Below are 143385 nucleotides of genomic sequence, written 5' to 3' on the forward strand. Positions count from 1 at the left end.
ACATGTCTGTATGAGTTGATAACGCAAGCACCATGTTTGCTCTAGCATCAGTGTTTTTACCATTATATTTGATTGTGTTAAACTTTGCATAATGTGTCTGTTTATACTGTGTGTGTGTGTGTGTGTGTGTGTGTGTGTGTGTGTGTGTGTGTGTGTGTGTGTGTGTGTGTGTGTGTGTGTGTGTGTGTGTGTGTGTGTGTGTGTGTGTGTGTGTGTGTGTGTGTGCGCACACGTGTGTCGTCCCCCCGTCTCGCTCAACCGGCCCTCAGAATCGTTCATTACCCACACTCCAGTGGGGCGCTGTGTTTGGACAGTGGTATCTCCCTGATGGCCAGGGACGTCTGCTGGGCTCATCAAAACCCCAACACCACATATCTCCCTCCAACTGCCTTCAACAGGTCCAGAGCCAAAGACAAGAGGTAGGAGTAACAGATTTTACTAGGTGTCTGGCTCAAATGGTGCTCTATTCCCTATGTAGTGCACTACTTTTTATATATAGTGCACTACATAGGGAATATGGTGCTATTTGGGACTTAGCCTAAGAATGTCAGACTCTAAATGGTATAGGTGCTATTGCTGCTGATGCTCAGTGTTGTTGGTCAATTCCAATTCAATTCAGGTGGAAGTGTATCAAAAATCGCTTTACGTGCCCACGAGAATTTGAATTCATCCCCTGAATTGAAATGGAATTTACCCCTACCCTGCTCCCAGGGGAGGCTGCTGAGGGGAGGATGGCTCATAATAATGGCTGGTACGGAGCAAATGGAATGGCATCAAACATATGAAAACCATGTGTTTGATGTATTTGATACCATTTAACTAATTCTGCTCCAGCCGTTACCACTAGCCCGTCCTCCCAAGTTAAGGTGCCACCAACCTCCTATGCCTGCTGCAACTTTCTTTCTCCAAATGAGATGAAAATGTTGCTTTTGTCTGAAGTTTACTAGATCTGCGGGGACTTGTCATCTTAGCAGAGATCTTTATGTACAGTTATGGATTGCCTTTGTCTTATTTATGACTCCTTCCATCTGGTCAGGTCTCTCCAGACTACTTGGAGGAAGGAGAGTTATGATTCTCTTATGTCTTTCTTCATCCTCTCCTCCATCAATATTTTGATGGCAAACTCTAATTCTTGGCTTAGTTGCACCAGAGGCAGAGTGCCCTGTTAAACTGTCATCGATGAGGAAAACAGTTGTTCTTCCCGTAACATACACATTGCACCTTTCAAATGCACATACTGCACACACACACACACACTACATACACACAAAATGAACACGCACACAAAATCAACACACACACGGACATATACACGCACAGTGGTTGATTGGCTAGTGGAGTGTGCTTGGCTGCATTACATAGCAAAAGTAGGAGAAGAGGAATTTATTGGGGCTTTTAAATGTACAGTATTACGGCCATTGGTATTCCGAGGACCTATACTTATGGAACAACGTGCCTGAAGGCTGCTTTGTGAAGAGGGTATTACTGGAATTATGAGGATCTAGAATTCCATGATTTTACACTGTATATTTAGATGACATATTCGGAGAGAGAGAGACAGACAAATGGACAGACAGACAGAGACAGACAGACAGACAGGTGGACAGAGTAACAGTGAGGGAGAGAGATCACAAATGGCGATACATTTGCATATGATACAGTGTTACGGCATGGTAGCAAATGTCTGAAACAAAAATAACATATCTGAATCAACATCAGGCTGTTTTCATTGTGTCAGAGAGAGAAAGGGAGAGAAAGGGAGAGAGAAAAAAGCCTTTGGTACTGCATGCATAACCTTTACAGTATATATGTGTGTGTGTGTGTGTGTGTGTGTGTGTGTGTGTGTGTGTGTGTGTGTGTGTGTGTGTGTGTGTGTGTGTGTGTGTGTGTGTGTGTGTGTGTGTGTGTGTGTGTGTGTGTGTGTGTGTGTGTGTGTGTGTGTGTGTGTGTCACTGACTGATGTGACTATGTAGCCAGTCTACAGTGGAGCGTTTGTATAATGGTCTGGTGCCATGTTAGTCTGTCTGCATCACTAATGAAGGCTTATGGCCAGAAACACCTGGCTGGCTGCCTTGGGCTGGCAGTGAGCACTGAGTGACTAAACAACACTTACAGTAAGAGGAGGGGGGGAGGAAGAGGGATATAGTGTGTGATCCACCATGATTACACCTGGCAGACAGTCATAGCAGACAGACAGCAGACGATCTTTAATCCTTACAGACAAAAACATCCCATCCCACCATCGCATCATATCGCCTGAGGGCTAAGTTATAGGACTCAACAAAACACCCCCGGTATCCACCTCAGTACCCAACACCAGGACTACTGTAGTGTACCAACCATGAAGGCCACCTTTTCCAGCAACATGAATCAAAAGTAATGAGTCATTTATGTTTTCACCAGCCTTACATTATGGTATAGTCACATGCATGTAACGCTACATGTAGTAAAGTAAACACTGAGGTAAATGAAGAATGTCTGGGAAAGAAACCACCTGCTGCCTCTGGGGTTAAGAGGTCATACTGTGTGTGTGTGTGTGTGTGTGTGTGTGTGTGTGTGTGTGTGTGTGCGTGCGTGCGTGCGTGCGTGCGTGCGTGCGTGCGTGCGTGCGTGCGTGCGTGCGTGCGTGCGTGCGTGCGTCACGTCACGTCACGTCTACCTCACCCTGCATACAGAAATCAAATCAAATTTTATTAGTCACATGCGCCAAATACAACAGGTGTAGTAGACCTTACAGTGAAATGCTTACTTACGAGCCCCTAACCAACAATGCAGTTTCAAAAAATACGGATAAGAATAAGAGATAAAAGTAACAAGTAATTAAAGAGCAGCAGTAAAAAATAACAATATATATAGGGGGGTGCCGGTACAGAGTCAACGTGCGGGGGCACCGGTTAGTTTAGGTAGTATGTACATGTAGATAGAGTTAATTAAAGGGACTATGCATAGATGACAACAGAGAGTGGCAGTGGTGTGGGGGGGGGGGGGGGCAATGCAAATAGTCTGGGTAGCCATTTGACTAGATGTTCGGGAGTCTTATGGCTTGGGGTAGAAGCTGTTTAGAAGCCTCTTGGACCTAGACTTGGCACTCCAGTACCGCTTGCAGTGCGGTAGTAAAGAGAACAGTCTATGACCTAGGGTGGCTGGAGTCTTTGACAATTTTTAGGGCCTTCCTCTGACACCGCCTGGTATAGAGGTCCTGGATGGCAGGAAGCTTGGCCCCAGTGATGTACTGCATCGTCAACTTCCATGTCCCACTTCACTAATACTTCTCAAAATGTCTCAAGCTTCTGGATCCATCTTCTGGATTTTTTTATGTCATTTTCTTTTCCTTTCTGAGGGGGGAAGTATGTCATTCTTATTTAACTCAATGTATCTGTAACATAAGCCTTCCCTTTGGTATTCAGGAGTGGAAATCTGAAGTTGTTGCCAAGGATGCTGCTAGTATTATACCTTCAGGGTTTCTTGGAATCTTTAAAAAAAACTGGTCTAAACAGGTCCAAGAGGAGATTTCAGTCTCAGTTTATTTTCTGAGTCTCTGCCAGGATGGTCATCCTCCTTGCTATTATTTTCTTCACTCTTTACTCCATCTGATGTACAGTATCTGTCCATTTATTCTCCTAGAAAATCTGACATGCACAACTCTTACAAAGATATACTTCCTTCAGAAAGTGTTCACACACCTTTTCCTCATGTTGTTGTGTTACAGCCTGAATTGAAAATGAATTAGAGATTTTGTGTCACTAGCATACACACAATACCCCATAATGTCAAAGTGGAATTATGTTTTTGCACATTTTTACAAATTAATAAAAAATGAAAAGCTGAAATGTCTTGAGTCAATTAGTATTAAATCCCTTTGTTATGGCAAGCCTAAATAAGTTCAGGAGTAAAAATGTGCTTAGCAAGTCACATAATAAGTTGCAAGTAATCCCTCTGTGTGTAACGCTCTGAGTGTTGGGGGGGTGCGAAGTCAGACGCAGGAACAGCAGAGCTTCAATATGTTGAGTCTTTAATACTCAACTTGCAAACACAATGTCCAACACGGACGTACTGGGTGTCATACACAATGGTCCAACGACACGAGAAACAAACCCAGTCCACAATAATAACATCCACTCCCGAAATCCAAAAGCCACAATGAAACAATCCCGCACAAAGAAGCGTACGGGCTGGCTGACTAATAAAGCCACACTAATTAACAATTAACTGAACACAGGTGATACAAATAAACACATAAGGAGGGGGAGGAAAAAGAGTCAGTGGCAGCTAGTAGGCCGGTGACGACGACCGCCGAGCGCCACCCGAACGGGAAGGAGAGCCTGCCTCGGTTGAAGTCGTGACAGTACCCCCCCTCTGACGCGCGGCTCCCGCAGCGCGCCGACACCGGCCTCGAGGTCGACCCGGAGGACGAAGCGCGGGGCGATCCGGATGGAGGCGATGGAAATCCCTTAACATAGATGGATCCAAAATGTCCTCCACCGGCACCCAGCACCTCTCCTCCGGACCGTACCCCTCCCAGTCCACGAGGTACTGCAGGCCCCTCACCCGGCGTCTCGAGTCCAGAATGGCCCGTATCGTGTACGCCGGGGACCCCTCGATGTCCAGAGGGGGGGGAGGGACCTCCGGCACCTCACCGTCCTGCAGGGGACCAGCTACCACCGGCCTGAGGAGAGACACATGAAACGAGGGGTTAATACGATAATAGGAAGGGAGTTTTAATCGATAACACACCTCGTTTATTCTCCTCAGGACTTTGAAGGGCCCTACACACTGCGGCCTCAGCTTCCGGCAGGGCAAGCGGAGGGGTAGGTTTCGGGTCGAGAGCCAGACCCTTTCCCCCGGTACAAACACGGGAGCCTCACTGCGGTGGCGGTCAGCGCTCCTCTTCTGCCTCCTAGTAGCTTGTTGAAGGGACTCCTGGACGGCCCTCCAGGTCTCTTTGGAGCGCTGTACCCACTCCTCCACCGCAGGAGCCTCGGTCTGGCTCGGATGCCATGGTGCCAGGACCGGCTGGTACCCCAACACACACTGAAAGGGGGACACATTAGTAGAGGAGTGGCGTAGTGAGTTCTGGGCCATCTCGGCCCAGGGAATGTATCTCGCCCACTCCCCTGGCCGGTCCTGGCAATAGGACCGCAGAAACCTACCCACCTCCTGGTTCACTCTCTCCACCTGCCCATTACTCTCGGGGTGAAAACCGGAAGTCAAGCTGACCGTGACCCCCAGACGCTCCATGAACGCCCTCCATACTCGGGACGTGAACTGGGGGCCCCGATCAGAAACGATGTCCTCCGGCACCCCGTAGTGCCGGAAGACGTGAGTGAATAAGGCCTCCGCAGTCTGTAGGGCAGTAGGGATACCGGGCAACGGGAGGAGACGGCAGGACTTAGAAAACCGATCCACAATTACCAGAACCGTAGTGTTTCCCTGAGAAGGGGGAAGATCGGTCAGGAAGTCCACGGACAGATGAGACCATGGCCGTTGTGGAACGGGGAGGGGTTGCAACTTCCCTCTAGGAAGGTGCCTAGGAGCCTTACTCTGAGCGCATACCGAACAGGAGGAGACATAAACCCTAACGTCCCGAGCTAAGGTAGGCCACCAATACCTTCCCCGAAGGCTCCCCACTGTCCTCGTCACCCCAGGGTGACCCGAGGAGGGTAGGACATGAGCCCACCGAATCAGTCGGTCCCGAACACCAAGCGGTACGTACTTACGGCCCGCCGGGCACTGAGGAGGCGCGGGTTCCGCCCGTAACGCCCGCTCGATGTCCGAGTCCACCTCCCATACCACTGGCGCTATCAGCCTCGAGGCGGGGATGATGGGAGTGGGCTCGGTGGTCCTATCCTCCGTGTCGTAAAGGCGAGACAGTGCGTCAGCCTTTACGTTTTGGGAACCGGGTCTGTAGGACAACGTGAACCTAAACCGGGTGAAAAACATGGCCCACCTTGCCTGACGCGGGTTCAGTCTCCGAGCTGCCCGAATATACTCCAGATTCTGGTGGTCGGTCCAGATGAGAAAAGGGTGCTTAGCCCCCTCAAGCCAGTGTCTCCACACCTTCAGAGCCCTGACCACCGCTAACAACTCCCGATCCCCCACATCATAGTTACGCTCCGCTGCACTGAGCTTACTAGAGAAGAAAGCGCAGGGGCGGAGTTTTGGTGGCGTACCCGAGCGCTGTGATAGCACGGCACCCACCCCAGCCTCGGACGCGTCCACCTCCACTATGAATGCTAAAGAGGGATCCGGATGCGCCAACACGGGAGCATCCGTGAACAGAGCCTTCAACCTGTTGAAAGCTCCGTCCGCCGCCGCTGACCACCGCAACCGCACCGGGCCCCCCTTTAGCAGTGAGGTAATGGGAGCCGCTACCTGACCAAAACCCCGGATAAATCTCCGGTAGTAGTTGGCAAAACCCAAAAACCGCTGCACCTCTTTCACCGTGGTTGGAGTCGGCCAATTACGCACGGCCTTTATGCGGTCACTCTCCACCACCACCCCCGAGGTGGAAATGCGATAACCCAGGAAGCAGACGGCTTGTTTGGAGAACACACACTTCTCAGCCTTGACGTATAGGTCATGCTCCAGCAGTCTGCCAAGCACTTTGCGCACCAGAGATACATGCGCGGCTTGAGTAGTTGAGTAGATCAGAATGTCATCGATATACACAACTACCCCCTGCACGTGCAGGTCCCTGAGAATGTCGTCTACAAAGGATTGGAAAACAGCTGGAGCATTCTTTAACCCATACGGCATGACGCAGTACTCATAGTGGCCCGATGTGGTACTAAATGCGGTTTTCCACTCGTCTCCTTTCCGAATACGCACCAGACTGTACGCGCTCCTGAGGTCCAGTTTTGTAAAGAACTGCGCTCCGTGAAATGATTCCACCGCCGAAGCGATGAGAGGTAGTGGGTAACTAAACCCCACTGTGATGGCATTTAGACCTCTATAATCAATACACGGACTCAAACCTCCCTCCTTCTTCTTCACAAAAAAGAAACTCGAGGAGACAGGTGAGATGGAGGGCCGAATGTACCCCTGTCCCAGAGACTCCGTGACATATGTCTCCATAGCCAACGTCTCCTCTTGGGACAAAGGGTACACGTGACTCTTGGGAAGCGCAGCGTTAACCTGGAGATCTATCGCACAATCCCTACCCGGTCAATGTGGTGGTAATTTCGTCGCTTTCTTTTTTCAGAAAGCGATTGCCAAATCGGCATACTCGGGGGGAATGCGCACCGTGGAACCCTGGTCTGGACTCTCCACCGACGTGGCACCAATGGAAACTCCCAGACACCCTCCAGAACACTCCTCTGACCACCCCTGGAGAACCCCCTGTCTCCACGAAATACTGGGATTGTGCCGGGCCAACCAGGGAATACCCAGCACCACTGGAAACGCAGGCGAATCAATAATAAAGAGACTGATACGTTCCCTATGATTCCCCTGCGTCACCATGTCCAGGGGAACTGTGGCCTCCCTGACCACCCCTGACCCTAATGGCCGGCTATCTAGGGAGTGCACGGGAAAGGGAGAATCTATCGGCACAAGCGGAACGCCCAACTCTCGGGCGAGTCCGCGATCCATAAAGTTCCCAGCTGCACCTGAATCGACTAGTGCCCTATGCTGGGAAGAGGGGAAAAAATCAAGGAAAAAAATTGAGACAAACATGTGACCGACAGGGGGTTCTGAGTGAGTTTGGTGCTGACTCACCTGGGGTGATCGAGAAGCGTTCCGCCTGACATCTCGACTCCCAGACAGACCCCCCCAGCACCGATCGGCCGTGTGTCCTCTCCGACCACAGCTGGTGCAGGGGAGGCCTCCTCCTCCGATACCCCTAGGCGCGGCCCCTCCCAACTCCATCGGGATGGGAGCCGGGGCGCTGGGTGGTGGAACGCACAGGACCCTCTCCGAACGCCCGCGGGCAGCCAGCAGATTGTCCAGTCGGATGGACATGTCGATAAGCTCATCCAAAGACAGAGCGATGTCCCGACACGCTAGCTCCCTGCGGACGTCCTCCCGGAGACTACACCGGTAGTGGTCAATAAGGGCCCTGTCGTTCCACCCTGATCCCGCAGCCAAGGTCCGGAACTCCAGCGCGAAATCCTGTGCGCTCCTCTTCTCCTGCCTGAGATGAAATAGTCTCTCACCCGCCGCTCGGCCCTCTGGGGGGTGGTCAAACACGGCACGAAAACGACGGGTAAACTCCGGGTAGTGCTCCTTCGCTGAGTCCGGGCCATTCCAGACTGCGTTGGCCCACTCCAGAGCACGACCCGTTAGGCAGGAGACGAGGACACTCACCCTCTCCGCTCCCGAGGGAGTGGGGCGAACAGTGGCCAGGTATAGCTCCAGCTGGAGTAAGAACCCCTGGCACCCTGCCGCCGCTCCATCATAATCCCTCGGGAGCGTAAGACGGAGCGCGCTGGAGCCGGGGGATGGAGAGTCCTGAGGAAGGGGAGCCGAAGGTGTTGCGGGAGCCGAAGGTGGAGAGAGGAGCCCACTCCTCTCCCATCGCTCCATTCTCTCCATCATCTGGTCCATGGCTGATCCGATCCGATGGAGGACGGTGGTGTGGTGGAGAACCCGTTCCTCCATCGATGGGAGAGGGTTGGCTGCTGCTCCTGCTGACTCCATTTTCTAGGTGCGGGATTCTGTAACGCTCTGAGTGTCGGGGGGGTGCGAAGTCAGACGCAGGAACAGCAGAGCTTCAATATGTTGAGTCTTTAATACTCAACTTGCAAACACAATGTCCAACACGGACGTACTGGGTGTCATACACAATGGTCCAACGACACGAGAAACAAACCCAGTCCACAATAATAACATCCACTCCCGAAATCCAAAAGCCACAATGAAACAATCCCGCACAAAGAAGCGTACGGGCTGGCTGACTAATAAAGCCACACTAATTAACAATTAACTGAACACAGGTGATACAAATAAACACATAAGGAGGGGGAGGAAAAAGAGTCAGTGGCAGCTAGTAGGCCGGGACGACGACCGCCGAGCGCCACCCGAACGGGAAGGAGAGCCTGCCTCGGTTGAAGTCGTGACACTGTGTGCAATAATAGTGTTGAACATGATTTTTTTAATGACTATATGAGGGCTCAGGGCCAGACCCAGATGCAGACACGGGAGGCAGATGATGGTTTGAATATTTGATATTTATTAGTTCCAAAAGGGTGGCAAGAGAATGGTCGTGGGCAGGCAAAAGATCAAAACCAGATCAGAGTCCAGAAGGTACAGAATGGCAGGCAGGCTCGAGGTCAGGGCAGGCAGACTGGTCAGGCAGGCGGGTACGGAGTCCAGAAAACAGGCAAGGGTCAAAACCGGGAGGACTAGCAAAAGAGAGAATAGCAAAGGCAGGAGCACGGGAAAAACACGCTGGTTGACTTGAAACAGACTAGACGAACTGGCACAGAGAGACATGAAACAGGGATAAATACACTGGGGAAAATAAGCGACACCTAGAGGGGGTGGAGACAATCACAAGGACAGGTGAAACAGATCAGGGCGTGACCGACTACCTAATTTCTGTACCCCACACATATAATTATCTGTAAAGTCCCTCAGTCAAGCAGTGAATATCAAAAACAGATTCAACCACAAAGACCAAGGAGGTTTTCCAATGCCTCGCAAAGAAGGGCACCTATTGGTAGATGGGTAACAAAAAAATGCAGACATTGAATATCCCTTTGAGCATGGTGATGTTATTAATTACATTTTCGATGGTGTATCGATACACCCAGTCACTACAAAGATACAGGGGTCCTTCCTAACTCAGTTGCCGGAGAGGAAGGGAACCGCTCAGGGATTTCATCATGAGGACAAAGGTGACTTTAAAACAGTTGCAGCTGTTATAGGAGAAAACTGAGGATGGATCAACAACATTGTAGTTATTCCACAATACTAACTTAAATGACAGAGTGAAAACATGCATCCTGTTTGCAGTAAGGCACTAAAGTAAAACTACAAAAAATGTGGCAAAGAAATTAGCTTTATGTTTTGAATACAAAGCGTTATGTTTGGGGCAAATCCAACTGAGTACCACTCTTCATATTTTAAAGCATGTTGGTGTCTACATCATGTTATGGGTATGTATGCTTGTTATCAGCAAGGACTAGGGAGTTTTCTTTAGGATAAAAAGAAACAGAATAGAGCTAAGCACAGGCAAAATCCTGGAGGAAAACCTGATTCAGTGTGCTTTCCAACAGACACTGGGAAACTAATTTACCTTTCAGCAGGACAATAACCTAAAACACAAGGCCAAATATACACTGGAGTTGCTTACCAATACGACACTGAATGTTCCTGAGTGGCCTAGTTACAGTTTTGACAAATCGGCTTGAAAATCTATGGCACGACTTGAAAATGGCTGTCTAGCAATGATCAACAATCAACTTGACATACTTTGAAGAATGTTTTAAAGAATAATGTGCAAATATTGTACCATCCAGGTGTGTAAAGCTCTTAGAAATGTACCCAGAAACACTCAGAGCTGTAATCGCTGCCAAAGGTGATTCTAACATGTATTGACTCAGGGTTGTGAATATAAGATATTTCTGTACTTAATTTTCAATACATTTGCAAAAATGTCTAAAAACATGTTTTCTTTTTGTCATTATGGGTTATTGTGTGTAGGTGGTTGAGAAATCAAATATTTTATACATTTTGAATTCAGGCTGTAACACAACAAAATGTGGAATAAGTCAAGAGGTATGAATAGTTTCTAAAGTACACTCTGGGTGCTGTAGCCCAGCAGTAGTCAAACCACTTGGGCTGCTGATAAATCTAAAGAAATAACATTATCTGCTTTTGTGGTCTGTCTTTTTAATTGAACAAATACTAAATAAGCCATCCTAATTAAGTGCATGGCAGAGGCATCAGGATTCCATTTTAAGCAGCAGTCTGGTGTCTCATTGGACTAAGGGATCACAAACACCACACAGACTGTTGATCTACCATTCATCTGCCATTCATTCGGCAGGGTGTGTTTTAGGGACCCACCGACTGGTGGACCAATATTTTTGCACGATTCTACATGTAGAATTGGTTTGCACTCAGTTACAAATTACAGGCGGCACTCTGTTCAGAGGTGCTAAGTACTCTTGGCCGGCAAATGCTACCGGTGTGTCCGTGCCCAAACAGTCCTGGCCCAAACAGTCCTGGCCCCTCACTGAGAGACTGCAGCTGACCGCCTGTAGACTGCCTGTATTTTCTCTGTGGCGACTATGAGGCAGGGGGCCAGGGGCCATGGACAGGGCTGGAGAAAAATAGGATGCCTGAAGCACCGTAACTTTACGTCAGAAAAAAACATTGGAGAGGTGAACGAACGTACGGTGGAAACACTGCTGGAGATTCCACAGTGAAACATGAAGTATATCCTGTTGAGCCAACCAGGGGAGTTTGAGTTTGATATTGTGGAACAAACACTTTTTAGTGAGTATGTGGTGAATTTGAGTTGGAAGCATAGGGGTGGATGACTGGGAAGGGGGGAGGGAATAGAAAATAAATCATCACTCAAGCAATGTTTTGAATTTGAGTCGACCGTAGCTGTGCCAAGAGTAAATATGCAAAAACCATTACTCCGTTCCCCCGAGGGGAGGGGGAGAGGAGATGGAGGATCTGTTATTATTTTAGTGATTCTCCCTGCTACCTCTTCTCTTCTGCAGATCCTCCATTCTCCCTATCATTTGTTTTTTTCTTTAAGCGACTATCGTGTCTGTGTAACGTTCGTCGTCGGGAGAAGGAGAGGAGGACCAAGGTGCAGCGTGGTAAGTGTTCATTATTTTAATAAAACAACTGAACACTGAACAAAACAACAAAAACGACAAACGAACAGTCCTGTAAGGTGACGAAAAACACTAAACAGAAAATAACCACCCACAAACACAGGTGGGAACAGGCTACCTAAGTATGATTCTCAATCAGAGACAACGATAGACAGCTGCCTCTGATTGGGAACCATACCAGGCCAAACACATAGAAATAAAAAACAAGGACAACATAGAACACCAGACATAGAATGCCCACCCAAACTCACGCCCTGACCAACCAAAATAGAGACATAAAAAGGATCTCTACGGTCAGGGCGTGACAGTCTGAGCCATGTGGTTCCAACCTGCTCCCCTGTCCCCTCCCTCAGTCATAAACATGTGTGTTTGTGTGTGTGTGTGTTGGCACTTCACAAAACTGGCCCCCAAAACCAACTGACAGACAGACCAACTGCCAGATCTCAAGCTGGTAGCAGGCCAGGGAGAGGGAAGAGTAGAGAGGGTGGTTAGCCAGAGGGAGAGAGGTGGGAGGAGAGGGGGAGAGGGAGAAAAGAGATGTTGGCTAGCCAGAAGGAAAGGGAAAGGGGGATACCTAGTCAGTTTTACAACTGAATGCCATCAACTGAAATGTGTCTTCCGCATTTAACCCAACCCCTCTGAATCAGAGAGGTGCGTGGGGCTGCCATAATCAACATCTCACGTTTTCGGCGCCCGGGGAACAGGAGGCGGGAGAAGAAGGTGGCTTGTCAGGGGGGCGGGGGAGAGAGGTGGGAGGACAGGGGGAAAGGGAGAAAGGAGAGGGTGGCTAGCCAGAAGGAGGGGGGAGAAGAAGGTGGCTTGTCAGGGGGGCGGGGGAGAGAGGTGGGAGGACAGGGGGAAAGGGAGAAAGGAGAGGGTGGTTGGCCAGAAGGAGGGGGGAGAAGAAGGTGGCTAGCCAGGGGGAGAGCGGTGGGAGGAGAGGGAGGCAGAGAGAGAAGAGAAGTGGGAGGTGGGGACTCCTGCATGTGAGGGGAAAGAAAGAGCAGGTGACTAAAACCCTGTACCAACGTTCCTTAATGAATCACGTTGTAATGAAAGCTTTCTGTTACACAAGAGTGGGATGATGTCCAGTCAAATATTCCCTAATCATCCCCATCCTTTAGCTAGATTTATGATGCCAGAGTGAAGCAGCCAGATAAAGAAAACTATGGGTTAGGGAGGAAGGATGGACCGTCTGTGCTCACCACATTCCTAATCCTAACCACCCTCCAGACATCCTGCCCTGGCAGAGCAGAGTGCCCGACTGCCCTCAGGTGTACAGGTGAACTGGTTTTCCCTTAGATTTGGGACCAGGCTAAACTGGGTTGGCCTGTTGTGGGGGGCAAGGGGTGGACGGCAGCTGGACATCCCAGACCTGTTTAGACTAAGACAAGCAGACAGGATGCAATAGTGCATTCGCTGAACCTTAGCCCAGAGCTTACCTGTACTTCACACCTAAAATGCAGGTGCATAGGACGCTACCTAACTGGTGATAAATCCAAGAGATATTGGACATTGTGCCTGGGGAGAGTTTAATCATATGGTGATTTCATTATATAACTATCGGCTATAAAGGAAGTAAACACTGAGTAGCCATCGTTACTATGATAAAGTGGATCAGACAGACAGACACAAAGATGTTCAGTATAGACAAATACAACCTATGTTTTGATAAATAACCCCCCCCCCCCCCCCATGCCCCATCTCAGATGTGCAGCCATGATCCTTGTCCCCTCCCACACTATGCTAGTTGACTGTATAAATATCCCACTTGCAGCATGTTCTAACTCAGAGAACAACAGACAGTGACAAAAGACCAGGGAGAGGGAGAAGAGACAGAACAATAACACAACCAAAAGACCAGGGAGAGGGAGAAGAGACAGAACAATAATACAACCAAAAGACCAGGGAGAGGGAGAAGAGACAGAACAATAACACAACCAAAAGACCAGGGAGAGGGAGAAGAGACAGAACAATAACACAACCAAAAGACCAGGGAGAGGGAGAAGAGACAGAACAATAACACAACCAAAAGACCAGGGAGAGGGAGAAGAGACAGAACAATAACACAACCAAAAGAAGGAAAGGAAGAAAAAAATATCATTACTACGCAAAGTCAGAAATAAAGAGACCACGCAAAGAATTCAACAGGATATAAACCTGATCTCGGCTGAAAGGTTCCATCACAGGTCCTCTGATCCATCAGAAAGAAAGAAAGAGAACAACTCCTGAAGGACCAAGAAAGTGATCCAGTCTGAGACCCAGGTGATCCATCCACCTGTCCTCCAGAATGTGGCTCCAGGTTGCCTTGTGTCTGTCCTGCCTGGTTCTGAGCTCCCAGAGCCAGGACAGAGCCTCCCTGAGACGCTCCAATGACCACATCGGGTGCTGTCAGTACACCTTCACCGTGGACAACCCTGCCGAGGCGAGCTGCCCCGGGGCCAGCGGAGGACCAGATATGGAGGGGGTGAAATCTCGTCTCACCCTGCTGGAGGCCCTGGTCAGCAGGCTGCTGGGGGGCAAGGGAGCAGGGGGAGAGGGTCCGGGGGCTGGGGGAGACAAGACCATCCAGGAAGCATACTCCCAGGCCATGAGAGATAAGAGCCAGCTGCAGGGGGACAAGGAGCAGCTGAACAGGCAGGTGCAGGGGCTCCAGAGGAGGGTGGACGAACTGAGTGCGGAGGCTGAGACACTGCGACAGAGACCCTGCCACAAGCACCAAGCCACTGGAGCAGGACTCCCACTTCACAAGCTCAACCAGAGACCAGCCAGCGGTGAGTCTCTACTGTCTCACATCATCACTTATAACCCACCCCTGAACTGTGTGAAAATGCATTATTATATATACTTTTAGAGAAAAGAGTTCCTAAAGGGTTCCTCAGCTGTCCCCATAGGAGCCCTTTTTGGTTCCTGATAGAACCATCTGTAGAAAGCATTCTACATGGAACCAAAAAGTGTTCTTCAAAAGGTTATCATATGGGGACAGCTGAAGAACCCTTTAAGTTTCTAGATAGCACCTTTTTTTCTAGGAGTGTATGTGAGTTAGGAACTGTGGATGGTGAGTGTTTGTTTATCTGATCTGGTCAAAATCAAAGTGTTATAATGTAAACTGAGTGGAGTACAGGTCAGGTTTCAGAATGCACTGCTTGGTTGCGTTAGCGGAATGGTATTTACCACACGGATGCTCCTTTTACAACTCTGTCACTTGTGCGTGTTGCATGTTGGTTTAAGTGTCTGTGATCCTTTGGGGAATGTAATAACTTAAATAGGGGGCTGCGCTGCATGTCAAATGACTGGAGCACATATCAAGATGCCTTCATGTTGTCAGTGTGTCATCTTTGAATGTGTTCAGGATTATTGATGCTGTATGTTTTGAGTTATTTATAACTTCAGCCACCAAATAAACCATTGAATAAAATGTTATTTCTCTCTCTCTCTTCCTCTCAGACTCTCTCTATCAGGAGATGAAGGCAGAGGTGACTGAGGTCCCAGCATCACGTCTCATTCAAGACGCTGGGCAGAACCACACAGGTCGTTTTTTGGGATTGTTTTTGTTTTTGGGAACAAAACATTTAGAGTACAGATTATTGTATGGGACAATATACAAAAAAAATTGAGAAAGACATTTTTTATTGAGTAAATATATTTATTGGTTTCTTTTCATTGTGAAAAGAGATATGGAAAATGTAATGAATTGAATGTTATTTGTTCATGTAAAAATCAAAATGTACAGATTTTAAGGTTGGATTTGGGGTGGGGTCGACAGAAATTCTGGCAAAACAATGGGGTCCTGTAGAAAAAGTTTGAAAACTACTGCTCTAACTTGTATCTACCTCCCCCTGGTAGCTTCTTAAAGTCACTACACACCAACTACACTGAACAAAAATATAAATGCAACATGCAACAATATCAAAGATTTTACTGTTACAGTTCATATGAGGAAATCAGTCTATTTAAATAAATGTATTAGGCCCTAATCTATGGATTTCACATGACTGGGAATACAGATATGCATCTGTTGGTCACAGATACAGTATCTTCAACAAATTGGGCCTCACAATGGGCCTCAGGATCTCATCACGGTATTTCTGTGCATTCAAATAGCCATCGATAAAATGCAATTGTGTTCATTGTCCATAGCCTACCCATACCATAACCCCACCGCCACCATGGAACACTCTGTTCACAATGTTGACATCAACAAACCACTCGCCCGCCCACACAACACCATACACGTTTTCTACGGTTGTGAGGCCGGTCGGACATACTGCTAAATTCTCTAAAACTGCACGCTCCCTCAAAACTTGAGACATCTGTGGCATTGTATTGTGTGACAAAACTGCACATTTTGGAGTGGCCTTTTATTGTCCCCAGCAAAAGGTGCACCTGTTTAATGATCATGCTGTTTAACCAGCTTCTTGATATGCCACACCTGTCAGGTGGATGGATTATTTTAGCAAATGATAAATGCTCACTAACAGGGATGTAAACAAATATGTGCACAAAATTTGAGAGAAATAAGCTTTTGTGAGTATGGAAAATTTCTGGGATTGTTTATTTCAGCTCATTAAACATGGGACTAACAGTTTACATGTTGTGCTTATATTTTTGTTCAGTGTATAATGTATATGCACGTCACCTCTAAAAACTAAAATAAATGAGAGATGACCATAAAGGTAGTGATCGTGATAATGAAATTTGAGAAAAATGTACTGTATATTTCACAAAGCACATATTCCAATTTACTTGACATAATTCCCTTGTGGAGACAAAGATTGAATTTAATGTAACTACCCTCTATCTGTGTCCAGGCTGTGGTGAGCTGGTGTCTGTGGGAGAGCCCGTCCTGCACCGAAAGGCTGACAGCATCACAGGGAAGTACGGGGTGTGGCTGCAGGACCCTGAGCCCATGGCCTCTCCATACGGAAACAAGACGGTGTGGCGCATCGACACAGTGGGCACGGACGTCCGCCAGCTTTTCGCCTATGAGGACATGGAGCAGTTTGCCAAGGGCTTCCCCATGAAGGTTATGGTGCTGCCAGAGCCCGTGGAGAGCACAGGGGCCACCCTGTACCGCGGCTCCCTCTACTACCAGCGCCGACGCAGCCGCACCCTGCTCCGCTACGACCTTGCCTACGAGAGCCTGGCGGCACGCCTGGACCTCCCCCACGCTGGCTTCCACGGCCAGCACCCCTACTCCTGGGGCGGCTACACAGACATTGACCTGGCGGTGGACGAGCAGGGCCTGTGGGCCATCTACAGCACCAGCAAGGCCAAGGGAGCCATCGTGGTGTCCCAGCTGGACTCTGAGAGCCTGGAGGTGAAGAGGAGCTGGGAGACCAACATCAGGAAGAACACAGTGGCTAACTCCTTCATGATCTGCGGTCGGCTCTACACGGTGGCCAGCTACACCGCCCCAGACACCACCGTCAACCACGTGTTCGACACGGCCACCGGCCAGGGCCGAGGCATGGCGGTGCCCTTTAAGAACCACTACCGCTACAACAGCATGGTGGACTACAACCACGCCCAGAGGAAGCTCTACGCCTGGGACAACTTCCACATGATCACCTACAATGTCAGCTTGGGGAGACCCAGCAGAAGCAGCCAATAAGAGGAGGCTGGGGATGATGGACTGGTGTGGCGTGAACTCATACGCTGTTACTAGAATATTATCAACCAACAACATTACTAACAGCTTTATAATCAGATCACAGCGAGGCCTGTTGCTACTCTGTCTACTACAATGCATTTTTTTCTACTAATGTAAATAAGTGAATGAATGAATGAATCTTACAATAAAATGAATGGCAGGAGATTCACTAAGGTGGAACTCCATGTAAACAGTCTGAGATATTGCTCTTCCTGTATTATATACGATGTATTTTACTTATTTTAATATAAAAATGTACTGTACTGTCCATGTTGAGTCTAAATTCAAGTTGTATCTTCACTATTGTGTATTATATGTGCTCCAATTACCATTTGTATGTCATTTTATCAATAAATATTAAAATGACAGATGTCCCTAAAGAGCTGATCAGTCTGCATTTGTTCAGTCCAGTGGCACGCCCCCCTCAGAGAGAGACACAGCTGCATGTGAGCTCTCACATTTTTCAACATGTTTTTTATAAAAGGATAGATTTGGAATTAGATAAACTTGGATTTTTCGGCAGGTACATATGCAGGATGCTACCCTCCACAGCATTGCCTTCGCTCCAGATCAAAACTCCAAACCGACAACCTAATTTTGACCAAAATTAACCATAGAGATTACTGCTTCCAAGGTTTTTCTTTTTCCAAGCTATACGGAGGGTGCTCTAGCAAACAAACAGCAGAGACCTGAGGACACCATCCAACCTGGAAATGAGTGAGTAGTGTTTGATCTGATGCTATTTTGAAAGCCAAGAATAAAAAGAAAAAATTGAAAAAATTAAACATAAAGTACATTACAATGATATATTTGACTTTATGGGGACTGAATGCTGAGTTAAGGCTGTCAGGCTTGCAAGGACAGACCAGATACAAATTCAATTAGCACCAAGGTGTGAAGTAAAAGGTGCAGAGACCTTTGGGTCCATCATGTGTCAGGAGTCTTTGAAGCGTCCTCTGAAGCCCCCTCCTGCTGTTCAGAGATCAGTCACTGGCATTTTCTACAAGAAATCTGCCTCCATAAATAAAAGTTTCTCCCAAGTGGGTGTGACACCTACTCCCATTGCCTGCTGCACTGCTGCTTGGATTCCACCTGCCGATCTGTTCATCGTCTGCCCTGGCCTGTCTCCCCCTCTCTCCCAAGATTTTGCTCGCCTCCAGCACTCACGCACTGTTGGGGCGAGTGACTCTGAACTTACAATGGCTAGCCCCAAGTCGTTATATATATGATTTTTTTCTTGTGCATTTTGCTACTTGCCTCATGACTCCTGCATACTTTGTGTCAGGTTTTGGCCAGGACTGTTCAGGTTTTGGTCACTAGATGTCCCCATTGCACCTTTTTTGTACCTTTTGTTTTTCCTTGCTCTAATTATTGTTTGCACCTGTGTGTCGTTCCCTTGTTAGTATTTAAACCCTGTGTGTTCCTCAGTTCCTTGCTCAGTGTTTGTATGTTAGCACCCAGCCCCAGCCCAAGCCTTGTTCTGAACATATGATTCTCTTATTGGATTTTCCAGAGGTTCTCTGGTTTAGTTCTTGTGTATTTTTGAGTAGTCTTTTGAGGTTTGTTTTTCCCTGCTGTTTTTACCACTTTGTGGAGTTTCTTTGTATTTTGGAGGATATCCATTTTGTGCTTCTTGGCTTTATGTTTGGACATTGTGGATTTAGATTCTTTGCCTGAAGATTTTGTTCTTTAATTAAACCACCATCTCTAGTACTGCTGTGTCTGCCTTATCTTCTGGGTTCTGACGATTATTAGTGACTGTTTCTCGCACCGGGTCCTGACAGAAACACTGAGCCCTTATAATGAACCCAGAGGCAGCCAGTACCCAGGATTTTTGTTCCATCCTGTCCCACCACGAGGGGACTGTCCAACACCACGAAGCTGCTCTGGTTCAGCAAGAGGCCTTAATGGCTAGACATTCTCAACTTCTGTCAGAGATGCTGACTTCCATAAAGCAGATTTCTGATCGACTTTCCCCGGCAACCGCTTCTGCTCCAGTTCATCAGATTCAAGTGCCCCTGGCAGTTAACTCCCTGGCTGAACCTCGTCTGCCGCCTCCCCAACGGTTCTCAGGTGATCCGAGTGTTTGTAAGGGGTTTTTCACCCAATGTTCTCTCTCCTTTGAGCTACAACCATCGTCGTTTCCCACCGACCGGTCCAAGATAGCATATATCATCACCCTGCTGTCGGAAAAAGCCCTAGCCTGGGCTACTGCTGTGTGGGATGCCCAAAGTCCCTGCTGTGCCAGCTACTCTACCTTTGCTGAAGAATTCAAGGGAGTGTTTCAAGGTCCTACCAACGGCCCTGACTCAGCCAAACAGCTCCTGACTCTCCGCCAAGGTCGGCGCAGCGTGACGGACTATGCCATCCAGTTCCGCACTGTGGCAGCAGCAAGTGGCTGGAACGACGAGGCGCTCACAGTGTGTTTTTTGAAGGGTCTTTCTGACACCATCCAAGATGAACTGGCCACTCGGGAACCACCGGACAACCTCGAGTCCCTTATCAAGTTGGCTTCGCGCATAGACCAGCGTCTGAGAGAGAGAGAGAACTCAACCGTAGACCTCTCACCCTAGCTCCTATCGGTTCCAGCTCCGAGTCTCCACCTTTATCCTCGCTGGCTCCACCAGAACCCATGCAGGTTGGACGCATCTCCCAGGCTGAGAGAGACCGCCGGATGAGGGAGCGATGCTGTCTATATTGCGGCAAACCGGGCCATTTCCGCTCCACGTGTCCCGGGCTCCAGGGAAACGCACTCTCCCGTGCAGGCCTGGGAGGACTGTAACGGGAAACATAACCTCCTCCCATCCATCCAACTCCCGCCTGCTCATTCCAGTTACCCTTTCCTGGGACGACCACGAGTTTCCTCTTCAAGCCTTGGTAGACTCTGGAGCCGCAGGTAACTTCATGGATGGGGTCTGGGCGAAGGAGAATGGCGTTCCTTCTGAACCTCTAAGTGACCCCATAAGGGTTACTACGTTGGATAGAAGCCCTTTGGGATCTGGACTTGTCACTCGTGCCACTACCCCCTTGCGACTTTCAGTTTCCCAACACCAGGAAGTGATGAACTTTCATCTGATCTCCTGTTCCGAGTTCCCTCTCGTCTTTGGTTACCCCTGGCTTCACAGACATAACCCTCACATCGACTGGTCTGTGGGCACTATCAAGCAGTGGGGTCCTACGTGCCAAGCCACTTGTATCTTCCCGAGTTCCCCGAGTTCCCCTCCCGAGTCTCTAGAATCCATCGACCTGTCCCGAGTTCCCGAGTGTTACCATGACCTCAAACCGGTATTTAGCAAACAGAGGGCCACCAAACTACCACCCCATAGACCTTACGATTGCACCATTGACCTGTTTCCGGGGACCTGCCCTCCCAGGGGTCGGATCTTTTCCCTTTCTCCTCCCGAACGAGCTGCTATGGATACCTACATCAAGGACGCTCTGGCAGCAGGCCTCATGCGTCCATCTACCTCGCCGGCGGGAGCAGGGTTTTTCTTTGTGGCCAAGAAAGACGGTGGATTACGACCTTGCATCGACTATTGGGGACTCAATGCCATAACCGTCCGTAACCGCTACCCGCTACCCCTTATGGCCACAGCCTTTGAGCTGCTCCAGGAAGCAGTTGTCTTCACTAAGCTTGACCTGCGGAACGCATACCATCTTGTGCGGATCAAACCCGGGGACGAGTGGAAGACCGCTTTCAACACGCCTACTGGTCACTACGAATACTCGGTGATGCCCTTCGGCCTGACCAACGCCCCGGCTGTGTTCCAAGCGCTCATAAACGATGTGCTTAGGGATATGCTTAACATCTTCGTGTTTGTTTACTTGGATGACATCCTCATCTTTTCGAGCTCCCTTCAAGAACACACTAAGCATGTCAGACAAGTGCTCAAACGCCTCCTAGACAGCCATTTGTACGTTAAGCCGGAAAAGTGTGAATTCCATTCCTCTCGAGTACAATTCCTGGGATTTATAGTGGAACCCGGTCGAGTCCAGATGGACCCCAAGAAGGTAGGGGCGGTAGCGGATTGGCCCACCCCCAAGTCCGTTAAGGAAGTTCAGCGTTTCCTGGGCTTCACCAACTTTTACCGCAAGTTCATCAAGAACTTCAGCTCGGTGGCAGCCCCTCTCTCAGCTGTAACCAAGGGTGGCAACACAAGGTTTCTGTGGGGAAGAGAAGCTGAGACGGCCTTCCAAGGACTCAAGCAGCGCATCCTCTCTGCTCCCATCCTGACACTACCAACGGCGGATGAACCTTTTGTGGTGGAGGTAGACGCATCAGAGGTTGGTGTTGGAGCTGTCCTGTCTCAGAGGGGTGAAGACAAGAAGCTTCATCCTTGCGCCTTCTTCTCTCACCGGCTTACCCCGGCCGAGAGGAATTACGATGTGGGGGATCGTGAACTCCTAGCGGTTAAGATGGCATTGAAGGAATGGAGACACTGGCTCGAGGGGGCTTCTCAACCGTTTCAAGTGCTTACGGACCACAAAAATCTGGAGTATATCCAGCAGGCGAAGCGGTTGAACTCCAGACAAGCTCGATGGTCTCTTTTCTTCAGCCGATTTCAGTTTATCCTCACCTATAGACCCGGGTCGAAGAATCTCAAACCGGACGCCTTGTCACGAATCTACTCTCCTGCCATTCGAGAAGATACTGACATGACTGTCCTTCCTGCCGCTAAGATCGTGGCTCCGATCTCGTGGCAAGTGGAGGATACCGTGAAACAAGCTCAAGCCATCGAACCGGGCCCTGGAGGAGGTCCTGCCAATCGGTTGTTTGTTCCCAAGGCAGCAAGGTCCCAAGTCCTTCTGTGGGGGCACTCCTCTCGCCTCACCTGTCACCCGGGCGTAGGTCGCACCTTGGAGTTCATCCAGCGTAAGTTCTGGTGGCCCACCATAAAAGAAGACGTTGCCACTTTCGTCAAGGCCTGTTCCGTGTGCTGCCAGGGCAAATCTTCTCACCTCCGCCCTCAAGGACTCCTTCACCCTTTATCTATTCCCCACCGACCCTGGTCCCATATCTCGTTGGACTTTATTACTGGCCTTCCTCCGTCCCATGGTAATACTACGATCCTAGTCATCATCGACAGGTTTTCTAAGGCGGCCAGGTTTGTTCCCTTGACCAAATTACCTTCTGCCAAGGAAACAGCTGAGTTGGTGATTAACCATGTGTTCCGAGTCTTTGGCATTCCGCAAGATATGGTTTCCGACAGAGGTCCCCAGTTCGCCTCAAGGTTTTGGAAGGCCTTCTGCCAACTCATAGGGGCCACGGCCAGTTTATCTTCAGGGTACCATCCGGAGTCCAACGGCCAAACTGAGAGGATGAATCAGGAGCTGGAAACCACCCTCAGATGTATGGTTTCCAACAACCCGTCCACATGGTCATCCTTCATTGTTTGGGCCGAGTACGCGCACAACACCTTGTGCTCCTCCTCCACTGGTATATCCCCGCATGAGTGTCAGTTTGGCTATGCTCCTCTATTGTTCCCGGACCAGGAGGCAGAAGTCAGAGTGCCTTCAGCCTCGAGGTTCATCAGACGCTGTCGGCTTACGTGGAAGAAGGCACGTCTTAATCTTCTGCGTTCCTCACAGCAGTACCAACGACAAGCCAACAGACGTCGCCGTCCCGGTCCTACCCTGTACCCCGGCCAGAGAGTATGGCTCTCAACAAAGAACTTACCGCTACGGGTGGAGTCTCGCAAGCTGTCCCAGAGATTCATCGGTCCCTTTAAGATTGCCAGGAGAGTCAATCCCGTTACTTTTCGCCTGCACTTACCCAGATCCCTTTAGATCAATCCAACATTTCACATTTCTTTATTAAAACCTGTTGTTTTTTCTCCCCTTATCCCGGCAGGCAGACCTCCCCCTCCGCCCCGTGTCATCGGTGGCCAGTCGGCTTATACCGTCCACCGGATACTGGATTCCCGCCGGGTGCAGCGGTCCTGGCAGTATCTGGTGGACTGGGAAGGCTACGGTCCCGAGGAGCGCTCCTGGGTTCCTGCCAAGGACATACTGGACCCTGACCTCATTTGTCAGTTCAGGACCCTCCACCCTGAGAAGGCTGGTAGGAACGTCAGGAGCCGTTCCTAGGAGGGGGATTCTGTCAGGTTTTGGCCAGGACTGTTCAGGTTTTGGTCACTAGATGTCCCCATTGCACCTTCTTTGTACCTTTTGTTTTTCCTTGCTCTAATTATTGTTTGCACCTGTGTGTCGTTCCCTTGTTAGTATTTAAACCCTGTGTGTTCCTCAGTTCCTTGCTCAGTGTTTGTATGTTAGCACCCAGCCCCAGCCCAAGCCTTGTTCTGAACATATGATTCTCTTATTGGATTTTCCAGAGGTTCTCTGGTTTAGTTCTTGTGTATTTTTGAGTAGTCTTTTGAGGTTTGTTTTTCCCTGCTGTTTTTACCACTTTGTGGAGTTTCTTTGTATTTTGGAGGATATCCATTTTGTGCTTCTTGGCTTTATGTTTGGACATTGTGGATTTAGATTATTTGCCTGAAGATTTTGTTCTTTAATTAAACCACCATCTCTAGTACTGCTGTGTCTGCCTTATCTTCTGGGTTCTGACGATTATTAGTGACTGTTTCTCGCACCGGGTCCTGACACTTTGTTGACTACAAACTTTCTTTACCCAACCGTGGGAAGACTATGTTTGTCTGACTCACTATTGGTTACACAGACTTTTGGCCTCCCGTCCTATTCTAACCACCTCTCGCCGGCTTTGTATTCATGTTACCTGATGAAATTGCTGTACAATATGATCTTGTTGTCATCTGATGCACATTCAGATGTCATAATTCAGCACTGCAGAGTTCTCCCTCTACTATGCCGTGCCTTGATTGTATTACTGTTGATGATATCTGGAAATGTGCATGTACATTCTGGCCCATCTACTGTTGCTAGCCCCAATTCTGACTTGTGCTCTGATACCTGCTTCACTGATTTCTGCTCTCGTAAAAGCCTGGGTTTTCTGCACATTAACACTAGAAGCTTATTACCTAAAATGGATCAATTGAAAGTGTGGGTTCACAGCTCCAATCCAGATGTGTTGGTCATTACTGAGACGTGGTTAAGGAAGAGTGTTTTGAATACTGATGGTAACCTTTCTGGTTAAAACCTTTTTTGGCAAGACAGATCTTACAAAGGTGGGGGTGGCAATCTTTACCAAGGATCACCTTCAGTGCTCGGTTGTCTCCACCAAGTCTGTCCCCAAACAATTTGATTTGCTGGTTTTAAGCATTAAACTTTCAAATAGCTCTTTGTTAACTGTTGCTGGGTGGTATCGTCCTCCATCAGCACCGGCCTGTACCCTACCTGCCCTTAGCGCTCTCCTGGCCCCTTACACTAAATCAGAATTTGTGCTGCTTGGTGACCTAAACTGGGACATGCTTAAACCACCTGACCAAGTCCTAAAGCAATGGGACTCCCTAAATCTTTCTCAGATTATTATGACTCTAAACACCCAGAAAAGGCTACTCTCCTCGATGTTATCCTCACAAATAATCCTGATAGGTATCAGTCTGATGTTTTCTGTAATGACCTTAGTGATCACTGTTTTACAGCCTGTGTTCGTAATGGCTGCTCAGTGAAACGACCTGTCCTGATTTGTCATAGACTCTTGCTAAAAACTTCAATGAGCAAGCCTTCCTTCATGAACTGGCCTCCGTAAAATGGTATAGAATCAGCTTGATCCCCTCTGTCAAAGATGATTGGACCTTATTTTTTTAAATTTTCAGTGGTATTGTTAACAAACAGGCCCCCATAAAGAAAATTAGAATTAAAAACAGGTTCAGCCCCTGGTTCGACCGTGATTGTCACATTCTGACCATAGTTCTTTTGATTTTCTTTGTTAGTTGGTCAAGGCGTGAGTTGGGTGGGTAATCTATGTTTTCTATTTCTGTGTTGGTTTTCTGTGTTTGGCCTGATATGGTTCTCAATCAGTGGCAGCTGTCAATCGTTGTCCCTGATTGGGAACCATATTTAGGTAGCCTGTTTTCTGTTGGGTTTTGTGGGTGGTTGTCTTCAGTCTTTGTGTGTCTGCACCAGATAGGACTGTTTCGGTTTTCACTTTGTTTTTTTGTATTTTGAGTTGTTCACGTCATTAAATAAGATGAACAATTACCACGCTGCGCATTGGTCCTCTGATCCTTCAAACTTCTCCTCCTCAGACGAGGAGGAAGACGACAGCCGTTACAGTGATCTTGCAGAGTTACTCCACCTCAAGAATTCCATTTGGCGAAAGGCTCAGCACACGCATACTGTCACGCCCTGGCCTTAGTCTTTGTTTTCTTTATTTTAGTTAGGTCAGGGTGTGACATGGGATGTTTGTGTGTTTTCGTCTAGTCGAGGGTGTTTGTAGTGTCTAGGGGGTTTTGGTAGAGTTTATGGGGTTGTGTTCAGTGTAGGTGTCTAGGTATGTCTATGGTTGCCTGAGTGGTTCTCAATCAGAGACAGCTGTCTATCGTTGTCTCTGATTGGGAGCCATATTTAAGGCAGCCATAGGCAGTAGACAGGTTGTGTGTGTGTGTGTGCACTTTTGTTTTGTAGCTTCACTTTTGTTAGTTTGTAAAAGTGTTTCGTTTCGTGTTCATCTTCTCTCAATAAAAAGGAAGATGTATTCGTATCCCGCTGCGCCTTGGTCCACTCTTTCACCTCAAGACGATCGTGACACATACTCATGCTGACTGGCTATTGTTTAGGCAAATGAGAAATAAGTGCACTCAGGCAATCCGGAAGGCCAAAGTTAGTTACTTTAAAGAGCAGTTCTCTCTCTCTGGGTCTAACCCCAAGAAGTTCTGGAAAACGGTTAAAGACCTGGAGAAAAAACCCTCCTCACAGCTGCCCATGTCCCTTAAAGTTGATGATGTGGTTGTTACTGACAAGGAGCACATGGCTGAGCTCTTTAATCACCACTTCATTTAGTCAGGATTCCTATTTGACTCAGCCATGCCTCCTCGCCCATCCAATATTTCCTCATCTCCCACCCCTTCTAATGTGACTATCCCCGATGCTTCTCCCTCTCTTTCCCCTGCCCCGCTACAAAGTTTCTCCCTGCAGGCAGTCACTAAGTCTGAGGTGACTTGACCCCAAAAACCCATCTGGGTCAGATGGTTTAGACTCTGTCTTCTTTAAGGTTGCTGCCCCTATCATCGCCAAGCCCATCTCCAACCTTTTAACCTGTCTCTCCTCTCTGGGGAGGTTCCCATTGCTTGGAAGGCAGCCACGGTTCGTCCTTTATTTAAAGGGGGAGATCATCAAGCTGATCCTAACTGTTATAGACCTATTTCTATTTTGCCCTGTTTATCAAAAGTGGCTTTCTTGATGTCTATAGTATTCTTTTGGGTATGCAATCTGGTTTCCGCTCAGGTTATGGATGTGTCACTGCAACCTTAAAGGTCCTCAATGATGTCACCATTGCCCTTGGTTCTAAGCAATATTGTGCTGCTATTTTTATTGACTTGGCCAAAGCTTTTGATACGGTAGACCATTCCATTCTTGTGGGCCGGCTAAGGATTATTGGTGTCTCTGAGGGGTCTTTGGGCTGGTTTGCTAACTACCTCTCTCAAAGAGTGCAGTGTATAAAGTCAGAAAATCTTCTGTCTCAGCCACTGCCTGTCACCAAGGGAGTATCCACGCACTTCTCAATTTACATCAACAACACAGCTCCGACAGTAGGAAGCTCTCTCATCCATTTATATGCAGATGATACAGTCTTATACTCAGCTGTGCCCTCCCTGGATTTTGTGTTAAATGCTCTACAACAAAGCTTTCTTAGTGTCCAACAAGCTTTCTCTACCCTTAACCTTGTTCTGAATACCTCCAAAACAAAGGTCATGTGGTTTGGTAAGAAGAATGCCCCACTTCCCACAGGTGTTTTTAGTTCCTCTGAGGGTTTAGAGCTTGAGGTAGTCACCTCATACAAGTACTTGGGAGGATGGCTAAACGGTGCACTGTTCTTCTCTCAGCACATATCAAAGCTGCAGGCTAAAGTTAAATCTAGACTTGGTTTCCTTTATCGTAATCGCTCTTCTTTCACCCCAGCTGCCAAACTAACCCTGGTTCAGATGACCATCCTACCTATGCTAGATTACGGTAACATAATTTATAGATCGGCAGGTAAGGGTGCTCTCGAGCGGCTAGATTTTCTTTACCATTCGGCCATCAGATTTGCCATCAATGGTCCGTATAGGACACATCACTGCACTCTATACTCCTCATCACTGTATACCCGTCGCAAGACCCACTGGTTGATGCTTATTTATAAAACCCTCTTAGGCCTCACTCCCCCCTATCTGAGATATCTACTGCAGCCCTCATCCTCCACATACAACACCCAGTCACATTCTGTTAAAGGTCCCCAAAGCACACACATCCCTGGGTCGCTCCTCTTTTCAGTTCGCTGCAGCTAGCGACTGGAATGAGCTGCAACAAACACTCAAACTGGACAGTTTTATCTCAATCTCTTCATTCAAAGGCTCAATCATGGACACTCTTACTGACAGTTGTGGCTGCTTTGTGGGATGTATTGTTGTCTCTACCTTCTTGCCCTTTGTGCTGTTGTCTGTGCTCAATGTTTGTACCATGTTTTGTGCTGCTACCATGCTGTGTTGTCATGTGTTGCTGCCTTGCTATGTTGTTGTCTTAGGTCTCTCTTTATGTAGTGTTGTGTTGTCTATGTTGTTGTGATGTGTGTTTTGTCCTATATTTCTATTGCATTTATTTATTTATTTTAATCCCAGGCCCCCATCCCCGCAGGAGGCCTTTTACTTTTTGGGTAAGCCGTCATTGTAAATAAGAATTTGTTCTTAACTGGCTTGCTTAGTTAAATAAAGGTTCAATACAAAATAAATTTAAAAAATTCAATTACATTTGAACAATTTGCACTGAGGATTTTCATGACCACACATCCAATACTAAAACTTGAGGATATAACTGCATGTTGAAAAAGCCACCCAAAGCCTTGACATGCACAGTAAACTACAGAATAAGCCACAGTACACAAAGAGCAAAGCATTTCAGAAGAGACGATGCAGGTTTGTTTTTAATCGGTCATGTGGTGCCATCTGCTGGCCAGTAGTTGACATGTCTAGTATTATTTCAATGAGTTCTAAGAAATTAGCTATGTAGCCTGGAATCTACATTGAGCCATATTCAGTGTGGATTCCAGGCTAACAGCTATGTGCCTATAGAATAGTCCGTAGGTCTATAGTTTAGGTGCTGATTACTTCATCAACCTAGCCTGGAATCGATGTGCTTCATCAACACATTGCCACTTCATCAACATAGCAACCGGAGCATTTGGACCGAGCTAGCTAGTCTCTAATTCTGACCTCCATAATGGCTTGAACCAAGTGTTATGTAAACTGTTAACCCCTAGGGACATTTCTGTTGGGGGGGGGGGGGGGGGGGGTGTTCTACAGAATGTTGGTATGGGTGGGCATTCAACAACACTGGGGAGGGTATGTATTGCTAGGGTGTTACCACCGTGTGTGTGTGGCAACACTGTAAGGAGACTAATAATGACACTCGGCAGCAGCTGCTGTGCACACTAATGGAAACTTTGCTTGGGGTGGGTATGGTACCATTTCACCCCCACACAGACAGAAACATACACGACAATAGGGCAATACCACACTGTATATGGAATGGGTCTCTTAACCAGGAACCATGCATGATTTTTATGTCTCATTCTCACTGTTTTAACAACAGAATTTCACTTCCTCTCTGAAATAAACTTTGTTGTTCGATACTTCCCTTCGTTTTATCCTATTTCAGTGTGAAAGTCATAGGTTGGCAACGTCTTGACTGTGTCATTATCTAACACTGTCTGTCACTTACCAGTAGAACCTGTGACACACAATTAAAACAATATATCGTTAATTCTTGCAAACCCATCAAAAAATATGTATATTTTCAAACGACAATAGCTATGGGGCTATGTAAAGTAAATATACAGAAAAATAAATATACCGCTCCATAGAGTCGGTGACAAAATGCACTATTAGGCTTTACATTTTCATCCACTGTAACTGAATGCCACTTGGCAATTCGTAGAACAGATCGAAAAACTGTAAATGCATTGCGTACCACAACAAAAATATATAAGGAGAAAATTGTGGCGAGGGGGGGGGCGTCACCACCAGCTGGGCCAGCAGGAAGTGGGCACACATGGCAGCCAGCGTGGCGTGGCCAGATGGCTAACGGCTTGTCTACACTAGCACACGGTAAATGGATACGTGCGGTTTAGGCCGCTCAGAGTAGCTCGCTTGTGGGTGTGCTGGAAGCATATGGCAGGCAGCATGTTCGATTTTGCGTCAAGAATTCACCATAGCAAGTTTGTATGAAGGTCTGGTTATTAAATGGGTAAATACTTTAATCCATTCTCCTTTTCATGAATTTATTCACAGGTAAATTTTAAGATGCTCTAAAACTCTCTGGTGACAAACAAACGTTTATTCCCTGTTTCCAATCGTCCACATGGCTGGGATAACCTATTCAAGTAAGTTAAGTAAATAACGTTACAATACGAAAATGTAAAAACAAACATGTATTATTAGCTAACTAGCTACAATGTAGGCTAACTCAAATGAGCTACTAATCTAGCTAGCTAACGTTAGCTATCTAGCCAACTTTACATACGTATAGATAGCTAAGTGAATTAAATATCACCCGCTAACGTTACCTAACTTCGTATTAGCTAGCTATCTTGATGTATTTATCACTGTAAAAAAACACTCCAAATGCATTTGTAGGTAGGTAGGTAGCTAGCAGCCATGGAGAAGGGTGAAAGGATAGCAGCTCCAACTGTCAACGTGAGAGATTAGGCTATTCTGGATAGGGTATGGACTTTTGTAGTTCCAGTCCCAATGAGTGAGGACAGTGATAATAGTAACATAATATTCAGTGCAGTCTAATTTTAGTATAATGAAGTCTGTTTCTTGTGAGGTTTTCTGTGCTCAGATACAGAAGCCTGTCTGCAGATGAAGAGGTCCCAATGACGAGCAGTGGTTCTCAGTCCTGGTCCTGGGAACTCAAAGGGGTGCACATTTCTGTTTCAGCCTTAGCACTACACAGCTAACTCAAATGATCAACTCATCAAGCTTCAAGTGGTATTTATGTATTCATTTGTGATGCTATCCTTGATATGATCCTGCTATTGTCACATGCTACACATGCATCTATCTATCCAATGTTATCATGATTTGTTATGAGGGATATTATACTTTAGTAATCCACAATGACCTGGTGATGTGAAAGTCTAATAATGACAATATCTTCCATATTCCTACAGATACCTTGTAACATGGACATTCTTTCAAAACGATTGCCTACATGTAACAGTATAACTTTAGACCATCCCCTCGCCGGGCGCGAACCAGGGACCCTCTGCACACATCAACAACTGACACCCACGAAGCGTCGTTACCCATCGCTCCACAAAAGCCGCGGCCCTTGCAGAGCAAGGGGAAACCCTACTTCAAGTCTCAGAGCAAGTGACGTAACCGATTGAAACGCTATTAGCGCGTACCCGCTAACTAGCTAGCCATTTCACATCCGTTACATACAGTTACCATGTAGGGCACTGCAAGGTTGGGTGACCAGGGCCATCTGGGACTGCCTCCTGGGGGAATTCAGGCGTGTGAAGGCTACCTGTGTCCTGCATAACATAATGGACAAGAGGACCAGGAGGGGATCTGCAACTCGCCGCCATAGGAGAAGTCTGCTGCTCTTCAGGATGTTTCAAGGATGAGGTCCAACATCGCAGCAAGAGGCGAGAGATCTTCACCTCCTACTTCTTCGAAGAGTGTGCTGTTCCCTGGCAACACCATAGACTACACTATGAACAAACAAAGGCTATTTTAAGAGCCATCCACATTGCAATAAGAGTATTCTTCCATTTACTTAGCTATGTCAACTGCAGTTATTCAATTCCCAGTTTCTCCCTTTAATTTCTACTTCTCAGGTGAGGGTGCTGTTTAGGTAAGGGTGTGATGTCTGTACAAAAACAAAACGGGCTATTTTAAGTCTCCCATATTGAAAAAATGTAGAACAATTAGACACCCTATAACCCACACCTACACACTTATGTATCAATCTGATTCATGGGTTGTGCAGTAAGCAGGCTCAGGTGTATAACTGTGGCTCCTTCCACATTCAAAGAATAGGCAAGAGGGCCAACCATGGAGAATAGTAAGACACTTCATTATTTCTTTAACTGCGCTATATTGTTTGTCCTCGTAAGTCTGTGCATGTTTTTCCAGCATACATTACTCTGCAGCCATTTAGTGTGGACACCAGGTGAGGCCACACACACAGAGTCCTGTTGAACACTGTCTCTTTAACTACCTTATTCTCTCTAACAGTCTCTCCTTCACTTCATCCACTTCATCCAAGTCCTCTAGGTTATATCAGCATCTGAACTGGCTACATAGAGCATGATCAGAGGTGAGAGGTCACTTGGTCGAGTCAACAGGAAGTATTATTAAAGAGATGCTTTACATTGAAATACAGATAGAGATGTAGTAGTCCCAGAGTTAATGATTCAAGGTCAGTTTTGCATTTTACCTCCCAATGATTAGGATGACTGTTAGAATATATATATATATTTTTTTTTTAAAGGCTTAAACATGCTATCTCCATCTGTCTCTTGTCTGCATGTATGTTTTGATGTGAGAGAGAATGCTAACCACCCGGTCCCATCACCACCTCACCTGCTCTTAAGATAACCAGCTTTGGGCTTCCAGTCGGCCCGATGGTTATGAGACATTATTATGTTATTGTGATGTACTGAGAGATTATTAGGGTAGCACTGTGATTCATTAATCGTATACTGTCTTCCCTGCTCCTCTGTTCTTACCTCTTTCCCTTTGTCTTTTACAGCTCTCTCGCCACCTCTTTCCTCCTGTTTTTATAATGCACAACAGATGTGCATTGAAGTACAGATTGAACTTGTATTTATAATATTACAATTATATTTATAATGCATGTATTATGTATTTATAACATTTGGATAATTAACTTCTTTCAATAAAGCATTTCACATTCTCTACTGGTTGAAATTAAGTCTCATTTGATGAAATAGTCCACGAAGAAGGTAAAGAACATGTTGGAGTGGTTCTGGGCGGGAGACCTCTGACAGTGGAACAAAGTATTTCACAATCCGGACCAGACCCAGGTCCAGGAGTAGAGCTGATGATAAGGGGAGGGGGAAGAGAGAAACAGAGTGAGCAAGGAAGAGTTGTTCAGTCAACAGGATGTTTCAAGTCGCCATACCACAAGTGTCATGGTAAAATATTGGCCCATACAAGGTTCTAAAGAGTCTTAAAAAGCAATTGATAGAAGGCCATCAATTGCCCATCCTGGGAACTCTTCCACTAGGAACATATGACAAACCCTTAAGAACTTTAATCAACAACCCAAATGCAGTGCTATGTAAACGCATTGATACCGTTATAATCGTGAACAGCCGCTTCTGTATTTCCTTTGGCTCTGCAGAGGTGACACTGTCAGCAGGTTAAAGGCAGGGAACTTTCCATGGGCCCTGGTATTTGGCAAAGGCCCACCGCCATGCCAGCTACTACAGACCGGCTCGATGATGGAGCCACGATTAAAAGGGATACTGCTCTTTGCCTACCACAGAACGCAAAATGAATTGGCGGATATGAATGTAATATCAGACACTTTCGTGAATTGATTAACTGTTTGCCAATTATGCAGCTCTGTGTGTGACATTGTCCACGCCATTAACCTAATGCAGCTTTAAAGGGTTGGTTTCACTGCGGCGTAAACAGTACAAGGTGCTGATGAACCAGGGCACGGATTGGCCAGTGATCTCCACCAGGTGCAGAATTCTGCCACGGGAGGAGTCCTCAAAGACGCACACCTCTAGCCGCTTGGAGAGCCACAGGTTGCTGGCTAATAACAACCAGTATGTCCCCGGGGCTCGGCCCACCCAGTCTCTGGAGTGAGACTCTGGGTTAGAGCGTTCTAATCACCTGTAAAAGCACACTGGACAGGTATATAGAACATGCGAAAAAATGACCATAACAAGCGTTCTAATCACCTGTAAATGCGGACTGGACAGGTGTAAAGAACACGTGTAAAATGTACTATTGACACTTGAAAAAAGCAAGTGAAAAATAATAACGCGTCCAAGTCACCTGTAAACGCTTTTTATAAATAGTTTTTGTATTTTTATCACCTATAAACGAACACTGGACAAGTGAAAAAAATAACATTTGACACTTGAAAAATGATAATTATAAGTGGTTAAAACCTGTTCCGGGTTAGACGATTTGAACCTGCTGTCATCAGTATGCTGCTACTGGAGCGCGCGGGTCTTCATTGCGACCATGCCAGGACTACTGCTAGGAGATGAGTTTCCTAATTTTGAGGCCGAAACCACTAACGGCAAAATTAAATTCCACGATTTTTTGGGTGACTCGTAAGTAATTTTAAAGGTTGATATGACATTAAATATGCCATCGATTGAAATCACGTGTTGGCATTTTGGAAGATACTACCTGAGATTCCTGTTTTCCGGTATATAATTGATGTTCTCTTTTCGATTTCACTATATCATTTGCATTCAATAAGGCACCTGTTTCTAAAGACATTAGCCCTGAATCATTCACTTGTAAAAATAAAGGTTTAGTATAGTTTGGCAAAGGTCGTAAGGTTGATTATGCTGATAGCTGTCATGTCCTACTGTACTTTCAAACTGTTGGTGTGAATTTTAATCTGATACCTAACGTTATTGGGTATAGCGAGGATGCGTTGGCATCTATTTTTTTCGTAGATATAATAATAAACAGCTATTCTCCCCCTATTTGAATAATATTTAGACATGTATCTTTACTCATGGTCTGTGGTTTTATTTGATCTAGGCCAGTTGGTTGTGTCAGTCTAACTAGGTTGAGACGTCAGAAAAAAACTGCTTGCTTGCAGCTCAAATCATTTGTTCTCTAAACCCACTCAATGAAAACGCTGACAACACTGAAATGTCAGTTGCTGCAACAAGACAAGATCTCTGTGGGCACACTTAAGGCCGCCTATATTTTTATTCTTGGTTCTTTTCATGATCAAATAAATCTTTAGGCTGCTTGGCATAATCGGGTTTAATATCAACATGTTTTATTAAATTGTATTAAACATTTCATTATTTCTTACCCTGATCTATTAAACATTTCATTATTTCTTACCCTAAAAAAACAATAGTGCTCAAATAATGTATGCAATGCAAAGACAAACTGTATTAAAAATCCAGTATTTTACAATTGGCTCAACAAGCAGCCAGGGCCAGGCGTGTACTGATGCATAGAATGGAAGTGTTTTGAGTACAGCACCAAAATAGTAGGGTGGTTAAATCGTTCACTTTTTGATAAAAGCACCACATTTGGCAGAAATGCAGATTTATGTACCCTGAAAATGTGATGGACAGAGGAAGATACAGAGAGATGGAGAGGTTAGTAGGGGCCTAGCATAGGAATGTCAGCCTTTCTGCCCCGCTGCTCCTGTGTTTCTGTTTTAGTGGAGCGGCTAAGCTGTAAAATTTGACTGAATCGTTCACTTTGTGATAAAAGCACCATATTTGGTACAGAGGTAGATTTAGGTACCTTGAAAAGATTTAGATATGGAGCCACCCCAGATTTGGCCCTTGGGGCTGTGGATGCCATCTTACAAAATGCCCCACGACTGTAACATGAGTTTACAATTCAGAAGGACTGTTTGAGGTAAAGGCACCAAATTTGCCACAGAGCTAGATTTATGGACCCTGCAAAGATTTAGATATGGAGTCACCACAGATTTGCCCCCTGGGAGCTGTGGCAGCCATTTTACTAAATTACTACAGACTGACCCACTATTTCACAAACCTTTAATCTACAGTGCATTCAGAAAGTATTCAGACCACTTTACTTTTTCCACATTTTGTTACATTACAGCCTTATTCTAAAATGGATTAAATCATTTTTTCCCCTCATCAATCTACACACAATACCCCATAATGACAAAGCAAAAGCAGGTTATTAGACATTTTTGCAAATGTATAAAAATAAACTGAAATATCACATTTACTGAAGTATTCAGATCCTTTACTCAGTACTTTGTTGTAGCACCTTTGGCAGCGATTACAGTCTCGATTATTCTTGGGTATGACGCTACAAGCTTGGCACACCTGTATTTGGGGAGTTTCTTCCATTCTTCTCTGCAGATCCTCTCAAGCCCTGTCAGGTTGGATGGAGAGCGTCGCTGCACAACTAAACTCAGCAAAAAAATAAACGTCCTCTCGCGGTCAACTGCGTTTATTTTCAGCAAACTTAACGTGTAAATATTTGTATGAACATAACAAGATTCAACAACTGAGACATAAACTGAACAAGTTTCATAGACATGTGACTAACAGAAATGAAATAATGTGTCCCTGAACAAAGTGGGGATCAAAAAACTAACAGTCAGTATCTGGTGTGGCCACCAGCTGCATTAAGTACTGCAGTGCATCTCCTCCTCATGGACTGCACCAGATTTGCCAGTTCTTGCTGTGAGATGTTACCCCACTCTTCCACCAAGGCACCTGCAAGTTCCCGGACATTTCTGGGGGGAATGGCCCTAGCCCTCACCCTCCGATCCAACAGGTCCCAGACGTGCTCAATGGGATTGAGATCCGGGCTCTTCGCTGGCCATGGCAGAACACTGACATTCCTGTCTTGCAGGAAATCATTCACAGAAAGAGCAGTATGTCTGGTGGCATTGTCATGCTGGAGGTCCATGTCAGGATGAGCCTGCAGGAAGGGTACCACATGAGGGAGGAGGATGTCTTCCCTGTAACGCACAGCATTGAGATTGCCTGCAATGACAACAAGCTCAGTCCGATGATGCTGTGACACACCGCCCCAGACCATGACGGACCCTCCACCTCCAAATCGATCCCGCTCCAGAGTACAGGCCTTAGTGTAACGCTCATTCCTTCGACGATAAACGCAAATCCGACCATCACTCCTAGTGAGACAAAACCGCGACTCGTCAGTGAAGAGCACTTTTTGCCAGTCCTGTCTGGTCCAGCGACGGTGGGTTTGTGCCCATAGGCGACCTTGTTGCCGGTGATGTCTGGTGAGGACCTGCCTTACAACAGGCCTACAAGCCCTCAGTCCAGCCTCTCTAAGCCTATTGCAGACAGTCTGAGCACTGATGGAGGGATTGTGCTTTCCTGGTGTAACTCGGGCAGTTGTTGTTGCCATCCTGTACCTGTGTACTGGATGTACCGATCCTGTGCAGTTGTCATTGCCATCCTGTACCTGTCCCGCAGGTGTGATGTTCGGATGTACCAATCCTGTGCAGGTGTTGTTACACGTGGTCTGCCACTGCGAGGACGATCAGCTGTCCATCCTGTCTCCCTGTAGCGTTGTCTTAGGCGTCTCACAGTACGGACATTGCAATTTATTGCCCTGGCCACATCTGTAGTCCTCATGCCTCCTTGCAGCATGCCTAAGGCACGTTCACGCAGATGAGCAGGGTCCCTGGGCATCTTTCTTTTGGTGTTTTTCAGAGTCAGTAGAAAGGCTTCTTTAGTGTCCTAAGTTTTCATAACTGTGACCTTAATTGCCTACCGTCTGTAAGCTGTTAGTGTCTTAACGACCGTTCCACAGGGGCATGTTCATTAATTGTTTATGGTTCATTGAACAAGCATGGGAAACAGTGTTTAAACCCTTTACAATGAAGATCTGTGAAGTTATTTGGATTTATAGTTATAGTTTATATTCAGGTCTCTCCAGAGATGTTCAATCGGGTTGAAGTCCAGGCTCTGTCTGGGCCACTCTAGGACATTCAGAGACTCCTGCGTTGTCTTGGCTGTGTGCTTAGGATTTTTGTCCTGTTGGAAGGTGAACCTTCGCCCCAGTCTGAGGTCCTGCGCCCTCTGGGGCAGGTTTTCATCAAGGATCTCTCTGTACTTTGCTCCGTATATCTTTCCCTCAATCCTGACTAGTCTCCCGGTCCCTGCAGCTGCAAAACATTCCCATAGCATGATTCTGCCACCACCATCCTCCAGATGCTTTGCATTCAGGCCAAAAAGTTCAATCTTGGTTTCATCAGACCAGAGAATCTTGTTTGTCATGGTCTGATAGTCCTTTAGGCAACTCTGAGCAGGCTGTCATGTTTCTTTTAATGAGGAGTGGCTTCCGTCTGGCCACTCTACCATAAAGGCCTGGTGGAGTGCTGCAGAGATGGTTGTCCTTCTGGAAGATTCTCCCATTTCCACAGAGGAACTCTTGAGCGCTGTCATACAGACAATCAGGTTCTTGGTCACCTCTCTGACCCAGGCCCTTCTCCCCCGATTGCTCAGTTTGGCCGGACGGCCAGCTCTAGGAAGAATCTTGGTGGTTCCAAAGGCCATCATCCCAGCCTCTTCACTGTTGACGTTGAGACTGGTGTTTTGCGGGTACTATTTAAGGAAGCTGCCAGTTGAGGACTTGTGAGGAGTCTGTTTCTCAAACTAGACACTCTAATGTACTTGTCCTCTTGCTCAGTTGTGCACCGGGGCCTCCCACTCCTCTTTCTATGCTGGTTAGAGACAGTTTGCACTGTTCTGTGAAGGGAGTAGTACACAGCATTGTACGAAATCTTCAGTTTCTTGGCAATTTCTCGCATGGAATAGCCTTCATTTCTCAGAACAAGAATAGACTGACAAGTTTCAGAAGAAAGGTCTTTGTTTCGGAACATTTTGTGTCTGTAATCGAACCCACAAATGCTGATGCTCCAGATACTCAACTAGTCTAAAGAAGGCCAGTTTTATTGCTTCTTAAATCAGGACAACAGTTTTCTGCTGTGGTAACATAATTGCAAAAGGGTTTTCTAATGATCAATTAGTCTTTTAAAATGATAAACTTAGATTAGCTAGCACAACGTGCCATTGGAACACAGGAGTGATGGTTGCTGATAATGGGCCTCTGTACGCCTATGTAGATATTCCATAAAAACCAGCCGTTTCCAGCTACAATAGTCATATACAACATTAACAATGTCTACACTGTATTTCTGATCAATTTGATGTTATTTTAATGGACAAAAAATGTGCTTTTCTTTCAAAACCAAGGACATATCTAAGTGACCCCAAACTTTTGAACGGTAGTGTATGTAAATAAGCTATTTCTGTTTTGTATTTTTAATAAATGTGAAAATATTTCCCCAAAAATGTTTTCGCTTTGTCATTATGAAGTATTGTGTGTAGATTGATGAGGGGGGAAATTTATTTAGTCAATTTTAGAAAAAGGCTGTAACATAACAAAATGTGGAAAAAGAGAAGTCGTCTGAATACTTTCCAAATGCACTGTATAAAAGTCATGGCTTATACTTCTTTGACTTTTGTAAAAGTCATGGCCTATACTTATTGGCCTGAATCGGTTTAAAATGTTTAACACAGTACAATATAATGAGTACATAGGGAAATACAGCAGTTATCTTTTGTAGGAAAAATAATATTTCTGAGACTGTGTATCGGAGGTGAGTTAGGACGCTCTATAGATGAGGTAGCCCTGCCTGCGACAATCAGCTTCGGCCCAGAACAGAATATTATTTTGGTCTACTGGTTAAGACGTTGGGTTCCTGAGAAAATGGCTACTAAAGCTACTTTGCAATGCAAGGAGCAAATACACTAACTTCAGCTGTACCTGGGAAAATATCCCCAACCATTGAGTTGGAATAGTTCACAATTGCTGTGGACAACAAATCTCTCAAGCTGTAATATATTTATTTCAACCAATTTCATGATCAGAAGTATGACCCACTAGTTTTTCTACTTTCATTTGAATATGTTCTGCTATTTCAACAAAGTAAAGGCTATGCCACAGTTGGGTATGCCATGGACTTCTGGTGGTGACTGAGGCAGCATTGGGTAAATGTGTCCTTACTGCTCCCTAAGGGACCTCTAACAGTGAAGGGACCTCTAACAGTGAAGGGACCTCTAACAGTGAAGGGACCTCTAACAGTGAAGGGACCTCTAACAGTGAAGGGACCTCTAACAGTGATGGCTCCCTATCTAAATATTTTCAGGATATATAAATTGAACTCTGCCAAATTTGGTGTTTATCAACAACAACAACAAAAATGACTTAGTAACCACAGTATTGTGTTACCAACAGTGGCCATTTTGTAAGATACCTGCCATGGCTCCCAGGGGCCAAATATGTGGTGGCTCCATATCTTAATCTTTTCAGAGTCAATAAATCTAGCACCGTGACTAATTTGTTGCCTTTTCGTCAAAGCAGTACTTCTGAATTGTAACATAGTGTTAGTCGAGGGCCATTTTGAAAAAGGGCTGCCACGCCCCTCAGGACGCAAATATGTGGTGACTCCATATCTAAATCTTTACAAGGTACCTAAATCTACCTCTGTACCAAATGTGGTGCGTTTATCACAAAGTGAACGATTGAGTCATATTTTACAGCTTAGCTGCTCCACTAAAACAGAAACACAGGAGCAGGGAGACAGAAAGGCTGACATTCCTATGCTAGGCCCCTACTAATCTCTCCATCTCTCTGTATCTTCCTCTCTCTCCCTCTGTCCATCACTCCCCACCTCTCTCTGTAGCTGGGGTATCCTGTTCTCCCACCCCCGTGACTACACCCCTGTCTGCACCACAGAGCTGGGCCGAGCAGCCAAACTCAGCGACGAGTTCAGCAGGCGCAACGTGAAGATGATCGCCCTGTCCATTGACAGTCTGGAGGATCACCGTGGCTGGACCAAGGTATAGGCTGTTCCCAAATGGCACCCTATTCCCTTTATAATGCACTACTTTTGACCAGGTCAAAAGGGAATAGGGTGCCATTTGGGACACCCAGTTTTGAGTGTGTAAACCAATGACCAGTGTTTAGTAATGGACGGCTGTGCTGTGGTCCTGTAGGACATCTTGGCCTACAACGATGAGGAGTCTGGCTGTGCGTTCCCCTTCCCCATCATAGCAGACAATCAGAGGGAGCTGGCAGTGGCCCTGGGCATGCTGGACCCAGATGAGAAGGACAAGGACGGCATGCCCCTCACTGCCCGCTGTGTGAGTGTCAAAACATGCATGCACACACACCTACACAGGTACAGACAAACAAAATACACACACTCTCAGCCACATTTTCTCTCGCTTTCTTCCTGTCAGTATCTCTCTCTACCGTTTCTCAGTTTCCGGTAAGTGTTTGCCCACCATGAGATCGTCCTCTTTCTGGTGCTCTATTTTCCATAAACATTACTTATTCATGCTGATGCAAACAGCCTACCTTCACTGGCTAGTATGAGTTAACTACCCCTCCCCCCAAGCCCTAGCACCCCGTCTGGCAAAAACACTCACTACCTCAGCCCCTTGCTGCATGATGTAATCTTTTTATATGAATCAGTGAGGGTGATATCACTGCATGATGGCTGCCTGTTCGTGAACACAGCCCTTATCTGCTACACTCTCTCACTCTGTCACACACACACACACTTTCTCTCAAACAGTGTGACATGTTTTTATGTCTCAGGTTTTTGTGATTGGCCAAGACAAGAAGCTGAAGCTGTCCCTGCTCTACCCTGCCACAACGGGGCGTAACTTTGATGAGATCCTGAGAGTGGTCGACTCCCTGCAGCTCACAGCAAAGAACCGGGTGGCCACCCCTGCTGATTGGCAGGTCAGTCAGCCAATCCCTGTCAAGCTCTATAGCCTGACAGTAGAATTTGCAGCATCCTTCAGGAAGTATTATCAGTCAAATATAAATGGAAGCTTGAGTTACCCAATAGACAATCAGTTAACATCATCATTCATCACACAACTATTTTTATTGTTCTCCAAACACTTAGAATCTATTGTCAGTCCAATATCAATTGGCATGCCACTTATGTCCATTTCTATTTTCTCTGCTAACTCCCCTTCTCATTCCCTCTCTCTGTCTAGCCTGGCGAGCGCGTGATGGTTCCTCCAAACATCCCTGAGGAGGAGGCAGCAGCCATGTTCCCTGCAGGGGTCTACACCAAAGAGCTACCTTCAGAAAGGAAGTACCTGCGCTACACACCTCAGCCATGAGGGGCAGCAGAGGATCACACCTATAGTCACACAGCCTCCCACACAACCACAGAGGGAGATGATGAGGACAATGAAAGGGATTGCCATTCTCCTTAGATGGTGGAGTGCTGATCATATCACAGATTGACTGGTAGCATTTTGCTGATAATATGGTGTCAGGACATGTTCATGTTGCATTTGTTGTAGTACTCGCATGTTCAAAGACACATAGCTGACAACTCAATTTATTGAGTTGAATGTGCAGTTGTCAGGTTTAAGATGTATTAAATACTTTGGACAGGTGTGCTGCCTTACTTCTAATAGTGAGACGATTAATAAAATGCCTTCAACAGCAACACAGCCTTTAGTTTCACTTCAGTGTTACTTATTGCAGTCAATAAAGCAACCGTAACCCGACACCTACCAACCTTGTCCGGAGGATCAGATCTCATGGTGTAACGGCTAAGGTGCTGGGTTCGAGTCCCGGTTGGGGCTAACCCTGAATTTGCTAAAATAACAGTCTCAGCCCGCCACCACAAGAGACTATATGTGACATAGCTGGACAGAAATAAATCAAATATAGGTCTGGTTGGTGCAGGATGTTCTGCCATTGGGTCTGGACGTGAACCAGTCCTGTTAACTCAGCTGTGTGGGATTTGAGCATTCCTCTGTGTCACCAGGGCAACAGAGGAGATTATGGTCTTTGATCCTGTATAGCACAGGGAACAGGAACACACATTCCTCTACGACCTGCTTGGACAGCAGGAGACAGAGGTTAGAGATGAGATCAGAGGTTAGAGATGTGATAAGAGGAGATCAGAGAAATAATGTTTGTGATAGAGAGATCAAAGAGAGGACATGAGATAGGGATTCATGATAGCAAATAGGCCTAGGTGTGAAAAAGTGACATTGGGCACAATTTCAAATTCCTATAAACTTGCATAATATTTCAAGATGACTGTTTTATTGCTTTTCACAGGCTGACTTTCTGTCAGTGCCTTTTGAACTCTTCAGTGTCCTGTGGATGGTACTGTAGGTCATATTAGATTTTCAGGCCAGGACTTCACATCTTAAAAACTGGAAAATTGCATTCATTTCCTACATCTTCCCCCATGCGTCAACTCAAGATGGATAGTGTTACCACCATTTTGCATTTGATAAATCACGTTCGAGTTCAGACTCTTTTCTCCTAATAGGTGTATTGGGTATCTGGGTCCAGCTGATTTTTGGAATCAACTCATTTGGGGTGTCTGATATCATAGTCGTATCCACAGTCTCTACTTGATATTGCATTCAGTGTAATCCAACCTCGGTGTTGTGATTACTGTCTGCTATTTCAACAGGTTAGACAGTGGCACCTCTTGGTTCTCAGTCAGTCATTCATAAGGGCCATGTACTCCCTCTGGTGGACATGGAGGCGCAAGAACACAGAGTGCTTCTTCCTGTAAAAGCTAAGAGAGAGAACACATTTCCTCTAGTCAGATACTAGAACATTATAAAAACATTATTAGAATGACATCATTAGAACAAAATTACAAACTGACCTGATAAAAAATATACTTTCATATATCAGTAGTGATGTTTCCAACATTAATGTTAATTCATCATTGTACCCAGCACATGCCTCCAGCACAACCCACAGATGTTTTACCAATGAAACCCAACATTGATGCAGGCCAGTCTCTCTTCTCACCTCCAGAGCTCGTGGTCAGGCTGAACAACTTTTCCCACTTTGGCCATTTTCTCCATCGCCTCCTAAAACATGCATTCATAAACCAAGCAGTGATCAATAAATCATACACATTGAGTTTTGATCTGGAGAGCTGAGGTCGAGAACAGCCCATGACCTGGTTTGAAAAGGGAAGGCTCAACTGTCTATGAAGTTTGTGACATACAGTACATAGGCAGTACAATTCTCCTTTCCTGGCCTTATAGTTATCCTTCTGTATAAGCTCTATAGTTCACACTGCCCTGTCATCCCTAGTCCGTCATCCCTAGCTCAAATCCTCAGACAGCAACAACTGCATGAGCAGTTATGACTCCAAAGGTGCGACCCAGTCCAAACAATAATGGGTGGGCCACTACCCGGTGTTCAGAGGTATGCTGCTGAATGCCACAGAGCAACACCCCCAGAGCCCTCTCTTTAGATAGCTATCTAGCCACCTCCATGTCATCTCACCAGACTTTGCACAAGTCTCCTCCTTGAGACGCAGCAAGGGAATCTATGTATTTCTCCTTTACCTTAGTTCCTCTCCAGTAGATGGTAGTATGGAGTCAGGAATGAGCTGCTATGATGTTGAACTAAATATTCTACTGCTGTGTTTATTGTGTATGTGTGTGTTCTGCACTCACCAGTATGGAGCTATAATCATGGGAAGCACAGGCACCTAGGACTGCTGCTCCCACCAACACAGCCTCTGTCTGGGCAGGAAGCACCAAGGGCAACCCTGAGGAGACAACACGCAGTATTGTTACATCCCTTTATAAGCACTCTCTCAAGATATTTTACAAATAAGGAATTAATAGGGATGTTTAACTCACTCTCTTCATAATGAGAAATATACATTTCTAAATAATCATTCAGAAGCTCAACTGAAATAATCTAGGTCAGTTTTCAGTGGGGGAGTTTCTCAAGTTCAGGTTAGGTACAACTTCCCGTTTCACACATTTTACAGCTGCTAGACACAAACTAGATCACCCTCCATCACCCACCTGTGGCATTGGCGTGAATCTGCACATAAAGAGGATTCTTACTTAACCCCCCACACAGGAAGAGGGTTGTGATGTCATGTCCTGCCTGTGTCATGGCCTCTAGGATATGCTGGGTGCCCAGCTGAAAGGAGAGAGGCAGGAGGGGATTGTTGCGATATAAAACCAATCAATTAATCTAATTAGTTTATAAAGCCCCTTTTACAACTTACAGGGAGGACGTACTCCTCTGGCTATCATAACCACACACAATCATTTAGGATAGGATAATCTAGGTACATATTTCAAGTAATGTGTGACATGTTTATATTAAATTGTAGTATTCAAGCTTTTTGGGGTTTCAGAAAAGCGCTATGGATTATTAGTTGTGAAACTCACAGCCAGTGCCTGTACAGTAGCAAGGTAAAGCAGGGCCAGGTCATCCAGGGTCTGGGACAATGGCAGCCCAACCACCTATACACACACAGAGCACCTTCAGTACCACTTAGAAAAGCTTTGTTGGGCATTCATAAAGGATTCATAAGATCTAAATAGATGCTTCACAAATCATTTATAAGCAAAGTCATACAGGTCTGTCATTTTGACACTTTGGCTTAAAAGCCTTCATTGGCTTTTATATCGTGTGATGACATTTGTTTCTGAATGATTTCTGAGCTCAGAGGGTCAGAGCCCTAGCCTGGTCCCAGATCGGTTTGTGCTGTCTTCAAATCAAATACCAATAAAATAAAAAGTATTTGTCAACGGGTGTAGTCTTTACCGTGAAATACTTGCTTACAAGCCCTCCCAACGACGCAGTTTAAAAAAAAATATTATAAAAAATGTTTTCACAAGAATGAAGATATCTATATACAGGTATTACCAGTACCAGATCAATGTGTAGGGGTTCCAGGTATTACCAGTACCAGATCAATGTGTAGGGGTTCCAGGTATTACCAGTACCAGATCAATGTGTAGGGGTTCCAGGTATTACCAGTACCAGATCAATGTGTAGGGGTTCCAGGTATTACCAGTACCAGATCAATGTGTAGGGGTTCCAGGTATTACCAGTACCAGATCAATGTGTAGGGGTTCCAGGTATTACCAGTACCAGATCAATGTGTAGGGGTTCCAGGTATTACCAGTACCAGATCAATGTGTAGGGGTTCCAGGTATTACCAGTACCAGATCAATGTGTAGGGGTTCCAGGTATTACCAGTACCAGATCAATGTGTAGGGGTTCCAGGTATTACCAGTACCAGATCAATGTGTAGGGGTTCCAGGTATTACCAGTACCAGATCAATGTGTAGGGGTTCCAGATATTACCAGTACCAGATCAATGTGTAGGGGTTCCAGGTATTACCAGTACCAGATCAATGTGTAGGGGTTCCAGGTATTACCAGTACCAGATCAATGTGTAGGGGTTCCAGGTATTACCAGTACCAGATCAATGTGTAGGGGTTCCAGGTATTACCAGTACCAGATCAATGTGTAGGGGTTCCAGGTATTACCAGTACCAGATCAATGTGTAGGGGTTCCAGGTATTACCAGTACCAGATCAATGTGTAGGGGTTCCAGGTATTACCAGTACCAGATCAATGTGTAGGGGTTCCAGGTATTACCAGTACCAGATCAATGTGTAGGGGTTCCAGGTATTACCAGTACCAGATCAATGTGTAGGGGTTCCAGGTATTACCAGTACCAGATCAATGTGTAGGGGTTCCAGGTATTACCAGTACCAGATCAATGTGTAGGGGTTCCAGGTATTACCAGTACCAGATCAATGTGTAGGGGTTCCAGGTATTACCAGTACCAGATCAATGTGTAGGGGTTCCAGGTATTACCAGTACCAGATCAATGTGTAGGGGTTCCAGGTATTACCAGTACCAGATCAATGTGTAGGGGTTCCAGGTATTTGAGGTAAATATGTACATAAAAGGCAGGGTGACTAGGCATCAGAATAGATAATAATAATAGTAAAAATAAAGACTAGAGTAGTGGCAGCATATGATGTGTGTGAAAGTGTGTATGTGTGTGTTGCCAACTCCTATTTTCATTGCCCTTGCCCAATGATGATAAGACTAGGCAAGATAGCATAAACAGATCTGGGAGCAGTATATCAGAGCCCTGAGCCAGAGGTGGTCTCTCCTCACCGCGCCCCTCAGAGTGGGGTCTGCCAGGGGGGAGCGGTTGCCATGAAAGTCTGGCCAGACGTGGAGGCTGGAGGCCAGCAGCTCTACGGGAGCCCCCAGGTCTTTAGCCATGGAGGACAGGTGTCTGTTCAGGTAACTGTAGATATGCTCCCCACTGCAGGGAAATATAGGTGATATGTTACACTTTTTGAAACCTACTTTGTATTATGTTGCTGATTGACAGTTCTTTGTGTAGAAAGGTGGTTTCTCATTGGGAATTTATTTTGTAAAGTGTATCAAGTAATTGACTTCTCAGCTGCTATTGGAACTATGTAATGCCTTCGAGCAATAGTAAATCAATCATTTTCTCACAACAGAAGACGGCACAAAAATGTAAAAATGTTTACGAGCGAGAAAAACTGGTTTTCCCATTGCCCAAGAAGTTTGTCAATTGACATGCCAGGACAGGTGATAACAGACAGTTACACTGTGCTCTTAGTAGGTTAGTGGGTTCATATGGATTCTGATCATTCTGGGCCTACATATCTGGATAGAGTATGCGGTTCATATTAAGTGTGTATTCTGTACTATTCCATGTGAAATGTATGTTGTTGTTTCAATGGATATGATTTTGCTGTAAATAGCTGACCCTTTCACCGCCTGCTCCTGTAGCTGGGGGTAGGCTACATGACCTTTCACCACATGGTCAATCTGAGGTAGGAGAAAAAAAGATACATTATGGTTTTGTGGATCTGGTTTGAGCAACCCTAGTCATCGAGGCTTACTGTGTCAGACAGTTCTCAGTGTATAATGCATATGTAGCAGATTACTTCAGGTCACAGTTCACACATGGACAAAGTCACAATTACAGGGTTGAGGCAATGCTGGTTTTCTTTCTCTCCTTCTGAGCAGGAAACTGAGACACCAGGTGTATGGGTTCTTGGGCCAATCGGTGACATGAATTGATCAATTAACTACTGGGTAGAGAAGAAAAAGCAGCAGTTCTGCAGGGCCATAGACCAGTAGTTGAATAGGCCTGGTCTAGTAGAGTAGGACCTAGGGAAGCAGAGCTGAACTGACCAGTCTTCCAGTAGCACTCTGTCCTCCCTCGTTGAGCCACAACTCAGGCACCATGCCGGACAGGTACGGTCCCCACACACCCGGTACAAACAGGGGCCCCTGGCTGATCTGAACACATGGGGACAGAATAACACATAGAGGCTTCAACACAGCATCAGGCCCCCTCACCTCCCCCTACTAGAGCTAGATGTTAAAGCTCATGACACTAGACTCCAGCTGAAGGATTCAAGAGGTTGCAGCAGGTCAGGGTCTACCCCTCATGATTGGTCACCAGGAAGGACTGCTGACGAATGGCATTGCAATACTATTCGCCATGCTAGATAAACATACTTGGCTAAGATGCAACCTGGGTTGTGGGTTGGATTCCTGCATGGGCCCCACATACTTAATATGTCTGTCACTGTCAATGTTCTGTAAGTCACTTTAGATCAAATTTGCTAAGTGGCACATATTATATTATATGACAACAAGAGCTGTTTAAGTCTAACCAACTCACCGCCATGTGACAGGAAGATGTTCCACAGATCATGGCCATGCGTGACGTGATTGGCTGGTCCTCACAGGGCAGGGAGAACCCCCTCACGTCTGCACCAATCACACCTGGAACCACAAAACACACCATATTCTCATTATTTACATGGTTAAAAATGTGGGTAGGTCATGTACCAAGAACATTTGTACAATTACATTTCTGTCAAGTACAGTATGTTGTGGAAAAAATGTATTTCTCATTCCCCTGCCTACTTGACATTTCCACTACGTTTTGACCTTTTGCAAAGTTCACTGAGAATACCCAAAACACATGTATAAAAACAAAATAAAAAAATGATTCTAAGTTGTTCCTGCCATAACCTGCCCGTTGGAAGCTGTGCACAAGGCTTCTACTTATTCTCTTTTTATCACTAAGAACACATTGGTTTGACAAGCAGAATAAAACATCCTTTATGATTCCAAAACATGGGTTTTATAATAGCCAATGGGGAGAACTGGGCCACAAAATGGAGGATTGTTAAATCAGTATCTTCACTCTTTGAAGTGGGTCTGTAACCTCCATGGTGGAATATAGTGTTGACATTTACTGCTGGGATAATGTTTGCCAAGCTGGTTCTAGTTTTAAATGTTGGAGGAGGTGGGGAAGAGGAGGCACACAGAGGTGAAGGAGCAGAGTGCATGTACATGTCTGACATGTACAAAAGTTTAGAACAGCACGGAGTGCTTTAAACTTTCACGTTTGACCCCATGCAATTGTAATCAGCAGAGGTCCCAGCAGGAGTCAAAAGTCGAAGTTCATGAGCAGTTTAACTGCCTAAACGAAACCAGATGACCATGGTCTGGTTAGGTGACTCATCTAGGTGATGATAATAAACTCAAACAAACTGAGCTGCTCATAAAAACATCTTCAGTTGTAATCTATATTTTTATTATATTCTCATCTATAAATTGTTAGCGGCAATATGAAGCACCAGTGGTATTCGCAAAAACTATTTTGTGACTACAAATAAAAAAACAGGAGGCCCTTGGAATGAGTGTCTACCTAGGCCTCCAGCGTGGGCATCGATGAGGGAGGCTCCCACTGCGGTGCCCGTGTCCAGCCCCAGTTCGGCTGCAGCTTCTTGGGTAAGGCCTTCTCCCACTGGGCTCCCTGGACAGCAGGTCACACTGCCTAGGTGGGTGTGGAGAAACACACATTGGCTGCAGAGAACAACCACAGGTAGGTACTCCCATTGAGAAACCAAAACCAACCAGTGCTGAGTTTGGTATTTCTTATTTATCTTTAATTTATCCAGGAAAACTCCCTTGATGTTGAAAACCGGTTCACTCTGCTCACCTATTTTGGAATGGTCGTTTTCCAGTAAGTCCTCCAAACCAATGGCTGTCCAGAAGCTGGTGTCCCATTTTTCTGTGGGGCAATAGGTCCACTTACAGACCACAGTACATAAGGACCTGAAGGATAAGGGAGAATCTGTCTGATACACACACTGGGACTGGTCAAGATACACAAACACGCACACACATAAACCCCTCCTACCCCTCTCTCCTTCTGTTCTAAAGCTTACCTGGCCAGAGAAGCTGTGGCTTTCCAGGACAGGAAGTCAGGGAGGTCCAGAAAGTGGGCAGCGTCCCTCCAGCATGTCGCTCTCAGGTTCTGACCAAAGAATTATGGGTAGGGGGAAAATTACATAAAAACAGGGCAATAAACCTCAGCACTAGCCAATCAGCGGTGTCCAACAATAAAACTGTCTGTTGACTTATAGTGGGTGACCTCTAACCTCTTTCAGCCAGAGCAGCTTGGGGGGCTGCATCTCCGGTGACATTACCCCTCCCACCCTGCTCAGGACCCTGTGGCCAGTGCTGGTGATGCGTGCAGCCTGCTCTGCAGCGCGATGGTCCATCCACATCACCACGTTCCTCTCAGCCTCACCTACACACAGGGTAACAGAGAGGGGAGGAGACATTTTGACAAATACGTAGTTGAAACGTTGGACTCAATAACACTGTGAGCATTCAACAGTGTTAGAGTATTCTATCTATTTTTAATAATTCTCTCACTCACCATCCTGGTTGACAGCTACAGGCTGAAAGTTCTGGTCCAGGACCACTAGGGAACAGGTGGCATCAAAACCTACCCCTCTGACCTGATTCCTCTGCACTCCCTGGGTCACTTTCTGTCATAGGAATATGGTGTTGGTTACATGTTGATGTTTATGTTTTGTATTGCTGCTAAATATGAGAAAACATTGCAAAACTGCAAAAAGTATTCAAAAAGGTCTTAGAGTTAGACATCATACTAATCTACGCCAATAATTAAAGAAATTCCAAGAGAGTACATCACTTTGCAGAGCACTTTAGTCACACCTGAACACAGTCTCTAACACCTACCCGGACTGTGCTACAGCACTTAGCCCAAATGTCAGTGGATGACTGGACATAATGGTCTGAGTGAGGTTTCCAGATGGTGACCATCTCCTCTGCAGTGGTCTTTACTTGGCCCTCCCTGGTGACTAGAGCAGCCCTCACACTGGCTGTCCCCACGTCCACCCCCACATAGTACCACTCTACTGAGTCCGACCCAGCCATGTAAAACACCTGCAGGACAGAGAGAGCGGAATCATTAAAAATAGATCACTGGTGAAGAAGGTTTTTATGACATGTCTAGGGATCTGTTTTTAGACATGCATATAGGTTATGGTCTAAAAGATTAAATCAAAACATACAAACCTATTGTGTTTCTCTAAAAAATATATATAAGAAATAGTCAAGGTATGTTACTTTCTAAATGTAATCCGTTACAGTTACATGTCCAAAATTGTAATCAGTAATGTCGCAGGATAAATCAATGTTAAAGTTTACATAGCTGGCCATTTATGGACGTTAAATTTTACTTTATGGGTTGGTTATGTAGGCTTCTTCTAACCCATCGCTTTCTACTACATATAATAATACGATTAAATTATATCTTTACATTAAAAAAACAAAGTCTATCAGAATTCGAGTCATCCCAATAAATGTTATATCCCTTGATCTTCAAGAATAGGACTTGCACACTTAAACAGCATGGCTACCACAGCATTCTGCAGCGATACGCCATTCCATCTAGTTTGCGCTTAGTGGGACTATCAGTTGTTTTTCAACAGGACAATGACCAAACACACCTCCAGGCTGTGTAAGGGCTATTTGACCAAGAAGGAGAGTGATGGAGTGCTGCATCAGATGACCTGGCCTCCACAATCACCTGACCTCAACCCAATTGCGATGGTTTGCGATGAGTTGGGCCGCAGAATGAAGGAAATGCAGCCAACAACTACTCTGCATATGTGGGAATTCCTTCAAGACTGTTGTAAAAGCATTCCAGGTGAAGCTGGTTGAGAGAATGCCAAGCGTGTTCAAAGCTGTCATCAAGGTAAAAGGTGGCTACTTTGAAGAATCTAAAATATATTTTGATTTGTTAACACTTTTTTGGTTACTACATGATTCCATATGTGTTATTTCATAGTCTTGATGGCTTCACTATTATTCTACAATGTAGAAAATTGTAAAAATAAAGAAAAACTCTTTAATGAGTAGTTGTGTCCAATCTTTTGACTGGTACTGTATATATATATATATATATATATAATTTATGAGTCCAAACTTGGATGTAGCAAAGTACAGATTGCCCCTTAAGTCTATAAAAAGTGTGCGAGTTTGAGCACGTGTCCATTAGGCTTACGTTTTTTGTTTATCAGCATGAATTAGATTGAGCAATAAAAGCCCCATTTATATTCCATAGGCTGGGATCCCCACTATGCAGCTGTTGCATGAGCGCATTTTTCACAGTCTGTCCACTGGCTTCAAAAACGATGATTGATAGGCAGCTTAAATTTCTTGAATTGAACCATTATTGGGTTCAAATACACATTTAGATTTGTGAACAGCCATCCACAACAACCAGAATCCGTAAGGCGCAAATAGCTAAATGAGCGAGCAGGATTCACATCAATGCACTGTGTAAATATCAATAATAAGTGGCATCCGTATCGCCGTAGACTACACCACTGCTGTCATCCTTCCCTCCAAGCGTTTATTCAAGTTGGATCATCTTTGGATGCCGACAGCAGTCGCACCATTGGAAGACATAACTTGGACTGTAGCCTACAAAAACCTATTCCTGCTCTTTTCCCGCGATCCATCAAACCCATTTGGTGTGTCATCATAGTAGTCTCTGACTTCTGGTCAGACTCGCTCAACTGGAACAAATTAAAATTTTCGCCTTTTTTCAATGGTGTTTTGAATGTCATTGGAAAACAGAGAAGTGTCAGATTTTTTTTCGCAAACATCCTTTCTGAATTTAAATGTAATCCTCGAAGTAATCCTCGTTTTTCAAAAGTATCTGTAACCCAATTACAATATTTTTGCTGGTAATGTAACGGATTAGTTACCGTTTTTGTAATCCTTTACATGTAACCGATTACATGTAATTCGTTACTTCCCAACCCTGGAAATAGTGTACTACGCATAAAACAGTATAGATAGCTATTCACTAGCAACGGGATCATGTCGCTTTCCTGTTGATAGAGTGTGAAAGTACTAAAAGCATTGCACTATGCGTGAGTGATCGTTGAAGTGATACAATGTTGCTTTTACATCTTTTGGAATCAATTTGTTATATATAATTCCGGTCTCGGTTCAGTCTGCTACATTTGATAATTCATGGTGTAAAAAGCGACTCGCTAAACATTTGATTTAAACAGGGTCAACCCGACACGAAACTTTAACAACTTGCTCGATACATTACCTGACCTCCAAGATCACAATTTATGTCGATAACTTCCACGAAATCACTCTTTGATGATTAGCGAAATGTACTTTGATTTCCAACGGAACGCGTTAGTGTCCAAAAATGGTAAGTCGTTGTGGTCTCGCATAGCAGGCCAGGCAGCGGGGGATCTCTTTGGTTTGTTCAACTGAGAGTTTGTAACACTGGCAGCTCGTCATTGTACACACAAAAATCTGAATTTACACTAGCCCACTAAATCAGATTTACAATTTTAGTTTAATTTCTAAAGTGAGGATATCATGAAACCCCTATTTATTAGAGAGGGAGAATAGAGGAAGGAGAAGACAGAGAAACAGAGCAGCAGGACAGGAAGAAACAGATGGTCCTTAACAAACACTGTAGACATGTTTAACACACACACGGGTTAGTGAGTAATCTAACTTTCCTCTATTTATGATCAACGCATGCTAAGTGAACTCTCCACATTTTGGTCTGGGCATAGCACAGACAGGAAGAGTGTTTTCATGTACTGAGGGTCCATCGCTAAAACAAAGGACAGCTTGTAGCAGCTGGGCCGGGTTCTAAACTAAACTCTTGATTAGAAACCTCCATGCAGTGGAAGCAGCTGGCTGAGCCAGGGGAGGAAGGTGGTGTTATCTAGAGGTTACCCATCAGGCCACTGGACAGGAAACAAGGACAGAGAAACAGGAAGTATGGCCGGGTCAGCGGTAGCTTGATAGGAATATTCCCCGCTACAGTTATAAACACAGGTGCGTGCTGGGGGAAATGTGTAAACCTCTTTTATCTTCTATAGGGAGCTGCTGCTGAGGGACTGCTGTGAAACTAGCCTCAAGTACTACTTGCTTCATAGAGAGAATGCATGAGTGTGTGAGAGAGAGAAAGAGAGAGAGCATGCGCACATGTTTTTGTTTTTTGGCCTGTGTTCATCTGGTGTGTCCCTGTGACTGTGTACATGCTTGTGGGATTGGAACGTTGTCATTGAACCCATTTGTTGTTAGTATCATTATTGTGACAGGAGGAACAGACTTTCCTAAATATTCCAATCTGGAATTCCAAGTGAAGGTGTCAAATACCTTCAAATGGTGGTGGTTGTTGTGCCGTCAAGGCAACCTGAGGGCAAGCATGTCACTTCAGGGTTAACCTCAGTTTGTGGCCTGTGGCTGAGGTCTGTCCACTTATTTATAGTCAGGGTTAAATAGAATGTGTTGAATATTGCAAGGAGTGAGCAGACAGAGTTAAAGCTCACGGCAAGGCCCGAGCAGAGACACAATACCAGCACTATCAGTCAGACAGTTTGCTTGAGACTGAGGAGCACCTCTTTGAAGCCCATTGAGCTCTACTGGAACTCATATTGCACATGAAAGTCATAAATATAATAAACCATAGACTACATCTATTTGGGGAAATATATAATGAAAAATAAAGTTACAGAGTTGGCTCCACTTTACATTCAGGAATGGTAATACCTAGGCTATGTAGTTGCATGGTAGTAACCGTGTAATTACAGTGTAGGAAGGAACACATTGTTGCTACAGTTGCTTATTTGTTATACCTATACTCTGTACTCTAAACACCCCTTAAAATGTGAGGCACAATGTTCTATTTGATATTCACTTGAACATCATCATTCCCCTTCATAACCAATGCATAAAGTATCACCTGAAAAACAAAACAGCCCCCCTGCCCACCATCACTCTGTCACACGCACCAGAAGTATATCACATTTCCATGCTTTCACCCACAAAGTCAAAGAGCAAAAGAAAGAAAGCAAATATTGTGAAAGCTGATTTTAAAAGGTAATCTGGTCAACCTGACTGAGATTGGGTAACAAAATAAAGCGGGTAAGAAGATATTCAAAAACAAAACGTAATCCCAGAGGACAACGTTCCTTTTACTGCATTACCTAATCCCATCAGCCTTTGCGGGAGGCGGGAATATGGCTGGTTGTCAACGCAACGCGCATGTCATTAAAAAAGTAACGCCCATCACATAATCTCAAACCAATAGGAAGCCTGATACATGACATCATTGTTATTTTCAGTATAGCAGCAGCTTAGAAGTGGATAAAGTTCGTCTCCACGTTGGAAGTGGTAGAAACTACATTGTGTCGAGTCAGACACAATATCTGCTTAGAGAAGAAAAACCTTATTTCAATAGGCGAATCGAATATTTTTTAAATCCTAATTGAAACAAAGACGCCTATCGATTGAGGAAGTAAAGTTATTTTGTTTGTTTGATACTATTATTTTATAAAGTCTCAAGAAAAGTTTCCACATCGGACATCAGGAGTTGTCCTCCGAGTTGAAATTCGAAAACTACTTGTCCGAAGACTGTAAAAAGATTGGGGACGTCAGATTGCAATTTATCACTCCATATTGTTTATTGTAATTTCGACCTTTGATGTTTGGATTTTTATTCCAGCAATTATATTCGCGATAAAGACCCGTCAATTGATGCCCACCAAGATGGAAGCTACATTATATGACGAATCTGTAAATGGTCAGCAAGGCGCAGTGGGCGGATATCATGCGTTTAACCCGAAAACCCTGAAGCAGAGCATGACACTGAACCTCAACGACCCTAAAATGTTTAAACCTCATCTGCGGGCGAAAGCTATCGACATCCTGACATCCCCTGATGTGGGATTATTAAAACTGGCTTCCCCTGAATTGGAAAGGCTTATCATCCAGTCCTGCAATGGGCTGACGACTCCGACCCCAACTCAGTTCCTCTGTCCCAAGAACATCACCGACGAGCAAGAGGGTTTTGCCGAGGGATTCGTAAAGGCGCTCGCGGAGCTTCATTATCAACAGCATATGCCCAATGGCAGCTCAGACGCTCAAGCCAATGCTGCCAACGACATGGCACCCTCATCTACTGTGTCGGACAGTCCTATACCCTACAGCTGCACCGTGCGCCCCGAGCCACCTGAATACACAAACTTGGGCACTTTCAGTCGGGCTGTCAGCTCTGCGTCGGCACTTAACGGCGACAGACACTCCTCCGCTAGTTACACGGCCGTCCCGTCCCAAACCCACATCGAGCCCCAGCGGCCACCCCAGCATCCACGGCTACATCATGCTCGGCTACAGTCATTCAAAGAGGAGCCCCAGACGGTGCCCGAGATGAGCGGCGATACCCCTCCGCTGTCTCCTATCAACATGGAGAGCCAGGAGCGGATAAAAGCCGAGAGAAAGCGCTTGAGAAACAGGGTGGCCGCGTCCAAATGCCGGAAAAGGAAACTGGAGAGAATCTCGAGGCTGGAGGACAGGGTCAAAAACCTGAAGACCCAACACACAGAGTTGGTCTCCTCTGCCAACGTGCTCCGGGACGAACTGGCACTGCTCAAACAGAAGGTCATGGACCACGTTAACAGCGGGTGCCAACTCATATTAACGCAGCAGCTCCAGGCGTTCTGAACGGCCAAAGACTGCGCTTTGAGCGAGAGACATTTCCTTATGGGACCAAACGCAGCTCCTAGAGGCGTGATACATTACTTCGTCTTTGCGCCTGACAGAGTGGGGACAATATAAACTTATTCGTGGAAAAATTAGGCTAGTGGTGGCCAAGGCCAACAAACAGTGCCAGTGCCTGTTGCCCTATGAATTGTCTAGTATGTAAATAGTCCAAGTCTAGCACTGAGTTTTCTCACCAGCAACAAGTTGTACAATGTAACACTATATGAGACATTGCATTATTGACACACCTTGTGAAAGGACTGACTCACAGGTGTGTGTAGGCTAGGCTACTAGGACTGATACAACTTCCTTACTTTCTTAACATTTACACATTAATACCATTTTGTGAAAGGGGTATAACAAATGTTAGATCTGAATTAATACTTTATCATAACTGTTTTTATGCCTTTTATGCGAAATGTATGTATAAACGACAAATATGTGGAATAAAACTTCTCATTAAGGATATTGTCGCGGTTATAATTATTCAGAAGGGGGTTTTCAATGTCGTTTAATTGACAGGGAATTAGCTCAATAGTTCAGCCTAGGATGAACAGTGAATTAATTCAATGTTTGTTGACAGTGAAATATGGAGACCATTGAGTCACTTCTGTGTAGTGTAATCGCTTGGTAGTGGACCGTACTCCTCGACAAACGATTGGACGACATCGTGTCGGAAATGAGCAGCAAGCAAGCCATATATGGCAAGAGAGCTCTGTGAGCAGCTACCTTGTCTATGACGGATGGGTGTTGTAAACACTCTTTTCACGGCACTTTGATACCCAAGTTACTTTTTCGTTGCAGGTTAGGAGAATTAACGTAGCAGGTTATGGTTAGGAAAAGAGGTAGGATTCGCGAAAGTGTGCCTAAAATACGGTGTCCTGTTGAAAATGCTGGTCGGTAGTAGACCTAGTAGTCGTACCAAAGATGGTGGATAAATTAAGATGGTTCACGCAGGCCGTTTACCATTGGAAAAAAAATGGAGCATTAGTAATTGCATTTTTTTGTAGGCAGAAACTCCGCTATGGTTCGTTGAACAAAGCCAACGGGAAAAGTGAGTTTTTGGATAAACGCTTAAAATAAGGTGTGGGGTAAACACAGGTTTAGGGGAGCTTATACATTTTGTTCTATGAGATCAGCTAACGTCGCTTTTTTACATTTTGAAGCTTTTATGTAAGACCAAACCCACATAACGCACATAAAGGCTTCATAGTTCATAAAGGTCATGTTAACCGACTAACTATTCTTTCCCCATTAATTTTGCCCAAGGCTGAACAACCAGAGGTAAATCATTAGTTTTTTAGGTCTACAAGCTCTATAGCAGCTGGGTCTGGCCTACTTTGTTAATTGAACCGAAAAAAAACAAGAGTGGGGTGTCGCACTTCCTCTTCAGTCTCTGGTGGTGTTTAACGGAGCTCAAGTGCACATGAGTAATGAGGGGGAACATTCTACACACCTATTCCCAAAGATGACATTTCTATTCCACCATAGAAATAGATAGATTACTATCAATGAAATAGTGTAACGTATTTTAATTGAAGATTAAAAATGAGCAAATTATGAACATATAATAGGAAAACATTTATTCAATAAAACTTGTGTTAAACAGAAGTGTAATATTTTTTATTTCATTTTGCCATTTTTGACTGATATTAAAAACGATTGGTGAAAAAAATACAAAATCATATATACATATTTGCATACATACTGTGATGCATGCATCGCTGTGACAAAATACAGTAAACAAGGACCCAAGTGTAGTTCAGGCATAATTCTGCAAGAGCATGTCAATATCAAAATAAAAGGGGCCGCAATATTTGTTCACAGAGGTGTGGGAAATATAACAAAAGTAACACTGACAAATTAACTGACAAAATAACAAACTCACCCAAAGGTCAGAAATGCTCCCTAACTTGTTAACAGTGCATTTAAAAAACGGTCAGAGGTTATGGGAGAGATATAGCTCTGTGTGTGTAGACATGTTAGTGCCTTAACAAGCCATGTCTGTGACAATACCACAACACTGGGACTTCCTTTCTGTCTCTACATTACAGCACAGATCTGTGAGTCTTCCACACCGATATGCATCCAAGGCTGGGTTTACACTCCACCAAGCGTTCTAAAACGTTATTGACACTAGTGTAAAGTTGTGTTGCATGGTGAATTGGTTGCAAAGCCCCCCTAGTGGAGTGTTAATCCAGTCTTAGAGATCATCCTCTCCCTCTGCTTCAAGGCAGGGTATAGGGCCCACATAGGTGCCTCAACACTGTGTTCATCTCTCCATCTGTCTCTCCCCTACCCAACCACGACCTGTCTGCGTGTCCACCTGACCGGCTGTGTGTGTCTCAGCTGACAAGCAGGCCGTCCTTCCCTGCGTGGCGTTGGCGGTGCACATGGTCCTGCTCCAGCTCCTCGTGACTTGGGTGCCACAGCCGGGACAGGATACGCTCCATGTTCAGGGCATACATGGTGTGAGAGGGCATCACACCCCGGTGGACCTACATCAAAGAAAAACATATACATTAGCAATAAAGTAGTTTCAGTTTCTTTTTTATTTCACATACATTTACATAAATACCTTCTGTTCATCTTTGCCTTTTGATTAAACAGAATAATGAGTTTGTTGAATGCAAGTGAAAAGGAAATCAATTAAAATGTCAATGTTTTTGGTTATAGGTATATCATGTGATGGTACAGCCAATTGAAGCTGCAATCTCCTCACCTGTAAAGCTTCCAAGAGATCAAACATGCTGATAGGAGGGAGGGGCGCAGGGAGACTGTCACCGGAACAGGCCAATAGAAGAGCAGCCTGCTGCTCAGTATTGTCTGGTGACACCTGAGGGGGTGGGCCCGCCGGGAGAGACGCACTGGGAGGTGGGCTGGGGGACGAGGAGAAAGACAGCGGGTCAGTACGGATAGAGTCAAGAGCATGACAAGAGCATAAAGGTAATCTATTAGTAAAGGGGAATGCTGCCTGGCCCCAACACCGCAAAGGAGTTCTCTCTAGGAATAATAAGAAAACCTTACAGAATGGCGCAAAAAGTACGCACTACGTTGCCCTTTTTGCACCTTGTCATTTGTAAATTTAAAATATAGCTATTTGACGGACCTATATCCAGTGATCCTTTTTGCAGGGTGCTGTACTGGCAGCTCTCCTGCCTCACCTAACTGTTACTACTGCTGCTTCATGCACATACAGCACAATATGCTGTTTGAACAACCATTTAGCTAGCTACTACTGATGTTTATAAATGGCCCTTCAAGTTGACCCTGGAAGTTTACTTGGAACAGAACAATTGGTTACACTTTATTCTACAGTCCGCTGCTTACCAGGATGTAATTTTCTAATAATAGCATTGTAATTACGTTTCAGTTTCTTTGCGATTCATTGACACAAATAGTTAGATATTTAATTGAACATTCTTCTAGTTGATGTGAGGTAGATGACAGTGGAGAGCTGCAGACAGTTGACCTCTGACTTCCTTACCATTCAGTGACGATTTGGTAGGCAGCCAGGCTGTTCTTCAAGTAGGGCTGTGGGGTGACATGACTGCCGAAGGCGTAGGGGAAGTGTCCGTCACGCAGCCGGTAGGCCTTCCTCCTGGACACCACGGCAGTCAGCACATCCTTCAGGTGGTTCTGTGGTAGTGGAGGGACAACAGGTTACTTACTGTAGTAACCTAAAGAATCCTGAGTGGACTGCTGATGTTTGAGGGGGTACAAAGGGGGAAGACAAAGCATGTATCAAAGCATAAAATAATCTGTCCTAGGTTCAATCCCAATACACACCCCCCCTCAGTTTTGCACGATCCTGCGAGCCCCATCGAGTCAGAGTGGTATCCAAATTCAACTTTGAGCGAGGCGTAGTGGCTTTTCAGCCCTCCAGTTGGCCTTCCAAACAAAGCGAAGAGAGATGCAGACTTCCTATCGAGTCAGACTGAGAGGTTCCCAAAACTCCCAAGAAGCTCCCAAGGCTGGAGTTGCTTCCAAAACCCCCCCCCCCCAAAAATACTAGGATGGAAGCAAATGTAAGTAATTATAACTTCATAACAAATCATGCAAAAAAATGTAGTTAAGAGGAATATATTAGTTAATGTAGAAAAACAATTATGCATATTTTTGTCAAAGTTAACTTATGAAAATTGCTATTTATCAAGCTACAGTGCATTCGGAATGTATTCAGACCCCTTCCCTTTTTCCAAATTGTTACATTACAGCCTTATTCTAAAATGGGTTAAATAAAATATTTCTCAATCTACACACAATACCACATAATGACAAAGCAAAAACAGGTTAAGAAATATTTGCTAATTTAATAAAAACTGAAATACCTTATTTAAATAAGTATTCAGACCCTTTGCTATGAGACTTGAAATTGAGCTCAGGTGCATCCTGTTTCAACTGATCATCCTTGAGATGTTTCTACAACTTGATTGGAGTCCACCTATGGTAAATTCAATTGATTGGACATGATTTGCAAAAGGCACACACCTGTCTATACAAGGTCCCACAGTTGACAGTGCATGTCAGAGCAAAAACCATTCCATGAGCTTTGAGACAGGATTGTGTCAATGCACAGATCTGAGGAAGGGTACCAAAACATATCTGCATCATTGAAGATCCCCAAGAACACAGAGGCATTCTAAAATGGAAGCATTTTGGAACCACCAAGACTCTTCCGAGATCTGTCCGCACTGCCAAACTGAGCAATCGGTGGGAGAAGGGCCTTGGTCAGGGAGGTGACCAAGAACCCAATGGTCTCTCTGACCGAGCTCTAGAGTTCCTCTGTGGAGATGTGAGAACCTTCCAGAAGGACAACCATCTCTGCAGCATTCCACCAATCAGGCCTTTATAGTTGAGTGGCCAGTCGGAAGGCACTCCTCAGTAAAAGGCACATGACGGGGCGGCAGGTAGCCTAGTGGTTAGAGCGTTGGACCAGTAACCGAAAGGTTGCTAGATCGAATCGCCGAGCTGACAAAGTAAAAATCTGTCGTTGTGCCCCTGAGCAAGACATTTAACCCAGAATTTGTTCTTAACTGACTTGCCTAGTTAAATAAAATAAAAATTAAATGACAGCCCGCTTGGAGTTTGCCAAAAGGCACCTAAAAGACTCTCAGACCATGAGAAGCAAGATTCTCTGGCCTGATGAAACCAAAATTGAACTCTTTGGCCTGAATGCCAAGCGTCACGTATGGAGGAAATCTCGCACCATCCCTACGGTGTTTTTCAGCGGCAGGGACTGTGGGACTAGTCAGGATCGAGGGAAAGATGAACGGAGCAAAGTACAGAGAGCTCCTTGATGAAAAGCGCTATGGAGCAAGTTAGGACCTCAGACTGGCGCCTTCCAACAGGACAATGACCCTAAGCACACAGCCAAGACAAGGGGTGGCTTCGGGACAAGTCTCTCAATGTCCTTGAGTGGCCCAGCCAAAGCCCAGACTTGAACCCGACTGAACATCTCTGGAGACCTGAAAATAGCTGTACAGTGACACCCCCCCATCCAACCTGACAGAGCTTGAGGGGATCTGCAGGGAAGAATAGGAGCAACTATAGCTAGCTATATGGTGTTTGACATGTGTATGAATGTAATTCATGGTGTTTAATGCGTTAGGGACTCCTGAGCAAACCAGGTTGTCACCTTGTGAAATCCGGTGGATGTAAAGAATCTAGCTTAAGCATTTACCCCAAATTTAATAAACAATTTTTGTAAGCTTGCATTGGTCATTAAAAAAAAAAGTTTCAAATTCAAATCATTGATCTTCCTCGTAGTAACGTTAGAGATTGACGATATTTGTCATGCAATGTAGCTGAAGTAACGTAGCTAACTCTTTTCTTACTTATGTGTAGTGCAGGATGAAAAATATATATATATATATATTCTATGGATGTGAAGCTTTGTACAAAATCTCTATATGGACACAAATGTTTGGTATAAATATTAATTCAAAACAGTAGTTTTAATTACTTCCACTGGTTAACCATTAATCCCCAAGAAATTACAGAAAATGACAGTGAAGAAAATGCGACTGTTACTTGTCAAACTGTTATTATGGAATTAAAGTCCTACTTCAGTACTACTCCACATTGAACCAAAGCCAGAAGATATGTACATTAGGGCACATTGTTTTGCAGTACTTTCATTTGTTGCTCATATGGTAAGAACATATGCTGCATGAGAAATGTAAAAATAAAAAAAGCTATTTATTTATTTTATTTTATTTAACCAGGCAAGTCAGTTAACTGCCCATGAACAACTATCTTGCTCAGGGGCAAAATTACAGATTTTAACCTTGTCAGCTCAGGGATTCGATCCAGCAACCTTTTGGTTACTGACCCAATGCTCTAACCACTAGGCTACCCGTCGCCAGGCATTGTGATAAACAAGGCTCGACGTCAATGAATTGCGTGGTAAACAATCCTTTGGCGGTTTCTGCTGTGTGCCAATGATGTAGAGATGTCCCATTTCCTAGTGTTATGATATCTCTCCCTACCACTAGTTGCTCCATTTGAGGGATACTCCCCCACCGAGGGACACTCAAACGATGGGGACGGTTAAGGGAGGGGGGAAATTGGGATAAAGCCCTAGACTGAAAACATGAACTCTACAACCCTTCTCATATCTTGTACCAGTATCACGCACACATACCTCCACAGCGTGGATCATGGTGCTGACAGCGTCCTCCATGACGTTGTCCAGGCCCAGCTCGAAGGCGGTGACCATCATGCGGGCCTCCAGCTGGCCACGGGTGGGCAGCAGCAAGGTATGGGCACTAAGTTTCAGTTCGTCCTCCTCACCCCCCGCCTCCCGCGGGCTAAAGGGCTGGGCTGCACTCAGAGGGTTCTGGGGCTGGAAACGATGCTGAAGATGCAACGGGTCACACACACAGCAATATACTTCAACAGAAAGATGATCTAAACCATATATTATTGCCACCTCCCATTATGCAAGGGCAACAATATTCTTTATAAACACTACGGAAGAAAATTAGGAAGTATGATCACATTTGTTACACGTGTGTTAAGGATTCCGACAAACAAAACAAGTTTACCCATATCAATCCCATTCCTGCTGATCTCCACTGGCTACCTGTTCCTCAAAGAATTTAATATAAAATTATCCTCCTTGTCTACAAAGCCCTAAATGACATCAGACCCACCTACCTGTCTGACCTACATTCCCTCTATGAACCTCCACGCACCCTACGTTCTAGCAACACCAAACTACTCCTAGGACCATGCCCCTAGGACCAGGCTCCACACAATGGGTGACTGTGGCCTTTCCTCCCACGCACCACGCCTATGGAACTTCCAGATAATCTTAGGGCTGTTTAGGGGGGTGGGTATAATTTGTTGAACGTTCCAACAGGAATCTGTTCCAAAAACTTCGTAAATAACCAGGTTGCCAACAACTAACGCATATAAAGTTGTATAGCGGCAGAATATGATACCGGGTTGGGAGTGGGCTAATTAATTTAAAAAAATCACTCACCATGTTTATTCTGAAAAATGTATGTCCTCACTCTGGTAGCCTATTGACAAACATTAAGAATAAGCTACGTGATGAGTTGATGCCTATTCGGCAGCTATTTAGCTAACGTTAGGTGAATTGATCATGCTACTTTGTATGCATTTGTTGGCAACCTTGTACTTCAAAGTTTTTGGAACAGATTCCTGTTGGAACGTTCCACAAATTATACCCACACATTCAGACTGCTTTTAAAGCAAGCCTTAAGACTAATCTCTATCGGCTGGCCTACCGTTCTTCCTAGACTGATTGTTGCTTTCATTAGAGATATATCTATCTATTTCCCCCCTATTCTATTTTATGCACTGAGATTATACTTGATAATGAAAAACACTTTACAAAATTAATAAATTATTATTAACAACTCACATCAAATTTCTGTCTGGAGGAGAACTTCTTCTTTCCTTTGGCGGGCTTGCCAGGCTTGGAGGCTGGGCCACCTGCCCATTGCAAAGATCCAGCACCCTCTGGAAAAGAGAAGGAGGTTGCAGTCAGGTTTGTGGTCAAGGCACAAACCTAGAGTGTTGGACTAGTTACCGAAAGGTTGCAAGATCAAATCCCCGAGCTAACACGGCCTGTTCCTAGGCCGTCAATTAAAACAATTTGTTCTTAACTGACTTGCCTAGTTAAATAAAAAAATACAGATGTGAGGAAACTGTATCAATTAAGATATTGATACATTCTACATTAAAAAACCTACCTGGTGTGGAGATGATGATCTGACAGCGAGTGAGAATGGCCAGGAGAAAGTCATTGTGGACATGAACTGAGAGGGGGGGAAATTGGGAGAGTTAGCTTTGAAATGGTTTCTTTTTTTGCATTGAACTGTAGCTCTGGGCCATGCACGTGTGTCAGGTCGTTGTGCAGATCGGACGCATGGCTAGTGGCGGTAAATAAAGTGCTCACAATACATATTTTGGATTAACGAAACGACAGCTCGCTAATTCAGTGAAAAGTTCATCAGCACTCTAGTAACATCTTGACTTTGGTGAGTAACAAAAGTATAATGAAGCCAGTCACTGAAAATGAGGTTAATGGAAAGATGCAGGGCTCCACGGACCAGCTAGGTCCAACACACAGAAACAGATAATGTCGAATAATATCTGCACTAACCGTTGTCTTGTGCCAAAAGGCGACGAGCCTCGATGTCAAACTCTTCCTTGCTTATCTTCTGTTTGAACCACAGTTTCAAGTTCGCCCAGTAACTTTAAAAGATATGCAATTGAGGAAATAAACATTCAGTAAGCTAGCTAACGTTAAGGTTACACTGGTCACTGCATAGCCGTTTGCAGACAGTTAACGTTAGCTAGCTTTGCTATCTATTCGTTTAAACCAACTTGCGAAATAGGAAAGTAAAACAAACATACCGTGTAAGGACAACATAAACCAACGGTAGCATACTTACTGTTTGACATTATCACCAATTGCTTCTGTTAAATTTTTCTTAGCAATTTCAAGCTCACTAGCATGGGCTGCCATAACGACTATAATTGTGTGACGCACTCAGGTTCGTATAATGCCGCAATCAAAGGAACTCGGAAATCTGTCTCCGACTGTGGAAAATAAATGTAAACAGTCATGGAATTCGAAATTTCAACCCCAGAACTCTGGCCTCTTTCTAGTGTTCCGACCTGAAGATCACAGAAGTCATGATTTTACCACGTATTTTTCCCAATTCCCAGTTGTTTTGAACGCGGCATTACTAACCCTGTGACGTACTTATTCCGGTCATGCGCTGCATCTTCTTCTTCTATACTCGGAAGTGTGTGCATTAGCTAAAAGTGTAACAGTACCACCTATGAACTTGGAATATAAGCAAACACACGTGCAATTAGCCTTTTTTGCCAGGAGAGAGCACACGTGCCTCAGGAGATAGTGCTGTGTATTAATTATATCCCTCCGTGGCTGTGTATGTATCAGCTGGACTAGACAATCTGGACCCTCACTTTCTAAGATTATCTGCCGAAATTGTTGTAACCCCTATTACTAGCCTGTTCAACCTCTCTTTCGTATCGTCTGAGATTCCCAAAGATTGGAAAGCTGCCTCGGTCATCCCCTTCTTCAAAGGGGGTGACACTCTGGACCCAAACTGCTACAGACCTATATCTATCCTACCCTGTCTTTCTAAGGTCTTCGAAAGCCAAATTAACAAACAGATTACCGACCATTTCGAATCCCACCGTACCTTCTCCGCTATGCAATCTGGTTTCAGAGCTGGTCATGGGTGCACTTCAGCCACGCTCAATGTCCTAAACGACATCATAACCGCCATCGATAAGAGACATTACTGCGCAGCCGTATTCATCGACCTGGCCAAGGCTTTCGACTCTGTCAATCACCACATTCTTATTGGCAGACTCAACAGCCTAGGTTTCTCAAATGATTGCCTCGCCTGGTTTACCAACTACTTCTCTGATAGAGTTCAGTGTGTCAAGTCGGAGGGCCTGTTGTCCGGTCCTCTGCCAGTCTCTATGGGGGTGCCACAGGGTTCAACCCTCGGGCCGACTCTCTTCTCTGTATATATCAATGATATTGCTCTTGCTGCTGGTGATTCTCTGATACACCTCTACGCAGACGACACCATTCTGTATACTTCTGGCCCTTCTTTGGACACTGTGTTAACTAACCTCCAGACAAGCTTCAATGCCATACAACTCTCTTTCTGTGGCCTCCAACTGCTCTTAAACGCAAGTAAAACTAAATGCATGCTATTCAACCGATCACTGCCCGCACCTGCTCGCCCGTCCAGCATCACTACTCTGGACTAGAGGTCGACCGATTATGATTTTTCAACGCCGATACCGATTATTGGAGGACCAAAAAAGCCGATACCGATTAATCGGCCGATTAAAAAAAATAAAAAAATAATGTATTTGTAATAATGACAATTACCACAATACTGAATGAACACTTATTTTAACTTAATATAATAAATACATCAATAAAAATCAATTTAGCCTCAAATAAATAATGAAACATGTTTAATTTGGTTTAAATAATGCAAAAACAAAGTGTTGGAGAAGAAAGTAAAAGTGCAATATGTGCCATGTAAGAAAGCTAGCGTTTAAGTTCCTTGCTCAGAACATGAGAACATATGAAAGCTGGTGGTTCCCTTTAACATGAGTTTTCAATATTCCCAGGTAAGATGTTTTAGGTTGTAGTTATTATAGGAATTATAGGACTATTTCTCTCTATACGATTTATATTTCATATACCTTTGACTATTGGATGTTCTTATAGGCACTTTAGTATTGCCAGTGTAACAGTATAGCTTCCATCCCTCTCCTCGCCGCTACCTGGGCTCGAACCAGGAACACATCGACAACAGCCACCCTCGAAGCAGCGTTACCCATGCAGAGCAAGGGGAACTACTACTCCAAGTCTCAGAGCGAGTGACGTTTGAAACGCTATTAGCGCGCACCCCGCTAACTAGCTAGCCATTTCACATCGGTTACACCAGCCTAATCTCGGGAGTTGATAGGCTTGAATTCATAAACAGCAGAGCTGCTGGCAAAACGCACGAAAGTGCTGTTTGAATGAATGCTTACGAGCCTGCTGGGGCCCACCATCGCTCAGTCAGACTGCTCTATCAAATCATAGACTTAATTATAACATAATAACACACAGAAATACGGGCCTTAGGTAATTAATATGGTCGAATCCGTAAACTATCATCTCGAAAACAAAACATTTATTCTTTCAGTGAAATACGGAACCGTTCCGTATTTTATCTAACGGGTGGCATCCATAAGTCTAAATAGTCCTGTTACATTGCACAACCTTCAATGTTATGTCATAATTACGTAAAATTCTGGCAAATTAGTTCGCAATGGGCCAAAACTGTTGCATATACCCTGACTCTGCGTGCAATGAACGCAAGAGAAGTGACACAATTTCACCTGGTTAATATTGCCTGCTAACCTGGATTTATTTTAGCTAAATATGCAGGTTTAAAAATATATACTTCTGTGTATTGATTTTTAGAAAGGCATTGATGTTTATGGTTAGGTACACTTTGGAGCAACGACAGTCCTTTTTCGCGAAAGCGCACTGCATCGATTATATGCAACGCAGGACACGCTAGATAAACTAGTAATATCATCAACCATGTGTAGTTATAACTAGTGATTATGATTGATTGATTGATTGTTTTTTATAAGATAAGTTTAATGCTAGCTAGCAACTTACCTTGGCTTCTTACTGTATTCGCGTAACAGGCGGGCTCCTCGTGAGGCAGGTGGTTAGAGCGTTGGACTAATTAACCGTAAGGTTGCAAGATTGAATCCCTAAGCTGACAAGGTAAAAATCTGTCGATCTGCCCCTGAACAAGGCAGTTAACCCACCGTTCCTACGCTGTCATTGAAAATAAGAATGTGTTCTTAACTGACTTGCCTAGTTAAATAAAGGTGTAAAAAAATAATCGGCAAAATCGGCGTCCAAAATGACAGATTTCCGATTGTTATGAAGACTTGAAATTGGCCCTAATTAATCGGCCATTCCGATTTAATCGGTCGACCTCTACTCTGGACGGCTCTGACTTGGAATACGTGGACAACTACAAATACCTAGGTGTCTTCCAGACTCACATTAAGCATCTCCAATCCAAAATTAAATCTAGAATTGGCTTCCTATATCGCAACAAAGCATCCTTCACTCATGCTGCCAAACATACCCTCGTAAAACTGACCATCCTACCGATCCTCGACTTCGGTGATGTCATCTATAAAATAGCCTCCAACACTCTACTCAATAAACTGGATGCAGTCTATCACAGTGCCATCCGTTTTGTCACCAAAGCCCCATACACTACCCACCATTGCGACCTGTACGCTCTCGTTTGTTGGCCCTCGCTTCATACTCATCGCCAAACCCACTGGCTACAGGTTATCTACAAGTCTCTGCTAGGTAAAGCCCCGCCTTATCTCAGCTCACTGGTCACCATAGCAGCACCCACTCGTAGCACGCGCTCCAGCAGGTATATCTCACTGGTCACCCCCAAAGCCAATTCCTCCTTTGGTCGTCTTTCCTTCCAGTTCTCTGCTGCCAATGGCTGGAACGAACTGCAAAAATCTCTGAAGCTGGAAACACTTATCTCCCTCACTAGCTTTAAGCACCAGCTGTCAGAGCAGCTCACAGATTACTGCACCTGTACATAGCCCATCTATAATTTAGCCCAAACAACTACCTCTTCCCCTACTGTATTTATTTATTTTGCTCCTTTGCACCCCATTATTTCTATTTCTACTTTACACAGTCTTCCACTGCAAATCTACCATTCCAGTGTTTTACTTGCTATATTGTATTTACCTCGCCACCATGGCCTTTTTTTGCCTTTACCTCCCTTATCTCACCTCATTTGCTCACATTGTATATAGACTTATTTTTCAACTGTATTATTGACTGTATGTTTTGTTTATTCCATGTGTAACTCTGTGTTGTTGTATGTGTCGAATTGCTATGCTTTATCTTGGCCAGGTCGCAGTTGCAAATGAGAACTTGTTCTCAACTGGCCTACCTGGTTAAATAAAGGTGAAATAAATAAATAAAATATATGATTTAGGTTTTACAGTCCAACATTGAACATAGCTATAGGTGCAATTTAGGTGGACCCATGTGCACGTTGCCATTAGGCACAGATCAAGAATCAGCTAAACTTACTTTATTTTAGTGTGGGACAATTTCCTCATTCTTGATTGATTGTTATTGGGTTAAATATTGCACTTTGTGATTCAATACATGCCTGTTAGACAAATATACAGCTTTTCAATCCAGTGTATTATGTACAAAAGTTGCCTTTGGAAAGACTATCTTTTCACCACAAAAAAAATATGAAAATCTCAAGACAACGAGACATGATTAATACCCATTCTTGCACTCATAGAAGATCACTCAGTTTGGCTTTCACTTGCTGTTTCTTGGACATTAAAAACATTTATAATTATTTAAAACCTTTCCTTGTGGTTGATCCATACTTGTATAGACTGGAGGAAAAGGGTTTATAAAGAAGCAAAATATAATTCAGATGTACCTCTGGATCACTAGCCTACAGTATCACATCTAGGCTGTATCACATCCTGCCGTGATTGGGAGTCCCATAACATCCTGCCGTGATTGGGAGTCCCATAGGGCGGTGCACAAGGCCGTCATTGTAAATAAGAATTTGTTCTTAACTGACTTGTCTAGTTAATTAAAGGTTAAATAAAAATATAAAATACAATTTAAAAAAAATACAGTGTCTAAATCCGACAGAGCAACACAATTATTTATAGGGCAATAAAAACAATTTCATTGACTATAATTCCTGACTTAACTTTTTTATTGAGGACTATGGCACAATAATAAAATCTAATCTGTGAATGTGATTTGTAACAGGTTCCTGAAAGAGGTTTGAGGGGTGGAGAAAGCATGAAATCAATTGCTAGCCTGTATCACAACCTGCCGTGATTGGGAGTCCCATTGGGCGGCGCACAATTGGCCCAGCATCGTCCGGGTTTGGCCGGACTAGGCCGTCATTGTAAATAATAATTTGTTCTTAACTGACTTGCCTAGTTAAATAAAAAAATATATATAATACATAAATGCTACATGCTTCGTGTGTGTCCTTCACTTTCATAAGGGACCTTTTCTCCAGAGTTAAGTCCTTCTACATTCTGATATAATTTATTTAGAGACCTCTTTTTATATTCAAACGACCACCTTTGAGAGAAACTAAAACATATAAACACACACACCGCAGTCAAGAAAGTTTACTAGTCCCCCATCCCAATATCTTCCAAGTGATACCCTTCTCCCACACTACAAAATTATTTCCTCCCTTGGGATTTACGTCCCAAACATTTTGTCTAAAGACGTCTTTGTCTGCTAAGACCTCCACATGTTGTGTCCGTAGCCAAATAAACACAGCTGCCAATAGCCCTATGATCAGGAGTTCTTCTAAGAGGACTTCTAGGACCAGTGTTTTTGACAGAGATGGAGTATGTATGAGTGAGAAATGTTCAAAGAGCTTTGCTAAAATAAAATTGATTGAGAGTTGTTAATAACAAGTGTGTGTATGGCGTATATGGGAAAGTTTCCTAGTTTAACCACAGATTGAATGTTTATGCCTGACTGAGAGAGAGTTTGTGTGAGTGAGACATATTCCATGCTCTAAGCTGCGATGGCAAGAGTGAGTATGTGTGTGTGATCCTGAGTGGGTGTCATCACCACACACCAATTCCAGGCACCCAGGCTTAGTGTATTTTGCTCTTTTCTTTTTTTCTTTCATTAGCAATTGGAACCTTATAATAGGAGGAGTTCTCTTATTCTTTAGGAGCACTATGACAGAGGTAGTAGGCAGGACAACCTACCACTCCAGAGGGAAAAACTCACCATCCCCCCAGGCTAGCTCAAACTTTCTGGACCAGCCTCCATCCTACTGTGAGTGTGTGTGTGAATGCCACAGATATTCACTAACCAGTTTGTGAGGCCAGAGAGAGAGAGAGACAGAGAGACCAGTACTAAGGAGAAGGCAGGAGAGTAAAGAGCATGCTGCTATACAGGAGCCACAACTGAGACTGAGACATCGGCCCCCACAAGCCTCTAACAAGCACCAGCAGAAGAAGCAAACAACGTTGAGACGCACAGGCTGTCTTCACACATAGCTACAGGTGTGTACATACTTTTCTTTTCATGTGGCCTATCCTGTCCTGTCTGTCTTTTCTTAAACTTTGTTCAACAGATGCCTCAATGGAAAATTCCAGTTCCGGTATTGTTCAGACCAGAGATAGTTTGTAGATCCTATCTGTCATCGCCATGGGTACGTGGTTGTTTATTTTCTGTGATTGCCAAATTGGGGTCTATTATATTTAAGTAATTTATTTTGTAGAAATGTCATTACAAATGGCTTGTACTTTAATAGAAGCCTCCCAGAACTGGCACCATTCACCACAATTAATTGTTAATTTATTTATTGTAATACACTCGTGTTCTCATTTATTTTCTGTTTATTACCTCTTTAGTAGCTGCTATTAAAGGTGTATTAACTGTTATCAATGGTTTATTAACTTACAAGCGTCAGCCATTAGACAGACACTAGGTAGGGGGAAAAAGTCTGAGCAAACATCCCCCCTGGGCCTGCCAGTGAATGGACAGACACACTTGAGTCACAACAGAACAGCCAGTGACCCGCTGGCACTGGAGGGCATTCACCCAAAGACTGGCACTGTCCTCTGCTAGCCTACTGTACTGTAGGACAGTCACCGCAAGTTTGACCTGTCTGGATGCAAACCGCCCCATTAATATTGATGAGCTATTCGTCTGGCTCTGCCTGAGTAGGAAAATGTACTTTGGATACTTTTTTTTATAAGTCAATTAAAAATGTAATGCTCTGACTGTGGCTGACTTGATGAAGACCAGCAGGCCTAGGGTGTTAGCGACAGACACATATAGCAGTAATAACACACTATTAGATGAATAGTCCTGTGATTCTCATACTGAGCCTTTTGTGTAAACATTGTCACTTATCTGCGACCTGAGTCTGAGTCTGTAATTGGGGTTTGGGACTAACTTTTAAGAAGGGTCAATCACCGAAGCCAAATTATTGAGAGTGATCATGAATGAGTGTTTTTACTAAAAGAAGGAGAGAGACAGAGAGAGCTGATGGCTTATGCTCAAGAACCAAGTCTCAAATTCTAATATCACTTTCTAAATCTCTCCTCCAACTTTCCTTAAAACTATTCTTCATCTGTTAGTCTGTATTTGGGTGTTTTTGATTTGATTTGTCTGAAAGCCTGACACAAAGGAAATGTATGGATTTCCAGTGCTGTACTGGTAATGATAAATAACTAAATCAATAGTACATAAATAAAGAAAATGTTATGTTGTCTACTGCTCAAAGTCAGGCAGCAAAACAATGTTTCTCTCTCTTGATAGTGACAAAGGGAACAATTTTGTCACCACAGCCATTTTGGTTTAGGTAATGCTGCCACCATCCTCCCATTAAGTATTGTTGGAACGGGACCCTTCAGAATATTATTAGAATATTTCATGAAAGACCGCAGGCAGAAATGATTGAGTGCCCCCACTTCTTTTTCCATCCAAGAGACGGGTCCTTGCTTCCTCAGTATGTTTGAATCCAGGGGATTTGTTTTGATGGGTAGCCTATTGATGTGAAGTAGGTCATAATGTGCGCCTGTCAAAAATGTTGGATGGTTGAGGGTTATTTAACCTTTTTGGCCCACATCCTCTGCATACGCCATTCTAGTTGTGGTTTGGCCGAAGTGCAACATCAGTCTAACGTTTGGCCCGCTGTTAGCAATCTGAATGCCCGGAGGCAAGCCAAGCTATCTATTGAAAAGGAGGGGTTTTTCACTTAACATGCATTTTTTAACAGCACCCCTCCCTGCTCTCCATTCTTTGTGCTGTCAAGACCAATAAGTTCAAAATGTGAGCCTCACCTCTTAAAATAGATTCCCAGAAAACATTACTCATAAACCAGGAGATTCATGCTCACAGTCTCACACATCCAGCTCTTTAATTCTGTACCAAATTCAGCCGGTGCCAAATGTTTCCATATTTAGGCCAGCCAGGAGAAATAGGATGAGAGTCAAATGGGTCAGTCTGAAACAATCATTGTCCTCCAACTGGTGCCAAAGAGGTGCACAGGTCTTTCTGAGACTTTTTTATTTTATTTAGAATTGGGGCTACATGTTTGCCTTCCTTTAATGCCAAACAAAAATTCTCTACTTGGTTTTCAGACTTTTTTATGGAAGAGTCCAGACTTTTTCTAACTGTATACCTCCACATAATAATAATACAAAGGTTTTCTATAGCCCTTTTCTCAAATCTAAAGATACAACCTGGAAGCTTTTGGAGAAGCTTGATTAAGCAGGGGAGATGAGAACAGGAGCTAACCAAACACACCCAGAGATGGTTAGGCTCAGTAGCATGAAGGAACACCCAAGAGTAAATGAACTGAAGCCAGAATTGGAGCTGTGATAACATATTTCTGCATGCCTGCTCTGCAGTGCACACACCACTGCTAAGAATTCAACCACATATTGCCCCGCTTTCCCGTCTGTTTTAGGTGCAACAGTGACACAGCCGTCAGCTGCAGAGGAGCAGAAGAAGAGAAGAGTAACCAAGAGACTGACCATGGGGCCCAGAGCTTTATGTCTGTTTGTCCTGCTTGGGCTGTCTGTCTGGGGCAGCAGTGAGGGCCTCAGATCCCCCATCCTGACCCGGAGACGAAGGGCCCCAGAGGACACAGGAGAACCACCCAAAAAGTGCTCGTACACCTTCCTGGTCCCTGAGCAGAAGATCACAGGGCCCATCTGCGCCAGCCGGGGCCTACACACGGACAAGGATCGCGTGACCCGCCTAGACGTGGCGGCAGTGAGGGACCTGCTCTCCAAACAGAGACGGGAGATGGACAACCTGAAGCTGGTGGTAGATGTGGATGGGGACATGGTAAACGAGATGAAGCTGCTGAGGAAGGAGAGCAGGAACATGAACTCCAGGGTGACCCAGCTTTACATGCAGCTGCTTCATGAGATCATCAGGAAGAGAGACAACTCTCTGGAGCTGGCTCAGCTGGAGGGACGCATTCTCAACGCCACAGCAGAGTCCCTACGTCTGGCAGCCCGCTACCGAGACCTGGAGGTCCGCTACGCCACGCTTTCCGCCATGGTCAACAACCAGTCGGTTCTGATTGGTGCCCTGGAGGAGCGCTGTCTACAGGTGTACGGCCGGCGGCAGGAGCAGCCTCCTCAGGGCCCACCGCTGGTACAGGTAGTGCCGGAGAACATACCGGTTAGCATCCCAAGGTTCACCAACGAGATCCAGAGGGACCATAGCCGGGCGTTCCCCAGAGACAGGGGCTCCCGAGTGGGGCCGGCACCCACAGGAGGCACCCTGGAGCTCCGGACGGCTCCGCAGGGCAACTTCAGCGCAGAGGGTGGGTGGGTTGATTGATTGAGTCATTTGATAGGTTGGGTGGTTGGTGGGATGTGTGGGGGGGTGGGTGGTTGGTACCAAGGGTAAAACAGGTATTTCTAAATTAACCTCACAACCTCAGACCAATGGGTGTATGAATGGAATAACAGCAGGTTCATTTTCTTCTTAGACTGAGTATTTATTATGAAACATTTGCATATCAGCTGGAACTAGGTTTAGCTGGAACTAGGTTCACCTGGAACTAGGTTTGGTGCTGCTCACCAGAAAGAAAGACCTCGATGGAAATAAAAATGTTGTCTTGTCTGAAATCAGAAGAAAGAAAGGAAAAGCCTGTGCGATTCTACTCATCAAACAAAATTCCTGACACATTTAGAATAATAAAGCATGTGTGACTTGAAGGCAGCTCTGTATGAAAGCGAACCCTCTCCAGGACTGCTCCCTCTCATGCTAAGCATGGACAGAAGCCAGGCTGGAATGACATGGTTTCCTTCCCCTAACCACAAAGTAGCAGCACTTCTGGTTTACTTCACCACTGCTTGCTCAGGCTAATACAGACTAATACAGTAGCTACCCACCTCTATAAACTAGGAAAAGATTCATCTCACATTATACAATTTACCCACTGGGCAAAAACTGGTTAAATCAACATCATTTCCACGTAAATTCAAGGTGATGTTGAATCAACGTGGAAAACTGATTGGATTTGCAAAAAGTCATCAACGTAAAGGAACTTAGTATTTTTTTCCACCCAAAGTTGAACCTAAATCCTGATGAAATGATTTGACTGATTTCACGTTGAATTCACGTTAATTGACAACTCAACCAAATGTAAATCAGAACTAGACGTTGAAATGATATCTGCGCCCAGTGAGTCACTGTTTTTAACTGTCCACATCTTCTCTAAGACAAATGTATAACAAATGAACTGTAGTAAGAGGTAAACTAGAATAATCAATGGGTTCCAAACAAACTCACTGGTTTAGCTGCTTACATTTGGTTGGTGATTAAAAGTCTGTAACAGCTACATCCCTCCATCACTCCCTCTGTTCCTTCATCTCTTCCCCATTCCTCCATCTCTGCCTCCATCTCTTCCTTCATCCCTCCATCCATCCTGCCCCAGGTCCTTTCAGGGACTGTCTTCAGGCGCAGGAGGCTGGCCATAGCACCAGCGGTATGTACCTGCTGAAACCTGACGAGGCAGAGAGGCCCATGCAGGTGTGGTGTGAGCAGGGCCTGGACAATGGAGGCTGGACTGTCATCCAGAGCAGGAGGGATGGCTCCGTCAACTTCTTCAGGAACTGGGACGCCTACAAGGTGACAATGACAAAGACACCTCTGCCTGTCCAATCGCCTCTTACAAAACCTTTAAGCCAGAGACAACAATGGTGCCGTTATATGACCTATCCAAAGGAACTCATCTGGTCTGGTGTCTCGGGATCCTTTCCAAGGCCTGGTCCCCTCGTGTTTTCACTTATAATATAATGTGTGTTTCAGCATATTCATGCTGAAGAGATTAAGTTTGAGATTGCCACTATGAAACATAGGAAGACCCAGCAGGAAGGTATGTTCCACCGCTCAATCTCCAACATTGACGTTCCAAACCACCATAGCTCTGCTAGCTACATCCATCCAGTACATCTTAAGGATGAACTGTATCTGCGTTGGCCTTGCTTCTTGCTTGATGATTTAATTCAGCGTTCCATATAGCTCTGCCAGGCTAGCTAGCGTAGGTTTAACTGGAACTTAATAACTCTCCTCAACATAGATGAGTGGTTGTGAATCAATCTTCAACCACCAATCCACCACATATAAACACATATGCATGCATACACACGCGAACACACACACACACACACACACACACACACACACACAGCACCAGTGGAGGCCCAGGACAATCATAATTCCCGGCTGTACTACTTAATTCGCAATCAGAAACCAAATCAGACCACAGCCATTTAGTGTGAAGTGCTCTGAGGAGAACAGCCAGATACAGATTGGTCATGGTTTTTCAGCACACACAGGGGGCCAGTGTCATCACCATTAGCAGGGATTCCAACTGTTGTTTGTGGTTGAAATATGAACAATGAAAGCCCCCATTTCTAAGATTGATGCTTATTATTTTCCAGTATGGATTCCACAATGTCTTTAGTTTCATCTGTATAGCCAATTTTAATTACAGTACAGTAATTCAATGCGAATATCAAATTATTGTTTGTCTTATATATTATTTTGTCCAAAGAAGATTAATACTAACTTGCAGGAGAATCAAAAAGTAAATTAGATGATTGGCCAAGATTACTGGTCTTGTCTTCCAAAAGTACTTTTTGACAAAAGTTGATTTAGTGTTCCTTATTTTAACATTCCTCTTTTTAAACCACTCTGACTACAAAACCAATGACTCATTTTTTATCTCTGTCCCCTCCTTTCTCAGAATGGATTTGGCAACATAGACGGTGAGTACTGGCTGGGGTTGCTTGGGATCTACAACTTAGGGAAGCAGTCTGACTACAGACTTCTAGTGGAGCTGGAGGACTGGGTGGGGAAGAAGGTGTATGCTGAGTACAGCAGCTTTCACCTGGAGCCTGAGAGCGAGGGCTACCGCCTGAGGCTGGGCACCTATCAGGGAAACGCTGGTGACTCACTCAGCAGCCACAACGGCAAGCAGTTCACCACACTGGACCAAGACAAGGACGCCTTCTCAGGTGGGTCAATCAATCAAATGATACACTGTTGGCTAAACACGTAAGACATCCAGTAGGTCCTTAAGAACGCATATGAGCAAACTCAATGGGTATCTTTTAATGGACTATTTATATTCTCTCGATGCAGGTAACTGTGCACACTTCCATAAGGGAGGCTGGTGGTACAACTCCTGTGGCCAGGCCAATCTGAACGGTGTTTGGTACTCCGGTGGGGTCTACCGCAGCAAGTTTCAGGACGGAATCTTCTGGGCGGACTACGGCGGAGGATTCTACTCTATGAAGGGAGTCCGCATGATGGTCAGACCCATAGACTGAGACTAGAGAGGGAGAACCATGACCATCCTAACCCTCAACCAACACATGTACAGTACTGCCTATCTCAAACCCACTCACAGACATTGACTACAAACATTGTGTGACCTCATTGTGTGAGGTGGCATAGTATTTCACATGTGAAGCTAATTTGCAGGCAGACGACAGGTTTATCCTGCAGGCCTAGAGACCCTCAGCACTTCCTTTAGAAACTACTTGGCAGCACTAGAATTAGAGCAACGAGTACCAGACATATCAGTTACAATGGAGAAGAAATCAAAACAACTGACCTATGGTATGGCATTGATACTGTATATCCATTCTAGAGGTAAAATGTTGCCTATTTTAGAGGTGTGTAAATATCTTTAGTTATAATAACGTCTTAAGAAAGCATTCAATCTACTTTGTTCCAACTTCTCCATCTTCTGATGCTTTTATGATTTATGTACCGTAAGATATTTTTTATATGTTTGAAATAAACCAGGCGCCAAGGTGAAGCTGTAACTCATCCAACAGAAAACATTGGGTTTTCTAATCACTATATTTGTGCATCATGCATCATGTATTGCGCTTTCACAGCTGACTTATGTACTCCAGGCTGTGTGGATGTTTTTCTAATTTTACTGTTGATCAAAACAAGTATTAATGGAAAAAAAGAAAAGTAATTATGGTTTATTTTGTGTGGTTTTGGAGACTTAAAAAATGCAGACGAAGCAGAGAGTTAGTGAGAGGCATTGGAACAGCCAGCGAGAAACGCATTGCTGAAAGCCATACAGGACAGAGAGAAGGGAAGAAGAGAAGGTGAGGGGGAGGGAAAGAGAAAGAAAAGTGGAAGAGAGGGGGAGGGGGGAACTGGAATGGAATCTGTCCAAATTTCCAAGTGATCTTTTTTTCCTTTACAGAGAAATGTACATTCTTTCCATACAAAAGTGCTTGGGCTATATGTTTTTGAATATATTTCATTGAAAAAGTCACGACTCCCTGTGGTCTGTAATCACTGGTAGAACAGGCTGTATCTGGAGGGAAACCGATCCCAGAAAAGGAGACCAGCGGGTTCCTCTGACTGATTGGTCTGCAACACACGGCACACACTACATACACTGCAACACACTACATACACATCCATATCACAAAACTTGAAAGTCAATGGGAATGAATAAAAGGGACTGATTCATGACTGAATTTTTTTTTATTATCATGAGTTTTGATGCTGCCTGAACAGCCCATTATCAGCCTGAAAATGTCATCCAAATGCCACAGTAGCTGACGTTTTTCTCAATACATTGCATTCAATAGGAAAAGATGAGTGTCACAGGGTTGACGTTTTTCTCAATACATTGCAGTCATTGGGAAAACATGAGTGCCACAGGGTTGACAATTATGTCAATACATTGCATTCAATGAAAAAGATGAGTGTCACAGGGTTGTCGTTTATGTCAATATATTGGAGTCAATGGCGAAAGATAAGTGTCAACCAATTCAATCTGATGTCAATAAATTGCAGTCAATGGGAAAAGGTGAGTGTCACAGTGTTGACACGTATGTCAATACATTGCAGTCAATGGGAAAAAAATAAGTGTCACAAGGTTGATGCCTAAATGAATACATCATGTTCAATGGGGAAAGATTAGCATCACAATATGTATGCATAGAGAAAGGCATCACAGACATGACACCCTCCCCTCTCTCTCTCCCTCCCTCATCTCTTTCTCAGACAGACATATCCACTCACAGACAGAGAGAGAAAGAGAGACAGACAGACAGACAGACAGAAAGACAGGCAGGGAGACAGACAAACTCTAAACTCAACCGTAAACCTATCCATAGCTTCATGTCCATATCCCGGCTCAACCCAAATCTAGCCATAACTCTAGCCCTCCACATCTTGGCTCAGAGATGTGGACAAGAAGTTAGGGTTAGGGTTATGGCGAGGGTTAGGTTTGAGCCAAGATGTGGAAAAGAAGCGAGGGTTAGGGTTGAGGGTAGGTTTAGTATAAGCTAGAGTTAGAGATGAAGCGAGGGTTAGGGTTGAGGCTAGATTTAGTATAAACTAGAGTTAGAGATGAAGCGAGGGTTAGGGTTGAGGCTAGATTTAGTATAAGCTAGAGTTAGAGATGAAGAGAGGGTTAGGGTTAGGGCTAGGTTTAGTATAAACTGGAGTTAGATATGAAGCAAGGGTTAGGGTTAGGGCTAGGATCAGTATAAACTAGAGTTAGAGATGAGGTGAGGGTTAGGGTTAGGTTTAGTATAAGCTAGAGTTAGAAATGAAGCGAGGGTTAGGGTTGAGGCTAGGTTTAGTATAAACTAGAGTTAGAGATGAAGAGAGGGTTAGGGCTAGGTTTAGTATAAACTGGAGTTAGATATGAAGCAAGGGTTAGGGTTAGGGCTAGGATCAGTATAAACTAAAGTTAGAGATGAGGTGAGGGTTAGGGTTAGGTTTAGTATAAGCTAGAGTTAGAGATGAAGCGAGGGTTAGGGTTAGGGTTGAGGCTAGGTTTAGTATAAGCTAGAGTTAGAAATGAAGCGAGGGTTAGGGCTAGGTTTAGTATAAGCTGGAGTTAGAGATGAAGCAAGGGTTAGGGCTAGGTTTAATATAAGCTAGAGCTAGAGATTAAGCGAGGGTTACGGTTAGGGCTAGGATCAGTATAAACTAGAGTTAGAGTTGAAGCGAGGGTTAGGTTTAGTATAAGCTAGAGTTAGAGATGAAGCGAGGGTTAGGGTTAGGGTTGAGGCTAGGGTTAGTATAAGCTAGAGTTAGAGATGAAGCGAGGGTTAGGGTTAGGGCTAGATTTAGTATAAGCTAGAGTTAGAGATGAAGCGAGGGTTAGGGTTGAGGCTAGGTTTAATATAAGCTAGCGTTAGAGATGAAGCGAGGGTTAGGGTTAGGGCTAGGTTAAGTATAAGTTAGAGTTAGAGATGAAGCTAGGGTTAGGGCTAGGTTTAGTATGAGCTAGAGTTAGAGATTTAGCGAGTGTTAGGGTTAGGGCTAGGTTGAGTTTAACATAGAGTTAGAGATGAAGCGAGAGTTAGGGTTAGGGCTAGGTTTAGTTTAAGCTAGAGTTAGAGATGAAGCGAGGGTTAGGGCTAGGTTTAGTATAAGCTAGAGTTAGAGAAGAGGCGAGGGTTAGGGCTAGGTTTAGTATAAGATAGAGTTAGAGATGAAGCGAGGGTTAGGGTTGAGGCTAGGTTTAGTATAAGCTAGAGTTAGAGATGAAGCTAGGTTTAGGGATAGATTTAGTATAAGCTAGAGTTAGAGATGAAGCGAAGGTTAGGGTTAGAGCTAGGTTTAGTATAAGATAGAGTTAGAGATGAAGCGAGGGATATTGTTAGGGCTAGGTTTAGTATAATCTAGAGTTAGAGATGAAGCGAGGGTTACGGTTAGGGTTAGGGTTAGGTTTAGTATAAGATAGTTAGAGATGAAGCGAGGGTTAGGGTTAGGGCCTCAACCCTTGACATAACCCTAGCCTTCATCCAATGAACAATTAATACATCCCCCCACTATATGGTAGAAAAGTAGGCCCCACTTGAAGCCCGACCTTTACTTAATGTGCTTTCGAGGCTACAAACAGAATTTACTCATGGGATCGTTCAACAGACACTCCCAATGAATGCAAGCCTACATCTGACCAGGTGAAATTAACTCTTCACAGTGAAAACTTGGTCTCACAGAGAACAAGGCTGTTCTTCTATAGAAAAGCATTACCTACAGCCCTCACATAACCATGATGCCCCCGCGATTGAGCTAGCTAACCGTCTTTGCACACAACCAATCATGACCTTATAGAGATGCCCTGTGTTTAGGTTCAGCTTCCTGTGTCCTCCTTAATTAATCTTCAACATGGTCCTTTATTCTCTTCCTGCAGTTACACAAAAACACTGTCTTCCATCCTCTAGAATGTTCTATTCTTAATGTAAAGATTTGCATTGTTAAAGAAGGTCCATAGGGGCCATACATTCAATTTTACAGAAAGTAACTTAATTGGGGTCATATGTGCGGTTTCAAAGGTTTAAAAAGGTTTAATCTTCCCAAATTGTAGATAATTTGTGACCGCGGGACCCAGCCTATGAACTTTGAAGTTAATAGACTCAAAAGCATTTTTGACCTCCATTGAACACAATGATCTTGCAGTTCTAGAAACTAAGAGCCTTGTTATGATTCCACTTGAAACTGTCTGTATCTGCCTGCAAGTCTGTCTGCATGTCTGTGGTTGTTTGTCGGAGTATGTCTGTCTGTTTGTGGGAGTGAGTGAGGGAGAGAGAGAGAGATGAGAGAGAGCGAATGGTGGGGGGAGGAGAGAGAGAAAAGGGGGAGAGTAAGGAAGGGGGAAAAAGGGGGGAGAGAGAGAGAGGGGTGAAGGAGGGGTGGGAAGGGAGAGGAGGGAGAGAGAGGGGATAGAGAGAGTAGAGGAGGGGGAGGCAGGGAAAAAAAGGAGGTAGAGAGAATGGAGGGGGGAAGGAGAGAGAGAAGGGGGAGAGTGAGGGAAGGGGAGAGAGAGGGGGAGAGGGTGAAGGAGGGACGAGGAGAGAGGAGGGAGAGGGAGATGAGAGGAGGTGGAGGAAGGTAAAGGAGGGGGAGAGAGCGATGGAGAGAGAGAGACAGAGAGGGTGAAAGAGGGGGAAAGGGGGTGAAAGAAGAGAATGAGGGGGATAAAAAAGAGAGTGGGAGAGAGACAGACAAGAGATCAACCCTGTGACACTAATATTTTCCAATTGACTCCAATGTATTGAGAAAAACATCAGCCCTGTGGCACATCTATTCACATTGACTGCAATGTACTTAGAAAAACATCAAACCCATGACACATATATTTTCCCATTGATTGCATTGTACTGAGAAAAACATCAGTTACTGTGACCTTTTTGCTAAAACATGCCAGGATGACATGTTCCTTTGATATCATGTTGGTCTCAAGAATCATTGATACATAGTATATATAACTACACTGCTCAAAAAAATAAAGGGAACACTAAAATAACACATCCTAGATCTGAATGAATGAAATATTCTTATTAAATACTTTTTTCTTTACATAGTTGAATGTGCTGACAACAAAATCACACAAAAATGATCAATGGAAATCAAATTTATCAACCCATGGAGGTCTGGATTTGGAGTCACACTCAAAATTAAAGTGGAAAACCACACTACAGGCTGATCCAACTTTGATGTAATGTCCTTAAAACAAGTCAAAATGAGGCTCAGTAGTGTGTGTGGCCTCCACGTGCCTGTATGACCTCCCTACAACGCCTGGGCATGCTCCTGATGAGGTGGCGGATGGTCTCCTGAGGGATCTCCTCCCAGACCTGGACTAAAGCATCCGCCAACTCCTGGACAGTCTGTGGTGCAACGTGGCGTTGGTGGATGGAGCGAGACATGATGTCCCAGATGTGCTCAATTGGATTCAGGTCTGGGGAACGGGCGGGCCAGTCCATAGCATCAATGCCTTCCTCTTGCAGGAACTGCTGACACACTCCAGCCACATGAGGTCTAGCATTGTCTTGCATTAGGAGGAACCCAGGGCCAACCGCACCAGCATATGGTCTCACAAGGGGTCTGAGGATCTCATCTCGGTACCTAATGGCAGTCAGGCTACCTCTGGCGAGCACATGGAGGGCTGTGCGGCCCCCCAAAGAAATGCCACCCCACACCATGACTGACCCACCGCCAAACCGGTCATGCTGGAGGATGTTGCTGGCAGCAGAACGTTCTCCACGGCGTCTCCAGACTCTGTCACGTCTGTCACATGTGCTCATGTGCTCAGTGTGAACCTGCTTTCATCTGTGAAGAGCACAGGGCGCCAGTGGCGAATTTGCCAATCTTGGTGTTCTCTGGCAAATGCCAAACGTCCTGCACGGTGTTGGGCTGTAAGCACAACCCCCACCTGTGGACGTCGGGCCCTCATACCACCCTCATGGAGTCTGTTTCTGACCGTTTGAGCACACACATGCACATTTGTGGCCTGCTGGAGGTCATTTTGCAGGGCTCTGGCAGTGCTCCACCTGCTCCTCCTTGCACAAAGGCGGAGGTAGCGGTCCTGCTGCTGGGTTGTTGCCCTCCTACGGCCTCCTCCACGTCTCCTGATGTACTGGCCTGTCTCCTGGTAGCGCCTCCATGCTCTGGACACTACGCTGACAGACACAGCAAACCTTCTTGCCACAGCTCGCATTGATGTGCCATCCTGGATGAGCTGCACTACCTGAGCCACTTGTGTGGGTTGTAGACTCCGTCTCATGCTACCACTAGAGTGAAAGCACCGCCAGCATTCAAAAGTGACCAAAACATCAGCCAGGAAGCATAGGAACTGAGAAGTGGTCTGTGGTCACCACCTGCAGAACCACTCCTTTATTGGGGGTGTCTTGCTAATTGCCTATAATTTCCACTTTTTGTCTATTCCATTTGCACAACAGCATGTGAAATTTATTGTCAATCAGTGTTGCTTCCTAAGTGGACAGTTTGATTTCACAGAAGTGTGATTGACTTGGAGTTACATTGTGTTGTTTAAGTGTTCCCTTTATTTTTTTGAGCAGTGTACTATACACTACAGCCAGAGACTAAACAGCACACGCCCAATCATCAGGGTTTAATATAAAAGTGACATAAAGAAACCAGTTGGAATAAACCAAACATAACTCTTTTTACTGTTTTACAGGCTTGTTTATAAAACTGAGCCAATTAAACATGTTCACACACACTAACTATTGCAACAATTACTGAGACCTTAAAAGCCTATTGGAACAGTTGACTTTGGACACTTTGCTTGTAATGGGCAAACTTTAACAATTCAGCAGCTTAACTAGGGTGATAACTAGGGAGAGGACGGCTAAGAGAGGTCATCCAAGGTCATTCTCTTTACATGAGAAAAGGAAAGATGTCAGAGGTCTATATGTATAAGCCGATTGAGAATTAATATGATCTAGTGTACATTCATTAGTATGAGACTTTCTGTCCCTCAACTGATTTGCATGGCTTGAGTCTTTTTGTGGGCCGTGTGCTATGTTATGGTACAGTGGGGAAGAGAGAAAGAGTTTTCCACCGGAGGCCTGAGGTACATTCTTTACAGATTCTCTAATATTTGCATTGGATGGCGCTGGGGCCTCTCTTAAAGGTGTGTAACTATGTATGAAGGAGGGTGGTAGAGAGAGATGGACCGACCACATAGAGCTCTTTCTGCAGCTGTTAAAATGCTCAGATTCCCCTGCCTACACTACTATTAAAATCACTGTATTACATTTGTGTGTGTGTGTGTGTGTGTGTGTGTGTGTGTGTGTGTGTGTGTGTGTGTGTGTGTGTGTGTGTGTGTGTGTGTGTGTGTGTGTGTGTGTGTGTGTGTGTGTGTGTGTGTGTGTGTGTGTGTGTGTGTGTGTATGCTCACGTACGCCATTTATGTAAAACACACGCAGTGGATCCACCCTGAGTCTTCCCGTCACTCTGTCTGCACTATAAACCCTCAAACTTTACATAGTCAGTTAGCCACACACCTGCCGCCCTTCGACAAGAGAGCCACCAATGCAGGAGCTGGAAGGGAGAAGGTGAGATCTTTGGCCCCAGTGAGGAGACCACACTCAGGCACTGGCCACAGCCTGGCTCTGGGGACGGCTGGTGGTCCTCTGTGGGATCATCAGGGGTGAAAGGAGTCTTTGACCACCATGACGGTGCTAAACTCGGAAGACTTTCGGAAAAAATGTGTGGAACCTTCAACCACCAGGTTCCTGGTGACGACAATTGCTCAGAGAGACATACACTGTTGGGAATCTCCATAGAGGTCCATTTATCTATCCCTACCAACGCAGTTCTCAAACGTGTCACAACACACCCACAACCAGCTAATGATATTAACCAGGGATGCAAAACCCTACAGATGGGAAGAAAATAACCCTGAATAAAAATAGAACCATTTAGCTAATAGAGCTCATGTCTGTCTGGAGTCTGAACTGAGCCAGTTGAGATAAGTAACTCCTCCACTAAGACATAACGTTTTTAGATTGATAGTCAACCAGTGAGAGCTGTAAAGTCTCACTGGATCAAAGGCAGCTGGAGGAGTTTGCCTCTCTTATTCAAATAACTCTAAAACGTGGTATGATATTTCAGTGAGACGTGAAACACAGGAGCCTTTGCCAAGGCTTAATGACATTTATTTTAATAGCACACAAGAGCAAATCTGAGCACAGAAAACGAATCCAAGGATAACAAATAAAAGCGAGACTTGAGCCATGAAAAGAGCTGTCTTAAATCTTAAAATCACGTTTCGGCTGCAGTTTAGCAGGTATTTAGTCTATTAGACGTCTATTAGCTGTCCTTCAGATGATATCAGTTGTCAGCAAGAGCTTTCCACAGTCCCTATGTACTTAAACATAGGTATTGTGTTTGCTCCCTCATCAACCAAAGTGTGGCATGCATTTGTAGATGATTCTAGATTCTAGATAGATAAATCATTTTTCTCTCTTTTTGCCAATCCATTACTTTTATGGAGCCAGCTTTGTCACTTGGGAGTGGCTTATGTGTCTGCCTGCCCCACATTTGACTACTTAATGTGTGACATAATAGGAAGGACTCAAATTTGGGGCAAGATGTCTGTTTGGTCCCTGGTAATAGACCCAATACTGCCCTCCTGCTCAGAGCTCAGCTGATTTTATGGCCTAGTTAAGTTTGGAAAACAACAGTGGGGGCCTTATGGGCCAGCCCTGGCCTGGAGAGGAAAACTCATGAGCTAATGTGCTGAATTAGGGGTTAGGCTACTGCTGCTGCTGCTGCTGGAGCTGAAAGTAAAGGGAACAGTACCAAAGGGTTTAAGGGGAGCCATAGAAAAATATAATTGTATAATTATTTTATGAGAAGTGGTATTATAGTAAACTGACATCTCCACCCAGTGCATATACTCATCCAACCACCTTGGAACACTTAAATCTAAATGATTTGATATAATATTCTAAACCCAACACAATTAAAGGATGCGGGAGAGTATTTCTAGATGTAATATTGTTCATTTAAAATCTTCAACAAAGAGACAGTTCTTGAAGTTATGTATTGGGAGCAACTGAGCATCTTTTAGCAAAGTCATGAAGGGGAATCAACAGTAGTTTACCGGTAATATTTTCCCGAGGCCAGTGGCCCCTCCTTGTGGCAAAACTAGTTACTAATCCCTTCTTCAAAAATGTCAAAGATTGATACAAACTAAGTTAAATGTGCTAAAATGTCAAAGATTGATACAAACTAAGTTAAATGTGCTAAAATGTCAAAGATACAATTATTGTACATTTCATTATCGACTGCAAATCAAATGCCATTTAATCGATCATGACGTATCATAGAACATTGTAGGGGAATAGCACCTGCTTGAAAGAGAAGTTGCCATTGGATGACATTTGACTTCTGCTGACCAATTACAAAGTGGTATTACAGTACGACGGCTCGTGGATCAACTATTTCTATGGGTTCGACATCGTGGAGCTCTGGAGTTACACACCGTTAACTATCGATCAACTGCTGTCGCTGTATCAACATTCAACAGTAATTTGACTAGCAGTAGACACTGTACTTTGTAGCTTGATTTTACCAATGTCAACTGACGGAAAAAGAACGGAATATACATGTGCATATCCACGACAGAAGATAGTCTTGCAATTTGAACCACAATACTTGTTCTGAAAGTCATTTGATATTGCAAAGTGATGGGAAATATTTGTATTTTAAAAAAAAATGGTGAGTGTGTTATTAGGCTACCCCCTTCCCAGTTCCTTTTCGTATTGCCTTGCGGTCTCTGTCAAATAGTAAAATAGCAAGAGCCTTGCTTTTGTTCACCTTGGTTGGTCAAGAGATCTGTAGGATTAGAGGGTGATTTAAAGGGACTATCTAATGAGCCATTACTCTATTCTGGTTAAATTTAGAAACAAGCCATGTCGCAATCGCATATCCTACTGTGTCACTCACAGTGTCAGTGGCTCTGAACGTACTCTCGTTGTTTCGACATGAGAGCCATAACTAAGTACTTGTTGAAAATATATATATATATTTACACATTTTACAAGTTTTGAGTTATCAAATATTGATTGAGTAAAAGGTTTATTCTGAAAACTATTTAGGTTACAAAACACTTCAAACAGAGTGACAGATTCAGGTACCTGAAAGCCTAATCATTTTTCATCCATTTATCATTGCTGTATGGAAATTAAACATACCAAGTATCCATTCATGTCAAATGTGGTTGCATCAGGTGCAATGTCATGCACTGCAGAACCAAAGCCAGCTGTGTTTGACTGCAGGCTGAGGAGTCCTGTCCCGTGGCCCTGTCTGAGCTGTGTCTGGCCCAGGTGTGTCTCAGCCTGGACTCCCTCTGCAGTACGCACCCAGACGGCTCCCTGAGGCTCAGCTGGGCCCCACTGCTCCCACAGGAAATGGCTGATCAGCTACTGCACAAGATGGCTGCCCAGGGTGAGTAGGGAGGGAGGGCGCCAGAGAATGTTCAACAACAAAACACACACAAATGGAATTAAATAAATGTAATGGTTAACAAACCTATGGGTTTAAAAAAGGGAATTTCTATTCAATGGGTTGATTTTACGTAATTTTTTAAAACAAGATATTGTTGTGTCAACCTCCTGGTCATCACTGTTCTCATCCACATTTCAGCCTTACCTCACGTTTTCACTTCTTCTTTTTTCATCCCCTAGGTACGCTAAACGACAGAACAGTCGGTATCTTCCGCAGCTGTGAACAACTCCGTCTGCGCAGAGCTTGTGTCCGCTCCTCCCCCCTCTCTGCAGAGGCCTTCCGTCTGGCCCTCTGCCCTCACCGGCTGCAGGAGCTGGATGCATCCGGGGTCCCTGGGGGCCTCACTGGTGCCCACATCCTCTCAGGCCTGGCCTCCAACCCGGAGTGCAGAGCCAGCCTGCAGAGGCTCACACTGAGCAGGTTCCAGTTGGGCTGGACGTCCCTGGAGATGGAGGAAGAGCAGGTGGGCTTCAGCTCTCTGCAGGGCCTGAGGACACTCAACCTGGCCAACACAGACCTCACAGACCCCTTCCTGGAGGATATCTGTACTCTGCCACAGCTAGAGGTCCTGGACATCTCCAGCACCCCCGTCACGGAGCTGAGCGCCCTGCTGGGTTGCCGGCTTACCCTGAGATCCCTGACTGCCCACGGGCTGAGGCAGCTGGACATGTCACCCGCCAGGGTGATCTCCATCCTTAGCCAGCTCCACGCCCTCAGGCACCTGGACCTCTCTGACGACCGCTTCGCCTCTGCACCGCCATCCGCAGAGAATGACGAAGGGGGGGAGGGGGATGAAGCAGTGAGGCTGCTTCTGGAGGGGGGTTCTGGGATTCTCCCAGCACTTGTGTCTCTGGATGTGTCTGGAAGGAAGAAGGTGACTGAAGGGGCGGTCACGGCCTTCGTCGAGGGGAGGAGAGGGCTTTTGTTCCTGGGGCTTCTGGCTACTGGTGCTGGCTCCTGTGATGTTCTGTCTGGGAAGGACAACTTAAAGGTGAGGTGACCGCCTGGGGGGGATTTTATTGTTCATTACAAAAAATGCCTCCTACTTCATGTTGTCATTTACTTGCTTTGGTGGATCTGAGACAGCTGTGAAGGTGTAAGCAGTAGTTTCAGCTATGACCTATCGAGGCCTATCAGAAAATGTGCAGAAGAAGGAGGAATAAGTGACTGACGAATAATCTTCTTGTGTTTGTCTTTTAGGTGACCGGCGAGGCCAATGAGAAGCAGATCTGTGAATCTCTGAGGAGGTACAGAGAGAGAGAGTGTTTCACACGCGAGGCCCTGGTCCATCTCTACCAGCTGACTAACGACATGTACGACCAGACCAGACCAGACATCCTGAAGGTAACGGTCGGAATATGTCAGTATATAAAATGGCTGAAATTGTGGTTGTTGACATAAGCATTTATACAAAAAGCTTATGTACTGCTTATACATGTGTTATGTATGGGTCATGAATGTGTTATGAAGTCCTTATGTAGGTACCCTTCTCTCCTTCCTGTAGCTGGTGTTGGGAGGGATGCAGAGCTACTCAGAATCTCTCCATGTCCAGCTGGTGGCCTCAGCCTGCGTCTTCAACCTGACCAATCAGGACATGGCTGTGGGCATGCCCCACCCCCTGCTCAGCGCAGTTGTGCATCAGGTGCTGGAAGCCATGAGAAGCTTCCCCAGCCACCAACAGGTATGTGCCCATACACACACACACACACACACTAACATGCACTACATGACCAAAAGTATGTGGAGACCTGCTTGTCGAACATCTCATTCCAAAATCATGGGCATTAATATGGAGTTGGTACCCCCCCTTTGCTGCTTTAACAGCCTTCACTCATCTGGGAAGACTTTCTACTAGATGTTGAAACATTGCTGTGGGGACTTGCTTCCATTCAGCCAAAAGAGCATTAGTGAGGTTGGGTACTGATGTTGGATGATTAGGCCTGGCTTGCAGTCAGTGTTCCAATTCATCTCAAAGGTGTTCGATGGGGTTGATGTCAGGGCTATATGCGGCCAGTCATTTATATATGGACCTTTCTTTGTGCATGGGGTTTTGTCATGATCTATGAGCTGAATAACTGTATTACCTCAAGGCCAGCCCCCTAGCAATTTGAGTTCCAGTCGATGAGCTTCAGCCTCTCTCCATTTGAGTAACCGCTAGCATGATGCTCACACAGCAGAGGGAGAGAGCAATGACGTGGTGCACATATCTGCACATATGTGATGTAGTACACAATTTTCGGGGACCACTTTTGGCTTGTGAGCGCTACTTTAAGAACTACTGGCTAAAAAGTATACAAAAGTACAGGAGAATCCATGTAAGGGACAGGTCTCTAAGGGACAATTATAAACATTCTAAACCACCACTGAAATCCTTTAGGCTTACTCATGATGCTGAAATCAACCAAACACAGCAACGTGAATGAAGCTGTGCATATCTCCAACCATTAGAAAATTAATTTTAAAAAAACAACAACTAATAAATAACATACTGGGCTAATCTTAAAGCATAAACACAAATTATCACACAGAGTTGGCTACTCTCTCTCCTGTACCCATAAAAAAAATCAAGGCCAAATACAATATAAAGTAATACTCTACTGTGTACCGGACGGCAGTAAGGATTGCCACCGAGCTCACATCAAATCAAATCAAATTTTATTTGTCACATACACATGGTTAGCAGATGTTAATGCGAGTGTAGCGAAATGCTTGTGCTTCTAGTTCCGACAATGCAGTAATAACCAACAAGTAATCTAACCTAACAATTCCACAACTACTACCTTATACACACACGTGTAAAGCGATAAAGAATATGTACATAAAGATATATGAATGAGTGATGGTACAGAATGGTATAGGCAAGATGCAGTAGATGGTATAGAGTACAGTATATACATATGAGATGAGTAATGTAGGGTATGTAAACATAAAGTGGCATAGTTTAAAGTGGCTAGTGATACATGTACTACATAAAGATGGCAAGATGCAGTAGATGATATAGAGTACAGTATATACATATGAGATGAGTAATGTAGGGTATGTAAACATTATATTAAGTGGCATTGTTTAAAGTGGCTAGTGATACATTTTTACATAATTTCCATAAATTCCCATTATTAAAGTGGCTGGAGTTGAGTCAGTATGTTGGCAGCGGCCACTAAATGTTAGTGGTGGCTGTTTAACAGTCTGATGGCCTTGAGATAGAAGCTGTTTTTCAGTCTCTCGGTCCCTGCTTTGATGCACCTGTATTGACCTCGCCTTCTGGATGATAGCGGGGTGAACAGGCAGTGGCTCGGGTGGTTGTTGTCCTTGATGATCTTTATGGCCTTCCTGTGACATCGGGTGGTGTAGGTGTCCTGGAGGGCAGGTAGTTTGCCCCCGGTGATGCGTTGTGCAGCGTTGTGGAGACCTCACTACCCTCTGGAGAGCCTTACGGTTGTGGGTGGAGCAGTTGCCGTACCAGGCGGTGATACAGCCCGACAGGATGCTCTCGATTGTGCATCTGTAGAAGTTTGTGAGTGCTTTTGGTGACAAGCCGAATTTCTTCAGCCTCCTGAGGTTCAAGAGGCGCTGCTGCGCCTTCTTCACAACGCTGTCTGTGTGGGTGGACCAATTCAGTTTGTCCGTGATGTGTGCACCGAGGAACTTAAAACTTTCCACCTTCTCCACTACTGTCCCGTCGATGTGGATAGGGGTGGTGCTCCCTCTGCTGTTTCCTGAAGTCCACAATCATCTCCTTTGTTTTGTTGACGTTGAGTGTGAGGTTATTTTCCTGACACCACACTCCGAGGGCCCTCACCTCCTCCCTGTAGGCTGTCTCGTCGTTGTTGGTAATCAAGCCTACCACTGTAGTGTCGTCCGCAAACTTGATGATTGAGTTGGAGGCGTGCATGGCCACGCAGTCGTGGGTGAACAGGGAGTACAGGAGAGGGCTCAGAACGCACCTTTGTGGGGCCCCGGTGTTGAGGATCAGCGGGGTGGAGATGTTGTTACCTACCCTCACCACCTGGGGGCGGCCCGTCAGGAAGTCCAGGACCCAGTTGCACAGGGCGGGGTCGAGACCCAGGGTCTCGAGCTTGATGATGAGTTTGGAGGGTACTATGGTGTTAAATGCTGAGCTGTAGTCGATGAACAGCATTCTCACATTAGGTATTCCTCTTGTCCAGATGGGTTAGGGCAGTGTGCAGTGTGGTTGCGATTGCGTCGTCTGTGGACCTATTGGGTCTGTAAGCAAATTGGAGTGGGTCTAGGGTGTCAGGTAGGGTGGAGGTGATATGGTCCTTGACTAGTCTCTCAAAGCACTTCATGATGACGGAAGTGAGTGCTACGGGGCGGTAGTCGTTTAGCTCAGTTACCTTAGCTTTCTTGGGAACAGGAACAATGGTGGCCCTCTTGAAGCATGTGGGAACAGCAGACTGGGATAAAGATTGATTGAATATGTCCTTAAACACACCAGCCAGCTGGTCTGCGCATGCTCTGAGGACGCGGCTGGGAATGCCGTCTGGGCCTGCAGCCTTGCGAGGGTTAACACGTTTAAATGTTTTACTCACCTCGGCTGCAGTGAAGGAGAGCCCGCAGGTTTTGGTAGCGGGCCGTGTCAGTGGCACTGTATTGTCCTCAAAGCGAGCAAAAAAGTTATTTCGCCTGTCTGGGAGCAAGACATCCTGGTCCGCGACGGGGCTGGTTTTCTTTTTGTAATCCGTGATTGACTGTAGACCCTGCCACATACCTCTTGTGTCTGAGCTGTTGAATTGCGACTCTACTTTGTCTCTATACTGGGACTTAGCTTGTTTGATTGCCTTGCGGAGAGAATAGCTACACTGTTTGTATTCGGTCATGTTTCCGGTCACCTTGCCCTGGTTAAAAGCAGTGGTTCACGCTTTCAGTTTCACGCGAATGCTGCCATCAATCCACTCAACCAGGAGTACCCTATCAGCTCTGACTTTTTTTACCAGGTAAGTTGACTTGAGAACACATTCTCATTTACAGCAATGACATGGGGAACAGTTATAGGAGGGGAGATGAATGAGCCAATTGTAAACTTGGGATGATTAGGTGACTGTGATGGTATGAGAGCCAGATTGGGAATTTAGCCAGGACACCGGGGTTAACACCCCTACTCTTACAATAAGTGCCATGGGATCTTTTAGTGACCACAGAGTCAGGACACCCGTTTAACGTCCCATCCAAAAGACAGCACCCTACACAGGGCAATGTCCCCCAACACTGCCCTGGGGCATTGGGATATTTTTTTAGACCAGACAAATGGGTGCTGCTGGCCCTCCAACACCACTTCCAGCAGCATCTGGTCTCCCATCCAGGACCAACCCTGCTTAGCTTCAGAAGCAAGCCAGCAGTGGGATGCAGGGTGATATGCTGCTGGCCATCAGGCCACGATACAGATTTTATGTACAGAAAACCTGCCAGAGCCCAGAAATCATTTGTCCCCACCAGTATCAGACAGTTAAACAAATAACTCTGCTCAACGACCCCCCCCCCCCCCTCCCCACTCATTTATTTGAACTGTATGAAATGTTCCTTATACAGTGCATTCGAAAAGTCTACAGAGCCCTTGACTTTCTCCAAATGTTGTTACGTTACAGCCTTATTTAAACAATTTTAGAATAGTTTTTTCCCCTCATCAATCTACACACCATACCCCATAATGACAAAGCAAAAACTGTTTTTTAGAGATTTTAGCGAATTTATTCAAAATGAAAAACTTATCACATTTATGGTGTATTGTGTGTCGATTGAGGAAACAATTTCATTAAATCCATTTTAGAATATGGCAATAACGTCACAAAATGTGGAAAAAGTCAAGGGGTCTAAATACTTTCCATCTAAATACTTTCCGAATGCACTCGTCCCCACTAGTTGTTTCGTGTTGTATTGCTTGTGATTTACATTGTTGTGTTGTTACAGGTTTGGGTTTTTCCATTTATGTTTTGAGGTTGGTCTTTTAGCACGTATAGCTCGTTAGCACGTAGGGCGCAACAATTGGTGTCACTTCGGTAGTCAGTATGTGTTATTCCTGGGCTGGTTGCCTTCTCAATAGTGGGAAGGTGTTTCACCTGTACTGGCCCAGATGCTATTTAAGAGTGACTGGCCCAGTTCTCCAGTTGTCTTGATAGATGCGGAGGGTTAACACCTTTAGTTGGCTCGCTCTATTTAGATTTCTAGACAAGCAAATACTTTATCTGATTTTGTATTGCTCCACCTTTTTGGTTTGCTTCCTGTCTGTCTTTAAGTTTGGTGTGGGCTTTTCTTTTGTTTGCCTCTTAGTGGTCAAATTTAGTGGGCACTCACGGGGGGGGGGGGTCTTTTAGGTTCCAGTTGTTGTTACTACAGTAGTCAACTTCAGTGGACGAACCCCTCCTAAAACCCCACCTGTTTTGTTTTGGTTGTTGTCAGTGACTCTTTGTTAGTTCCCCCTTCAGTTTGAGCAACATTATTTGGTTTTCTAGCTGGGGAACATAACAAAATGGGGGCTCATCCAGGACCTTGTTTCCTATGAGTATGTGCTGTGCCCAGATATTTGAGTGTTCAAAATACACTTTTGTGGTAGAGTTTCTACCCAGAGGAGTTATAAGATTGGTGGAATCATTTTGATAGTTGCATAATCACACAGGCTTGTAAAACAAACATAAAGCCATGGACTTTAAGCTGGAAGCATTTGTGGAAAATCCTACATGGGAGATGCTAGATAAATGTACAAAGCCGAATCTGACAGTCCAAAAGCAGTAGTCAGAGTTTATCGGTACTGCTTTGGTGGAGGAAATCCTCTCGGAGAGAGAGGCTGATTAAAAGGGTGCTACGGGTAGTAGAGTACGTCCCGTAGAGGTGCAACTAAGGGAGTTAGAACTAATGGCAAAGTTGGAGCAAAAATTTGAGCTTGAACAACAGAAATTAGAGTTGGAGCATAGGGAAAGACAAAATGAGCGTGCAGTCAAACAACAAGAACGAGAACGTGCAACCAGACTAGAACAAGAACAACATGCACATGCCATTTGATTAAAAGAGATGGAGCTGGCAGCGCGACAAAGGGAGATCGATCTGGAAGCACTCCAAATCCAGTCAAACCATCCTGCACCCTCAACAGAGTTTGATCGTGGTCGAAAGAGCCGACTTGTACCGCCTTTCAACGAAAAGGAGGTGGATGTGTATTTGACTCTTTTTGAGCGGATTGCCACATTCCTAAAATGGCTGTGAGATATTTGGTCACTGCTCCTCCAATGTGTTATTTTGGGAAAAGCTCCACAAGTGTACGCCGCTTTATTTCTTGACCAGAGTTCAGATTATGACACTGTTAAAGCTGCTTTCCTTCGGGCTTACGAGTTGGTAACAGAGGCATACAGACAACAGCTCTGTAAATTACTAAAGACAGAATCACAAAGCCATGTTGAGTTTGCAAGGGAAGAAGCATGTCTTTTTGATTATCAAATCAAATTGTATTTGTCACATGCCCCGAATACAGCAGGTGTTGACCTTACCGTGAAATGTCCGAACTGAATTTGGTAAAAGGGCTTTTATGTACTCTGCGCCAATGTCTTGGAACGCCTTACAAAATACTTTTAAACTGGAAGAACTTGTCCCGATTTGGTATTTTTAAATCACTGATGAATGATCTTGAGACTGATTCCCTGATCTGTCAATGTTTTTAATTTGCTGTTTTTGATTTTTGTTATACTCTTGTGAATTCTATGGTTTTTACTAGATTACTTGGAGTTTTTCATGTTGTTTGTCTGTAATTTTTGTAATGACTTGGTGCTGCCTATCTTGGCCAGGACGCTCTTGACGAGATTTTAAATCTCAATGAGCCCTTCCTGGTTAAATAAAGGTTAAATAAAATAAAATAAATGTTCACTTACAAGCCCTTAACCAACAATGCAGTTTTAAGAAAATAGAGTTAAGGAAATATTTACTAAATAAACTAAAGTAAAAAAATATAAGTAAAGTTACACAATAAAATAACAATAATTAGGCTATATACAGGGGGTACCAGTAATGAGTCAATGTGAGGGGGTACAGGTTAGTCGAGGTAATTTGTACATATAGGTAGGGGTAAAGTGACTATGCATAGATAATAAACAGCAAGTAAATTCTTCAACATAGAAATGCTACCAAAAAGAGTTTACTGAAACTTGTTACAAATGACAGTCACCTATGATTCACCAAATTATATTTTGAAAGAGGAAGCAAAGTACTTTAAGCATATGTTTTCGTTTCATTCTCCTCCATCTCCTCTAACCGAAGCTAATTGTATGGATTTTTTTTCTATAAATAATGTAAAATGAACAGCCATACAGAAAGACACATGTGAAGGTGAAATTACAGAGGAGGAACTTCTTGATGTAATTAAAGCCTTTAAGTCCAGGAAAACTCCAGCGCTGGATGGCATACCAATTTTTTTATATACTCAGAGGACCGTTATTAGCATGTTTTAACCACTCCTATGTAAATGGTATATTATCAGACACTCAACAAGGTCTGATTCCATTATTACTGAAACAGGATACAAGTGGGAAATATAAAGAATTGGAGGCCCTTAAACCTCATTGTTGTGATGCAAACATTCTAGCAAAATGTATAGCGCATAGAATTAAAAAGGTATTGTCTGACATTATTCATTCTAATCAGACAGGTTTTTTACATGGACAATACATTGGAGATAATATAAGGCAAGTACTGGAAACAATAGAACACGATGAAAAATCTGGGAAACCAGGCCTGCTATTCATAGCAGACTTTAGAAAAGGCTTCTGATAAAGTACAACTGGAGTTTATGTATAAATGCCTGGAACATTTCCATTTTGGAGAGTCTCTTTATAAAATGGGTTAAAATAATGTATAGTAACCCTAGGTGTAAAATAGTAATTAATGGCTACTTCTCAGAAAGTTTTAAACTGTCAAGAGGAGGAAAGCAAGGTTATCCACTATCGGCATATCTATTTATTATGACCATCGAAAAGTTAGCTATTAAAATCAGATCCAACAATAATATCAAGGGATTAGAAGTACAGGGCTTAAAAACTAAGGTGTCATTGTACACTGATGATTCATGTTTTCTTTTAAATCCACAACTTGGATCCCTCCACAGCCAGATAATTTTTCTAACCTCTCTGGATTACAACCAAATTATGATGTGTACTATATTACGTATTGTATCACTTTTTTTTTTTTTACTTTACCATGTAGTTTACCAATAAAATGGTCTGATGGTGATGTGGATATACTCGGTATACATATCCTGAAAGAAAGAAATGATCTCAGTCCAATACATTTTTATAGAAAGTTAGCAAAAATAGATCTTGCTACCATGGAAAGGTAAATACCTTTCTATTTGTGGAAAAATCACCCTGATTAACTCTTTAGTCATATCCCAGTTTACCTATTTACTTAAGGTCTTGCTTACACCTAGCGAACAGTTTTTTTTATTATATGAGAAAAAATATACAATTTTATTTGGACTGGCAAGCGAGACAAAATTGAACGGGCCTATATATATAATGAATATGAATTTGGAGGGCAGAAATGACTAAATATTAAAGCATTAGACCTCACACTATAGGTTTCAGTCATACAAAAGTTATACTTAAATCCAAACTGGTGTTCTAGTAGATCTTAGATTAAAAATGTCTCACCCTATGTTCAAGAAATGCCTTTTCCCCTTTATTCAGATTACAACCTGTCACTTTCAGTTATTTGAAAAGGAAATCATCTCCACATATCACTATTTTTAAAACAAGCCATAGAAAGTTGGTTGCAATTTCAATTTAATCCACCAGAAAAGACAGAACAAGTAACACAACAAATATTGTGGTTAAACTCAAATATACTAATTGATAAAAAAAAACATTATTTTTTTATATATATATTTTTTTAAGTATAATCTTCGTAAATGATATCATAAATACCACTGGTGGAGTTATGTCATACATACAGCTAACTTAAATATATGGAAATGTCTGCTCTACCCAAAATTACAACCAACTAATTTCAGCATTATCGCAAAAATGGAAGAGGAAAGTGTAAGGGGGAAAAAGTAAGGAACTCGTCTGTCGCACATGCATTAAAGACCATAATTGGTTAAATAAAATTGTGATTAACAAAAATGTATACCAGTTTCATTTAAGGACCAAAACATTGACAGCTGTGCCATATAGATTGCAAACTAGTTGGGAAGAGATTTTTGACGTAACCATTCTATGGCACATGGTTTATGAACTGATACGCAAAACGACGCCGGATTCAAAACGTATAATTTTTTATTTAAATTATTACACAGAATTCTTGCAACCAACAGAATTGTTTTTATATGGGGGATACAACCTTCCCAGCTCTGCAGATTTTGCTGCGAAGAGACAGAATCATTAGATAATTTGTTTTGGTACTGTCCATATGTAGCTTGTTTTTGGTCACAGGTCCAGGAATGGCTGAAGAATTGCAATATTTACCTGGAGCTAACCCTGCAGATAGACTATGACTTTTCAGATTGCCAAGAAGTGCTATCGAGAGTGGTGGGAAAAGTACACAATTGTGATACTTGTGTAAAAGTAAAGATACCTTCAAAAAAAATTACTCAAGTACAAGTCACCCAGTAAAATACTACTTGAGTAAAAGTCTAAGTATTAGGTTTTAAATCTACTTAAGTATCAAAAGTAAATGTAATTGCTAAAATATACTTAAGTATCAAAAGTAAAAGTATGAATCATTTCAAATTCCATATAAACCAAATGGCATTTTTTTTTGTTTTTAAACAAACGGAAAGCCAGTGGCACACTCCAACCCTCACACATAATTTACAAACTACGCATTTGTGTTTAGTGAGTCTGCCAGATCAGAAGCAGTAGGGATGATCAGGCATGTTCTCTTGATAAGTGTGTAAAATGTAACAAGTACTTTTGGGTGTCAGGGAAAATGTATGGAGTAAAAAATACATTATTTCCTTCAGGAATGTAGTGAAATAAAAGTACAAGTTCTCAAAAATATAAATAGTAAAGTACAGATACCACAAAAAACGACTTAAGTAGTACTTTAAAGTAGTTTTACTTAAGTACTTTACACCACTGTCATTCGATCAATAATATAATAATAATTTTTGCAAATTTTTTTATTTTCAATTTACAGTCCGTAGAAAGAATGAGAATAGAAGGTTCAGAACTTTTGTGAAATATCCCAGCACAGTTGAAAAATATGTGGCAAATAGAAATCCAATATGAATGGTGTTAAGAGATAGATGGGAGGGGTTGAATGGAGCTGAAGGTTGGGAATAATAACAACAAGATAACTAAAACATACTGGGCCCGTAAAACGTATATAGGTTAAGAACTTTTTTGAAAGAGCACAGTTTGAAAGATATGGCAAATAAAAATCAAACCGGATGGACATCATAAATGTATGGGAGAGGTTGAAGGCAGAGGAAGGACAAGAGATAAAAACAAACAAAATAAAACTATTGTAAAATAGACTGTCCATAACATTTATATAGTATGTATAAGCTGGAAATACAGGCCTAAGTGTTGTTGTTCACTAGATTGCTCAAACTGGGGTAGGGGTGGTAGGGTTGGAAGGTAATAAAGGAAATTTATTAAAAAAGATGTGTGTGTGTGTATATATATTACAGTTGAAGTCGGAAGTTTACATACACTTAGGTTGGAGTCATTAAAACTCGTTTTTCAACCACTCCACAAATTTCTTGTTAACAAACTATAGTTTTGGCAAGTCGGTTAGGACATCTACTTTGTGCATGACACAAGTCATTTTTCCAACAATTGTTTACAGACAGATTATTTCCCTTATAATTTACTGTATCACAATTCCAGTGTGTCAGAAGTTTACATACACTAAGTTGACTGTGCCTTTAAACAGCTTGGAAAATTCCAGAAAATTATGTCATGGCTTTAGAAGCTTCTGATAGGCTAATTGACATCATTTGAGTCAATTGGAGGTGTACCTGTGGATGTATTTCAAGGCCTACCTTCAAACTCAGTGCCTCTTTGCTTGACATCATGGGAAAATCAAAAGAAATCAGCCAAGACTTCAGAAAAATAATTGTAGACCTCCACAAGTCTGGGTCATCCTTGGGAGCAATTTCCAAACGCCTGAAGGTACCACATTCATCTGTACAAACAATAGTATGCAAGTATAAACACCATGGGACCACGCAGCCGTCATACTGCTCAGGAAGGAGACGCGTTCTGTCTCCTAGAGATTAATATACTTTGGTGCGAAAAGTGCAAATCAATCCCAGAACAACAGCAAAGGACCTTGTGAAGATGCTGGAGGAAACCGGTACAAAAGTATCTATATCCACAGTAAAACGAGTCCTATATCGACATAACCTGAAAGGCCGCTCAGCAAGGAAGAAGCCACTGCTCCAAAACCTCCATAAAAAGCCAGACTACGGTTTGCAACTGCACATGGCGACAAGGATCGTACTTTTTGGAGAAATGTCCTCTGGTCTGATGAAACAAAAATAGAACTGTTTGGCCATAATGATCATCGTTATGTTTGGAGGATAAAGGGGGAGGCTTGCAAGCGTAAGAACACCATCCCAACCGTGACGCACAGGGGTGGCAGCATCATGTTGTGGGGGGTGCTTTGCTGCAGGAGGGACTGGTGCACTTCAAATTATGTGGATATATTGAAGCAACATCTCAAGACATCAGTCAGGAAGTTTGGTTGCAAATGGGTCTTCCAAATGGACAATGACCCCAAGCATACTTCAAAGTTGTGGCAAATGGAAAGGACAACAAAGTCAAGGTATTGGAGTGGCCATTACAAAGCCCTGACCTCAATCCTATAGAACATTTGTGGGCAGAACTGAAAAAGTGTGTGAAATGAAGGAGGCCTTCAAACCTGACTCTGTCAGGAGGAATGGGCCAAAATTCAACCAACTTATTGTGGGAAGCTTGTGGAAGGCTACCTGAAACATTTGACCCAAGTTAAACAATTTAAAGGCAATGCTACCAAATACTAATTGAGTGTATGTAAACTTCTGACCCACTGGGAATGTGATGAAAGAAAAATAAAAGTTTAAATAAATTATTCTCTCTACTATTATTCAGACATTTCACATTCTTAAAATAAAGTGGTGATCCTAACTGACCTAAGACAGGGAATTTTTACTAGGATTAAATGTCAGGAGTTGTGAAAAACTGAGTTTAAATGTATTTGGCTAAGGTGTATGTAAATTTCCGACTTCAACTGTACATACATACATATACACATGTATATATTTGAAAGAAATATATACACTAACGTTCAAAAGTTTGGGCTCACTTAGAAATGTCCTTGTTTTTGAAAGAAAAGCACTTTTTTGTCCATTAAAATAACAACAAATTGATCAGAAATACAGTGTAGACATTGTTCATGTTGTAAATGACTATTGTAGCTGAAAACGGCAGTTTTTAATGGAATATCTACGTAGACGTTCAGAGGCCATTATCAGCAACCATCACTCCTGTGTTCCAATGGCACGTTGAGTTAGCTAATCCAAGTTTATCATTTTAAAAGGCTAATTGATCATTAGAAAACCCTTTTGCAATTATGTTAGCACAGCTGAAAACTGTTGTGCTGGCTCCAGGTCATCTATAAGTCTTTGCTAGGTAAAGCTCCGCCTTATCTCAGCTCACTGGTCACCATAACAACACCCACCCGTAACACACGCTCCAGCAGGTATATCTCACTGGTCATCACCCAAAGCCAACACCTCCTTTGGCCGCCTATCCTTCCAGTTCTCTGCTGCCAATGACTGGAACAAATTGCAAAAATCGATGAAGTTGGAGACTTATATCTCCCTCACTAACTTTAAGCATCAGCTATCTGAGCAGCTCACCGATCGCTGCAGCTGTACATAGCCCATCTGTAAATAGCCCATCCAACTACCTACCTCAACCCCAAATTGTTTTTATTTACTTTTTTTTGCTCTTTTGCACACCAGTATTTCTACCTGCACATCATCATCTGTACATCTATCACTTGTGTTAATTGGCTAAATTTTAATTACTTCGCTACTATGGCCTATTTATTGCCTTACCTCCTTACTCCATTTGCACACACACTGTATATAGATTTTTCTATTGTTATTGACTGTACTTTTGTTTATCACATGTGTAACTCTGTGTTGTTTTTTTGTCGCACTGCTTTGCTTTATCTTGGCCAGGTCGCAGTTGTAAATGAGAACTTGTTCTCAACTGGCCTACCTGGTTAAATAAAGGTGAAATAGAAAGTGCCATTGGAACACAGGAGTAATGGTTGCTGATAATGGACCTCTGTACGCTATGTAGATATTCCATTAAAAATCTGCTGTTTCCAGCTACAATAGTCATTTACAACATTAACAATGTCTACACTGTATTTATGATCAATTTGATGTTATTTTAATGGGCAAAAAAAAGTGTTTTTCTTTGAAAAACAAGGACATTTCTAAGTGACCCCAAACTTTGAACGGTAGTACCGTTCAAAGTTTGGGGTCACTTAGAAATGTTCTATATTAAATGAGTTGCAAAATGAATAGTACATATAGTCAAGACGTTGACAAGATTATAAATAATGATTTCTAATTGAAATAATAATAATTGTGTTCTTCAAACTTTGCTTTTGTCAAATAATCCTCCATTTGCAGCAATTACAGCCTTGCAGACCTTTGGCATTCTAATTGTCAATTTGTTGAGGTAATCTGAAGAGATTTCACCCCATGCTTCCTGAAGCACCTCCCACAAGTTGGATTGGCTTGATGGGCACTTCTTACGTGCCATACGGTCAAGCTGCTCCCACAACCGCTCCATAGGGTTAAGATCTGGTGACTGTTCTGGCCACTCCATTATAGACAGAATACCAGCTGACTGCTTCTTCCCTAAATAGGTCTTGCATAGTTTGGAGCTGTGCTTTGGGTCATTGTCCTGTTGTAGGAGGAAATTGGCTCCAATTAAGCACCGTCCACAGGGTATGGCAAGGCGTTGCAAAATGGAGCGATAGCCTTCCTTCTTCAAGATCCCTTTTACCCTGTACAGATCTCCCACTTTACCACAACCAAAGCACCCCCAGACCATCACATTGCCTCCACCATGCTTGACAGATGGCGTCAAGCACTCCTCCAGTATCTTTTAATTTTTTCTGCGTCTCACGAATGTTCTTTGTGATCCGAACACCTCAAACTTAGATTTGTCTGTCCATAACACTTTTTTCCAATCTTCCTCTGTCCAGTGTCTGTGTTCTTTTTCCCATCTTCATTTCTTTTTATTGGCCAGTCAAAGATATGGCTTTTTCTTTGCAACTCTGGCTAGAAGGCCAGCATCCCGGAGTCGCCTTCACTGTTGACGTTGAGACTGGTGTTTTGCGGGTACTATTTAATGTAGCTGCCAGTTGAGGAATTGTGAGGCGTCTGTTTCTCAAACTAGACACTCTAATGTACTTGTCTTCTTGCTCAGTTGTGCACCGGGGCCTCCCACTCCTCTTTCTATTCTGGTTAGAGACTGTTTGTGCTGTTCTGTGAAGGGAGTAGTACGAGATCTTCAGTTTCTTGGCAATTTCTCGCATGGAATAGCCTTCATTTCTCAGAATAAGAATACACTGACGAGAATATTAAAGCTGATCTACCCCCTAAAAAAATACAATTAAATAAAGAGGGGGGTAGGTGTCAATGCAAATAGTCTGGTTGGCTATTTGATTAATTGTTCAGCAGTCTTATGGCTTGGGGGTAGAATCTGTTAAGGATTCTTTTGGACCTAGACTTGGAGCGCCGGTACCGTTTGCCGTGCAGTAGCAGAGAGAACTTGGTTGACTGGAGTCTTTGACAATTTTTTGGGCCTTCCTCTGACGCCGGCTAGTATATAGGTCCTGGATGGCAGGAAGCTTGGACCCAGTGATGTATTGGGCTGTACGCACTACCCTGTGTAGCGCCTTGCGGTCAGAGGCCGAGCAGTTGCCATACCAGGCGGTGATGCAACCGGTCTCGATGCTCTTGATGGTGCAGCTGTCAAACTTTTTGAGGATCTGGGGACCCATGTCAAATATTTTCAGTCTCCTGAGGGGGAAAAGGCGTTGTCGTGCCCTCTCCACGACTTTCTTGGTGTGTTTGGACCATGATAGTTTGTTGGTGATGTGGACACCAAGGAACTTGAAACTCTCGACCCGCTACACTACATCCATGTCGCTGTGAATGGGGGCATGTTCAGCCCTCCTTTCCTGTAGTCCACGATCATCTCCTGTGTCTTGTTCACGTTGAGGGAGAGGTTGTTGTCCTGGCACCACACTGCCAGGTCTCTGACGTCCTACCTATAGGTTGTCTCATCGTTGTTGGTGATCAGGCCTACCACCGTTGTGTCATCAGCAAACCTAATGATGATGTTTGAGTCGTGCTGGGCCATGCAGTTGTGGGTGAACAGGGAGTACAGGAGGGGACTAAGCAAGCACTCCTGAGGGGCCCCTGTGTTGAGGATTAGTGTGGCAGATGTGTTGTTGCCTACCCTTACCACCTGGGTGCTGCCCGTCAGGAAGTCCAGGATCCAGTGACAGAGGAAGGTGTTTAGTCCCAGGGTCCTTAGCTTAGTGATGAGCTTTGTGGGCCCTATGGTGTTGAAAGCCCTATGGTGTTGAAGGCTGGGCTGTAGTCAATGAACAGCATTCTCACATAGGTGTTCCTTTTGTCCAGGTGGGAAAGGGCAGTGTGGAGTGTGATTGGGATTGCGTCATCTGTGGATCTGTTGGGGCGGTATGCGAATTGGAGTGGGTCTAGGGTTTCCGGGATAATGGTGTTGATGTGAGCCATGACCAGCCTTTTAAAGCACTTCATGGCTACCGACGTGAGTGCTACAGGGCGGTAGTCATTTAGGCAGGTTACCTTAGTGTTCTTGGGCACAGGGACTATGGTGGTCTGCTCGAAACATGTAGGTATTACAGACTCGGTCATGGAGAGGTTGAAAATGACAGTGAAGACACTTGCCAGTTGGTCCGCAAATGCTCTGAGTACATGTCCTGGTAATTCACCTGGCCCCGCGGCCTTGTGAATGTTGACCTGTTTAAAGGTCTTGCTCACATTGGCTACAAAGAGTTAAGCTGGTCTAGAGTTTTTTTTTTTCCTGTGGTTGCATATGTGATATGCTGGTAGAATTTGCCTGCATTAAAGTCCCCAGCCACTAGGAGCAGCATTTCTTGATGAGCATTTTCTTGTTTGCTTATGGCCTTATACAGCTTGTTTAAGGCGGTCTTAGTGCCAGCGTCGGTTTGTAGTGGTAAATAGACGGCTACGAAAAATATAGATGAAAACTCTCTTGGTAGATAGTGTAGTCTACAGCTTATCATGAGGTACTCTACCTCAGGCGAGCAATACCTCGAGACTACCTTAATATTAGACATCGCGCACCAGCTGTTATTGACAAATAGACACGCACCCCCACCCCTCGTCTTACCGGACGTAGCTGCTGTGTCCTGCCGATGCATGGAAAAACCCAGCCAACTGTATATTATCCGTGTTGTCGTTCAACCACAACTCTGTGAAACATAAGATATTATAGTTTTTAATGTCCTGTTGGTAGGATAGTATCGAACCGAGCTCATCCAGTTTATTCTCCAGTGATTGAGCGTTGGCTAATAGAACGGATGGTAGAGCCGGGTTACCCACTCGCCGACGAATTCTCACAAGGCACCATGATCTCCGCCCCCTGTATTTCCTTCTTTTCTTAATGCGAATGACGTGGATTTGGGCCTTGTCTGAGACCAACATTATATCCTTCGCGTCCGACTCATTAAAGAATAATCTTTGTCCAGTTTAAGGTGAGTAATCGCTGTTCTGATATCCAGAAGCTCTTTTCGGTCATAATAGATGGTAGCATCAACATTATGTACAAAATAAGTTACAAACAATGCGAAAAAACACACAAAATAGCACATTTGGTTAGAAGCCTGTAAAACGGCAGCCATCCCCTCCGGCTCCATTAATCAACAGTGTTTGGTGTGGTTGTCAAGAGGTCAAGGACCTTGAGGATTTAAAGACACTCATACAGTGATTCCTTCTTTGAAAGTTGCGAGCTTACACCGCAGGACTTAGAGGTTCCCAGCGTCACGGCTTCATTGCTCCAGACCACCGCAAGGGGGAGTTAGAGCACTCATACATTTGGTCTCAATGTTTTTATATGACCAATCATATAGAGTGGTTCCAATGACGAAGTTGATGCGAGCCACCCGTCCCTGGTGACTTCCTTTAGCAAAGATGGCTGACAAAACATTACGGTGGAAGCAAAATGTAAGTCATTATAACATTATAACGAGTCATGCAAAAGGTATACAATTGAGAGGAATATGTTAATTAATGAAGAGATCAAACGATTGTGCATATTTTTTCGGCATAAAGTTAATTTACGAAAATTGCTATTTAGCAAGTTAGCTGACTAGCTAACATTAGCCAGCTAGCTAGCTAGTGTTATGACATGAGTATGAAATTGTAATTTGTGTTATTGTTTTAGGTGCTCCTGAGAAAACCAGCAAACCAGGCCAGTCTTGTGAAACAGTGGATGTAAATGATCTAGCTAGCTAAAGCATTTACTGCAAATTGAATGTACTATTGTGTTAGCTTGCCTTGCTTATATTTTCCATGCAATGCAGCTGAAGTAACATAGCTAGTTAACTATTTATTTGCCTATTGTGGTGGAGGATAAAAATAACTGTATGCCTATGGATGTGTAGCTAGCTACAGTATGTAGCCGATCTCTGTATGAACCCTGAAACGTTTGGTATGAATATTAGTTCAGAACCTATGAACCTCATCTATCATAATTGTTGTATTGACTTCAAGTCTGAATGGCATTAATAAAGCTATGGATTGAGTAGAATATTATAACTTTATTGTGCCAAGGATGCAAGTCCTATATACATATACTGTAGTTATTACCACGCATGAGATCCCCACATTGTAGCCTGTACACTGAATATATTCCCTGATCATGTACTCTTCCTTGGCAAATTAATGTGCGGTTCAGGTATAAATCTCTGACATTCTTATTCAGTCATATCCAATACTAGGTGTATCAAACTCCATTCTTTGAATGATGCTGTGTCTGCATGTATGTATTACAATTATACACTTAAACAGTGTTTACCGCTCCTGCTCCTGGGACATCAATGATTACACATTGTAACTATGCAATAGACTAGAAAAATTATTTAAGTAAAGGCTGATTTGTAATTCATATATACAGAAAAAAAAACAGTACACTACACGCCCCATGCATATCTAACTCCATCTGCATTAATCTGAGGACACAGGATAGGTGTAGTATTTCAATGAGATACTTACTTTCAACCAGTGGATAATGTGAAACGCTTTATTGAAAGTTCATTAGCCAGGTGTTATAAGTACATAATACATGCATTATATGTAACTGACAGTTAGACTTACAGGTTATGTCGTTGTTTTGTGTTTGAATTGTGTAACTGACAGTTAGACTTACAGGTTATGTTGTTGTTTTGTGTTTGAATTGTTTACGTGTCCGCTGTGCGGGGAAATGATAAGACAAGCGGAACTACGTAGCTAATAACTGTTGTAACGGGGATTCTTATTGTAGCAACACACTTTTGGAGGGAAGGCAATCCCGCGCTGTGTTAGCTAAGTTTTTATGTCATCGGGTGTAGTTCATAAAGTTTGAAGCGTATATGTTAGGATGGTAACGTTATAATAATTAAGGATGAAGCGTGAATTCATGCCAGGAATAATAAGTGTGAAGTTTGATTTCCTCCCTTCTGTAATAAGCAGCCAATGAGGTATTTTTCCTTCATTCATGTGTTTAATCTAATACTGTTATAGCGCCGGCTAAACTGTTTATGTATGTAAGCACTTCAGAGTTATACCAAGCTAATAAGTTACTCGTAAGATAAGGTTGTAAGAGTATGCTTAACTGTATTTTTCATTTACTTTATAGTTCTCACGGAAGGTGATAATTCTGACTAAATCTACAGAATAAAGCCGCCAGTTAAAATCAAGGAACGGTTGTGCTCGTGGTTACTGGAGGGAGCTACATTATAAATATTATAATTGTAATATTATAAATACAAGTTAAATCTGTACTTCAATGCACATATGGTGTGCATTATAAATAAAGAGGCACAAAGAGGAGGTGTGGAGAGAGGTGTAGAGAGAGGTGTAGAAGACAGAAAAGGAAAGATGTAAAACAGAGGAGCAGGGAAGACCGCATATGATTAATGAATTACAGTGCTACCCTAATGTTCTCTCAGTTGATCACAATTACATAGTGTCTCTAGTGGTGTCTCCTAACCAGCCTTGGGCTCCCAGTCGGCCCCGAGGTTATCTTAAGAGCGGGTGGGGTGGAGATGATTTGACTGGCTTCCTCTCACATCAAAACATACCTGCAGACGAGAGACAGATGGATAGAGAGAGAGCATGAATAAGCTTTGTTTTTTTTATTCTAACACTGTCAGTCATTATAATCATCAGGAGGTGAAATGCAAAACTGACCTTGGATCATTACCTGTGGGACTACTACATCTCTATCTGTATTTCAATGTAAAGCATCTCTTTAATAATACTTCCTGTTGACCTGACCAAGTGACCTCTCACCTATGATCACGCTGTGCCCTCTGTCAGCAAGTTCAGATGCGGGAGGGGTTCACCAACACAGCTGATATAACTCTGTGTGTGTAGTCTCACCTGGTGTCCACACTAAGTGGCTACAGAGTACTTTATGCTGAAAAACAGACACATGAGGACAAACAATAGAAGATAATGGCATTATTAGACATTTACATTACCAGATCACAAATGAATACATAAGTACCACTTGAAGCTTGATGATGACTTGATCATTTGAATCAGTTGTGTAGTGCTAAGGCAACAGCTGCTGAGGTGTCAGGTTCACCTCTGTACTTAAAGGATGATTATTCCAACTCTCTGTGAAATGCTGCAGATCTGCCCACAGACGAGGTAGGAACATATATCCCACACAGAAGAGGTGGATAGAATGCGACAGGCCAAGGTAGCCTTCTTCCTCCAAACTGTGCAGCAAGTTGGAGTACTGACATGTCACAGCATTTCAAACATCGTTCCACTCCGTCAGAGAGAAAGAAAAGGTTTTGTTGGGGGAGGAACCTAATCTCTGTGGTCTTCCTCCATGAATAGTGAACACTGAGGTGGGTCCGAGGTTATAGAAATACAAGTTGTGTGTGCCTCTGTGTGGTTACTGACTGTATGTGACGCAGACACCTATCTGAGTGTACTTGAAACATTTAAATATAGAGGGCTATGTGTCTCACCACTTGGTGATTGCAAGGCCAACCCCCAGGGAATTCATGACTAGGCAGCTGTAACCGATGTGAAAATCCGGGTCACTGCACCAATGTAACAGTATAACTTTACGTCTGTCCCCTCGCCCATACCCGGGCGCGAACCAGGGACCCTCTGCACACATCAACAACAGTCACCCACGAAGCATCGTTACCCATCGCTCCACAAAAGCCGCGGCCCTTGCAGAGCAAGGGGAACCACTACTTCAAGGTCTCAAAGCGAGTGACGTCACCGTTTGAAAGGCTATTAGCGCGCACCACCGCTAACTAGCTAGCCATTTCACATCGGTTACACAGCCACAGGGGCTTGATAGCCCAGTGAAAATGGTGTGTTTATGTGGTGTAAATCTGAAAATTAGCAGCTGACATCTTAAGGTTTTTTAAATTAATGCATGTGAGACCGGCTCCAAGTACAACAAGACAGGAAGAGAAAAAAATAACGTATAACAGTTTAATTACCTCTGGTTATGGAGACTTTTGCCAGCAATAAAGCTTCCACGGCCTGTTCCTCGGACAGTGAACATACATCTGGCAATATCTACATTTTCGACCCCTTGATCAGCTCGCACTCTGAAGGTAAAGAAAATAGCTTATTTTTTATAGATATGAAAACAATAACTGAGATACAGTGGGGAGAACAAGTATTTCACATGACGATTTTGCAGGTTTTCCTACTTACAAAGCATGTAGAGTTCTGTAATTTTTATCATAGGTACACTTCAACTGTGAGAGACGGAATCTAAAACAAAAATCCAGAAAATTACATTGTATGATTTTTAAGTAATTAATTTGCATTTTATTGCATGACATAAGTATTTGAACACCTACCAACCAGTAAGAATTCCGGCCCTCACAGACCTGTTAGTTTTTCTTTAAGAAGCCCTCCTGTTCTCCACTCATTACCTGTATTAACTGCACCTGTTTGAACTCGTTACCTGTATAAAAGACACCTGTACACACACTCAATCAAACAGACTCCAACCTCTCCACAATGGCCAAGACCAGTGAGCTGTTTAAGGATATCAGGGATAAAATTGTAGACCTGCACAAGGCTGGGATGGGCTACAGGACAATAGGCAAGCAGCTTGGTGAGAAGGCAACAACTGTTGGCGCAATTATTAGAAAATGGAAGAAGTTCAAGATGACGGTCAATCACCCTCGGTCTGGGGCTCTATGCAAGATCTCACCTCGTGGGGCATCAATGATCATGAGGAAGGTGAGGGATCAGCCCAGAACTACACGGCAGGACCTGGTCAATGACCTGAAGAGAGCTGGGACCACAGTCTCAAAGAAAACCATTAGTAACACACTACGTCGTCATGGATTAAAATCCTGCAGCGCACGCAAGGTCCCCCTGCTCAAGCCAGCGCGAAGTTTGCCAATGACCATCTGGATGATCCAGAGGAGGAATGGGAGAAGGTCATGTGGTCTGATGAGACAAAAATAGAGCTTTTTGGTCTAAACTCCACTCGCCGTGTTTGGAGGAAGAAGAAGGAAGAGTACAAACCCAAGAACACCATCCCAACCGTGAAGCATGGAGGTGGAAACATCATTCTTTGGGGATGCTTTTCTGCAAAGGGGGCAGGACGACTGCACCGTATTGAGGGGATGGATGGATGGGGCCATGCATCGCGAGATCTTGGCCAACAACCTCCTTCCCTCAGTAAGAGCATTGAAGTTGGGTCGTGGCTGGGTCTTCCAGCATGACAACGACCCGAAACACACAGCCAGGGCAACTAAGGAGTGGCTCCGTAAGAAGCATCTCAAGGTCCTGGAGTGGCCTAGCCAGTCTCCAGACCTGAACCCAATAGAAAATCTTTGGAGGGAGCTGGAAGTCCGTATTGCCCAGCGACAGCCCCGAAACCTGAAGGATCTGGAGAAGGTCTGTATGGAGGAGTGGGCCAAAATCCCTGCTGCAGTGTGTGCAAACCTTTTCAAGAACTACAGGAATTGTATGATCTCTGTAATTGCAAACAAAGGTTTCTGTACCAAATATTAAGGTCTGCTTTTCTGATATATACCTGAACAAAGGGTATATAACAAAGTATTGAGATAAACTTTTGTTATTGACCAAATACTTATTTTCCACCATAATTTGCAAATAAATTCATTAAAAATCCTACAATGTGATTTTCTGGAGAGAAAAAAATTCTCATTTTGTCTGTCATAGTTGAAGTGTACCTATGATGAAAATTACAGGCCTCTCTCATCTTTTTAAGTGGGAGAACTTCCACAATTGGTGGCTGACTAAATACTTTTTTGCCCCACTGTATGTAGAAGTTGGACGCAGTCCTTCGCAGGTGTCCGCTATGACTTCCTTTGTGTCGGAAAGAAATCCTGAACAGTATTGGTTGTAGCCAAACTGACACTCAAAAAATTGCCAAAATGGAGGGTGGTTGATAGTGAAATTAAATTTGAGTTTTGTTTTCAAATACATTTTCTTTACATACGTCTCAAAATATTTTTGTGGAACAAAATGCATAAAGTTTTACGCTCTATTACAAAATATTTGATTGCGATTTCTTTTTTTACTTTGACGCATCGTTTTTGCTTTCAGAACAATTATTTTTATTGAAAATAAAGTTTTGCTCTCAACAAAAAGACACAAATGTACCTCCATAGCATATAACAATTTGCCTGTGAATAACCAGACCTTCATACAAACTTGCTATGCAGAATTCTTGATACACAACCGAAGGTGCTGCCATATGCTGCCAGCACACCCACAAGCAAGCCACTCAGGCGGAGAATGATGCATGGAAGAGGGCGAGGAACGAGATGGGAGTAACAACAATTTGTTGCAAGTTGGGGGGGGCTAATAGCTGAACAATAGACTATTCAGCCTTTACTAAAGAATAGTCTAATAGCCGAGCTAGGTGTGAAAAACCCCTGTCCTAACACAGACCATTGAACCCCGGTCTCCCGCATGCCCTGCCCACACGACACAGGGATTCTTTAGCTAAATAGCCCAGTACTGTACTGCCGACCGTCACATTGTACAGCTCCATATTTTCCGTTCCATCCTAACAGAAACCCAGAGTGTTTTTAGTTTTTCATGGAATATAAACACCATAATGCAAATTAATTAAGCAAGTACCAGTCAAAAGTTTGGACACACCTACTCATACTATTTATTTGTACTATTTTCTACATAGTGAAATAATAGTGAAGACATCACAACTATGAAATAACCCATACGGAATCAGTTAAGATCAAATTCTTATTTAGAAGGACAGCCTACTCCTTCCTCCTCGTCGGGGATTTGAACCCCGGTCTCCCACGTGTCTGCATTTTGTAGTACAGACATGGCCTGCTCTCCCTTATGTAAGGAATTTGGCACTTCCCATGTTTACAACAGTATATATTGTAGGATATGTTTACTTGTCAGACTGCACAGTAGCCTAATAAACACATGCAGGTGGCTTATATCTTCATAATGCTTTAAATGCTTTATTATCCAAATGTAAAAGCATATACTGTACAGTACTGTATATCTTCATCAGCATCTTTATGCTTTATGCTTTTTATGTTAATAAAATAATGATAAAAATACTCTTTCAAAATGCAGATGTTGATTTAGTTATGGATCCAATTGAATTACTATGGGAATAAATATCACTGATTTACAGAAATATTGGAACAAAGTTGTCTAATGAAGGCAAACAATTTAGAATCGTCCAATCCTCTTATGCTGTAGCCTAATCCCGACCGTCACGTTGTACAGCGCCATATTTTCCATTCCATCCTAACGGAAACACTGAGGGTTTCGTTTTTAGTTTTTCTTGGAATAGAAACACCATAATATTAATCTAATTAATTAAACCAAATTTCTTAAAATCAATCCCATATACTATGTTATAACAAAAAAAGGTTTTAAATTATCTGGTAATGCCAATATGGAATACTATCAAATGCTTCTGAAAGATGCCCTCTGGTGGTCAAACTAGCACTAACTTGCATTAACAGAAAAAATGGCTGACAATTAGATAACGTGCCCCAGAATCCTGCAGCCTGCCCGCAAGGTGTGCTGCAGTATGACACAACTTTTAAAGGAGCAACCACTGTGCTTCTCGAGCCGTTCAAGAATTACCTTCATGAAAGGGTTGCTACCTACATTTATGAGCACAAGGATCTCACTCTTGCGAAAGCTGCAGTCCTTGCAGATGAGTTTGTGTTGACACATAAAAATACCTTCACTAACAAAGCACCCAGTAGTTATCCATACACAAAAGGCAATCCAAAGAAGTCACCTCTTACTGCAAGATTCCAGTCTTTTTCTACAGTGCCCAAAGATAAAGATTGGCAGAAAACTGTTTTTTCGTATCCGCCAGTTTGTCATTGAGAAAGGACACATTGCCGTGAGAAAGGAGACATCGTCTCTGTATCCTAAGTTGAAATAGGAAAAATAAGCGGGAGAAAAAGCCATTTCTTTTTGTGGGTGCACTCCAGCCCATTAAGTCTCTGGTTGGGACAGGTATATCTCCTAAACAAGTTTTTGGATCAGATGTGTATGAACCCTTTGTTTCAGATGAGTTCGTGTCTCTGCAGAGTGGCGATGCTGTTAAGCAGCCGGTGAAGATAATGTGAGACACTGGGGCAGCCCAGTCCTTCATTTTGGAGGGTGTTTTGCCTTTGTTGGTGCAAGGCGTGGAGATGGGTTGTATGGAGGTTCCGTTGTATAATGTGGAACTTGAGTCTGGTCTTATTTCTGGTTCCGTCGTCGTTGGGGTGAGGACTAGCCTACCGGTGATGGAGGTGTCATTCATTTTGGGAAACGATTTGTATGGAGGGAAAGTCGTGCCAAGTCCTGTCAATTGTAAAGAACCCAGAGTAGAGGAACCTGATGTTATCAGAAAAGTACCCTAGAGTGTTCCCAGAGTGTGCGGTTACACATACTATGTCTAAGAAAGTCACCAGGAGCAAGTCTAGTGTTGAGGAGGATGTCAGCGATCCCACCATGATCAATCTATCTGAGACGTTTATGAGTGATCCTGATTTCGGGAAAACCTCCTGAGTTGACCTCTCCTTTGAAAACCCCAAAGGTGAGCGAGTTTGTAGGACCACTGAAGGAAGAGGGGGTCCCTACAGTTGATACTATGTTTAGGAAGCAGTTAATTGCGGAACAGATTAAAGATGTTTAACTCTCCCCTCTTTTTGCTGAGATACGTCCAGAGGTGGAGTTTTATGAAGTTCGCGTGGGTTACTTTGACAGAGATGGTGTTCTAATGAGGAGATGGCATTCTCGCGCCACTTCTGGGCAAGACGATTGGCCCAGTGTATCTCAAATTGTAGTTCCAATTACGCTTTGACTGTATCTTGCGTAACTTCTTCTAGCCTGGTCTGAAACAGACATGTTGTGTCTTACTATAAATCCTGTTATGTTTGCCAGCACATGGGTGAACCAAACCAAGCTGTACCAGTTGCCACCTTGCAGCCTATTCCTGCTTTTGACTAACCTTTCAGCAGGGTTCTGATGGATTGTGTTGGTCCTTTGCCCAAACCAAAGAGTTTCTGTTAACCATTATGTGCGCTGTCACTCGTTTCCCTGAGGCTATTGAAAATCACGAAAATTACTACGGATATTGCAGGAGTTTCCACTTGAGATCGGATATGTCCGTTGTAAGGACAACTTGGTGATTGTCTTTCAAGGGTGGGCAGTCTAAGTTTTGTGTTTTGCATTTAGCCAGTGTGTAGCCCTGGCTCACAATTTATTTTGACTGCACGTTTTGATATTTTGGAGATTAGTTTTGTTTGGTTGCGCTCATTCAAAGGGGATGAGAGATATAGAAACGTATGTGATTTTACCCGTTTCTCAACTTGTGAGTTTTAGTATTCTGTCTGTAATAAAAACCTTTTGTGAGGAAAAACTCATTCTGATTGGCTGGGCCTGGCTCCTCAGTGGGTGGACCTGGCTGCCAAGTGGGTGGGCCTATGCCTACCCATGGCTGCACCCCTGCCCAGTCATGTGAAATCCATAAATTAGGGCCTAATTTATTTATTTCAATTGACTGATTTCCTTATATGAACTGTAACTCTGTTGCATGTTGCGTTTATATTTTTGTTCAGTATATTTATTTGTTTATGCATTATGTGGTGATGTTTTGCTGATGAGTTTCCTGAAAGGGACACAATAAATTATTATTATAACCACAGCCTGTGCTTCCCTCTTTCCAGTTACAGAAGAACTGCCTGCTGGTGCTCTGCAGTGACACCATCCTTCAGGACGTCCCTTTTGACAGGTCAGTCTGTCCATAGCCTGGTGAATTGAAATCAATCTAAATCAATTAAATCGAAACCTTGAGTTATGTGTACAGATCTTAAGTTAGGGTTAAGTCCTAGGTGTTATAGGATCTCACTGCTGTGTCCCTGTCAGGTTCGAAGCAGCCAAGCTGGTGATGAACTGGCTCAGCGGTCACGTGGACCGGACCCTGCAGCGGATGGCCGTGGCCGTCATTTCCATACTAGTGGCCAAAGTAGGTCCCCACCCTTCTTTAAATGCATTATTTCCTCAACCTTAACATCTCCATACAAGTAGGCAAAGTAGTTCACCCCATACCCCCCATGGACCTGCATTTTTGACTGGGAATAGGGTTGATGTACTGGACTCCATGGGCAGTTGGCCGTGGCTAAGATCATTTGTTGAAGCAGTTTGTCTCTCTGCAGCTGTCCACAGAGCAGACCACACAGCTGGGGGCTGATATATTTATTATGAAGGTAAGAAATCCGTCCCTCCATTTTCCTCTCCCCCTCGCTTCCCCTTTATCTCTCTCCCCATCACCTCATCTTTATCTCTCTCCCCCTCACCTCTCCTTTATCTCTCTCCCCCTCACCTCGCCTTTATCTCTCTCCCCCTCACCTCTCCTTTATCTCTCTCCCCCTCTCCTTTATCTCTCTCCCCCTCTCCTTTATCTCTCTCCCCCTCACCTCTCCTTTATCTCTCTCCCCCTCACCTCTCCTTTATCTCTCTCCCCCTCCCCTCTCCTTTATCTCTCTCCCCTCACCTCTCCTTTATCTCTCTCCCCCTCACCTTTATCTCTCTCCCTCTCACCTCACCTTTATCTCTCTCCCCCTCACCTTTATCTCTCTCCCCCTCACCTTTATCTCTCTCCCCCTTACCTCATCTCACCCCCCCTCACCTCATCTCACCCCCCCTCACCTCATCTCACCCCCTCCCTCACCTCATCTCACCCCCTCCCTCACCTCATCTCACCCCCCCCACCTCACCTCATCTCACCCCCCCACCTAATTTTTCCCTCTTCCTCCCCTCATCTCACCCTCCCCCTCACCTGATCTCACCCTCTTCCCCCCTCACCTCACACTCTCCCCCCCACCTCATCTCACCCTCCCCCCTCACCTGATCTCACCCTCTTCCCCCCTCACCTCACACTCTCCCCCCCCACCTCATCTCACCCTCCCCCCTCACCTGATCTCACCCTCTTCCCCCCCACCTCTTCTCACCCCCTCACCTCATCTCACCCCCCACCTCACCTCATCTCACCCCCCCACCTCATTTTACCCTCTTCCTCCCCTTATCTCCCCCTCACCTGATCTCAACCTCTTCCCCCCTCACCTCACCCTCCCCCCCCCACCTCATCTCACCCTCCCCCCTCACCTGATCTCACCCTCTTCCCCCCCTCACCTCACCCTCTCTCCCCCTAACCTCATCTCACCCTCTTCCCCCCCTAACCTCATCTCACCCTTTCTCTCCCTCCTCACCTCTCCTCTCTCTCTCCCCTTCACCTAACCCCTCTTCCTCTCTCCCTCACCTCTATCTCTCCTCCTCTCTCCTTCTCACCTCTCTCTTTCTCTCTCTCTCCCTCCCCCTGACTCCTCTCTCTTTATTCCTCTCTTCCCCCTCACCTCTCTCTCACCCTCTCTCTCTCTCTGTCTCCCCTCTAACAGCAGCTGCTGGGTATAGTGCAACAGAAAGCCATGGCAGGAGTAGTGGACTCCACTCTGAAGTTTGCCCTGAGTGCTCTGTGGAACCTGACTGATGAGACACCCACTGCCTCGCGACACTTCATCCAGTGTCAGGGCCTGGAGCTGTATGAGGAGGTGCTGGAGGTAGGAGAAGCGCACACACACACACACATTTATAGTTGAAATAGTGGAACCATTCAATGAATTGTCCTCTCCCTCTTGCCTTGCAGACCTACTCTTCTGAATCGTCTATACAGCAGAAAGTTCTAGGTCTTCTGGTAGGTCTTTCTGTTTCAACATGTTGCAGTTGTTTGTTTGTATATGTCAGTGCTCTGATTTTCTACATTATCATTGTGCATATTATTTACATGTGTTACCCTTTGGGTTGTATGCTCAAGTCATAATTGCACAGAGAAAATGCATGTTTCTGTAATCAAAACAACTTCTGTTTTGTTTGAGCCAGTAAAGATAAACAATGGACAGACACAACCACATCATAAAAACTGGAAGCATTTATCTGTTGATTGTCCATGGTGTTCTGTCTCCCTCCACCCTGCGCCTGGGTTCATTAGGGCACACTATAGACACACATTTGAAAGCATGTGTAATAGGATCAGATAGTACATCCCTATTTTACTCTGTTTGGGAGCGTTTTCTTCTGTTTCATTCCTACTGAACACTACTCAGGGCCAGTATTTATAAAGCATTTCAGAGTGAGAGTGCTGATGTAGGATCAGTTTTGTGTTTTAGATCATAATGAATATGATTATATGGACAGGGGGACCTGCTCCTAGTTCAGCACTCCTACTCTGAGTCGCTTGATGAATATGGTTCCTGGTCTCTCTGTGGTCCAGAACAACATAGCAGAGGTGGAGGAGCTGCAGGCAGACATGATGCAGGAGGACCTGTTGGAGCATGTAGTGACCCTGCTCCAGGGGCCCCAGGTGGAGGTGGGGGTCAGCTACTTTGCTGGGGGCATCCTGGCCCACCTCACCTCCAGACAGGATGCATGGACCCTAGACCAGGGGCTCCGACAAACCATACTGGAACAGCTGGTACAGTGTGTGTGTGGTGTGTGTGCATATCAGTGTTTTCTTAAGTGTTTTCTTTACTCCAATTACCTGTCTTTACTTTCTACAGCATGCTGCCATACTGACCTGGGCCCTCCCTGAGCGTGAGATGGTGTCCTACAGGTAAGACTGACTGCCTGTCTGTCTGTCTGTCTGAGCTACTCAGAGAAGCCATATATATCATATATCTGATCAGCGTCTTCATCTCTCTCTGTTCCTCTCTCTCTTTCTCTCTCTGTTCCTCTCTCTCTCTCTCTCTGTTCCTCTCTCTCTCTCTCTGTTCCTCTCTCTCTCTCTCTGTTCCTCTCTCTCTCTCTCTCTATGTTCCTTTCTCTCTCAATGTTCCTCTCTCTCTCTCTGTTCCTCTCTCTGTTCCTCTCTCTCTCTGTTCCTCTCTCTGTTCCTCTCTCTCTGTTCCTCTCTCGCGCTCTCTCTCTCTGTTCCTCTCTCTCTCTCTCTATCTCTCTCTCTGTTCCTCTCTCTCTCTATGTTCCTCTCTCTTTGTTCCTCTCTCTCTCTGTTCCTCTCTCTCTCTCTCTCCCTCTCTCTGTTCCACTCTCTCTCTGTTCCTCTCTCTGTTCCTCTCTCTCTCTCTCCCTCTCTCTGTTTCTCTCTCTCTCTCTCTCTCTCTCTCTCTCTCTCTCTCTCTCTCTCTCTCTCTCTCTCTCTCTCTCTCTCTCTCTCTCTCTTTGTTCCTCTCTCTCTCTCTCTCTCTTTGTTCCTCTCTCTCTCTATGTTCCTCTCTCTCTCTATGTTCCTCTCTCTCTCTGTTTCTCTCTCTCTCTTCCTTTCTCTCTCTCTATGTTCCTCTCTCTCTCTCTCTCTCTCTCTCTCTCTCTCTCTCTCCTCTCTCTCTCCTCTCTCTCTCTCTCTCTCTCTCTCTCTCTCTCTCTCAATTCAATTTTCTTTATTGGCATGATGTAACAATGTACATATTGCCAAAGCTTACCTTGGATATTTACAATATTAAGATAATAAGAATCAAAATTGTCAACGTGACAACAGTAACAACAATAACCAAGGATCTAAATAACCATACATTGAACAATAACAATAAGCATACAGTAGAGTACATGTGCAGGTTGATTGGTCTGTCAGACACGGTCCCTCATCTTATGGCAGGCAGCAATGTAGTGCGCTGCCAACCCACAGCTCTCTGCGTCCTCCCCCAACAGGACGGGTAGCCTACTCTCATCAGAGAGGTCTTTGAAACCTTGAATAAGAGTTTCAAATTTGGGGAAATGACACTCTCTAATTGTTTTATATTTTGTGCAGTGGTCTCTCTCTCTCTCTCTCTCTCTGTTCATCTCTCGGTTCCTCTCTCTCTCTCTCTCTCTCTCTCTGTTCATCTCTCTTTCTCTCCCTTACTTATTTCCCTTCCTCCCTCAGGTCGTTCCGGCCGTTCTTCTCCCTGCTTCAGACCTCTCAGCCTGCTGGAGTGCAGCTATGGGCTGTCTGGGCTATGCGTCTCGTCTGCACTCAGAACGGTGAGGGAGTGTGTGTGTGTCATTTACAGTACATGGTATCATTTGGTGAACTATTTCAATAACTTGAAGATAGCTGTAAGATACTGGGCTGTAGGCGCATGCATAGTCCTTTGATCACATAGAATGTGTGTGGCCGGAGGAGGTGTTCTCTCACTAGTTTGTCTATATTATTGAGGTGCTTTAAATGCATTGTATATAATGTGTGATTATATTTTATTCCAGGTGTGCAGTACTGCCATATGCTCCAGGTGGAGGGGGCAGTGGAATTCCTGAAGATCTTGTCCTCTGACCTTGACACCCACAGCAACGTCAGAGGGATGGCAGAGAGCATCCTGGGTATGGTGGAGCGCCACCAGACCACCAGCAGTCCCCTGAGAACACAGACAGAAAAGGGACATCATGGGAGTTCATGATGGATCTGTGACCCTTGACCCCTTAGTCACAGGTGGGAGGAGGATTTTTATATTTTTTTCTTAATTGGGTATTAGGAAAGGGTGTGTTTAAATATAAATTGGATATCTGACATCTCTCTTTCTGTGTACAGTCTACTATATGTATTTTATAGTAGTTGCATTGGTGGGAATTAGGAAAATAAATATACATGAATATATTTGTTTAAATGCTCAGAAAGACACTTTTTGACATCAGACTCCTCAATACCTAGCTGTAGAAATAATTTTTCAACAACACCATTCTAAAAGATCACTGGAGTTGTTCTAGAAGTAAGTGACCTGGATAACTGCATAGTTGCTGCTTTTAAAAAGAATAGCAGAGCTATTTTTAGTCGAGATAATTAAAACAACTTTCAAAGAGACTAGAATAATCAGCTCTCCTAATTAAACAGGAATGTAACAACAAACTGTTGTACTGTGTGTTTGGAGTTTAAAATCCTATCTCTGTCACCAGAGGGCTCTGAGGTGCTGCGTTGCTGAGTCTATACCGATTGATGTATATAAACCCTGGATTGCTGATACAACATTTGCGTAACAAGTCACATAATGAGATGCATGAACTCATTCTGTGTGCAATAATAGTGTTTAAGATGATTTTTGAATGACTACATCATCTCTGTGCCCCACACATACAAATATCTGTAAGGTCCCTCAGTCGAGGAGTGAATTTCAAACACAGATTCAACCACAAAGACCAGGGAGGTTTTCAACCACAAAGACCAGGGAGGTTTTCAACCACAAAGACCAGGGAGGTTTTCAACCACAAAGACCAGGGAGGTTTTCAACAACAAAGACCAGGGAGATTTTCCAATGCCTCTCAAAGAAGGGCACCTATTGGTAAAAATTTAAAAAGCAGACATTGAATCTACCTTTGAGCATGGTGAAGTTATTAATTACACTTTGGATGATATATCAATACACCCAGTCACCACAAAGATACAGGCGTCCTTCCTAACTCAGTTTCCGGAGAGGAAGGAAACCGCTCAGGGATTTCACCATGAGGCCAATGGTGACTTTAAAACAGTTTAATGGCTGTGATAGGAGAAAACTGAGGATGGATCAACAACATTGTAGTTACTCCACAATATCAACCTAAATGGCAGAGTGAAAAGAAGGAAGCTTGTACAGAATAAATATATTCCAAAACATGCATCCTATTTGCAATAAGGCAGTAAAGTAAAACTGAAAAAAAATTGAAAAGAAATTAACTTTATGTCCTGAATAAAAAGCATTATGTCTGGGGCAAATCCAACACAACACATCACTGAGTACCATTATTCATATTTTGAAGCATGGTGGTGGCTGCATCATGTTATGGGTATGCTTGTCATTGGCAAGGACTATGGAGTTTTTTTAGGATGAAAATAAATGGAATAGAGCTAAGCACAGGCAAAATCCGAGAGGAAAACCTGGTTCAGTTTGCTCTCCAACAGACACTTGGAGACAAATTCACCTTTCAGCATGACAAGAACCTAAAACACAAGGCAAAATATACACAGGAGTTTCTTACCAAGACGACATTGAATGAACATTTTACTGTGTGGCCTAGTTAAAGTTTTGACTTGAAAAGCTATGGCAAGACTTGAAAATGGCTGTCTAGCAATGAACAACAACCAACTTGAGAGAGCTTGAAGAATTAAAAAAAGAATCATGTGCAAATATTGTACAATCCAGGTGTGCAAAGCTCTTAAATACTTACCCAGAAAGCATCACAGCTGTAATTTCCGCCAAAGGTTGAATACTTATCGAATCAAGAAATATTAGTTTTATTTTTCATACATTATGCAGAAATGTTAGAATTTTTCTTCCACTTTGACAGAGTATTTTGTATAGATCATTGACACAAATTACTATTACATCTATTTTAATCCCACTTTGTAACACAACAAAATGTGGAAGAAGTCAAGGGGTGTGAATACTTTCTGAAGGCTCTGTATGTATTGGCGATTGAGGAGGCTTTGGAGCCACCATATTGGCACTCCCCAGTAGGAGCAGTCCTCCATAGGAATGTTTCAAGGACAAAATGTAATGTTTTTAAGTATTTTTTTGTTGTCATGAAGACACATTAGTAATCTCAAATTTTTACTTTCAGGAAAATGTTTTTATACGTGTATATACTGTATATATATATAATATTTATCTCACATAATATAATTTACTAGTATGCATTAAGGTGTCTGTAGTAGAGTAAATGTGGCAAAAACTAATGTAGACATTAAAGGATTTCTATAGCATCCAAAATATTTTTGTTGGGGGGGTACCAAGATGGAGGCATGGTGGCTTTAACACAGTGCCCCTATCAGTCATCTAGTGTATATATAAATCATTGGTCTATATCGGTCTCCACTCACCTGTCAGAGGATGTGGCTACCTCTGCTCCCTATTCGCAGTCGGTGTTCCAATTCATCCCAAAGGTGTTCGATGGGGTTGAGGTCAGGGCTCTGTGCAGGCCAATCAAGTTCTTCTACACCGATCTCGACAAGCCATTTCTGTAAGGACCTTGTCATGCTGAAACAGGAAAGGGCCTTCCCCAAACAAAGTTGGGAGCAAAGAATCGTCTAGAATGTCATTGTATGCTGTAGCCTTAATATTTCCCTTCACTGAAACTAAGAGGCCTAGTCCGAACCATGAAAAACAGCCCCGGGCCATTATTCCTCCTCCACCAAACTTTACAGTTGGCAGTATGCATTGGGGTAGGTAGCGTTCTCCTGGCATCGGCCAAACCCAGATTCGTCCTTCGGACTGCCAGAAGCTTGAATCATCACTCCAGAGAACATGTTTCCACTGCTCATGGTGGTCTTAGGCTTGTGTGTGGCTGCTCGGCCATGGAATCCCATTTCAAGAAGCTCCAAACGAACAGTTCTTGTGCTGATGTTCCAATTCCAGAGGCAGTTTCGAACTCGGTAGTGAGTGTTACAACCTAGGACAGACAATTTTTACTCACTTCAGCACTCGGCGGTCCCGTTCTGTGAGCTTGTGTGGCCTACCACTTAGCGGCTGAGCCGCTGTTGCTCCTAGACGTTTCCACTTCACAATAACAGCACTTACAGTTGACCGGGGCAGCTCTAGCAGGGCAGAAATTTGACGAACTAACTTGTTGGAAAGGTGGCATCCTATGACGATGCCACGTTTAAAGTCACTGAGCTCTTCAGTAAGGCCATTCTATTGCCATTGTTTGTCTATGGCGATTGTGTGGCTGTGTGCTCGATGTTACACCTGTCAACAATGTGTGGCTGAAATAGCGAAATCCACTAATTTGAAGGGGTGTCCACAAACATTTGTATATATAGTGTACCTTGAAATATGACCCTCTGGAGTGGTGTAATATAGTCAACTGGCCAGAGGTCATTGGAACTCTGGGGGACAGTCTTGGGGGGGGTCAAAGGTCACGTCCTCCTGGAGTGTGACATTACAGAGAAGTTCAAGTCGCGAGAAGGGTGTGAAAAAAAAGTTAATACAGACTTAGGGTAACACAGAACTTGTTGTGGATTTGGTTATTGTGATTTGATCCCTTTTCCACTAATAATACTATCTTGCCACAAGGCTAATCTGAAAACAAGACTCCCTAAATGTTATCAGCATATTTAATGTGCTACCCGGGCGGAAAAAATCCTGGACCATTGTTACTCTAACTTCTGTGATGCATACAAAGCCCTGCCCCGCCCTCCTTTCGGAAAATCTGACCACAACTCCATTTTCTTGCTCCCATCCTATAGACAGAAACTAAAACAGGAAATGCCTGTGCTCAGGTCTGTTCAACGCTGGTTCAACCAATCTGATTCCAAGCTTCAAGATTGCTTCGATCACGTGGACTGGGATATGTTCCGCATAGCATCGGACAATAACATTGATGAATACGCTGATTCGGTGAGCGAGTTTATTAGCAAGTGCATCGGTGATGTTGTACCCACAGCAACTACTAAAACCTTCCCCAACCAGAAACTGTGGATTGATGGCAGCATTCGTGCAAAACTGAAAGCGCGAACCACTGCTTTTAATCAGGGCAAGGCGACCGGAAACATGACCGAATACAAACAGTGTAGCTATTCTTTCCGCAAGGGAATCAACAAGCTAAGCATCAGTATAGAGACAAAGTAGAGTCTTAATTCAACGGCTCAGACACGAGAGGTATGTGGCAGGGTCCACAGTTAATCACGGACTACAAAAAGAAAACCAGCCCCGTCGCGGACCAGGATGTCCTGTTCCCAGACAAACTAAACAACTTCTTTGCTCGCTTTGAGGACAATACAGTGCCAACGACACAGCCCGCTACCAAAACCTACGGGCTCTCCTTCACCACAGCCCACGTGAGTAAAGCATTTAAACGTGTTAACCCTCGCAAGGCTGCCGGCCCAGACGGCATCCCTAGCCGCGTCCTCAGAGCAAGTGGCTGGAGTTGAGTCAGTATGTTGGCAGCGGCCACTAAATGTTAGTGGTGGCTGTTTAACAGTCTGATGGCCTTGAGATAGAAGCTGTTTTTCAGTCTCTCGGTCCCTGCTTTGATGCACCTGTACTGACCTCGCCTGCTGGATGATAGCGGGGTGAACAGGCAGTGGCTCGGGTGGTTGTTGTCCTTGATGATCTTTATGGCATTCCCGTGACATCGGGTGGTGTAGGTGTCCTGGAGGGCAGGTAGTTTGCCCCCGGTGATGCGTTGTGCAGACCTCACTACCCTCTGGAGAGCCTTACGGTTGTAGGCGGAGCAGTTGCCGTACCAGGCGGTGATACAGCCCAACAGGATGCTCTCGATTGTGCATCTGTAGAAGTTTGTGAGTGCTTTTGGTGACAAGCCGAATTTCTTCAGCCTCCTGAGGTTGAAGAGGCGCTGCTGCGCCTTCTTCACAACGCTGTCTGTGTGGGTGGACCAATTCAGTTTGTCCGTGATGTGTACACCGAGGAACTTAAAACTTACTACCCTCTCCACTACTGTCCCGTCGATGTGGATAGGGGGGTGCTCCCTCTGCTGTTTCCTGAAGTCCACAATCATCTCCTTTGTTTTGTTGACGTTGAGTGTGAGGTTATTTTCCTGACACCACACTCCGAGGGCCCTCACCTCCTCCCTGTAGGCCGTCTCGTTGTTGTTGGTAATCAAGCCTACCACTGTAGTGTCGTCCGCAAACTTGATGATTGAGTTGGAGGCGTGCATGGCCACGCAGTCGTGGGTGAACAGGGAGTACAGGAGAGGGCTCAGAACGCACCCTTGTGGGGCCCCAGTGTTGAGGATCAGCGGGGTGGAGATGTTGTTACCTACCCTCACCACCTGGGGCGGCCCGTCAGGAAGTCCAGTACCCAGTTGCACAGGGCGGGGTCGAGACCCAGGGTCTCGAGCTTGATGACGAGTTTGGAGGGTACTATGGTGTTAAATGCTGAGCTGTAGTCAATGAACAGCATTCTCACATAGGTATTCCTCTTGTCCAGATGGGTTAGGGCAGTGTGCAGTGTGGTTGCGATTGCGTCGTCTGTGGACCTATTGGGTCGGTAAGCAAATTGGAGTGGGTCTAGGGTGTCAGGTAGGGTGGAGGTGATATGGTTCTTGACTAGTCTCTCAAAGCACTTCATGATGACGGAAGTGAGTGCTACGGGGCGGTAGTCGTTTAGCTCAGTTACCTTAGCTTTCTTGGGAACAGGAACAATGGTGGCCCTCTTGAAGCATGTGGGAACAGCAGACTGGGATAAGGATTGATTGAATATGTCCTTAAACACACCAGCCAGCTGGTCTGCGCATGCTCTGAGGACGCGGCTGGGAATGCCGTCTGGGCCTGCAGCCTTGCGAGGGTTAACACGTTTAAATGTTTTACTCACCTCGGCTGCAGTGAAGGAGAGCCCGCAGGTTTTGGTAGCGGGCCGTGTCAGTGGCACTGTATTGTCCTCAAAGCGAGCAAAAAAGTTATTTAGTCTGTCTGGGAGCAAGACATCCTGGTCCGCGACGGGGCTGGTTTTCTTTTTGTAATCCGTGATTGACTGTAGACCCTGCCACATACCTCTTGTGTCTGAGCTGTTGAAATGCGACTCTACTTTGTCTCTATACTGGCATTTAGCTTGTTTGATTGCCTTGCGGAGGGAATAGCTACACTGTTTGTATTCGGTCATGTTTCCGGTCACCTTGCCCTGGTTGAAAGCAGTGGTTCGCGCTTTCAGTTTCACGCGAATGCTGGCATCAATCCACGGTTTCTGGTTTGGGAATGTTTTAATCGTTGCTGTGGGTATTACGTCGCAGATGCACTTTCTAATGAACTCGCTCACCGACTCAGCGTATTCGTCAATGTTGTTGTTGGACGCAATGCGGAACATATCCCAATCCACGTGATCGAAGCAGTCTTGAAGCATGGAATCAGATTGGTCGGACCAGCGTTGAACAGACCTGAGCGCTGGAGCTTCTTGTTTTAGTTTCTGTTTGTAGGCTGGAAGCAACAAAATGGAGTCGTGGTCAGCTTTTCCGAAAGGAGGGGGAGGGCCTTATATGCGTCGCTGAAGTTAGAATAACAATGATCCAGGGTTTTACCAGCCCTGGTAGCACAATCAATATGCTGATAGAATTTAGGGAGTTTTGTTTTCAGATTAGCCTTGTTAAAATCCCCAGCTACGATGAATGCAGCCTAAGGGTGTGTGGTTTCCAGTTTACATAGAGTCAGATAAAGTTCGTTCAGGGCCATCGATGTGTCTGCTTGGGGGGGAATATATACGGCTGTGATAATAATCGAAGAGAATTCCCTTGGTAGATAATGCGGTCGACATTTGATTGTGAGGAATTCTAAGTCAGGTGAACAGAATGACTTGAGTTCCTGTATGTTGTTATGATCACACCATGTCTCGTTAATCATAAGGCATACCCCCCCCCCCCCCCCCCCCCGCCCCTCTTCTTACCAGAAAGATGTTTGTTTCTGTCGGCGCGATGCGTGAAGAAACCAGCTGGCTGCACTGACTCCGTTAGCGTCTCTCGAGTGAGCCATGTTTCCGTGAAGCAAAGAACGTTACAGTCTCTGATGTCTCTCTGGAATGCTACCCTTGCTCGGATTTCATCAACCTTGTTGTCAAGAGACTGGACATTGGCGAGTAGTATGCTAGGGAGTGGAGCGCGATGTGCCCGTCTCCGAAGCCTCACCAGAAGACCGCTTCGTTTGCCCCTTTTACGGCGTCATTGTTTAGGGTCGCCGGCTGGGATCAGATCCATTGTACTGGGTGGAAGGCAAAACACAGGATCCGCTTCGGGAGAGTCATATTCCTGGTCATAATGATAGTGAGTTGATGTTGCTCTTATATTCAGTAGTTCCTCCCGAATGTATGTAATGAAACCTAAGATTACCTGGGGTACCAATGTAAGAAATAACACGTAAAAAAACAAAATACTGCATAGTTTCCTAGGAACGCGAAGCGAGGCGGCCATCTCTGTCGGCGCCGGAAGTATTCTGCAGTTATACTGCACTAATAGCTGCAGTTATTATGCCCACTGATAGCTGTTAGCCTGTACATTATGCCCACTGATAGCTGATAGCCTGTACATTATGCCCACTGATAGCTGATAGCCTGTACATTATGCCCACTGATAGCTAATAGCCTGTTGTGATCAATATTAAAGTGATACCTGAGACTGAGACAGATGGAAGGAGAGAGAGAGACTCATAAAAAGAAAGGCAGAGTTTTCCGACAGTTGAAAAAGCAGGGTCCATGGCCCCCAGTCAGAAATATCACGAAAAGCAAGAGGAATAAAGAGAGTGAGTGATAAAGGAGAGAGACTGATTGGAGATAAGGAAGTGGAACAGACAAAGTGAGGAAAAATAAATGATAGACTCCACAAATATGTTTTAGGCCCTCACCCGCACACACAAATACCACAAAGGAAATTGCAGATTGCCTGTCTGTCTGTTCCAGACTGAAATATAATTGTGCTTCTCACTCCTCTGTGGGAGCTTAGCGTGAGTAAGCATCTTGTTATCTCACTCTCCCAGCCAACCCCATTGGATTAACATAATTTTGGACCAGTCTGAACACCCAGAATACTCTATCCAATATTTCATAATACTCTACATTGAAAGACAGAGAAGGATATATCTGTGTGTTTGTATGTGTGTGTTTACACCATTAGGTCAACAACACGTATGACTTATTTTAGTGTTAATGAAACAGCCAGTGTCCCTCTACAGAAGACTGTCAGTGAGACCAATCCAGTGGGAATTACAGAGAGGACAGTCAGAGAGACAGATACAGTGGGAGTTAGAGGACTGTTAGACATGGATACCATGGGAGTTACAGACTGTATATATGGATGGACAAAGCCATCGATCACAGGACACCATTCATTTCTATGTGAAGATTCAATAACGCATTGAAGCCATGAAGTCGGTTAAGATGGCGTCTCATGGAGACATAACATGCACAGTTTAAGCTACTCCAGGATGATGTTGCAGGCTAGCTCAGTGCTGCCCGCTCTCATTGAGTAACTCAAGGCCGAACAGGGTACCACATGCTGCCATTAGCAAGTAATTATCCTCATAACTTCTTCTGTGTGTGATTTTATAATAATCGGTTCAAGGACATACATCTGGTGTATTAGAAGCAATTATTAGTACTATTATTGTCTTCAAATTTGTATTTATTTACACAAAGATTGCCATTTTTCCATTCATTATCATGGGGATCCTGTTTTCTGCTAACAATGCCTGCAGTACCGTGGTCGGCCTTGAACTTCCGTTGCTTCAATGAGAGTTGGCAGTTGTTCACAAGACAAAGCAGGAAGCCTCCACAGGCTGTTCTGTGATGCACAAAAGGACACCACATCTCCTATCCAATTACTTTTATTGCTGTGGAAGGGTACAGAGTTGGCAGGCCCCCTGAGCCTGTTGAGCAGTTATACCACAGAGGAACCAACTGCGTCTGGCCTGCCCTACTACATCAATCAATCATACTGTACATCAGTCGTTAATTTGATTAATCAACCTGTGCTTTTTCAGATTCACATGGTTTTGTGCTGTCAGAATAAATGGGCTAGTTCGTGACAGACACAACCACATCAGAAAGGTACAAAACAGGTACAGAACACTCATTATATATCGTTGTATATGTTTACAATTGTAAGCATAAGAGATGTTCACTTAATATAAGTTACAGTATTTGTCTTCTGTCCCGACCCCAGCTTACAGTAAATCTATAGTGTTACTTTTGATTCTATCCAAGGACTTGTTATGAAGAAATAATGGAAAAGTCGGCACCCAGTTCTTAATTGGGGTGTGTGTGTGCGGGTGTGTTTGTGTGCGGGTGTGTTTGTGTGCGGGTGTGTTTGTGTGTGCGGGTGTGTTTGTGTGCGGGTGTGTTTGTGTGTGCGGGTGTGTTTGTGTGTGCGGGTGTGTTTGTGTGTGCGGGTGTGTGTGTGTGTGCGGGTGTGTTTGTGTGTGCGGGTGTGTTTGTGTGTGCGGGTGTGTTTGTGTGTGCGGGTGTGTTTGTGTGTGCGGGTGTGTTTGTGTGTGCGGGTGTGTTTGTGTGTGCGGGTGTGTTTGTGTGTGCGGGTGTGTTTGTGTGTGCGGGTGTGTTTGTGTGTGCGGGTGTGTTTGTGTGCGGGTGTGTTTGTGTGTGCGGGTGTGTTTGTGTGTGCGGGTGTGTTTGTGTGTGCGGGTGTGTTTGTGTGTGCGGGTGTGTTTGTGTGTGCGGGTGTGTTTGTGTGTGCGGGTGTGTTTGTGTGTGCGGGTGTGTTTGTGTGTGCGGGTGTGTTTGTGTGTGCGGGTGTGTTTGTGTGTGCGGGTGTGTTTGTGTGTGTGTGTATTGGAGGGGGGGGGACATATGTATAGGCAAGGCAGTGAATCTAACTCTTGGCCCTTGCTGGTTCCATATAAGAACACAAACACATGGGTACATGATGTCATTCCGCCTGCCATTCCGCCGTAGCCCACGTGACTAGCCAGCTCAGAGAAACAGCTGTGACTGTGTCTAACTCTAACAGCCTGCTCCTTCCTGGATCACATGCTGCTCAACCTCTCACCCACCCAATCAATGAAGCCACAAACAAGACCTGTGTTTTATGTGAGCGCAATATTCAGTGATCAACATAAATGGACCTCTAAGCTATCTTGGAAGAGTCACAGTACCCTGTCCAGTGATTGACGAAGATGGTGTGTAGCTGGATTGGGTCATAGAGTGTGTGCGTTTGTGGGTGCTTGCGTGTGTGTGTGTTGAAGGGAAACTGGTTGAAAAGGGACCGGGTCGTTCTGTGGTTTATTAAGAAATAATAATAATAAATGAAATTCCTGCAGGTTGTCGTGACGATGTAAGTTAGGGTTATAGCAGGTATTCTGTTGCAGCACCCCGGCCCTACCCTTCCCCTCTCCAGTGCACCTCGTGCCTGCCCCTACTATTGCCTAACCAGAGAGTTTACCAGAACGTGATGTCCTCATACTGCAGCATATCTGGGTTATACCGCCTGGTATGTGGTTAAAAAGTGAATAAACAGACCTTGGACTGAACATGCATAGGGAATGCATGATCATATAGTGTACTGTAGGGACCATGCAGGTATGGTACTGTAGCCATATACTATGGCTGTTGTATGACATGCAAGTATGATAGCAACCAGAAACCTGTGTTTGAAAATGTGCATTGAGGCATCCAAGCAAGCCTACATGTTGGGGCGGCAGGTAGCCTAGTGGTTAGAGCGTCGGTTACTGGATCCAATCCCCGAGCTGACAAGTTAAAAATCTGTTGTTTTGCCCATGAACAAGGCAGTTAACCCACTGTTCCCCGGTAGGCCGTCATTGTAAATAAGAATTTGTTCTTAACTGACTTTCCTAGTTAAATAAAGGTAAAAAGTAAAGAAAAATGTCCATGAGTACCCTCCAACCTCCTAGATAGACTAACAATATGTTAATGTCTGTTGGCATACAGTGGGTGATCATTTCAATTAAATGCATAAAGCTAGGGAGATAGTTTCTCACCCCCCCCCCCCCTCAAAAGAAACACACATTCCTGAGTCTCCTATTTGAGGGTTACAGTACTATGTTCATACCACCAACATATCTCCTTGTTCAGACTCGCCTGGTGTTGACTAGAGAGAGACATAAACAGTGTCACTATAAAGGTCAGATAACTGTAGTAACATCTCTGCTTTGATCAGGAAACCAACCCAACAGCCAACACTACCTCTAGTATTCCTAGAGAACATGCTCCCAGTCGCTTAGATGTATCAGAACAGAAGTTCTGAATTCTGTCTATACATTAATGAAGTGCATTCATCTTGGGGGGCACCTTGAACCCCAGTTTATCTCTCTAACACCCATGTGCGCCACATCCTAGTGTGTGTGTGTGTGTGTGTGTGTGTGTGTGTTTACTCCCTTTCTCCTTCCCTCCTTCCTTCTCACACAACCTCTCCAGCTGATCAACCCATTGTGTGTAATGGATATGTACTCTTACAGCCCCTCAAAGCCACTGTAATCCCGCCACAAACCTCTCCTTAGAGCAGCTGCTGTTGTTGGGATGAATGGAGAGACTCACCTCTACTAAGTTTATAACATTCGAGTCAGGATTAACGTCATAGTGCAGCCAGAGGACCAACAGGACAGTGAGTAAGTGTTGATCCACCTGATCTGAATAGCATTTCGCTTTAAAAGAAGCCAATGCTAACGTCGTGGGATATAGAATGATGGATGGGCTGTAGTATTCTAAAGGGGTTGGGTCAGATGAAAGCAACTGTCCCAGAGTAGGACTAGTACTGTGCTTCATAATAATCATTACGCTTCACAGTAGAAGTGTTTTGTGTTATTGCTGTATAATTGTTCTATAATTCAGTAGGTACAGTAAGGTTTTTGGTGCATTCAGTGCATGAAGAGACAGGTGGGGTGGACGGGACTCTGCATCCTACTAAACACGGACAGCAGGAAGGCTGGAAATCAATTATCATGTCTTGTGTTTACCTGGCCCCACTGAGCGGCCGGTCAGAATAGCTCCAACAGCCAGCTGGGTTAAAGCCAAGTCCCTCAGCAGACAGGGCTAATAGTAGAGGGGAGTCAAACTCCCAATACACACACACAGGCTACCAAAGTGAGCACACACACACAGGACCAGAGAATTGAATCCTATTATTATAGTATATTAAAGGCCCAATGCAGCTTTTTTTATCTCAATATTAAGTCATTTCTGGGTAACAGTTAAGTACCTTACTGTAATAGTATTCCATTAAAATGGTCAAAAAGAAACAAAAATAGCTTTTTAGCAAAAAACTATTTCTCAAGCAAGAATTTTGCCATAACTGTCTGGGAGTGGTCTGATTGAGGGGCCTAATTGGCGGAACCTAATGGGAGAGACATGTAACCTGGTTTGGAAGTCACTTTGTTATTGGTCTATAACTTAACCACCCGGTGATGTCACCAAGCAAGCCAAAACTCCATCCATGCAAAACCTGCTGATTTAGAAGGTCCTATTTAGATTGTATTTTCAACCATCAACTATCAGTAAATAACACTGATCACATTTTGTCACACTTTTACAAAGTTAGATTCATCAGCTGTTGTACAATATGATACAAAACACTGTGCACTGGGACTTTAAGGAATTATGACCATTCAACTCTCAATCACCATGAAAATCAGGCACATTTCTGCGTTGTCTCTCTTCTGTATTTTATTAATCCATTAATCCCAGTGTGCTCTGCTTTGTAGTTTCTTCTTAACCTCTGTCATTTTATGACATCAAAGGTTTTGTAGTTCTGTAGGTTCCGAGGCACAGTCGGTAGGGAGGCTGTGGGACAGGGTGGAGTCATACCACCATGTGACCAGTGTTTTTCAAATCCCCATTACCTCGTGGGTTGGCATGGTGACCCCCTGCGCCCCCCGTGCCAGGTCCTGCGTCCTGTTCAACCTCGTCATCTGGGTCCATCTGCTCGCTCTTCTTCTTGACATAGCGTTCATACAGTACCATGACCACGCCGATTGCCCACGCCGACATCGTTCCTGCCGCGAAGATAACGAAGCCGATGGCGAGGAAGAACAGGTAGTCCCAAGAACCCAGGCCCTGGTGGCACCGCGACCGCAGCTGCAGCCCCAGCTCACCCAGACGCTGCCCCTGCAGATCAGGAGGACCACGGCACACCGTCTGGCCCTCATCTGGAAGAGAACACAGCACAGGTGGGGGTTAACTACAGTACTCTCATAAGTCCTGACCTTATTACTAATAAGTGTGTTTGTTTTTTGTTACCATGTTTTTCTTTCTGCTTGCATTTTGTATTTATATTTCGATGTGTCTATTTTCTGTCATTTCTGTAATTCAGGGCTTATCTGTAGAAGAAAATTTGGTCTCAGTATGACTCCCATATAAAATAAAGGTTAAATAAAAATATATAAAAAGTCACACTAGTATTTGTATTGGGGATACAGTAGGAGCCTATCACCAGTTGTAATGATTAGAGCTCTAGAGTTTTTCTTGACCATGTCACCTGACCAGTAAAAACTCTGTGTCCTAGTTATATTAGTGAAGACCGTTTTGGTCACACTTTATATGGATAGTCCCATATAGATGATATATAGATAGTTTGTTGATAGTATGACCATCTGTTGATAAGCAACTGCTTGCTACGGTTAGGGTTAAGTTTAGGGTTGGGATAAGGGTTAAGGTTAGGGCACAGGAGCACGGGCTGGTGGTAATGGCTGGAGTGGAATGAGTGGAACGGTATCGAATACATCAAACACATGGTTTTCATGTGTTTGATGCCATTCAATTTGCTCCGTTCCAGACATTATTATGAGCCATCCTCCCCTCAGCAGCCTCCTGTGGTTAGTAGATAGTTGAAATGTTAACAGTTATTGAACATCTACTTGGAACAATCCAAAAAGTGTTACCATCCTAGTAGATATTACAATTAGTACTGAGCCCATACAGTATTACCAACATAAGAACAACTTACTGCTACTATTATTATCAATCCCCAACCAACAACTTCAGCATTACTATTGAGCATTACTTTGTTTTTCTATATAAAGCTGATGTGGCAAATATTCTTAATCAGATGCATTTGCGTTAGTCGGTACTCTGCATACACATAATAATGATGGACATGTTATTTGAAGTGTTGAAGTGCGTAGGTAAGCCACCCAGGGAAGGTGATATCAATATTATATTTCATCAAATAGGGAGTTGTGGCCTGTTGAATAATTCAAACACATTACATGGTATCGTTTTACATAACCTTCATGAGAGCTAGATAACACACTCCCTCCTGAAATATCTTTCAATTTCGAGCAAAAAATATAAATGAAATATAATGTAAGAAAACAGCACATGCTAAATAGTTTTGTTTCCCTTATCAGAAAATAACAGAATAGGAGCTGCTGTCTGTTATTGGTGTGTTGTTGATATTACATTACACCAAATCCGAAGCTTTTGAATAATTCAAGCACATTTCAAACCCTACTGGATTTCACTGGGTAATTCTGTCTTTTGTGCCTGACTCGTACAGTAATCAGATAGAAGGGATTTTCTTCTGCTAGGCTGCATGCCTCCAGCAGGCTCCTGGATCATGACTAAGACCCTCACTCACTCAGAAATCATGAATGTCAATAGACGAGGGGATTTTTGTTTTGGTTGTCAGAACCAGGAACTCCTGTGCTGTAGCATCAAAGACCAGACAGCTTACTTCTACTCTGCTGCGGAAGAGGAATAGACTACTATAAATGGGTTTTGGGGAGCAAATCATTTGATACAGTATTATGGTCTAATCATAGATGCTAAAGAATCAAAGATGATCATACTGTGTGTATGGCCGCCTTGATATCATCCAGAAGCCTTGGTTTGTTAGGGGTCATATTCTGAAGAAGAAAAATGCCTGAAATGTGATTGCAATAACCAGAGTGTTGGAGAATTTCAACGGACATTAATTTGCTTTTGTTTTCGCAGCTTTTTGTGTTTGGGGATCTCTCGGGATCAGCTCAAAAGGCTTTTACTGTTTCTGCCTGGCTGACTGGCTGTGCTCTGCTCTGTATTCTGTGTTTCATGCCAGCAGACTTTGTTCACGTACTATTTACACTGGCATATTTTTCACCACAGAATTGGCAGGTTTTGTCCATATATTGTGCATGGATGGACTTGAGGAAATTGAGACATACTTTTGTATACAGTTGAAGTCGGAAGTTTACATACACATTAGCCAAATACATTTAAACTCAGTTTTTCACAATTCCTGACATTTTAATCCTAGTAAAAATTCCCTGTCTTAGGTCAGTTAGGATCACCACTTTATTTTAAGAATGTGAAATGTCAGAATAATAGTAGAGAGAATGATTCATTTCAGCTTTTATTTCTTTCATCACATTCCCAGTGGGTCAGAAGTTCACATACACTCAATTAGTATTTGGTAGCATTGCCTTTAAATTGTATAACTATTGTTTAACTTGGGTCAAACGTTTCGGGTAGCCTTCTACAAGCTTCCCACAATAAGTTGGGTGAATTTTGGCCCATTCCTCCTGACAGAGCTGGTGTAACTGAGTCAGGTTTGAAGGCCTCCTTGCTTGCACACGCCTTTTCAGTTCTGCCCACTAATTTTCTATAGGATAGAGGTCAGGGCTTTGTGATGGGCACTCCAATACCTTGAATTTGTTGTCCTTAAGCCATTTGCCACAACTTTGGAAGTATGCTTGGGGTCATTTTCCATTTGGAAGACCCATTTGCAGCCAAGCTTTAACTTCCTGACTAATGTCTTGAGATGTTGTTTCAATATATACACATAACTTTCCACCCTCATGATGCCATCTATTTTGTGAAGTGCACCAGTCCCTCCTGCAGAAAAGCACCCCCACAACATGTTGCTGCCACCCCCGTGCTTCACGGTTGGGATGGTGTTCTTCGGCTTGCAAGCCTCCCCCTTTTTCCTCTAAACATAACGATGGTCATTATTGCCAAACAGTTATATATTTTTTTCATTAGACCAGAGGAGATTTCTCCAAAAAGTACGATCTTTGTCCCCATGTGCAGTTGCAAACCGTAGTCTGGCTTTTTTATGGCGGTTTTGGAGCAGTGGCTTCTTCCTTGCTGAGCGGCCTTTCAGGTTATGTCGATATAGGACTCGTTTTACTGTGGATATAGATACTTTTGTACCTGTTTCCTCCAGCATCTTCACAAGGTCCTTTGCTGTTGTTCTGAGATTGATTTGCGCTTTTAGCACCAAAGTACGTTCATCTCTAGGAGACAGAACGCGTCTCCTTCCTGAGCGGTATGACGGCTGCGTGGTCCCATGGTGTTTATACTTGCGTACTATTGTTTGTACAGGTGAACGTGGTACCTTCAGGCGTTTGGAAATTGCTCCCAAGGATGAACCAGACTTGTGGAGGTCTAGAATTTTTTTTCTAGGTCTTGGCTGATTTCTTTTGCTTTTCCCATGATGTCAAGCAAAGAGGCACTGAGAGTGAAGGTTGGCCTTGAAATACATCGACAGGTACACCTCCAATTGACTCAAATGATGTCAATTAGCCTATCAGAAGCTTCTAAAGCCATGACATCATTTTCTGGAATTTACCAAGCTGGTTAAAGGCACAGTCAACTTAGTGTATGTAATTATAAGTGAAATAATCTGTCTGTAAACAATTGTTGGGAAAATGACTTGTGTCATGCACAAAGTAGATGTCCTAACCGACTTGCCAAAACTATAGTTTGTTAACAAGAAATTTGTGGAGTGGTTGAAAAACGAGTTTCAATGACTCCAACCTAAGTATATGTAAACTTCCGACTTAAACTGTATATCGTGTATGTGGACACCCCTTGAAATTGGCTATTTCAGCCACACCTGTTGCTGAAAGGTGTATAAAATCGAGTACACAGCCACACAATCTCCATCGACAAACATTCGCAATAGTATGGCCTTACTGAAGAGCTCAGTGACTTTCAACGTGGCACCATTATAGGATGCCACCTTTCCAACAAGTCAGTTTGTCAAATTTCGGCCCTGTTAGAGCTGCCCCGTTCAACTGTAAGCGCTGGTATTGTGAAGTAGAAACATCTAGGAGCAACAACGTCTCAGCTGCGAAGTGGTAGGCCACACAAGCTTACCGAACGGAACTGCAGAGTACTGAAGTGTGCAGCACGTAAAAATCGTCTGTCCTCGGATGCATCACTCCCTACTGAGTTCCAAACTGCCTCTGGAAGCAACATCAGCACAATAACTGTTCGGCGGAAGCTTATTGAAATGGTTTACCATGGCCGAGCAGCCGCACACAAGCCTAAGATCACCATGCGCAATGCCAAGCATTGGCTGGAGTTGTGTAAAGCTCACCGCCATTGGACTCTAGAGTAGTGGAAACGCGTTCTCTGGAGTGATGAATCACGCTTCACCATCTGGCAGTCTGACGGATGAATCTGGGTTTGGCGGATGCCAGGAGAACGCTACCTGCCCCAATGCATAGTGCCAACTGTAAAGTTTGGTGAAGGAGGAATAATGGTCTGGGGCTGTTTTTCATGGTTTGGGCTGGGCCCCTTAGTTCCAATGAAGGAAAATCTTAACATTACGGTATACAATGACATTCTAGATGATTCTATGCTTCCAACTTTGTGGCAACAGTTTGGGGAAGTCCCTTTCCTGTTTCAGCATGACAATGCCCCCGTGCACAAAGTGAGGTCCATACAGAAATGTTTGTTCTTGAAATCGGTGTGGAAGAGCTTGACTGGCCTGCACAGAGCCCTGACCTTTGGGATGAATTGCAATGCCGACTGCGAGCCAGGCCTAATCGCCCAACATCAGTGGCCGACCTCACTAATGCTCTTGTTGCTGAATGGAAGCAAGTCCCCGCAGCAATGTTCCAACATCTAGTGGAAAGCCTTCCCAGAAGAGTGGAGGCTGTTATAGCAGCAAACGGGGGGACCAACTCCATATTAAGGCCCATGATTTTGGAATGAGATGTTCGACGAACAGGTGTCCACATACTTTTAGTGTATGTTGTACTAGTCTAATCTATTGAGATTTGAGTACAAATCTGATTGGAGCTGCAGAGCATTATACGGTGTACTGGAAGATACAGATCAAATAACAGTAATGTAATGTTTAATAGTAGGAAGAGATATTTTTGATTAACATCAAATGAATTCTTAATTAGTGTTCCATTGTAGAAATTCACACACAGTATTCTCTTGATTTGTCTTAGCCTACATCAGTCGCAACTGACCCTGTGCTCTCTGTCTGGTGATATGAATAAAAGCAGGGGAGAGGCAGAACTGAACCCAGTAAATAAGCATCACTAACGATAGAGTAAAGGTCCTATGCTCAATCCTACGTCTGCGTCAGCAGAATTTACGGTGATACAGCCTCTGCAGAAGTCAGGGCATTCATACTTCTTGCTCTCCACGGAGCAGCGCAGAGATATTATGAAGGAAGTTGTCAAGGAAGTGAGTTTGGGTTTATACAGGACCTCTCGCCCCCACCTACCGTCAACCAATTATGGCAATGCGGAGATTTACGGAGCCCTCCGCATTGTTACAAAATTTGGGAGGCGCACAGCAATGCAGTACTGAGCTCAATTTGGCCTCTGCATGCCTCCGGAGGATCCGCAATTGCGTCACACCCTCCATATGGCGCCTCCGACCACATTTTCAGATCAAGCACAAATGGACTTTTAGGGATGACGGATATAGGATAATGACAGATATGGGCCTGGATCTTCTGTTGTCTCCAAAGACATTCCATTTTGTCTTCAGATGCCCTGAGAGTTTGGAAACTAATTTAGCAGCACAGATGTGGGGAGTTTTCATGAAAGAGATACACACCACAATACACTTCAATAGTTCTCTGATCTCACCTCAGACCTCCTGACACCACTATAGTAGCACTCCTTTTAATAATACAACACACCACCCTCCTCTTCTCAGTGAACTACTTCTACTTCTCTCCCTCTACTTAGCTAGAGCCCTCTCTCTCCCCAAGGCATGGAAGCCGCCGGTGCCTCCCCCTCAGGGTCCGACATCAAAGGAGAGGGTTCTTCTCCCCGTCCCAGCCCCACACCACGCTGTTGCTGGATTTTTTTTGCAGACACTCTTATCCAAAGCGACTTTCAGGAGAAATTAGGGTTAAGTGCATTGCTCAAGGGCACATGTATCTCACCTAATCAGCTAAGGGATTTGAACCAGCAACCTTTTGGTTACTGGCCCAACGCTCTAGGCTACCTGCCACCCTAAAATACCCCTTCCTTATGTAACTGCTAACTACAGGCAGTATGCTAATCTTTAGGAGGTGAGACAGCAGTGGAGAATCTGTTAGTTCTTTCTGTGGGTTTTTCTTCCCTTCCTTCTATCAATGCATTATTTCTAAACTGCTGAGCCGACAGACAGACAGTGCCTCTCAGAACAGGTGAGCTCCAGACGAGCTCTTTGCGTAAAACACTGCAGTCTGGAATGTGTGTGTGTATTCTCCCTTGCTGCAAGCTTTCGCTTGAAGGGACACTCCAAATTAAAGCAGACAAAGGCAATAAGCAGCATGAAAATAGGATAGCTCTTACAGGACTAGTTTAGGATTCTGCCTGAGCTGCAGGGGAGAGGATGATGAGCTGGTGTGTGTGCGCATGTGTGTGCGGGGGATTCCCATTAGTAAGTGTATCATGGTTTTAGTAATACGACTGGCTCTTGCTCAGAGAGGTGCACTATAAATAGCTGCTCTTTTGTGTATAGACACATCCCAAAAATGCAGCAGAAGACTCCAAACTGAACAAATCCAAAATCAAATATTCGTTGTCTTCAAACCCCTTGACTTTTTCCAACATTTTTTCCTCATCAATCTACACACAATACCCCATAATGACTAAGCAAAAACTGATTTTTTAAAACATTTCTGGACGTTTATAAAAAATAAAAAGAAGTTATTTATGTAATTATTCAGACCCTTTGCTATGAGACTTGAAATTGAGCTCAGGTGCATCCTGTTTCCATTGTTTCTACAACTTAATTGGAGTCCACCTGTGGTAAATTCAATTGATTGGACATGATTTAGAAAGGCACACACCTGTCTATACAAGGTCCCACAGTTGACAGTGCATGTCAGAGCAAAAACTAAGCCATGTGGTCTAAGGAATTGTCTGTAGAGCCCCGAGACAGGATTGTGTTGAGGCACAGCTCTGGGGAAGGGTACCAAAACATTTCTGCAGCATTGAAGGTCCCCAAGAACACAGTGGCCTCCATCATTCTTAAATGGAAGAAGTTTGTAACCACCAAGACTCTTCCTAGAGCTAGCCGCTCGGCCAAACTGAGCAATCAGGGGAGAAGGGCCTTGGTCAGGGAGGTGACCAAGAACCCGATGGTCACTCTGACAGAGCTCCAGAGTTCCTCTGTGGAGATGGGAGAAGCTTCCAGATTTACAACCATCTCTGCAGCACTCCACCCATCAGGATTTATGGTAGAGTGGCCAGACGGAAACTACTCCTCAGTAAAAGGCACATGACAGCCCGCTTGGCATTTGCCAAAAGGCACTGAAAGGACTCAGACAATGGGAAACAAGATTCTCTGGTCTGATGAAACCAAGATTGAAATCTTTAGCCTCAATGCCAAGCGTCATGTCTGGAGGAAACCTGGCACCATCCCTACGGTGAAGCATGGTGGTGGCAGCATCATGCTGTGGGGATGTTTTTCGGTGGCAGGGACTGGGAGACTAGTCAGGATCAATGGAAAGATGAACGGAGCAAAGTACAGAGAGATCCTTGATGAAAACCTGCTCAGGACCTCAGACTGGGGTGAAGGTTCACCTTCCAACAGGACAATGACCCTAAGCACACAGCCAAGACAACGCAGGAGTGGAATCGGGACAAGTCTCTGAATGTCCTTGCGTGCAGCCAGAGCCTGGACTTGAACCCGATCTGGAGAGAATTGAAAGTAGCTGTGCAGCGACGCTCCCCATCCAACCTAACAGAGCTTGAGAGAAGAATTGGAGAAACTCCCCAAATACAGGTGTGCCAAGCTTGTAGCGTCATACCCAAGAAGACTCGAGGCTGTAATCGCTGCCACAGATGCTTCAACGAAGTCCTGAGTAAAGGATCTGAATACTTATGTAAATGTGATATTTCAGTTTTATTTTTATTTTTTGCTAAAATTTCTACAAACCTGTTTTTGCATTGTCATTATGGGTATTGTGTGTAGATTGATGAGAAGAAAAAAAATGCTATCCATTTTAGAATAAGGCTGTAATGTAACAAAATGTGGGAAAGGTCAAGGGGTCTGTCAACATACGAGAATGTAACAAAAATAATCGACCCTTATTCCAAACAGAATTTTGTTGCATTATGTAACCGGCTGGATTTGAACCAAGGTCTATTGCACACCACAAGACTGTTAGTCCATTGAGCTAAAGGCTATCTAAAGGCCTAGGCAGCTAACCAAAATCTTTAGGTCTCAGGCAAGGTTACTGATCACATGAGTGTGGTTCCCCGAGCCACCTTCATTACATAGGCATATAGTTTGTTGATTAAAGTGGAAACGGTTGGTGGAGCATGTGCAGGTGAACACGGGGAGATGAGATTCACTGGTCATTTGACATCTAGACACTGGGGGTTTTTGGATTAAGCCTTTATTGCATGAGTGAATAAAGGATTAAGAGAAAGGCTCCTCAGTATGTGTCTCATTTCAGTCCTGTGTTATCAGATCATATTCAATTGCTGTTATGGTTATTAGCCTCCACTGTCACCTGTTAACTCAATTAGCTCGACTAACCGGTGCCCCCGTACATTGACTCTGTACCGGTACCCCTGCATATAGCCTCGCTATTGTTATTTTACTGCTGCTCTTTAATTATTTGTTATTTGTATTTCTTATTCTTTTGTTGGTTTTCTTTTTCCTTTTTTAACTGCATTGTTGGTTAAGGGCTTGTAAATAAGCATTTCACTGTAAGGTGTATTCGGCGCATGTGACAAATAAAATTTGATTTGATTAAGACACCCTAGGCCCTGTGATGCAGGCAACTGCACACAAGTTTTCATTAAGTTTATTCTACTGCTGCTGTCATAAACACGGTGGCGTGTATTCCTGGATGCCAAGAAAAAAACTACAAAAATACCAAATCATTTATCATTCCTCTCTCTGTGCGTTCCAAATGTCCTTCATTTTGCAAGAGGCTGGATGTATCTCACTGGAGAAAGCATCAGAGCGAAGGAAACAGCGCCGCTCTGTCTCAGTATGTGTAGCGTACCTATCTGATGCTGTCTGGTCAGAAAGAGTATGACATTGTTTCTGCACGTAGCATTGAATGCAGCGAGGATTTGGCTTCCCTTGATAAAAAAATGAATAAAATAATAGCCAATCAGTGTTGAGCTAAACTGAGTGAGCTCTGCTATGAATGGTCCTGGCGCACCAAAAAAAAAAAAAGTGTCAAGGGAAGCCAGTTTTGATTTGACTTCAGACCAATCACATCACAGGCCAAATGTCATTATTGAAAAACATTAATTGTTGCATCTAGTTCGGTTGTCCTCGGGGGGCTAGCTAGCTAGCTTTCCTAAATTAACCATGGATGTAGATGGGGATTTGGACTTGTGGTTTTACTTAATTCTCCATACTGGCCAATGATTATAAAGACGATTCTGATCCAACCATAAAATAATACATTGTGCCCCTGGCCTGAGGGCATGGAAGATCAACATTTTGCAAGATGTAGTATGCTAATGTTAACTATCTTGTCACGTTTGTTTGTAGAGACGGACCAAAACGCAGCGCGATAGGAGTTCCACAAACGTTATTATTAGTGAAACTTAACAAGACAAAACAATAAAACGAACAAACTACTCTGTGACTACAGAGGTGCTATGTGCACTAACTCAAAACAATATCCCATAACACGCAGGTGGAAAAGTGCTACTTAGGTATGATCCCCAATTAGACAACGATAGCCAGCTGCCTCTAATTGGGAATCATACCAAAACACCAACATAGAAAAAACAAACTAGAACCCCACATAGAAAATATAAACTAGACTAAACCCCTAGTCACGCCCTGACCTACTCTACCATAGAAAATAGAGGCTTTCTATGGTTAGGACGTGACAGTACCCCAGGAAGGCTCCTGCCTTGGAGCTGGACTGGACGCCGTGCTTGGACTGGGCATCGGCGCCGGGTTAAGCTCCGGCCATGGAGCTGGAGGTTCCGGACCGTGGCAGGAGGTTCCGGACCGTCGC

The 143385-nt window shown here is 44.3% G+C and overlaps 8 protein-coding genes and 1 long non-coding RNA gene across 10 annotated transcripts in view; 6 read left to right on the forward strand and 3 right to left on the reverse strand.

Annotated features, from left to right (window-relative positions):
- The first annotated feature begins 14085 nt into the window (after positions 1-14085).
- On the forward strand, positions 14086-17409 carry LOC120055360 (myocilin-like). Its single transcript, XM_039003229.1, has 3 exons — positions 14086-14569; positions 15243-15326; positions 16607-17409. Exons 1-3 carry the CDS (start codon positions 14086-14088, stop codon positions 17407-17409), a joined length of 1371 nt encoding a protein of 456 aa, XP_038859157.1.
- Positions 17410-29587: 12178 nt separating this feature from the next.
- On the forward strand, positions 29588-30441 carry LOC120055619. Its single transcript, XR_005477706.1, has 3 exons — positions 29588-29669; positions 29853-29944; positions 30391-30441. It is a non-coding gene; the product is annotated as an uncharacterized LOC120055619 (long non-coding RNA).
- A 3310-nt stretch (positions 30442-33751) lies between these two features.
- On the forward strand, positions 33752-41820 carry LOC120056037 (peroxiredoxin-6-like). The gene is made up of 5 exons (XM_039004174.1): positions 33752-33889; positions 40027-40183; positions 40340-40486; positions 40947-41093; positions 41357-41820. The coding sequence occupies exons 1-5, from the start codon at positions 33798-33800 to the stop codon at positions 41483-41485; spliced, it is 672 nt and encodes a 223-aa protein (XP_038860102.1). The 5' UTR covers positions 33752-33797; the 3' UTR covers positions 41486-41820.
- A 586-nt stretch (positions 41821-42406) lies between these two features.
- On the reverse strand, positions 42407-52760 carry fggy (FGGY carbohydrate kinase domain containing). The gene is made up of 16 exons (XM_039004173.1): positions 52638-52760; positions 50243-50449; positions 49917-50028; positions 49633-49784; positions 49420-49508; positions 49191-49306; positions 48897-49025; positions 47859-47962; positions 47363-47470; positions 46932-46993; positions 46304-46457; positions 44552-44626; positions 44177-44297; positions 43817-43911; positions 43158-43219; positions 42407-42915 (listed from the first exon to the last, which is right to left on the reverse strand). Exons 2-16 carry the CDS (start codon positions 50438-50440, stop codon positions 42837-42839), a joined length of 1656 nt encoding a protein of 551 aa, XP_038860101.1. The 5' UTR covers positions 50441-50449; positions 52638-52760; the 3' UTR covers positions 42407-42836.
- A 1942-nt stretch (positions 52761-54702) lies between these two features.
- On the forward strand, positions 54703-56564 carry LOC120056039 (transcription factor AP-1-like). The gene has a single exon (XM_039004177.1). The coding sequence runs from the start codon at positions 55094-55096 to the stop codon at positions 56057-56059; it is 966 nt and encodes a 321-aa protein (XP_038860105.1). The 5' UTR covers positions 54703-55093; the 3' UTR covers positions 56060-56564.
- A 1096-nt stretch (positions 56565-57660) lies between these two features.
- tada1 (transcriptional adaptor 1) lies at positions 57661-65350 on the reverse strand. 2 transcript variants are annotated; one of them, XM_039004175.1, is made up of 8 exons: positions 65029-65350; positions 64737-64828; positions 64324-64389; positions 63993-64090; positions 62745-62957; positions 59586-59737; positions 58821-58977; positions 57661-58596 (listed from the first exon to the last, which is right to left on the reverse strand). In XM_039004175.1, exons 1-8 carry the CDS (start codon positions 65100-65102, stop codon positions 58444-58446), a joined length of 1005 nt encoding a protein of 334 aa, XP_038860103.1. In that variant the 5' UTR covers positions 65103-65350; the 3' UTR covers positions 57661-58443. The 2 variants fall into 2 exon arrangements, with proteins under 2 accessions (XP_038860103.1, XP_038860104.1); XM_039004176.1 differs by lacking the exon at positions 64737-64828.
- A 5743-nt stretch (positions 65351-71093) lies between these two features.
- Positions 71094-78356, forward strand: LOC120055620 (angiopoietin-related protein 1-like). Its single transcript, XM_039003505.1, has 5 exons — positions 71094-71269; positions 73687-74556; positions 75676-75869; positions 76990-77260; positions 77388-78356. Exons 2-5 carry the CDS (start codon positions 73755-73757, stop codon positions 77573-77575), a joined length of 1455 nt encoding a protein of 484 aa, XP_038859433.1. The 5' UTR covers positions 71094-71269; positions 73687-73754; the 3' UTR covers positions 77576-78356.
- Positions 78357-87015: 8659 nt separating this feature from the next.
- On the forward strand, positions 87016-120694 carry LOC120056040 (protein zyg-11 homolog). The gene is made up of 14 exons (XM_039004179.1): positions 87016-87272; positions 87833-88001; positions 88241-89052; positions 89262-89405; positions 89566-89742; positions 115533-115597; positions 115732-115831; positions 116022-116072; positions 117261-117422; positions 117509-117556; positions 118133-118333; positions 118419-118471; positions 119738-119835; positions 120058-120694. Exons 1-14 carry the CDS (start codon positions 87270-87272, stop codon positions 120246-120248), a joined length of 2274 nt encoding a protein of 757 aa, XP_038860107.1. The 5' UTR covers positions 87016-87269; the 3' UTR covers positions 120249-120694.
- Positions 120695-132514: 11820 nt separating this feature from the next.
- LOC120055361 (leucine-rich repeat-containing protein 52-like) overlaps positions 132515-143385 on the reverse strand; it is a 14464-nt gene continuing 3593 nt past the window's right edge. Inside the window, exon 3 of the mRNA XM_039003230.1 lies at positions 132515-133369. Coding sequence (XP_038859158.1) covers positions 133023-133369 — 347 coding nt within the window. The 3' untranslated portion in view covers positions 132515-133022. The remainder of the gene's footprint in view (positions 133370-143385) is intronic.

Source organism: Salvelinus namaycush, chromosome 11 (assembly GCF_016432855.1).
Source record: "Salvelinus namaycush isolate Seneca chromosome 11, SaNama_1.0, whole genome shotgun sequence".
Classification (NCBI taxonomy): Eukaryota; Metazoa; Chordata; class Actinopteri; order Salmoniformes; family Salmonidae; genus Salvelinus; species Salvelinus namaycush.

Bases quoted from the DNA above. Each gene is read 5' to 3' on its own strand.
- LOC120055360 (XM_039003229.1), top strand. From the start codon at position 14,086: ATGTGGCTCCAGGTTGCCTTGTGTCTGTCCTGCCTGGTTCTGAGCTCC. The intron at 14,570-15,242 runs GTGAGTCTCTAC...TCTTCCTCTCAG, and splicing joins CAACCAGAGACCAGCCAGCG to ACTCTCTCTATCAGGAGATG. The intron at 15,327-16,606 runs GTCGTTTTTTGG...ATCTGTGTCCAG, and splicing joins CGCTGGGCAGAACCACACAG to GCTGTGGTGAGCTGGTGTCT.
- LOC120056037 (XM_039004174.1), top strand. From the start codon at position 33,798: ATGCCAGGACTACTGCTAGGAGATGAGTTTCCTAATTTTGAGGCCGAA. The intron at 40,487-40,946 runs GTGAGTGTCAAA...TTTATGTCTCAG, and splicing joins TGCCCCTCACTGCCCGCTGT to GTTTTTGTGATTGGCCAAGA. The intron at 41,094-41,356 runs GTCAGTCAGCCA...CTCTCTGTCTAG, and splicing joins CCACCCCTGCTGATTGGCAG to CCTGGCGAGCGCGTGATGGT.
- fggy (XM_039004173.1), bottom strand. From the start codon at position 50,440: ATGGCTGGGTCGGACTCAGTAGAGTGGTACTATGTGGGGGTGGACGTG. The intron at 47,471-47,858 runs GTGAGTTGGTTA...CCATGTGTTCAG, and splicing joins CATCTTCCTGTCACATGGCG to ATCAGCCAGGGGCCCCTGTT. The intron at 46,458-46,931 runs GTCAGCTATTTA...ATTTCCCTGCAG, and splicing joins CAGGAGCAGGCGGTGAAAGG to TGGGGAGCATATCTACAGTT.
- LOC120056039 (XM_039004177.1), top strand. From the start codon at position 55,094: ATGCCCACCAAGATGGAAGCTACATTATATGACGAATCTGTAAATGGT.
- tada1 (XM_039004175.1), bottom strand. From the start codon at position 65,102: ATGGCAGCCCATGCTAGTGAGCTTGAAATTGCTAAGAAAAATTTAACA. The intron at 64,390-64,736 runs GTTAGTGCAGAT...CCCCCCTCTCAG, and splicing joins CCTTTTGGCACAAGACAACG to TTCATGTCCACAATGACTTT. The intron at 62,958-63,992 runs GTGAGTTGTTAA...TTGCATCTTCAG, and splicing joins CCTCCAGACAGAAATTTGAT to CATCGTTTCCAGCCCCAGAA.
- LOC120055620 (XM_039003505.1), top strand. From the start codon at position 73,755: ATGGGGCCCAGAGCTTTATGTCTGTTTGTCCTGCTTGGGCTGTCTGTC. The intron at 75,870-76,989 runs GTGACAATGACA...CTCCTTTCTCAG, and splicing joins GGAACTGGGACGCCTACAAG to AATGGATTTGGCAACATAGA. The intron at 77,261-77,387 runs GTGGGTCAATCA...CTCTCGATGCAG, and splicing joins AGACAAGGACGCCTTCTCAG to GTAACTGTGCACACTTCCAT.
- LOC120056040 (XM_039004179.1), top strand. The intron at 118,334-118,418 runs GTACAGTGTGTG...TACTTTCTACAG, and splicing joins AAACCATACTGGAACAGCTG to CATGCTGCCATACTGACCTG. The intron at 119,836-120,057 runs GTGAGGGAGTGT...ATTTTATTCCAG, and splicing joins TCTCGTCTGCACTCAGAACG to GTGTGCAGTACTGCCATATG.